Source organism: Salmo trutta, chromosome 18 (genome assembly GCF_901001165.1).
Source record: "Salmo trutta chromosome 18, fSalTru1.1, whole genome shotgun sequence".
NCBI lineage: Eukaryota > Metazoa > Chordata > Actinopteri > Salmoniformes > Salmonidae > Salmo > Salmo trutta.
Window position 1 is genome coordinate 29,687,113 of NC_042974.1, and position 120,320 is coordinate 29,807,432.

The following is a 120,320-nucleotide window of genomic DNA, read 5'->3' on the forward strand; positions in this document are numbered from 1 at the left end:
GACCGCAGGGCCAAGTCTAACAGCATCTACCCCCAAGCCATAAGATTGCTGAACAACTAAACTAAATAAAATGGCCACCCGGAATATTTACATCGACCCCCCCCTCCCTCTTTTTTTTTTTACACTGCTGCTACTCGCTGTATATTATCTATGCATAGTCACTTTACAAATGACCTCGATTAACCTGTACCCCCGCACATTGACATTGACTCGGTACCCCCTGTATATAGCCTCGTTATTGTTATGTACATTTCTTGTGTTACTTTTTGATTGATTTAATTTTTTAACTTTCGTTTATTTAGTAAATATTTTATTAACTCTATTTCTCAAACTGCATTGTTGGTTAAGGACTTACAAGTAAGAATTTCACGGTAAGGTCTACACCTGTTGTATAAAATTGTATTTTATTTTATTTGAATGTTAAGTTCAAATGCTTATCTAAAAATGTTAAGTGCGTAGGCTACGCAGAGAAACAAAATACTGCAGTTTGAGGCCATGTGGCGGAAAGTGATGCGGGCACTGGAAATGGAGGTGTGTACTAGTGGTTCTGGGCAGGTGTAATGTAGTTGATGTTTGTATGATGTCGTTTGTATGTGTATGTTTTGTATTGTGTATAAAATATAAAATAAAATCTTCCAAAAATGAATAAAATAAATGTGGCTACTTACATGTTGTATCAACACACAGTACCATAGCAAACACTTCTTTGTAGCTAGCTCTGCTTCCATGTGTCCATTTCCTCCTCTTTATCAGATAAGCCATGCCCAGTAGGCAGGTACCAGCAAGGTAATTGGAGGACTAAATTGTGGTCTGTAAGGGCCTTTTTAACAGAGAGAGAAATAGATGCAGAGGAGGCTGACTGAACTCTTTCACATAGAAAGAACCTGGTGCTTTGGATTTACTGTCTTTGGCCTTTCTCATCTTTCTGATGGTATGTCAATAGTATTCAATTATGGTCAAACTATTATAGTTATATTATAGTAAACTGTCATGATGTTCTGGTTCCTAAAGCTCATGTTGCACAGAACGGGCCTGGCTCCACGAGGGGGCTAAAGGGGGCTTAGCCCCCTCAGTTCAAACTTGAGCCCCCTCAGTTACATTTTTTTTGTCCCTATATCAAAATAGCAAACAGTTTAAATGATTGAGCAACAGGTTGGCGCAAAAAAAATCTGCATCTCCAATGCGCTGTGTCAGCACAATGGACAGGGCGCGCTGTGGTGTGTGTAAGGGGGCTATGGAAAGCAACTTGGCAGTCAAGTATGATTCCTTTGGGTTTCCAAAAAAAGCGGGAAAATACGCTTTCAGCTCTTATCTCTGTGGTAGGCTAAGTGAACAACGTGATACGCCTGGTTTGGTTTTCATTTATAAGGGCGCGGTCAAGTTTATCGTTGAAGCTGCTTCACTAAATTCTGTCTCACGCCCACCACTACCGAGTGTAGTTAGCTTCTTAGCAAACTGTAAAAAGCGTTAGTGTTATTAGCCTTAGCCTATTTAGCTAGCTCGAACCAGCTAATCTGCCACGATAGATATCAGAAATCGGCTTCGCCAAAGTACCCAAACAAAGGAGAAGGACAGCGATGAGCAGCAGAAGCAGCATCAAACCACCAAGGCCACCACCTAGCACAGCAGTGATGATGCTGCCGAGCTCAGCTAGCTCCATGTGCAGAGCCTACCCACCCCACAAGTGCTGTCAGTATAATGGCTCCACATATCCGCCTCCACCTCCGACTGTTCCTGATGATCTTGGAACAGGGGAGCGAACCCAGGTTAACCTAGAATCCTACCATAGGCGCAGGATTTCCAGTTGTTATTTTTTCTCCAAAAACTGTAATTTAATAGCAACTGGTTCATAGGAAGAGAGCGGCTGGAATACTCGGTTACTGCAGATGCGGCATGTTTCCCATGTTGAAAATTCTGTGTTGGTCCAATGTTAACACAGACAAGGCCTTCACCCAAGATGGGTATTCTAACTGGAAGAATGCTATTGATAGTACCAAAAGATTTGATGCACCACCAGCAGCTCCAAGCAAACGACAACGTTATGTAAGTAACAAATCTCCAGCAATACGTGGTGGACAGTACAGTGGGCCGGTAGGACATAGGAGAAGAGACTGAGTGTTCTTCAGCACGTTGGATGCTGTCATTGGTGAAATGTCAGAACGATTCTGCGAACCCAAGAACCAACTGGTTGGAGGCCCTGTGTGTCCTTGACCCAGAGAGACATTACTTTCTAGATGTGAACAAGGTGAAACCACTGCTGGATCTAAGCAAAACAAATTTGGTGGAAGCTGAGTTTAGAGTTACTCGCCAGTTTTTGCAGACTGAAATCGCCCGCTCTGGGACAAATGGACCCAACTTGAGGACAAATGGACCCCACTTGATATCCTGAAACAATTTTCGGAGCCTCTCTCTGCTTTGCCAACTGTGCTTACTGCACTGATACATGGACTGACTTTTGGGGCATTCACATCTACATGGAATAACACATTTTCCATTTTCAGGAACGTTTTCAGTCAGCATAGAAGAAGCATGCTACACCCAAGGAACGCTCTCCTAATCCAACTGACATTTGAGGGGGATCTTACGAGAAGATTTTGGGGAGAATGGAATGATCGATTACTCAGGAAGGTCCACAGAGCATCAAGGAGGCTGCATTAAAAAGGTAAGATTGAAACAATTTAGCTGGTTGTTTTTTATCAAAATCTTGCTTTAGTGTGTAGGGCGCTGTCCATGGTGCTGATAAAGCACAGCTGAGATTTTGTGCCATTGAACCTGTCACTTCTTGGTCAAAAGCATTTGAACTTTTATGTTTATAGTGATATAGTGTGATATAAGCAGAATTCTATATATTCCAATGCAAGAACCCAAATGACACCCCTGGGTATAACTACATATCGGTATGTTTCATCATAGAAATAGATACATTCTATTATGGTTTTCTTGGTAGCCTATTGGTTTTCGTTGCTGTAAATGGGACTATATGTATTGGAAACATGTTTATGGTAGGCTGCCATTGCTTAATTGATTACGTGGGTTGAATTTGATTCACAGAAGTGTATTGTGCCATATCACAAAATGTTGCTGATCTCATGACCGAGCAGCGTGATTTTCCATGTTCGAAGCGGGGCTGTATAGGCCTATTTATTTGGCAAGACAGCTCTGCATGGCTGCATCTCACTGTAGTAGGCTGTAGGCTATGTTTTGGTTATTTTGATCTCCATTCGGCTTTTGTTTACTGTTAATGTAACTAGCCTAAATATAGATTGTGTCATACCTTTATCGATTTTGTTCACATTCATTCGTTCGCTTTCGCAGTTGTGTCGATATTCTAAGCTAAACTGCTATTCAGTATTTTTGTTTGCATTCATGAATAACTATGCTACTACTTTCAGCATTTAGTTTGCATTATTTTGTTAAGACAGCTGTGTGTACGGCTGAATTCACATAGGCTGTTTGGAATAGGTGAACTGCCCTGTCTCTCTTGTAGCCTATATTCATTACTAAAATGCCCTTGCTGTAGGGCACTGTCAATTGTGCTGATACAGTGCACTCAATGATTTGTTGTAAATGAGAATGTGTTCTCAGTCAACTTACCTGGTAAAATAAAATTAAAATGTTATAAGCAGAATTCAATATAATTAGTCATTTATCCTGCTGCCGGGTCTGGCTCATAACCACATGAAGTAGGTTTAAACACTGATTGAATCTCACTTGGTAGTGGCTTGCAGCTCATGGCATATTCCATAAGCAAGCAATTCACTTAGATAAGGCAAAACTGAGTAATTTATATAACACAAATGTAAGTATTTTTTATATATACATGCATTTTTTTAGATAGCATCTCAAGAAAATTTCATAGGAAACAGATGGGAAGGAAAGCAGATAATAGGCAATGTGGCACAAGATGCCAGATAAAATTTTGGCCCGATTTCCTCATTCATCATCCATTTAATCACACTATACCTGTAAGTGGCATCGCGGAAGGATGCACAAGCAATAATCAGGTGTGAAATAACAGCCATGTCATTAGAAAGAGCCAGGGGAAAAGGCCTTTCTCACATTACTTTATGAAACAAATTTATTTACATCCCCCATTCCTATGGCACTTTGGACTTTGTCCTTTTTCTTTTCAAATTCCATACAATTTCATAAATTCAACCTAAGTCACCCATATTGAACTACCAGTATGAGATGTTCAAATTCTAAAGTTCTATCATCAAGATGGCCATGTGTGTCAATTATGGATACTACTACTAAGTAAAGACTAATGAAGCCTAAGGAAAGAAAAGGGGTGCAGATGATGCCCATTTCTTGATGTCATTTCAGACGGAGAGTGTGGTGAGAGAAAAAAAGCAGAGCTATAATAGAGGCATTTATTAATGACATCCCAGTCAAGGCCGATTGCAGCAATTCCATTTTCCGATGGCGCTCTTCAAAGTGCATCTTTTAAAAATGCAATCAACAATACATAACACAGAATCACAGTCTTTGATAATAATCTACTATTGATGAGAACGAATTTATGAAATTACATACTCAGAGAATTCAGGCTGGTTTGCAGGCAGGCTATCCGAGGCGCTTCAGAGGTCACCATTACAAAATCACGACCCCCTCATCTTCTTTGATCAAACATCAACACAAAACGCTGTTGTGATTTGACTGGTGGTAAATAGCAAGTACCCGCTATTATTGATTTTTAATTTAAAATGTTGGAGAGTTTAAGATTTTGATATAACTTTTTTTTTCTTCGGTGCTATTGGCAGTCAGAATTACCAGCGTTGGGCTCAAGAAAATTAAACAAATGACTCACAGAAGTCCGTTTGGCTGTCTTTTTACATGAGACCTACCAACATATTTTGTGTTCAATTTAAATGTAAAGGAGCTGACAATGCTGTCATCTTCAAAATTGCACTTTTTTCTGGATTCAAACACATTTAATTCATTTTCTATTATTTATTTTCACACTATATCCTAATACCTTCCATATTGCAAAAATAATGAATTAGTTGGATCTCATAGTATCCCATTAAGATGTCTACCAACTCACGCAAAACTGTTTGTCAGACTAAAGTGATGTGCAGAGCACTATGACAAAACCATCGAAGGTAGGATGTGCCCACGGAGATCTATGCCTGATTTAATCATCAAGCTCTTGATTCGTGAATCAGGCAAGCTAGTTCAGGGCTACAACAAAATGGTGAAACATCTGGGGATACCCGAGGAGAGGTTTGAGAAGCACTGCTCTAGTTCATTCACAAAGGTAGTGCCTAAATATAGGGGAAGCTCATCATTTGACATGAAAATACATTTCATGGGACAACATTACAATATTTCCAGGTGGTTGTACTTGACAACAATGCATTTTTAATCATGTGTTCTTCTTTACTCTGTGTTTAGTTCGTTCTTTAGACTTGTATGTCGACCTGCGTGAACAATAGAGGTTTATACAGTGACACAGCATTCAAGGTTCTCTGATATTTTAGTTAATTCTGGAAGATTCATTTTATGATGTTCCAGTAAAGCCCATTTATCACAGTAAGAAAAGAGATGTCTTCATTTTTCTCTTGCATTGTTTTCACCAGAGAGAGAAGAGAACAAAGACCCCTTTACAAGGCTGGTCTGACCCATATTGGAGCGCCTTTATAATGTTGTTCTCTCAATCTTTTTTCTCCCCTTTTTTTTACATTTAAGAAGGGCTTTGATTCATCTGCTAAACCTTCTCTTATCCTTCTCTCCCTCTTTCTGTCTTCCTATGTGGTTATCCAAACCTTTAAGACCACAACAGCCAGATTCAAATGGTAAGCCAATTAATTAATCACACAAAAACACGTGAGCGCTCATACACACATGCGCAAGTACACACACGGGCACACACTCAAGCACACACACACACCCACACACACGTGTAAATCTACAAAGAACTCACACATTGTATAACATGCTGCTACAAGGTTAAATGTTTGCAACTTATATAGATTGATATTTCTTTGGTAAAGCTAAAATTGGACTGGACTGTTAGGATGAGGAGGAGAAGGAGGAGGAGGAGAAGGAGGAGGTATTGTACAGAGCTGCCAGGTGGACACGGAGGGCTTCTGTCCAAAATATTGTGTGCGTAATGATTAGACCTAGAAATTTGCCAAGCATTTCACAACAATAACTGTATTACAGGACCAATTTTACCACAAAAAGTGTTAGTAAATTGGGACCAATATTTGGTTTAAGGGAAGAATTGTGAGCATACAAAGGTCAGAATTGGAAGAAAACAAAGGGCAATGCTCATTAGGCTGATCTACCTTGGAGGCCAGGATTTCCACACTCTGTCTGCATGTCCTCTCTATGTCCAGGTTCTCTTGAATGCTGTTGACCTCTTCAATGACCATGTGGGACACTGTAGGAGAGCGACAGAAACAACACTGTTAATTTTCTCCAAACCAGCATAAACATTGCACATCGCAGTTTTCCTTTATCTGCGATTAACCTGTTATGACTAGGGGGCAGTATTTTCACGGCCGGATAAAAAAACGTACCCGATTTAATCTGATTATTACTCCTGCCCAGAAACTAGAATATGCACATAATTATTAGCTTTGGATAGAAAACACTCCAAAGTTTCTAAAACTGTTTGAATGGTGTCTGTGAGTATAACAGAACTCATTTGGCAGGCCAAAACCTGAGAAGATTCCAAACAGGAAGTACCCTGTCTGACCATTTCTTGGCCTTCTTGATTATCTCTATCCAATACAGGGGATCTCTGCTGTTACGTGACACTTCCTACGGCTCCCATGGGCTCTCAGAAGGCGGCAAAAAGCTGAATCGTGGCTTTGCAGGCTCTGGCTGAAAAACAGAGCGTTTGGATAGTGGCCGGTCACAGTACTATGAGACTAAGGCTCGTGCACGAGTCGACTCCATGTTTACTTTCTCTCTCTCTTTGAACGAAAACCACCACTCCCGGTCGGAATATTATCACTTTTTCACGAGAAAAATGGCATAAAAATTGATTTTAAACAGCGGTTGACATGCTTCGAAGTACGGTAATGGAATATTTCAATTTTTTTTGTCACGGAATGCGTCGTGCTCATCACCCTTCTTTACCATTCGGATAGTGTCTTGAACGCACGAACAAAACGCCGCTGTTTGGATATAACTATGGATTATTTGGGACAAAACCAACATTTGTTATTGAAGTAGAAGTCCTGGGAGTGCATTCTGACGAAGAACAGCAAAGGTAATAACATTTTTCTTATAGTAAATCTGACTTTGGTGAGTGCTAAACTTGGTGGGTGTCAAAATAGCTAGCCTGTGATGGCCGGGCTATCTACTCAGAATATTGCAAAATGTGCTTTCACCGAAAAGCTATTTTAAAATCGGACATAGCGAGTGCATAGAGGAGTTCTGTATCTATAATTCTTTAAATAATTGTTATGTTTTTTGTGAACGTTTATCGTGAGTAATTTTGTAAATTCACCGGAAGTTTGCGGGGGGTATGCTAGTTCTGAACGTCACATGCTAATGTAAAAAGCTGTTTTTTTATATAAATATGAACTTGATTGAACAAAACATGCATGTATTGTATAACATAATGTCCTAGGGGTGTCATCTGATGAAGATCATCAAAGGTTAGTGCTGCATTTAGCTGTGGTTTGGATTTATGTGACATTATAATGTTAGCTTGAAAAATGGGTGTCTGATTATTTCTGGCTGGGTACTCTGCTGACATAATCTAATGTTTTGCTTTCGTTGTAAAGCCTTTTTGAAATCGGACAGTGTGGTTAGATTAACGAGAGTCTTGTCTTTAAAATGGTGTAAAATAGTCATATGTTTGAAAAATGGAAGTTTTTGTATTTTTGAGGAATTTGTAATTCGCGCCACGCCCATCATTGGCTATTGGAGCAGGTGTTCCGCTAGCGGAACGTCTAGATGTAAGAGGTTAATTAACTGACACAGAGAATGGCGCTTCAATGGTTAGCAGCCGTTTTACGGGTTCCTGACCAATTCTGCTATTTAGTGTTTGTTTGTTTAGCTGATCTTAACTGTTTTAGTACATAATGTTTCCACCATCGTTTCCTATAGCTTCTGGACATCAGAACAGCATTTACTAACCTCGATTTGAATGAGGATTTCTACTTCAACGAGTCGGAATCACAGCACACGCTCACCCCGGACCAGGCCGTAATGCCCAAGACCGGGAAAAGCAAAAGGCGGCTTAAACGAACCCGACGTGCGGGAACCCTGATGAAACTACAGTATGCCCACTAGTACATAAACCGCCGCAACCCTCCAGTCTATTGGCGGACGTACAATCACTGCAGAACAAACAGTACGAGCGCCGTTTGAGACTATCTTATCAAGAGAGTTTTCATCTATATTTTTCGTAGCTGTTTATTTACCCCCACAAACCGATGTTGGCACTAAGACCGCACTCAACAAGCTGTATAGGGCCATATGCAAACAAGAACATGTTCATCCAGAGACGACGCTCCTAGTGGCCGGTGGTTTTAATACAGGGAAATGGAAATCCGTTGTACCTAATTTCTACCAGCATGCAACTAGAGGCGAAAAAACTCCAGATCATTTTTACTCCACCCACAGAAACACATACAAAGCTCTCCCTCGCCCTCCATTTGGCAAATCTGACCATAACTCTATCCTCCTGATCCCTGCTTACAAAAAGTAGCAGTGACGTGCGCAATATGGAAGTGGTCCGATGAAGCAGATGCTAAGCTACGGGACTGTTTCCATATCACAGACTGGAATATGTTCTGGGATTCATCCGATGGCATTGAGTTTCCCACATCAGTCCCCGGCTTCATTAATAAGTGCATCAACGACGTCATCCCAACAGTGACTCTATAGGACAAAAAAATATTGCGTTAAAGGACACCGTTTACCCTACGACAGTTTATTACTGCGCGAAAACCAAAGCCTTCTAGTTCTGCGGTGTACAGTACACTATATATACAAAGGCATGTGGACACCCTTTCAAATTAGTGGATTTGGCTATTTCAGCTACACCCGTTGCTGACAGTTGTATAAAATAGAGCACACCGCCATGCAATCTCCATAGACAAACATTGGCAGTAGAATGGCCTTACTAAGGAGCTCAGTGACTTTCAATGTGCCACCGTCATAGGATGCCACCTATCCAACAAGTCAACTTGTCAAATTTCTTCCCTGCTAGAGCTGCCCCGGTCAACTGTAAGTGCTGTTATTGTGACGTGGAAATGCATAGGAGCAACAGCGGCTCAGCTACGAAGAGAAAGGCCACACAAGCTCACACAACAGGACACCTGAGTGCTGAAGCGCGTAGCGCGTAAAAATTGTCTGTCCTCGGTTGCAACACATACTGCCGAATTCCAAATTGCCTCTGTAAGCAACGTCAGCACAAGAACTGTTCGTTGGGAGCTTCATGAAATGGGTTTCCATGGCCGAACAGCCGCAGTCAAGCCTAAGATCACCATACGCAATGCCAAGTGTCGGCTGGAGTGGTGCAAAGCTAGCCGCCATTGGACTCTGGAGCAGTGGAAACACGTTCTCTGGAGTGATGAATCACGCTTCACCACCTGGCAGTACAAGGAGAATGGTACCTGCCCAAATGAATAGGGCCAACTGTAAAGCTTGATGGAGAAGGAATAATGGTCTGTTTTTCATGATTCTGGCTAGGCCCCTTAGTTCCAGTGAATGGAAATCTTAACGCTACAGCATACAATGACATTCTAGATGATTCTGTACTTCTAACCTTGTGGGGAAGGCCCTTTCCTGTTTCAGGATGACAATGCCCCTGTGCACAAATAGAGGTCCATACAAAAATGGTTTGTCAAGATCGGCGTGGAAGAACTTGATTGGCCTGCACCGAACCTTGACCTCAACCCCATCAAACACATTTGGGATGAACTGGAACACTGACTGCGAGCCAGGCCTAATCGCCCAACATCATGGCCTGACCTCACTACTGCTCTTGTGGCTGAATGGAAGCAAGTCGGTACAGCAATGTAGTGGAAAGCCTTCCCAGAAGAGTGCAGGCTGTTATAGCAGCAAAGGGGGGAACAACTCAAAATTAATGCCCCTGATTTTGGAATGAGATGTTTGACGAGCAGGTGTGAGTAAAACCTTTAAACAGGTTAACATTCACAAGGCCGCATGGTGGCCCGACGGAGCTCTAGTGGAGAGGGTCGAGAGCTTCAAGTTCTGCGGTGTCCACATCACCAAGGATCTATTATGGTCCACACCCACCAACACAGTCATGATGAGGGCACGACAACACCTCTTCCCCCTCAGGAGGCTGAAAACATTTGGCATGGGCCCTCAAATCCTCAAAGTTATACAGCTACACCTTTGAGAGCATCTTGACTGGCTGCATCACCACTTCCTATGGCAACTGCTTGCCATCCAACCGCAAGGCGCTACAGAGGGTAGTGCATACGGCCCAGTACATCACTGGGGCCGAGCTCCCTGCCATTCAGGACCTTTATACCAGTGATGAAAAGTACTTAAGTAGAAATACTTTAAATTACTACTTAACCTATCTGGGGTATGTGGGACGCTAGCGGGACACACTATTCAACAGCCAGTGAAATAGCAGGGCAGCAAATTTAAAACAACAAATATCTCATAATTCAAATTTCTCAAACATACAACTATTATATCCCATTTTTAGGATACACTTCTCGTTAATCCAACCACATTGTCTGATTTCAAAAAGGCTTTACGGTGAAAGCATAACATTAGATTATGTTAGGACAGCGCTGAGACAAGAAAAACCACACAGCCATTTTCCAAGCAAGGAGAGGCATCACAAAAAAACAGAAATACAGCTAAAATTAAGCACTAACCTTTGACGATCTTCATCAGATGACACTCCCAGGACTCAATGTTACACAATACATGTATGTTTTGTTCGATAAAGTGGATATTTATATCCAAAAACCCCATTTTACATTGGCACGTGATGTTCAGAAAATGTTTTGCCTCCAAAGCTTCCGGTGAATGAGCACATCGATTTACAAAAATACTCATCATAAACGTTGATAAAATTTACAACAGTTATTGAAAGAATTATAGATACACTTCTCCTTAATGCAACCGCTGTGTCAGATTTCAAAATAGCTTTACGGCGAAAGCACATTGTTCAATATTCTGAGTACAGAGCTCAGCCATCAAAGCAAGCTATACAGTTACCCGCCAAGTTCTGGAGTCAACAAAACTCAGAAATAGTATTATAAATCTTCACTTACCTTTGCTGATCTTCGTCGGAATGCACTCCCAGGACTCCCACAAGAAATTTTCATTTTGTTCGATAAACTCCATATTTATGTCCAAATACCTCCATTTTGTTTGCGCGTTCAGATCACTATTCCAAAGGCACAATGCGAGAGTGCAAAACCCTACATGAAAAGTCAGAAAGTTCCATTACCGTTCGTAGAAACATGTCAAACGATGTTTACAATCAATCCTTAGGGTCTTTTTATCATAAATATTTGATAATATTCCAACCGGACAATAGCGTATTCATTACAGAGGAAAAAGAAGGAACGACGCGCCTGTGTGACTGCGCAGTAAACAATTCATTAGCCTCAGGCAGTCCACTTGTTGAGTCAGCTCTTATTCTCTCCCCAGTAACAGTAGAAGCATGAAACAAGGTTCTAAAGACTGTTGACATCTAGTGGAAGCCTAAAGGAAGTGCAAAATGAACCCGAAGTGACTGTATACTGAATAGGCAATCACTTGAAAAACTACAAACCTCAGATTTCCACACTTCCTGGTTGGATTTTTCTCAGGTTTTTGCCTGCCATATGAGTTGTGTTATACTCACAGGCATCATTCAAACTGTTTTAGAAACTTCAGAGTGTTTTCTATCCAAATCTACTAATAATATGCATATCCTACCTTCTGAGCCTGAGTAGCAGGCAGTTTGCTACGGGCACGCCTTCATATTTATATCCAAAAACCCACATTGGCGCGTGATGTTCAGAAAATGTTTTGCCTCCAAAACTATCGGTGAATGAGCACATCAATTTTCAAAATACTGCCTCCTACCCTAGAGAAGTTAAGTGTATTTTTTAGTAGCTGTACATTCCTTTACTATTTCTATTTTTGACAACTTTTACTTTTCCTCCACTTCATTCCTAAAGAAAATATGTACTTTGTACTCCATACATTATCCATGACAGCCAAAAGTACTCGTTACATTTAAAATGCTCAGGCAGGACAGCAATTCATGCATCTACTGTATCAGGTCCTATTCATGCATCTATCAATAAAACCCTTTGTCATCCCTCCAGCCTCTTATCTGGCGGACTCACTAAACACAAATAGTGTGTTGGTAAATGATGTCTGAGTATTGGAATATGCCCCTGTCTGTCCGTAAAAAAAAAAATTAAATAGTGTGGCTTTATTTGCTTAATGTTAGGAAAAGCATTCCAGGTGAAGCTGGTTGAGAATTTCAAGAGTGCAAAGGGTGACTACTTCGAACAATCTCAAATATAAAATATACTTGTATTTGTTTAACACTTTTTTGGTTACTACATGATTCCATATGTGTTATTTCATAGTTTTGATGTCTTTACTATTATTCTACAATGTAGAAAATAGTAAAAATAAAGAAAAACCCTTGGGGTTTTCTATGGTGCAATAGGTCAGAGCGTGACAAGGGGGTGTTCTAGTATTGCATTTCTATGTTGGTGTGAGTATGGTTCCCAATTGGAGGCAGCTGATGATCGTTGCCTCTAATCGGGGATCATACTTAGTGTGGTCCTTTTCCCACCTACATTTGTGGGATATTGTTTTGTTTTTGTTGAGTTGCCTTTGTGCGCCACATACTGCACGTTCGTTTATTCTTTGTTGTTTTTTGGGAATTTCACCGTTAATAAATATGTGGAACTCTACTCACGCTGCGCCTTGATTCGATCATTTCAACGACGGACGTGACATTATCGTTACTCATTATGTATTTATTATTACTTCTATTATTACGAGTTTTACCTATCTATTATTTCTCTCTCTCTGCATTGTTGGGAAGGGCCCGTAAGTAAGCATTTCACTGTTAATGTACATACCTGTTGTTTACGAAGCATGTGACGAGAACAATTTGATTGAATTGGAGCCCAAGGACTATATCTATTTTTTATTTTGATCAATAGCAGAGTTACACTACAGAGGTAGGCCTACAGTAGCTTTGTTGTTGGCATACTGTAGACAACACAAATGTTACCATGTTGTCTGATCCTAAGGTTCACCTTCTTGGAAATCATCTCTTTATGTTTCAATCTTGAATATCATACGGATACATTTTTTTACATGTCTTTGGTTGGTCATGTTCAGTTGCTTTCACAATTAGCTTTACATCTCAAGGACAGAGGTAACGCTGAAGGATGAGACGACTAGGACTTTGACACTTTGTGCACTTCTTATGAGCTCTTTACAAAACAACCAGAAACATTAGCATTTCTGTAGACTCGCTTACTGTGAAATCTGAAACTTTACTAAGAAATGTACTTGACAAACTTGACAATATAAGTATGTATGTTTGCGTTTTCTGTTATGTCAAAGCTTTGCCATGAACCACATATGTTCTCTTTTCAATTTAAAAGGTGAACTAATATTACCACTGCGACTGAGGTTACCAATTCTGCTTTCTGGGAAAACCACAACATCAGCGGAACTACTTAAACACATTCGAGACTACTTGAGACCACTATACAAAGGTCAAAGAAAATAACCACCCTGCAACAATGGGTGCATTTTATTACAATGCAATTAATGTCATTGGGTGCTCAAGGTCAGAAAGGCAAATTATTATAGAAACATAATAGATCTTATCACCAGAGTGGTTATGAATTGTTGATGGAAACAAAGGACATTTTTTAGCACATTTAGAAAAATTTTTAGCCCCTGATGTTAGACTTTTTAAACATTGAAGTATAAAATCTCACGTTAGCCAGTGAGTTGTTATAAAAACAGAAACATTCAGAGACACACTTAATACTATAACCATTGACATAATGTGCAGGCGTAATCACAAACCCCAGTGAAAGAGTCTTACTGCCACTTAACTAATTAAACATTGTGGTCGAAGGGGAAAAATAGGAATTAATGCCGTTAACACAGGCCGTTCCCTTCCCAATGACACCTAATTAAAACTTGATGAACGTCTGTGGCTGCGATATCAAAGTTCCTCCTGCACCCTCTCCACGTCATTCATTCACTTAGCTGCCAGTTTCATCCCCGCCTCTCTTGCTCTTCTCTTTCACAGATTCCATAATGCCCAACTCACTCAACACCAGAAAAGGACATCTTGAACTAAATTACACGTTAATTATAATTGCTGGTAGACATGGTAAATAAACAGGCCTGGAAGTGTACAAGTGTCACGTACGTCGTAAGAAGGAGACCAAGGTGCAGTGTGCGTAGAGTTCCACATGGTTTAATAAATGAAACTCACCAAACAAAAACAATAAAGCACAAACGAAACGTGAAGCAAATGGCGTGCTCACAGGCAACTAACCAAAAAACAAGATCCCACAAAAACCCAGTGGGAAAAGGCTGCCTAAATATGATCCCCAATCAGAGACAATGAAAGACAGCTGCCTCTGATTGGGAACCATATCAGGCCAACATAGAAATACATAATCTAGAATGCCCACCCAAATCACACCCTGACCTAACCAAATAGAGAATAAAAAAGGCTCTCTACGGTCAGGGCGTGACAGTACCCCCCCCCCCCCCAAAGGTGCGGACTCCGGCCGCAAAACCTGACTCAATAGGGAAGGGTTCGGTTGGGCATCTAGCCTCGGTGGCGGCTCCGGTGCGGGATGTAGACCCCGCTCTGCTCGCGGATCCGCCATCCTCGGTGGCGACTCTATTTCGGGGGTCGTCGCTGAAAGCTCTGGACCATGGATCGTCGCCGGAGGACCCGGACTGTCGCCGGAAGTACCGGACCGTGGATCGTCGCCGGAGGGACTGGACCGCAGACCGCCGCCGGAGGCTCCGGAACGCCGACCGCCGCCGGAGGCTCTGGACCGCCGACCGCCGCCGGAGGCTCCGGACCACGGGCCGTCTCAGGAGGTTCCAGACGGCAGGCCGTCTCAGGAGGCTCCGGATTGCGGGCCGTCTCAGGAGGTTCCGGACTGTGGGCCGTCTCAGGAGGTTCCGGACTGTGGGCCGTCTCAGGAGGTTCCGGACTGTGGGCCGTCTCAGGAGGTTACGGACTGTGAAACGTCTGGCTCTGGACTGGGAACTGTCGCCGGAAGCTCTGGACTGGGAACTGTTGCTGGAAGCTCTGGACTGGGAAGGCGCACTGGAGGCCTGGTGCGTGGAGCTGGGACAGGTGGCACCAGACTGGTGACACGCACCTCAGGGCGAGTGCGGGGAGCAGGCACAGGACGTATTGGGCTGTGGAGGCGCACTGGAGACCTGGTGCGTAGAACCGGTGCAGGATATACTGGACCATGGAGGCGCACTAGAGGTCTGGAGCGTAGAGCTGGCACAACCCGTCCTGGCTGGATACTCACTTTAGCCCGGCAAGTGCGGGGGCTGGCACAGGACACACTGGGCTGTGAAGGCGCACTGGCGACACAGTGCGTAGAGCTGGCGCAGGATATCCTGGACCGAGGAGACGTACTGGAGACCAGGAGCGCTGAGCCGGCACAACCCGTCCTGGCAGGAATGCCCACTCTAGCCTGGCAAATGCGAGGAGCCGGCAACGAGCACACCGGGCTGTGAATGCGCACTGGAGATACAGTGCGTATCACTGCATAACACGATGCCTGACCGGTCACACGCTCCCCACGGTAAGCACAGGGAGTTGGCTCAGGTCTAAACCCTGACTCCGCAATCTCCCCGTGTGTCCCCCCAATTTGTTTTTGGAGCTGCCTCTCGGGCTTCCGTTGTCGCTCTAACTCCTCGTATCGTCGCCGTTCCTCTCTTGCTGCCTCCATCTGCTCCCTTGAACGGCGATACTCCCCAATTCGCGTCCAGGGCCCTGCTCCACTCATGATCTCCTCCCATGTCCACTCATCCTGGCCACGCTGCTTGGTCCGTTTTTGGTGGGATCTTCTGTCACGTATGTCGTAAGAAGGAGACCAAGGTGCAGCGTGCGTAGAGTTCCACATCGTTTAATAAATGAAACTCACCAAACAAAAACGATAAAGCACAAATGAAACGTGAAGCAAATGGCGTGCTCACAGGCAACTAACCAAAAAACAAGATCCCACAAAAACCCAGTGGGAAAAGGCTGCCTAAATATGATCCCCAATCAGAGACAATGAAAGACAGCTGCCTCTGATTGGGAACCATATCAGGCCAACATAGAAATACATAATCTAGAATGCCCACCCAAATCACACCCTGACCTTACCAAATAGAGAATAAAAAAGTCTCTCTACGGTCAGGGCGTGACAACAAGTGCGGGGTGACAGGGGTTCTGACACGTCAGAATTGGCAGTCTTAATTGTAAGTTTTGGCCTCACCATCATCAGTCCATCTTTTTTTCTCCCCTCTTTTCCCTCCTATCGGGGAAGACAGTGATTACCCCCGTGTCGACGTGCTGCATAATGGTATCAGCGCAGACAGAGAAGTGAATTAAATTGTATCTGCAGCCGTACGGAAGCCTTGATGAGGGGGCAGATGCCTTTGTGGTGTTATCATTATAGCACAATGGTCATGTTGTCATCAACCTTGCCATCGTCAATTGAAAAGACATGATTGTGTGTTGGGGGCTTTTTTTCTCTCCCTCTGTAGCCCCGGTGTTTCGTCGTGAATAGGAGCAATTTTCTAAGAGCTATGAAATCACGTAATAGGTCCTAATATGCAGCTGCTTGGCATAGCAAGGCAGCCTCTTAAAGTGGAAGTCAAACACAATATGTGTTTTTTGACTGCAGAAACACTGGATATATGAGCAAAGGCCACATTTATTCAGATAAAAATCCTTCGACTGCAACGATTACAAAGAACAACTATTTCAAATATATTTGATATTTCCCTAAAATTCCAGAGATCAAAATCACTGGCTTGAGTGATGCATTTTTTGGTTTTAAGAAAAACTGTCCCTGCAAAATAACACAGAAATACATTGTATTTCAAGCACATTTGTATTTGTATTTGTAGAAGTAAAAGAGGAGAAGTGGCAGAGATGCTTTAGGTGTCATTTTGCATTCTGTACACTAGCATTTACAAAAGAAAATCCAATTAATGTATGTTTCTCTATTAAACTAAAGATGAATACATTTTGCATTGACAGAAGGGGCAGCAAGAGTAAATAAATCTGTGCTAGGGTGTGCTTTTTACCAAAGGTAAACGTCAAACATACACAGTTCACAGCGAGTCCAGGTTTCAAAGGTCACAGCAGCAGAGATTTTGTGGTTGATCGTTGGCAGAGAATGATATCAGTAAACACTACACAACAGAACTGAATGTGTTAACAGTCACAACATTCCCTTCTTTAGAATCACTGACTAGTTTGGTCCCGTGTGGCTCAGTTGGTAGAGCATGGTGTTTGCAACGCCAGGGTTGTGGGTTCAATTCCCACGGGGGACCAGTATGAAAAAAAATGAAAAAAAATGTATGAAATGTATGCATTCACTACTGTAAGTCGCTCTGGATAAGAGCGTCTGCTAAATGACGTAAATGTAAAAAAATGTAAATGTAGTTTCCAATACGATGCAAATGTTGCCAGGGGGAAAACAATATCAATCTGATATGTAAGAATATCATATTAATATTAGCTCAATCATCTTTGTCAATTACTTTTTGACTGCCTCGTCTCTTGCTGCCTGCATCCGTTGACACTGATATGACCAAAAGCACAAAAGAGAACAAAACACTTTGACAATATCTCTTTTTTCATTTTCATTAGTGGCCTACTTTCACTGAGCCAGTCAATGCAAGATCAGACTCCACTTAAACTCAATCTGAGTTAAATATTCAGAGGGAGAGAAGCTGAGGTCATGAGGATGATGGGCTATGTAATAAAGCTTCCCAATATGAATAAACCTTAGGAGAACCTTAACAAGTGCTATATAAACCGCTGCCATATAGCTTTAAAGTGAAATGAGAAAAGCAAAATCATCCAAAGTCAGACTACATTGATGGTCCTAAGGCACAATGCATACGCTCTTAGAAAAAAATGTGCTTTCTAGAACCCTTCGAATAACCCTTTTTGGCTGCAGGTAGAAAGAGGAGGGTTCTATACCCCCAATAGAGGGTTCTACATGGAATACAAAAGGGTCATAACTGGAAGCAAAAAGGGTTCTACCTGGAAGCAAAAAGGGATCTCATATGGGGACTGCCAAAGAACCCTTGTGGAAGTATTTTTTTCTAAGAGTGCACTGCATGAGATTGAGATTTCTTCACAACAGTAGTTTAATTTGATATGATAACACAATGAATGTTCTATTTTCCCTCTTAAAAGTAAGACCAGCCTGGCAGTGGATAATCGAGTTAGTTCAGTGAGTCCTGAGAAGTATCATATGTCCAGGGCAGTTCACGTCTGCTTGTTTTGTCTGCCATGCTAAATCAACCACAATCTGGAGAAATGTAGGGAAATGACACTGGTTGAATTTGCCCCCTGGTCTCCCAAGCCATGTCTGCCACAATTCTAAACCCCGCCACAATAATGCATCTTTCTCTCACTCACTAGCCCAGTGTGATATTTCTACACAGTGGTATGATACAAGTCTACTACTATACCTTTAGTACTAATTGCAGTTGAGGATAACTCTGACTTACATGTAACATAATCAGCATTGGTTGCTTAGTAGGTACCCCACTGTGAGGCACTGTGCAGTCATATTTCAATCTACAAACCAGGTCAAGTACTATTTCCTTTAAGTACTATTTCCTTTAGGGTACAACATTCAGGTCACATGTGATTACTCAACACTGCTGCTCTAACACATCATGCTGGCTAGCACCCTACACCCAAACGCATCCTACCTCTGAATGCAGTGATTCATTTTTGCTGGGATTTCACACTTCATTCAGATTCAGAAAACTTTAATGTCCTCAGAGAGGCAATTCATTTTGCAGCAGTCATAAAACATATACAAAATAATAATAAAACAATAACAAATAGCAAAAGATGTTTGCAAGCAGTAGTCTGTGTAAGTGCAATTTCATAGTTAAAGTACAAGCGCTAAAGTGCAGAATTGCATTCGGAATAAAATAATACTTGGCCCTCTTTTTTTTTTTTTACCTTAGGTAGTTTGTACCTGCAGCCAGAGAGAAGGAGCTGGAATTTGGGGTTGAGTGGGTGAATAATGGGGTGAATAATGTGCATTCACGGTGTTCCAAATAGGTGATTCAGAGGGCACCTCAGACACACTACATTGACATCATACGCTCAGTTGGGGTAACTATATTTCAAAGTAGTAGCTAGTATGTATGTGTATATGTACAGTATAATTAATAAAATATTTAACCAGTCGCCTTCCTCAAATTAAGGGGATGATGATGCAATCTTTGCAAGAGGGAGGGAATCTGATTTCATTGGTCCTCAACACACGGCTCAGTAATTTCATTCAGGGTAAGTGGAGTTAGTTCTGAAAGATGTGGAATGTTGTCCCACTCTTCTTCAATGGCTGTGCGAAGTTGCCGGATATTGGTGGGAACTGGAACACGCTGTTGTACACGTCAATCCAGAGCATCTCAAACATGCTTAATGGGTCTGGTGAGTATGCAGGCCATGGAAAAACTGGGACATTTTCAGCTTCCAGGAATTGTGTACAGATCCTTGCGACATGGGGCCGTGCATTATCATACTGAAACATGAGGTGATGGCGGTGGATGAACGGCAAGACAATGCCTCAGGATCTCATCACGGTTTCTCTGTGCATTCAAATTGCCATCAATAAAATGGAATTGTGTTCGTTGTCCGTAGATTATGCCTGCACATACCACCTGCACATAGCACTCTGTTCACAATGTTGACATCAGCAAACCGCTCACCCACTTAATGCCATAAAGTTGAAATAGGGATTAATCTGTGAAGAGCACACTTCACCAGTGTGCCAGAATCCATCAAAGGTGAACATTTGCCCACTGAAGTCGGTTACGACATCGAACTGTAGTCAGGTCAAGACCCTGGTGAAGTTCACAAGCAGGCAGATGAGAATCCCTGAGATGATTTCTGACAGTTTGTGGAGAAATTCTTTGGATGTGCAAACCCAGTTTCATCAGCTGTCCGGGTGGCTCGTCTCAGACTATCCAGCAGGTGAAGAAGCTGGAGGTCCTGGGCTGGTGTGGTTACAGGTTGTCTGCTGTTGTTAGGCCGGTAGTTTTGTTTGTGGTTTATGGTAAAGAAATTAACATTCAATTCTCTGGCAACAGATCTGGTGGACATTCCTGTAGTCAGCATGCCAATTGCACGCTCCCTCAAAACTTGAGACATCTGTGGCATTGTGTTGTGTGACAAAACTGGACATTTTAGAGTGGCCTATTATTGTCCCCAGCACAAGGGGCACCTGTGTAATGATCATGCTGTTTAATCAGCTACTTGATATGCCACACCTGTCAGGTGGAATGATTATCTTGGCAAATGAGAAATACTCACTAAAAGGGATGTAAACAAATTTGAGATAAGCTTTTTGTGCGCAAAAATGTTAGGGATATTTTATTTCAGCTCTATGAAACAGACTAACACTTTACATATTGCATTTATATTTTTGTTCAGTATAGTTTTATTTTAGTTAGTTCCTCCGCTATTGCGAGAAATTATAAAATTACAGTACAGTGAGTAGGCTACACATTACTGGCACGTGCAACAGGAAATTGATACCTTGACACACCTGTGCCAGAGATACTGTATGTAATGGCGAGATGGTCTCGTCTCCACAACGGGAGTCATTGTCCCAAACACAGTAAGGCAGGTGTTCTGCTTATAGCTGTATTTCCACGTGGACTGACTTTAATGGGAGTGGACCCTCTCGCTAGGCCTCTTCCTTTCTGCCGATGTACAAGACTCACCTTTGGCCATATTTTACGACCTCCGGTCTGATCTAGGATACGAGTGCATGTTTTTGTTAACTTGGGCCTATATACAGTCTATGACTCAGACACGTAATATAAAAAAAATATTATTCGATTTGGCTTTTTTGCTGAGTCACTACTAAGCCCTACTACAAGTGTGCGAGACCCATAAACCTTAAAAAGGGTCAATCTGCTGTTGCTATATGCCTTTTGAGATTCTTAAATTCATATATACCTATTGATTCTTGAAAGGTATGACTTATAAATGCCTCATGAGCTTCGTTAATTGGTCTTAATCCATCATATTTGTAAACAAACACTGTATAGCCTCAAAACATGGTTTAGACTATAATTGAATTATCATGGATGGACAGCCCGCCCGCCCGTGCATCCATAGCTCCATCTATGAATTTGACAGTGGTCACATTTCTAAAGCCCCACGCCTAAGCTATTTACCAAATCAGTGGCAGGGTAGCAGCTGTTTGAACTGCAGATTGCCCCTTTAAATAACATTGTAATCCCACTTGACATTGCATTCAAAATGAAACATGTCATATCCTTCATAGTTCTAATATAATTTATTTATGGACAGGAAAACAGAAGAACCATAATACAGAGATGATTTCGGCAAACGAACAAGAGAATTAACAACGAAACGGGAATGTTTAGTATTCTTTTTACAGCACATACATATAGCAATAACAAACCATGTAAACAACTTTCTTTCAATAGTAATTAGAGGCCAATAAATAAGCAATTACAGTCTACAAAGTTCGACATCTACAATATAAATCAATTTCAAGTAGCCCAAAAGTTTGTCCAATATCGAAACCCTTACCTGAAGCCTATACAAGTAAACATTTAAGTACCAATGATGTTCAGTGTAATACATGAAACTATGTCATGTCACTTTCAGACCTCCTGGATGTTTGATGAAGTCCTACAATTTGACAGTAATTGCCCCACCATCTGAAATAAGTGACTGAAGTGCCATCTTCAGGGTGACAGTAACAAACATATTGGACAAATTTAAACCATTGAAATGTGAAAGAGAACACACAACTTCCTTTGAGATCTAAATGTATAGGATGTTTTACCTTTTTGGAAAGTTTCATTTACTTTAGGTGGGGACAACATTCAATGAACAAAATCCAACTGTAACATACCCCAATAAATAACAGGATCATTCTTTGATTTAAGGGTGAGCTTAAATCTCTCAATAAAATGATAGTCAGACACAATCCAGACGAGATTCTGGACACAGATACAATACATTACAGAGGGAGCTGAGATTATTGCTCTGATCTCTGAGTCGAGGGGCGCTCAGTGACGAGCTGCAGACTCCCTGGGGTAGAACTCAGCTAGGGTGCTCTGGGGAATACGCTTCAGCATTTCTTTGGGAAAGATTCGGAGTAGCTGCCAGCCAATGTCCAGGGTCTCATACACAGTCCTGTTGTCATAAGGGCCTGAGGGGTGAGGTTACATTGTTTTAGATATTGAACGCTATGACATTTGACAATATTCCATGTGATGACTAATTTCTAATTGAATATTTTATTCAGAGGTTTTATTAAGAGTATGAATACAACAATAATCTCCAGTGATTCAGTGATATTTTTCAGAACACTTGTTGTGGGCGCCATGGTCAACATCAGGTCATGGAGCTAACATTTCTGAAATCCCCCCCCACAATACATCACAGCTTACTCTGTCGGAAAGAGATAATTGTTAGGCTAGATATTAAGTCAATAATCATATCGTGTCACAACAGGATTACAAGCATTAGGTCCCTGTGAAGCATAGCCTACAATAGTGCAATCACTACTTTGTAATGGCATTATCTGAAGGACAAGACTGAACGGCAGGCACTTGTTCGTCGCCCAAAAGAGCCCCATTTGTTTCAGCTGAGAGAGAAGACGCAGTCTGACATGATACTTGCATTTCATATTACTTCTATGGAGCGAGGTTTTTTCGATTTGAGGTTTCAATTCACGTCAGTAGACTCAATACTAATGAGATTCTCATTATAATGGATCGCATTAGGCTTTGACTCATGTTAAAAAAGGAATTCAGGCTCACTATACACTAGGCTGGAGAGATTTGCTCACAAATCCTTCCTTTAGCAATCTCATCAATCCAAGGACAAGTGTGAGAATAGGTTTGGCATAATGCTTTGACGACATGCACACATTATCGCTGAATGTCACCAAGGTGTTGAGGGAACAAAATACATCTATGTATCTGACATGAAGTTTGCCATTGGTTTTTATTTCCCTCTGCTGATAAAAATGATCATGCCTGAAGGCATTGAACATGAACTTTTACTAACAAAGACCTGAAGGAAAGAAGAATAAACAGCATGCAGCATTCATACGTCCTTTGCTAGAGCCAAGAGCTGGCAGATCTCAGTAAAATATATTTCAAAACCCAGCGATTCAACATTTTATGATAATATCGGCAATTAATGACATGCAAAACAAAATGGTTTATTAAGAAACATCTAACAAACCTTAATTAGCTTATATGTGATTCAACATGCAAACAAAATATTATTAATCAAATAATACTACAATATTTTTCAATGTCATTGGGCAAAATCAATCTCCATTTTAATATCACACCGCTACGCAGGCAGAATTTTGGGGTAATAAGGTCAAAGACCTCGGCAACACTTGATCAGTCAATGATTTAAAGGAATTTGTGCAATAAAGGTAAGACAAACATAAGCCATGGTGGCAAATGTATAATATCTAATATTTAATGCAACATGTAAATAAAATCTCCAGACAAGATCTCCGAGCAAGTGTGTCAATGACCTGGCCAAGCATAATGCCTCTCAGTTAACGGTGTGAAAAGTCTGCCAAAACACCCATTCATTCTGTTACCAAATACTGGACCCCGGAAGAATGCCATGCCACTGTTTTCACCTTTTGATTTAAACCATGCCATACAACTAGATTTTTACTAGGCATGCTCTCTGGTTGTGGTGCTACGATCATAGGTTGAGTCTCATCTGTCTCACCCTGAGCGATGAAGTTCTTCTCAAACTTCTGCAGGAACTCCAGGTAGAGCAGATCATCGGAGGTGAGGGCCTCCTCTCCCACCACGGCCTTCATGGCCTGCACGTCCTTACCAATGGCATAGCAGGCATACTGAGGGGGACAAAGGCAAGGGACAAGTCGTAGATCAAGACATTGAGATTCAAATCAAATTCTATTTGTCACATAAGCTGAATACAACAGGTGTACGTGAAATGCTTACTAACAAGATGAAATACACAAAAACAAAATAACAATAACGAGGCTATATAAAGGGGGTACCGGTACAGAGTCAATGTGTGGGGGTACATGTTAGTCAAGGTAATATGTACATGTAGGTAGGGGTAAAGTGACTATGCATAGGTCATAACAGAGTCAATGCAAATAGTCTCATGTCAGATGTTGGGGGAAAAGCTGTTAAGAAGCCTGTTGGACCTAGACTTGACACTCCGGTAGCGCTTGCCGTGCTGTAGCAGAGAGAACAGTATGACGGCTAGGGTGGCTTGAGTCTGACAATTTTTAGGGCCTTCCTCTGACACCGCCTGGTATAGAGGTCCTGGGTTGGCAGGAAGCTTGGCCCCAGTGCTGCATTGGGCCGTACGCACTACCCTCTGTAGTGCTTTGTGGTCGGAGGCCAAGCAGTTGCCATACCAGGGGGAGATGCAACCAGTCAGGATGTTCTCGATGGTGCAGCTGTAGAACTTTTTGAGGATCTGAGGACCCATGCCAAATCTTTTCAGTCTCCTGAGGGGAAATGGGTGTTGTCGTACCTTCATCACGATCGTCTTGGTGTGTATGGACCATGATAGTTTCTTGGTGATGTGGACACCAAGGAACTTGAAGCTCTCAACCTGCTCCACTACAGCCCCGTCAATGAGAATGGGGGCGTGCTTGGCCCTCCTTTTCCTGTAGTCCACGATCATCTCCTTTGTCTTGGTCACGTTGAGGGAGAGGTTGTTGCCAGGTCTCTGACCTCCTCCCTATAGGTGGTCTCATTGTTGTCGGTGACCAGGCCTACCACTGTTGTGTCATCGGCAAACTTAATGGTGGTGTTGGAGTTGTGCTTGGCCACGCAGTCATGGGTGAACAGGGAGTACAGGAGGGGACTAAGCACACACCCCTGAGGGGCCCCCGTGTTGAGGATCAGCATGGCAGATGTGTTGCTGGTTACCCTTACCACCTGGGGGTGGCCCATCAGGAAGTTCAGGATCCAGTTCCAGAGGGAGGTGTTTCGTCCCAAGGTCCTTAGCTTAGTGATGAGCTTTGATGGCACTATGGTGTTGAATGCTAAGCTGTAGTCAATGAACAGCATTCTCACATAGGTGTTCCTTTTGTCCATGTGGGAAAGGGTATTGTGGAGTGCAATAGAGATTGTGTCATCTGTGGATCTGTTGGGGCTGTATGCCAACTGGAGTGGGTCTAGGGTTTCTGGGATGATGGTGTTGATGTGAGCCATTGAGAGAGAGAAGCGTGGAGGGAGGTCAGTGAATTAAAGGTGCTGTGTGCAACAAACGATTAATGTCTATTGTAGTTCATTATAAATTAGGCTTCGTTATAGAAGATCTTGACAACTACCAACTGATTGGAGACATCAGCATGGTCTTTACGGGTCATTCCTTCACCGATGGCAGACTTCATCAATCGAGACAGAGAGGGCAGCACATTGATGGGTGGGTAAATCTGAAAGGAAAGCATGAAATAATAGAATAATAATAGTCAATTCAATGTTCAACAAAGAAGTAGTAAACAAATGATCATTGGGCAACAATTGTCAGGGGAGAGAACAAAAGTACTCAAGATAGACTCCTCAATAGTCAGGTAAAAAGGGTGGGTTTGAGACATATTAGCGAGAATGTGAATACACGTCTATCATCAGTGAGTATGTCTGTACCTGTCTGTTGTGCAGCTGTCTGTCCACATAGACCTGTCCCTCAGTGATGTACCCTGTGAGATCAGGAATGGGATGGGTGATATCTGGAAAACACAGTTAACATGGAGGTCAACATCAAGAGATAATATCCAGGGTTCAAGTCACGATAAATCAAGTGGCCTTTATCAAACATACGCACGCATACTGTACATTCAAAGCATGCACTGAGCACGCTCGTAAATCACTTTTCCCAAAATAAATGTCAATGAACCAGGCATACACTTTAAAATGTTTACAATTTAAGAGTAGAATGCGTATAGATACTGAAATGCAGATCCAATATAAAGTTTTTACAGCAATTGCCAGTTTAAGGACAATGAGTGTTTTGATCCACATCTTGGGAGGAGAGTGCTCTAAAATATGCTCGCTCAAATTCTCTTTGACGTTAAAGGGGGAGGGGGGGAACTCCCATTCAAATACAGATTGGAGGCCCATCAAGAGGTTACTATAGTAACGGCAAGCAACAATTTGTTCCCTGCCAAAAAAATATTAAAAACGCAGCTCTTCAGAGACGAAACCAGAGAATCAACAATAATTTTTTTATTTAACATTTATTTAAACCAAGCAAGTCAGTTGCATTGACGGCCTACACCGACCAAACCCAGACGACGCTGGGACAATATTGCTAATGTGACAAGTAAATAAATAAAATAATTAAACATTTATAAATACATTATCTTCTAAATAAACCTAGGTTGTTTTTCTCTGAGAAAAGCCGGCATGTCTCACCATCGTTGGGCATGGTGAGGATGGGGATCTGAGTGATGGAGCCGTTCCTGCCCTCCACTCTCCCAGCACGCTCGTAGATGGTGGCCAGATCAGTGTACATGTAACCGGGGAAACCACGACGACCAGGGACCTCCTCTCTGGCAGCAGACACCTGGGGAGACATGGGACAAAGAAGTGAGCCATAGGTGGAACCAGGTAATAGGAAATGGGAACCTGAACACAAACTACTGAACATTTCATTGTTAGAGCATGTGATTGAGTCAATGAATGTATTGGACTGTGCATTGGGATTTAAAGTGGAATAGACAGCATTTTAGCAACATGAAATCTTACTCAAATCTGTTCATATACACTTGACATAGGTTGGAGTAATTAAAACTTGTTTTTCAAGCACTCCACAAATTTCTTCTTAACAAACTATAGTTTTGGCAAGTTGGTCGGGATATCTACTTTGTGCATGACAAGTATTTTTTCCAACAATTGTTTACAGACAGATTATTTCACTTATAATTCACTGCACCACAATTCCAGTGGGTCAGAAGTTTACATACACTGAGTTGACTGTGCCTTTAAACAGCCTGGAAAATTCCAGAAAATTATGTCATCGCTTTAGAAGCTTCAGATAGGCTAATTGACATCATTTTAGTCAATTGGAGGTGTACCTGTGGATGTATTTCAAGGCCTAATTTCAAATTCAGTGCCTCTTTGCTTGACATCATGGGAAAATCAAAAGAAATCAGCCAAGAACTCAGAAAACAAATTGGAGACCTCCACAAGTCTGGTTCATCTATGGGAGCAATTTCCAAACGCCTGAAGGTACCACGTTCATCTGTACAAACAACAGTACGCAAGTATAAACACCATGGGACGACGCAGCCGTCCTACCGCCCAGGAAGGAGACGCGTTCTGTCTCCTAGAGCTGAACGTACTTTGGTGCAAAAAGTGCAAATCAATCCCAGAACAGCAGCAAGATGTTGGAGAAAACAGGTACAAAAGTATCTATACCCACAGTAAAATCAGTCCTATATCGACATAACCTGAAAGGCCGCTCAGCTACTTCCAGAAACAAATGAGAAAACACCTCACTGACCCATTTCACTCACTCTGGAAGAGCTGGTTAGGCTGTTGACATGTTTTATAGAGTGTTCGTGACTTACTTATTTTGCCTACGTTTTGCCTAGATGGCTAGCCAGAGTGAATTTGCAAACGCAAGAGATATGCTAACTGGATAACAGTCATTCAGCATACCTAGCTAGCTAAGCGATTCACATTTCTTATTAGCTAACCAAATGACATGTGCATCTCTAGCTGTGTAGCCACCGAAAAACGATACGAGGGGAAAAAAGTCAGTCACTCACCAACTCCTCCAATGACATGATGTCCTCCTAGCTAATGTTAGGCTCTGTGTTTTTAGTTTGCTACATATAGATACGCTAGCATATTAGCCACGTTATGACTGACATTGCCCTTGCTAGTTGGATTGTAATGACATTCCCAGCCTTAGTTACATGTGTCTGTTTTTGTCCAGAATATTGAAACTGAAACAGTGAATCCTGAATGGAGGCAGCCAACAATGTACCAGGCCAGCTGTCATTTACAAGCTGATAGCAATATGTTTTGGACTACCAAGGAAGTATTGGATAATTATATTAATCATGCATTGAACTGCATCCATCTATTCTGCCAACAATGCCTTAGTGGACATCATGGAATGTTGAGTCAAATAGAACCCATTTTTAAAACATCTTATAAAGTTGGTTTTGCAGCATAAACTAGGAATTTGATATTGTTAACTGATATTATGATCGACTGTTTGGTTCACATCTGCAAAAGTAGTTAACGCTGTCAGTTCCACATCTGCCACACTGATACTCAACACAGGAGCCCCTCTGGGGTGTGTGCTTAGTCCCCTCCTGTACTCCCTCTTCACCCACGACTGTGTGGCCATGCTCAACTCCAACACCATCATCAGGTTACTGACAACACGACGGCGGTAGGCCTTATCACCGGTGACGATGAGTCAGCCTACATGGAGGTCAGTGACCTGGCAGTGTGGTGCCAGAACAACAACCGCTCTCTCAATGTCAGTAAAACCAAGGAGCTGATAGTGGACTACAGGAAACAAGGCGGGCGAGCACACTCCCATCCACATCGACAGGGCCGCAGTGGAGCAGGTCGATAGCTTCAAGTTCCTCGGTGTCCAAATCATTAAAGACTTAAAATGGTCCAAACTCACAGTCGTGAAGAAGGCGCGACAGCGTCTCGTCTCGCTCAGGAGGTTGAAAAGGTTTGGAATGGGCCCTCAAATCCTCAAAATGTTCTACAGCTATACCATTGAGAGAATTTGTACTGGCTGCCTCACTGCCTGGATAGCAATAGCACCACCCTCGATCGCATGGCGCTACAGAGAGTGGTTCGGACAGCCTAGTATATCACTGGGGCCGAGCTCCCTGCCATCCAGGACATCTACAGGCGGTGTGGTAGGAAGGCCTGGAAAAGCGTTAAGAATCCAACCACCCAAGCTATAGACTATTCTTTCTGCTTCGGCATGGCAGGCGGTTCCGGCGCATCAACAGGCTCTTGAACAGCTTCTATCCCCAAGCAATAAAGATAGGTATTTAGCTAACAAAATAGCTACATGGAGTATCGGAGTTAACCTTGTATCCTCAATGACCTTTTTATTGCACACTCACCGGGCCCTACACACTCACTTCATCTGCTCACTTACACAACATCCACATACATTTACAGTGCCTTCGGAAAGTATTCAGACTTCAACTTTTCCCACATTGTTATGTTACAGGCATATTCTAAAATGGATTAAAAAATATATATAATCCTGAGCAATCAACACACAATACCCATGATGACAAGGCGAAAATAGAAATACCTTATTTACATAAGTATTCAGACCCTTTGCTATGAAACTCGAAAATTGATCTTTTTTCATTCAACTTTTTCACCCCGGAGGTTTTATCTGGACATGGTTCGTCAGGACTACAAACAGCCGAAGCTAAGTAACATTAACACGATGCCTTCTAATTGCAGTCGTTGTACTTATAATATACAGGAGAACGATCGCCTTACGGCAAGGATAGCTGTGCTGCAAGCCCAGCTTCAGACGCAATCGTTAGGCAAGGGTAATTTCAGTGTAGGAAAGGATGAAACAGCGTCTGTGCCACCAGTAAGTACAGATAGTAACGTTAGTATAAACCCCCTCGCACGGTCCCCGCAGCCGGACAACTTTCTCATGGCTTCTGGAGGGAAACGCTGTAGGAATGCTCAACCGGTGTCGCTTATTCAGCCAACAGAAACTTTCAACCGGTTCTCCCCATTAAGCGAGTCGGAGGCCGAAACTTCTCTGGTCTCTACTCCTCCCGTTGTGGGGTCTGAGACGCCGAAGGCTCCCACCATTAGCTCTGACAAATTGAAAACCCTAGTCATTGGCGACTCCATTACCCGCAGTATTAGACTTAAAACGAATCATCCAGCGATCATACACTGTTTACCAGGGGGCAGGGCTACCGACGTTAACCTCTTACATCTAGACGTTCTGCTAGCGGAACACCTGCTCCAATAGCCAATGATGGGCGTGGCGCGAATTACAAATTCCTCAAAAATACAAAAACTTCCATTTTTCAAACATATGACTATTTTACACCATTTTAAAGACAAGACTCTCCTTTATCTAACCACACTGTCCGATTTCAAAAAGGCTTTACAACGAAAGCAAAACATTAGATTGTCAGCAGAGTACCCAGCCAGAAATAAATCAGACACCCATTTGTCAAGCTAGCATATAATGTCACATAAATCCAAACCACAGCTAAATGCAGCACTAACCTTTGATGATCTTCATCAGATGACACCCCTAGGACATTATGTTATACAATACATGCATGTTGTGTTCAATCAAGTTCATATTTATATCAAAAACCAGCTTTTTACATTAGCATGTGACATTCAGAACTAGCATACCCCCCGCAAACTTCCGGTGAATTTACTAAATTACTCACGATAAACGTTCACAAAAAACATAATTATTTTAAGAATTATAGATACAGAACTCCTCTATGCACTCGCTATGTCCGATTTTAAAATAGCTTTTCGGTGAAAGCACATTTTGCAATATTCTAAGTACATAGCCCGGCATCACAGGGCTAGCTATTTACACACACACACACACACCAAGTTTAGCACTCACCAAAGTCAGATTTACTATAAGAAAAATGTTATTACCTTTGCTGTTCTTTGTCAGAATGCACTCCCAGGACTTCTACTTCAATAACAAATGTTGGTTTGGTCACAAATAATGCATAGTTATATCCAAATAGCGGCGTTTTGTTCGTGCGTTCAAGACACTATCCGAAAGGGTAAATAAGGGTTACGCGCCCGACGCGTTTCGTGACAAAAAAATTCTAAATATTCCATTACCGTACTTCGAAGCATGTCAACCGCTGTTTAAAATCAATTTTTATGCAATTTTTCTCGTAAAAAAGCGATAATATTCCGACCGGGAAAACGTGTTTACGTTCAAAGAGAGAGAAAATAAAAACATGGGATCCCCTCGTGCACGAGCCTCAGTCTGATGGTCCCGATAGAGCACTTACCAAAGGCGCTAATGTTTTTCAGCCAGCGGCTGGAATTACATCATTCAGCTTTTTCCCGGGTTCTGAGAGCCTATGGGAGCCGTAGGAAGTGTCACGTTACAGCAAAGATCCTAAGTTTTCAATAAACAGAGCCAAGAAGCTCAAGGAATGGTCAGAGAGGGTACTTCCTGTTTGGAATCTTCTCAGGTAATAATCAGATTAAATCGGGTACGTTTTTTATCCGGCCGTGAAAATACTGCCCCCTAGCCATAACAGGTTAAGGCTAATCTAAAGACGGTGCTGGCTAAAGCTAAAACTGGCGAGTGTAAAGAGTATAGAGATATTGTTATCCACGTCGGCACCAACGATGTTAGGATGAAACAGTCAGAGGTCACCAAGCGCAACATAGCTTCAGCGTGTAAATCAGCTAGAGAGATGTGTCGGTATCGATTAATTGTCTCTGGCCCCCTCCCAGTTAGGGGGAGTGATGAGCTCTACAGCAGAGTCTCACAACTCAATCGCTGGTTGAAAACTGTGTTCTGCCCCTCCCAAAAGATAGAATTTGTAGATAATTGGCCTTCTTTCTGGGACTCACCCACAAACAGGACCAAGCCTGGCCTGTTGAGGAGTGACGGACTCCATCCTAGCTGGAGGGGTGCTCTCATCTTATCTACGGACATAGACAGGGCTCTAACTCCTCTAGCTCCACAATGAAATAGGGTGCAGGCCAGGCAGCAGGCTGTTAGCCAGCTTGCCAGCTTAGTGGAGTCTGCCACTAGCACAGTCAGTGTAGGCAGCTCAGCTTTCCCCATTGAGACCGTGTCTGTGCCTCGATCTAGGTTGGGCAAAATTAAAGATGGCGGTGTTCGCTTTAGCAATCTCACTATTATAAAGACCTCCTCCATTCCTGCCATTATTGAAAGAGATTGTGATACCTCACATCTCAAAATTGGGTTACTTAATGTTAGATCCCTCACTTCCAAGGCAGTTATAGTCAATGAACTAATCACTGATCATAATCTTGATGTGATTGGCCTGACTGAAACATGGCTTAAGCCTGATGAATTTACTGTGTTAATTGAGACCTCACCCCCTGGTTACACTAGTGACCATACCCCCCGTGCATCCGGCAAAGGCGGAGGTGTTGCTAACATTTATGATAGCAAATTTCAATTTACACAAAAAAAACAATGACGTTTTCGTCTTTTGAGCTTCTAGTCATGAAATCTATGCAGCCTACTCAATCACTTTTTATAGCTACTGTTTACAGGCCTCCTGGGCCATATGCAGTGTTCCTCACTGAGTTCCCTGAATTCCTATCGGATCTTGTAGTCATAGCAGATAATATTCTAATTTTTGGTGACATTAACATTCACATGGAAAAGTCCACAGACCCATTCCAAAAGGCTTTCGGAGCCATCATCGACTCAGTGGGTTTTGTCCAACATGTCTCTGGACCTACTCACTGCCACAATCATACTCTGGACCTAGTTTTGTCCCATGGAATAAATGTTGTGGATCTTAATGTTTTTCCTCATAATCCTGGATTATCGGACCACCATTTTATTGCGTTTGAAATTGCAACAAATAATCTGCTCAGACCCCAACCAAGGAGCATTAAAAGTCGTGCTATAAATTCTCAGACAACCCAAAGATTCCTTGATGCCCTTCCAGACTCCCTCTGCCTACCCAAGGACGTCAGAGGACAAAAATCAGTTAACCACCTAACCGAGGAACTCAATTTAACCTTGCGCAATACCCTAGATGCAGTTGCACCCCTAAAAACTAAAAACATCTGTCATAAGAAACTAGCTCCCTGGTATACAGAAAATACACGAGCTCTGAAGCAAGCTTCCAGAAAATTGGAACGGAAATGGCGCCACACCAAACTGGAAGTCTTCCGACTAGCTTGGAAAGACAGTACCGTGCAGTATCAAAGAGCCCTCACTGCTGCTCGATCATCCTATTTTTCCAACTTAATTGAGGAAAATAAGAACAATCCGAAATGTATTTTTGATACTGTCGCAAAGCTAACTAAAAAACAGCATTCGCAAATGGAGGATGGCTTTCACTTCAGCAGTAATACATTTATGAACTTCTTTGAGGAAAAGATCATGATCATTAGAAAGCAAATTACGGACTCCTCTTTAAATCTGCGTAGTCCTCCAAAGCTCCATTGTCCTGAGTCTGCACAACTCTGCCAGGACCTAGGGAGATACTAAAGTGTTTTAGTACTATATCTCTTGACACAATGATGAAAATAATCATGGCCTCTAAACCCTCAAGCTGCATACTGGACCCTATTCCAACTAAACTACTGAAAGAGCTGCTTCCTGTGCTCGGCCCTCCTATGTTGAACATAATAAACGGCTCTCTATCCACCGGATGTGTACCAAGCTCACTAAAAGTGGCAGTAATAAAGCCTCTCTTGAAAAAGCCGAATCTAGACCCAGAAATTATAAAAAAACTAATCGGCCTATATCGAATCTTCCATTCCTCTCAAAAATGTTAGAAAAAGCTGTTGCGCAGCAACTCACTGCCTTCCTGAAGACAAACAATGTATACGAAACGCTTCAGTCTGGTTTTAGACCCCATCATAGCACTGAGACTGCACTTGTGAAGGTGGTAAATTACCTTTTAATGACGTCAGACCGAGGCTCTGCATCTGTCCTCGTGCTCCTAGATCTTAGTGCTGCTTTTGAAACCATCGACCACCACATTCTTTTGGAGAGATTGGAAACCCAAATTGGTCTACATGGACAAGTTCTGGCCTGGTTTAGATCTTATCTGTCAGAAAGATATCAGTTTGTCTCTGTGAATAGTTTGTCCTCTGACAAATCAATTGTACATTTTGGTGTTCCTCAAGGTTCCGTTTTAGGACCACTATTGTTTTCACTATATATTTTACCTCTTGGGGCTGTCATTCGAAAACATAAATGTTAAATTTCACTGCTATGCGGACGACACACAGCTGTACATTTCGATGAAACATGGTGAAGCCCCAAAATTGCCCTCACTAAAAGCCTGTGTTTCAGAAATAAAGAAGTGGATGGCTGCAAACTTTCTACTTTTAAACTCGGACAAAACAGAGATGCTTGTTCTAGGTCCCAAGAAACAAAGAGATCTTCTGTTGAATCTGACAATTAATCTGGATGGTTATACAGTCATCTCAAATAAAACTGAAGGACCTCGGCGTTACTCTGGACCCTGATCTCTCTTTTGAATTACATATCAAGACGGTTTCAAGGACAGCTTTTTTCCATCTACGTAACATTGCAAAAATCAGAAACTTTCTGTCCAAAAATGATGCAGAAAAATTTATCCATGCTTTTGTTACTTCTAGGCTGGACTACTGCAATGCTCTACTTTCCGGCTACCCGGATAAAGCACTAAACAAGCTTCAGTTAGTGCTAAATACGGCTGCTAGAATCCTGACTAGAACCAAAAAATTATCATATTACTCCAGTGCTAGCCTCCCTACACTGGCTTCCTGCTAAGGCAAGGGCTGATTTCAAGGTTTTACTGCTAACCTACAAAGCATTACATGGGCTTGCTCCTACCTATCTTTCCGATTTGGTCCTGCCGTACATACCTACACGTACGCTACGGTCACAAGACGCAGGCCTCCTAATTGTCCCTAGAATTTCTAAGCAAACGGCTGGTAGGGCTTTCTCCTATAGAGCTCCATTTTTATGGAATGGTCTGCCTACCCATGTGAGAGACACAGACTCAGTCTCAACCTTTAAGTCTTTACTGAAGGTCCTATGATTAAGTATAGTCTGGCCCAGGAGTGTGAAGGTGAACGGAAAGGCTGGAGCAACGAACCGCCCTTGCTGTCTCTGCCTTGCCGGTTCCCCTCTCTCCACTGGGAATCTCTGCCTCTAACCCTATTGCAGGGGCTGAGTCACTGGCTTACTGGTGTTCTTCCATGCCGTCCATGGGAGGGGTGCTTCACTTGAGTGGGTTGAGTCACTGACGTGGTCTTCCTGTCTGGGTTGGCACCCCCCCTTGGGTTGTGCCGTGGCGGAGATCTTTGTGGACTATACTCGGCCTTGTCTTAGGAGTTGGTGGTTGGAGACATCCCTCTAGTGGTGTGGGGGCTGTGCTTTGGCAAAGTGGGTGGGGTTATATCCTGCCCGTTTGGCCCTGTCCGGGGGTATCATCGGATGGGGCCACAGTGTCTTCTGATCCCTCCTGTCTCAGCCTCCAGTATTTATGCTGCAGTAGTGCCTCAGGACTACCTTGCATGATGACTCCTTGCTGTCCCCAGTCCACCTGGCCATGCTGCTGCTCCAGTTTCAACTGTTCTGCCTGCGGCTATGGAACCCTGACCTGTTCACCGGACGTGCTTGTTGCACCCTCGACAACTACTATGATTATTATTATTTGACCATGCTGGTCATTTATGAACATTTTAACATCTTGACCATGTTCTGTTATAATATCCACCCGGCACAGCCAGAAGAGGACTGGCCACCCCTCATAGCCTGGTTCCTCTCTAGGTTTCTTCCTAGGTTTTTGGCCTTTCTAGGGAGTTTTTCCTAGGGAGTTTTTCCTAGCCACCGTGCTTCTTTCACATGCATTGCTTGCTGTTTGGGGTTTTAGGCTGGGTTTCTGTACAGCACTTTGAGATATCAGCTGATGTACGAAGGGCTACATAAATAAATTTGATCTCAGGTGCATCTAGTTTCCATTGATCATCCTTGAGATGTTTCTACAACTTCATTGTAGAAACCACTCAAGTGACGCACCCCTCCCATGGACGGCATGGAAGAACACCAGTAATTTACCTGTGGTAAATTCAACTTCATGGCTGGTTTTTGCTCTGACATTCACTGTCAACTGTGGGACATTATATAAAACAGGTGTGCCTTTCCAAATCATGTCCAACCAATTGAATTTACCACAGGTGGACTCCAATCAAGTTGTAGAAACATCAAGGATGATCAATGGAAACAGGATGCATCTGAGCTCAATTATGAGTCTCATAGCAAAGGGTCTGAATACTAATGTAAGTAAGGTATTTCTGTTTTCACTTTGTCATTATGGGGTATTGTGTCGATTGCTCTGTTTTTTTTTTTATTCATTTAATCCATTTTAGAATAAGGCTGTAACGTAACAAAATGTGGGAAAAGTCAAGGGGTCTGAATACTTTCCAAAGGCAATGTAAATGTATGTGGATGTGTGATGGAAATGTTTATGTTTGTGCTTTTCTTATAACTAATTTCTGTTTTCTATTCATGTGCTGATCTATAAACCAATGTCTGTGTTCATGCAAGTGGTTGACAGTACAAATCCTCACTATCAGTATCTGCAATTTGGCAGTACGCCCAGACCTTGTTTTGAGTATGAATGAAAGATCTCAGTTTCAAGGTCTCAGCTTAGAGCGAAGAAGCCTTGTGAGGTATTGGTCTGTCACATGTTATGAACCAGTATTGGTCTGTCACATGAATGAAACAAAACGGTAATGATTAATTAATTATGCTAAATCATGCAATACTAACTTATCTGTGCATAGCCGTACATAAGACAACTACTAGGACTGCCCACAGGCAGAGCTCCTGATTAACATGTGTACTATGGTACATTTAGTTGGTTGGAAACTCCAGCGCGCTGACAAATAAAGGATGATTCATTTAAGATTGACTTCGAGTGTCCCTGTGTGAGAATTTCCACGACAGATGTTATTTGAGTGAGCAGATGATGATGGGGTGAATGTGTGAGTGTATAGGGCCTTGTGAGTGTGAATAGAGACAAAAATAAGTCAATGAGGATACAAGGTTACCTCCGATAGTCTGTGTAGCTATTTATCAGTCTTATTTCTTGGGGATAGAAGCTCTTCAAGAGCCTGTTGGTGCCAGAGTTGATGCACCGGAAAAGCCTGCCGTGCTGAAGCAGAGAGAATAGTCTATGGCTTGGGTGGTTGGATTCTTAACGATTGTAAATAAGGTATTTCGTTTTTATTAAATTAGCAAACATTTCTAAAAACCTGTTTTTGCTTTGTCATTATGGGGTATTGTGTGTAAATTGACGAGGGAAAAAAATAATTTTATTCATTTTAAAATGAGACTAACGTAACAAATTGTGGAAAAAGTCACGAGGTTCGAAAACTTTCCAAATGCACTGTACGTACACACACACACACACACCTCATCCTAACATCTCTGTATTTCTTTATTCCATTCTTTTAGATGCGTGTATTGTTGGATATTACGGCACTGTTGGAGCTAGGAACACAAGCATTTCGCTACACTTGCATTAACGTTGCTAAGTATGTGAATGCGACCAATAAAATTTGATTTGTGAAGGTTTTCAATATCACAACCATGTAGCCTGTACTGACCAAACTTTAACCGGCACATTGAATTTGCTACCCATATTCAAAAGAAAAGTTATGGCTCTCAAACTTTGACAGAATTAATGTGAAAGTTTGACACCTCACAAAAATAAAGTATGAGTTTTTTTCCCCCCAGGAGTAAACAGCAGACTTCATTGAGTTAGTTTGGTTGCCCACCTCTCTCAGAGCTTCGGCGTATGAGCTCATGTCAGTCAGGATGACCAGGACATGCTTCTCACACTGGTAGGCCAGGTACTCAGCTGAGGTCAGAGCCAGGCGAGGGGTGATAATGCGCTCAATACTGAGAAAGGAATGAGAAAGGAAGGAATTCAATTTTAATTAACATAATAAAAAAGGTATCAATATTATACAGACACTTTATTGCCATGAATCGATAGATTATTTATTATAGGAGGGAGCTAGTGCATTACTGATTTGGCACAGAGCTTATGCAAATGAACTCACGTGGGGTCGTTGGCTAGGTTCAAGAACAGGCAAACATTGTCCATGGATCCATTCTCCTCAAAGTCGGACTTGAAGAAGCGAGCAGTTTCCATGTTCACCTGAAAAGATAGGTTTGAGATTACACACCAAGTTGATAGTAGAAGGCCTTGAACATTCTTCAACAAAAGCAGGAAGATATTAGTCACCCAAGGGCAGAGAAGAAAAAAAATGCATATCAGAAAATCGAGCTCCTGTTTTCAAATATCACAACAAATTAGGGTAAATTCTTCCCAAATACTATACCTAGGGCAATGTAGTGCAAATTATGCTGCAGCTTACTGGTTCAGCAGTTTTCAACTCAAGGTAACTTAATATGTTCTGATATGTGAAAACAAGGTTAAGTGTTAATCAGGTGTTAATACGCTGTCCTTTACACAGTGTCCTTTTCCTAAATTAGAATCTCCTTTACATATGCTTCAAAATGGCCTAATCCCTTTTCATACCAGTCTGCCCCTATGCACTGCATTTCCGCTACCCTGTTACAGAGTTCGTGCTTATGTTACAAGGCCCTCAATGGGTGTATGAATTAGCCATCAGCAGGGAGAGGATAAGGGGGCCCGGAGGAACAGAGGTGGGGGTCACTAACATCTCTGCCACAGGTCACAGAAGATTCCCCACCCGGTGTTAAATAGTCATGACCAGAGCAGCTGAACTAGAGAGAACTTGATACTGGCCGGCTGAATGTGTTCAAGACGGCTGAATAATAACCTGTTCTGGCCACGTCGACCTGCTCAAAGGAGCAGACGTAACGGGGGACTAAAAACGCTAAGTCACCTGGTGAATGAGAGTGAGAAAAGGAGCCGGGGCAGTGTCACGTTGGGGTTAAGAGGAAGAATTAGCCACACACACTAGAGGGAAAAAAAACAGACAAGAACAAGATTTAAAAAAAAAAATGTTTTGTCTATCTGGTGCCGCTCAGCTCACCCCCATGGCGGCAAAGACAATGGCAAAGTTATCGTCGCTGTAGTCCATCACATCCTTGGATTTCTTCACCAGGCCAGCCTGACGACAAATCTGTGCAGCAATCTGAGAATCAAAAACACAGGATTAAAAATGACGAGGTCTTGAAACATTTACGTTAATAAAACAGCCAGTCTATTCAAAAATGTTTGGACATCAGCGAGCGCCCCGTCCAGCCAGCTAGTTACTGGAGTCTTCTGAGTGTGTCGGCATGCGTGTGTGCCCAACTATGCTTGTGTCGGAGGTGCATAGTTGGATAAAAACTCAGTGATTAGGAATGTAGAGGGGAGGAATTTCACGCTTATCACTTAACGTAATGGTTGCCGTCTGTTAATCAGGGCTGACCTCTCAGTGCACCCTGAGCTGAGACACCTGGCCCATTGAGATCCGCGGCACAAATGACCCCATGACATGTTTAATGAAACGAGAAGCGTTTTATACCATTCCAGTGGCACGGGAAGTCGACCAGCATCATTCGTCAGACAAGGCGTACCCTGTTCACTGTTTTTACTACAGTAGGATTCTTCAGTAGGCGCTCCATTCAACCACCCCCTTTTGATTATTTTATTCACATCCAAAACAAAGTTGCTAATCAAGCGACCAGATCATCATCTTTATTTATTTATTTACACTGCCCAAAATCACTGTTATTCTGTTGCTTCAGTGGGATTCTATGCATTTGATTGAGGCTCCCCCTCCGGTGGAATTTGATCGTGCATGTTTTAGTTTGGCAGGGTGCCCGGACAGTCATAAGGTCATAATGAGGCTGTTTACAAACAGCGATGACTGGTGAGAGGACAGCCACCTCAAGCGTTAACGACCTCATGGCTGGGCTACCAATCCTACATTAAATCAGTGCTATTCACACGATCGCCTAATCTCCTCACGCCACCATTGTCTTACTAGTTTAATTCGTTCATCAGTTTAACCAGGAGGCCTCGGCGGCCATCACGCGCTCTCCCCATGGGCATCAGAAAATAGCCTCCCTTCAGTCATGGGAAACCATGGACACGGTCTGATATGACAATATGAACTCATGAAACGATGCAGCATACTCTTAAACTTGTTTAAGACTGTATACATGAACTATTGAAACTCATAACCTTATTTTCAAAGTCATTGTGCAATAGTTTGGTGGTCCGGACCTTTTGGGTTAGTCCTTTAGCACTGATATTTCTTATATTTTCCCTGAGATTTCAAGTGCTCATGGAGACTGATAAAACTAACACAAAATGAGGCTTGTAATAAGAACATATTGGAATGGAGAATGATTCTGACTTCCTTAACACTGCCCAGCACCTTGCACCTATGATGTGCCATAACTCCCAAGATTGAGTCAGATGAACAACAGTCAAGCTGGCAATGACAAGAGATTATTTTTCACCCCATTCCAAGTTCAGTCAAAGGTAAAACCCTGACAAAAACATGTTGGCTTTACTTTCAACAATAAATAAGCACTTTAACCAACTTCGACTGTCCTCCAAGAGTTGACGAATGTCCTTTTCACTTGAGTTCACGCCAAGTAAGTTTACTTTTTGTGGAAAAGTGCCACAGTTGACTTTTCCAATGAATCCAATTTTAAATTACTGTCTGCTATAAGCAAATATTTTCAACTCTGTTCTCCAAATCCAAATTAAATACTTTATGACACCAGTGGAACTCTAGGAGGTTTGGTTGGTCTGTCCTATTTTTTTCGGCGGTGAGACAGGAAGTGAAGTCCAGACGGCTGCCATGTGCCCATAACTAACACACTGACACACAGAGACATGGATCTGACTCATGTTTAGAGGCAGGTTGGCAACTAATAGCTGTGCCGTAGAATAATATTATACGCTACCTTCAGGTTTCTCTTTAGTAGGTTTAATGCAATGTGTTCAAACCATTGTAACTAAATAGGCTGTTAATATATGAGCCTAAAATGAAATGGAGAACAAGCATCTAGTTAACAGTGTGTCTGATACAGACTATCAAATGTGACAGGTGTGTGATTGTACAAACACTAAGACATATGGAGTGAGTAAAATGAGTAGATGTGTGTGGATTTCTGGAATGCTGTGTGTGACGATAGACGGGGCGAAGCTCTCTGTGAAATAAGAAAACGCCCTCCACAATCAGTAAAATGTCAGTGGATTTCTGAGATGTCCTCCAGACCCACTTTGCTGTTTCTGCCAGCTCCTGCACCACAGGGACAAAACAATTAAATATTCTCCATCTATTAGCACTAACTTCAGCAATAATTTACATTTGCTGGTCACACTCACACACACACACCACAAGGGGTGTTTGACAAATAAAGTAAGCACAGAAGAATAGATTACAACATACCAAAACAGACAACACTAAATTACAATCAACTTGGTTGCGATATTACAAATCGCTGAGGTGTCTAACAGAATGGACTGCCTCAGGTCAGATTAGTCCATTGGTAATGTTAGAAAACCCATCTCCAACGCTATTGACCGAGGCTATAATATAGCAAAATGCAGCCTAAGGCACATATAGCTTATGTGTTTGGGTGTCCTAGCCTTTGCAGAGCAAGCGTCTCCATCGTACCTCGTTGTGGGGCAGGCCGGCTGCAGAGAAGATGGGAATCTTCTGACCTCGGGCGATGCTGTTCATCCCATCGATGGCAGAGATACCGGTCTGGATCATCTCTTCGGGGTAGATACGGCACTGAGGGTTGATGGGCTGGCCTGGGACAGGGCAGCGGTCACAGCAGAGGTTCAGAAACACATACCAGAGGGTTAGCCACTTTCAACCCAGGTAGTAGTCATATTAGGGATATAAATGGTAGAGTTGGCCTTATAATGGTTTCAATTCATCTATTTACACTGCATGTAAACTATGGTTTAGAAAAGAAAATGAAATAAGTACACTTGTAGGAGATGCATGAAATCCCCAAAAGGTTATACATCCATACAAGGTCCCGAGATGGAACAAATGGTCAGACCGGAGGTCAGGGTCAAAGACCTTATTGCCCTTAAGATGGAAGACTCATGACCCTCTTCAAGTCATCTATTCATTGGGATGCCATGCCTACACGTGAAAGGGATTCAGGGATGGGATCAACAGTCAATATAAAGACAGTGTTTGGCCTTGTAGCAGTGAGATACAACTAAAGACTGAACTCACACTATTCAAGCTAATGTATAGTTTCACATCTAAGTCCACTAGCAGAGTAAAGATGGGGTTGATCCGGTGTAAGCTCAGTATACTAAGAATATAGTCCAGGTACCATGTTTCTATTTTTGCACATCAGGGTCAATTGCATTTCAACACAGACAATGTTATCTAAGAATATCTTTCGCTTCCTGAATGAACTGAATCATAGCTCCATCCTACCCATGATGTCCAGGTAGTCTTCAGCCAGCACAGTGGGGCCACGGTCAATGGGCTTGCCTGAGCCATTGAAAACACGTCCTGAAATGAAAGACATTTCTATTAGTTTAATTTCATATTGCATGGATTGCTATCCACATAATAATCTCTACCTCTGACTCGTAAAAGAATATGAGCAGTTTCTTCAGGTTTCAGACAATGGTAGAGATGCTGCATTTTATATTTCCAATTAATTTAGGCCCATTATTAAATGATACTAGCAACAGATGGTTCACTCAACTTTTCAAATACACCTAACCTTGAGTCCCACTGAGGTGGTATGACTGGGAGATTTATAAAAAGTCATACAAGCCTCAAAGATTCTCTTCAATGTTTTGTTCCCCTAATTTGCTCACGGAGAAGACTCAATGCAGGACTCAAATTGAGGCATTAACAGAGGCGAGGTAAAAATGGAACAGAACAATTGTATTTAGCACACCAAGAGAGTAAAGCCTGCAGGGTATTTTCTTCTGTGTGAGAAGGAGGGTGGGCGGAAACAGTTATACAGAGTGATGAAAACAGTCTTAATCAGTGGTGGATTTCATGCTTCCTCCTGCCTAGCGCCCACCGGATGCCACTCCGCTCGCCGTGAAAGGCTCATCTTACCCAGCATGTCCTCAGACACAGGTGTGCGCAGGATGTCACCGGTGAACTCACAGGCCGTCTTCTTGGCATCAATACCAGATGTCCCCTCAAACACCTGAAAATGACATTAAACGGTATCTTTCAGTTGTTTGTGGTATGTGTGTGTGTGTGTGTGTGTGTGTGTGTGTGTGTGTGTGTGTTTGGAGGGACTCACCTGTACGACAGCTTTGGTGCCAATCACCTCCAGCACCTGGCCACTCCTCCTGGTGCCATCAGGTAAAGTCAGGTGCACAATCTCTGCATACCTGGGAAACTGCCACATAAAAAAGGTTGGAAAACTCCATTTAACAAACACGTTTATTTCGGTCTTTCAAAACAGAAAACATACATGACCAGCAATTAGGCTAACCCTGCAGAAAATAAGTCTATCAATTTCACTAAGCAAGCCAGAACCCCAGAACCAAAAAAAAATCTAGCATAATTGCAAGATAATAAGTTCTGTCCACAAGAGATTAAAGGCTTGCACACATCATACGGAACGTGGATCTAGCGTGGTCTGCTGATCGAGATGCTAAGTACTCATTCAGAAAATGCTATTGGTGTGTCTGAGCCCTAATAGAAAAAGTAATTTTAAATCTTTAGTCACCTTCACATTATCCAGAATCACCAGGGGGCCATTCACTCCAGACACAGTAGAATATGCTGAAATAGAGAATAACAGTAAAAAAATACAATTACAAAAATATTTTTAAAAATTAGATCATATTTAAAATCTTTTTTTTTTTTTTTACAAATAGTTGATCAAAACAATGACCACAAGTGTAGGGGAAAAACATTAAAAAAATTAAAACTATACTTTCGTAAAGGGGTTTAAAACATCTTTGGGCTAGGGGGCAGTATTTTCACATCCGGATGAAAAGCGTGCCCAAAGTAAACGGCCTGCTACTCAGGCCCAGAAGCTAGGATATGCATATTATTAGTAGATTTGGATAGAAAACACTCTGAAGTTTCTAAAACTGTTTGAATAATGTCTGTGCATAACAGAACTTATTTGGCAGGCGAAACCCCGAGCACAATCCATCCAGGGAAAAATCCCTTTTTAATAGAAATATGCTTGCAGTTCCTATGGCTTCCACTAGCTGTCAACAGTCTTTAGAAATTGGTTGATGTTTTTCCTTTCAGAAATGAAGAAGTAGCCCTGTTATTTCCATGTGTCACTCCAGGTGCACTCTAATGTTTTGGTGCGCGCGACCTGGAACGTGCTTGACTTTGTTTTCGTCCGGTTTTGAGCACAGTATTTCCAGTCTTAAATTGTATTGATTATTTACGTTTTAGAATACATAGATTTGGAATAGGAACGTTGTTTGAAATGTTTGGACCAATTTTACAGGTAACCTATTAGACACTTTGTAGGCATGTTGGGCGAGTTGGAACCGGTGTTTTTCTGAATCAAACGCGCCAAATAAAAATGGACATTTTGGGGATATAAAGAAGCAATTTATCGAACTAAAGGACCATTTGTGATGTTTATGGGACATTTTGGAGTGCCAACAGAAGATGATCTTCAAAGGTAAGGCATGAATTATATTATTATTACTGACTTTTGTGTAGCAATAATTTAATGAGACAACTAAAAGTGTGCGCAACATGAAAATATTGTCCCATTTACATTGTGTAATTTATTGACGGTCCATAACTAGCCCCAAAGATAGGTTATCTAATGTCAAACCAACTTTGCCACGGGGGTTGTACACCAGCCAGCTGAAGTTAATTTGCAAAATAAATTGGCTAGCAATAGCTAGCCTAGGAGACTTCAAGACCTGGTTAGACTGTTTCAAGTTATCTAGACAAGTGAGTGACTGTGTACTGTTTTTGCAGAGTGAATGTACAAACTTTTGCTACGTGCGAACACACACAAGAGACACACACATTAAATTACACAACAGTGGTAGGCCTGATCACCGACAACATGAGACAGCCTATAGGGAGGTGGTCAGAGACCTGGCTGTGTGGTGCCAGGACAACAACCTCTCCCTCAACGTGATCAAGACAAAGGAGATGATTGTGGACAACAGGAAAAGGAAGACCGAGCACGACCCAATTCTCATCGACGGGGATGTAGTGGAGCAGGTTGAGAGCTTCACGTTCATTGGTGTCCACATCAACAAACTAACATGGCCCAAGCGCACCAAGAAAGTTGTGAAGAGGGCACGACAAAACCCATTCCCCCTCAGGAGACTGAAAAGATTTAGCATGGGTCCTCAGATCCTCAAAAGGTTCTATAGCTGCACCATTGAGAGCATCCTGACTGGTTGCATCATACTTGGTATGGCAACTGTTTGGCCGTTGACCACAAGGCACTACAGAGGGTAGTGCGTACAGCCCAGTACATCACCGGGGCCAAGCTTCCTGCCATCCAGGACCTCTATACCAGGCGGTGTCAGAGGAAGGCCCTAAAAATTGTCAAAGCCTCCAACCACCATTGACTGTTCTCCCTGCTACCGCATGGCAAGCGGCACCGGGGAGCCAAGTCTAGGTCCAAAAAGGCTTCTAAACAGCTTCTAACCCCAAGGCATAAGACTCCTGAACATCTAATCAAATGGCTACCCAGACTATTTGCATTGCCCCCCCCCTCCCCCTTTTACACTGCTGCTACTCGCTGTTATTATCTATGCATAGTCACTTTAATAAAACTCTACCTACATGTACATATTACATCAATTACCTCGACTAACCGTTGCCCCCGCACATTGACTCTGTACTGGTACCCCCTGAATATAGCCTCGCTATTGTTATTTTACTGCTGCTCTTTAATTATGTTACTTTTATTTCTTATTCATATCTTTTTTTTCTTCCTGCATTGTTGGTTAGGGCTTGTAAGTAAGCATTTCACTGTAAGGTGTAAGGTGCTTTGATACCACCGACAAATCTTGTTTGGCTTCAGTCATGGCCGTTGCATTGCTTAATTAATGACCAAGATGAAAAACTAGGCCAAAATCAGGAAGTTCAGGCCCCCCTTTAAAGGCCCAAGTATGGAGAAACAGAAGAGCATAGGTGTGGTCCAAAACTTTGTCCTCTTACTTTCTTTGGGAAAACATTAGCTCTGCTGACATTAGAGCCAATTTGGTAGTGTCTGCAAAAACCGGGGGCCTCCGTCTGCTTCTCCTCGCACAGCTATAGCCCGAGGAGGCGAAGTGAAGGGGAGTACGGGGGCATTGTTTTCACCAGGTCTTCCATCATGCCCTTGTGTTTCTTTTTTTGTGTGAACCGTCAATCTCTTGGCCAATATCAAAGCTGCAAGGAAATTAGAGCAGACTGGTTCTAACACAGAGCACTAAAGCCTGGCGGGGTGCATCCACTTTGCCACTAATTAGGCAGTGGCCAACAAATAACCTGTCAATGCACTATAGCGCTATAGCCATTTCCCACACACACACCTGCATTTCAACCCCTATTACCCAGACAGGCTGTAAGAGAGAGATGGGGAAGAGTGAGAGAGAGTGAGACAGAGAGTGTGAGAGACAAAGGGAGTTCTCAAGTGTGATAAAAGGACCACCCCAACAGAGGGGCACTAGTTTCCCTTCCTTCTCCAAATAAACTGCCTCTGCTCGGACTACTCTATCAACTCCCTGCACCGGGAGTAAAGACATTTGTAGCGGCGTAAAGAGACTTAAAGATTCAAAAATCTACAATACAATTATGCAGCATCTCATCCAGATAGAAACATAGCGCCTACCAGTGAAAAAGAAATTAAAGTAATTGATTAATTCCGTTTTGCCTCCCTCGACCCTACGGCACAGGCCTTGAACGTAGGCTAATGAGTAGTCTAGGATTAATTAACATTGCTAAGTCTCAGTGCGAGACCACGATCCCCGTCTCAAAACTGTTTTATTTAAATTATCTCCTAATGAGCTATGAATACTGGTTAGCTCTATTTCATAACTTGGCACAACTAAAAATCTGCAAGTAGGCCTATATGAATTAAATATAAGCATGCAGTGGTGATAATCAAGATGTTAGCTAGCCTAGATGATATCTTGACATATTAAATTATTAACTATGCCACACCATAATACAGCCTAGCATTTGAGTTTTGGTTATAACTACCCGGTCGATAAATATTATAGGCAAATCTTTGATTATCATTTTTTTAATTTAAGGTTAGGGGCCAATTGATTCGTTTCTCAAACTAAAAACTTTGCATTCAAACCTTGCATCTAAAATCTGGAAAAATTCAACCTCATCTCAGATGGACTTCTACTTCATAGCCTAAAGCCCTTGAGTTCACAGTTGAATTTGTTCCCAAAACTAAAAATACAAAAAAGTAACTGCAGAAATATGCAGAAGCACCGTCAATATCCCAAATAATGAGTAGTGCAGGCCATCAAAAATGTGTGATATAGTCCTAGTCATCAGCATGCCCTTATCACCTATTGGCCCACAAGCTCAACAGTCAATTAAATAAAAGATTAGCCTCATGATTGACATGATTATACTTTCGCCTCCGACAAATCTTGCATCCAAATACCCCCTTTAAAAAAGCAGGTTAATGTATGTGTTGTACAGTTTTTTTTGTTTGCCCCTTTCTCCTCAGACAAATTGCAGAATGTACGTTGGTTGGTCATGTTAGACCTGTTATGGACTTAATAGCTACACTTACCCTACAAATTATCCATATATGGCTCAAAGGAGATACATATGGCTACTTACTGAAGGGTTATAATAATTATGATGCAAGAAAATTGTGGCTGTACAATTGTACATCAATCTCTTTCCACAAGTCCACAAAGCTCTAATGGAAAATATTTGAAAACAGAAATGGGAACATAAGCCCAATTTCAAGATAGCCCTATTTGCAGAGACCATCTTCACATTTACTGTGTGAAAAAATGACCATAGTTGCCTCTGGTGGATGGTACCCTTTTAGATGGTACCCTTTTAGAACACAATAAATCCTTCCAACAAAGCAAATAAAATGTTGTGGTGCATTGCACTGACACATTGTTGAAATTATGGTTTAGACTAGGCCCACCAGAACTTCCCTAATAATGAAAAAAAAAAAAAAAAAACAACTCAGAGATGTCCTCAGACAGTTGCACGCAGCTAAAAGAAATATAGTACCCACTCATTACACAAGATCATGATTAATCAATGCGCTACACATTCATATGATGTGAAGTAGCAACATTTCTCATTAGGTTTGAAAAACTTTCCCCACCCCTCTTTTGCTACTTGAGCTCAAGTGCAGCAGTCCCCTGGCTTGGCATGCAACGGCAGTGTGGGTCACCCTCCGGCCTGTTCAGCTGCCAGAGCCCTTTGTGTACAAAGATGTTAATTGGTCCTAATCCGCCACTAGAAACTGTTTTGGTAGCCTGACCTCACACCCTGAAGGACACCTTGGTGTGAAATACTAAAGGGCCCATTCAAGTACCAGAGAAAAGAGGCACAGAGCATTCCAACACAATTGAATTTCCCAGCTAAAAAGAGGGGGCTCTGTGGGTGCTGGGATGGGGCGCAGCATCATTCGAACGCTGAATACATGGTACGAAGCAGTGGTAACAGTGACATGCGGCTCACAATCAAGTTCTACCCGACCACAAGCGCGCACAGGGGGCTTCTCACAGGCCACCAGGAGATGGGAATGCTAATTGGCCCAAGCCTGAAACCAGGGAACCTCCTTAACTCAAACATGCAACTCTTAGCCAACAAACACACTCAACCCAAAAAAATGTGCTTAGATCAGCCTAAACCTAACAACCTCCTTGTTGCTACTCATCAGAATAAATATGGCAGTATTTAAAACAAGCAGTACAAATCCTGTATTGTACCAGAATAGGCTTATTGGATGTTGGAATGAAAACATCCCTACTATCTTTAAGCAAATTAAAGGCTTGCCCATTGCCAAACAATGCTCTGGCTTATTCAAGTTGGACAGATAGGCTACTCTGAGATAGATGTGTTGGATTTTTGGTGAATCTTCAATGGAGCAAAATCCAAGGCAAAGGAGACAAATGGACCAAGAGCACAAATCAATTTGTAATAGGGAGGCAATTTCAACTCAATATTGATGTCCTTGGTGGTAAACAAAAGTGTATATTCCTAGACTTTCAATGATAATTTACAGGACAAAGGGATTCAAGGAAGCACACCCCAGAAATGTTCAAACTCAGAGCCCTTCATGTTCGTGCAACTACAAATCACAGAGCATGCAACAAATTGTTCAATTGTCCAATAATCATGAAGAAACAAGCAAAGAATCTCAAAGCACTTGAAACTTGAAAGTAATTCACCAAGACAGGGTTCTTAACCTCTCTGGCGCATGTGGGATGAACTCGTCCCACCTACGTAACAGCCACTGAAATCCAGTGGCGCGATTTTTGAATCGTTAGAAATACTATTACTTCAATTTCTCAAACATATGACTATTTTACAGCTATTTAAAGACAAGAATCTCGTTAATCTAACCCCACTGTCCGATTTCAAAAAGGCTTTACAACGAAAGCAAAACATTAGATTATGTCAGCAGTGCCCAGCCAGAAATAATCAGACACCCATTTTTCAAGCTAGCATATCATGTCACATAAACCCAAACCACAGCTAAATGCAGCACTAACCTTTTATGATCTTCATCAGATGACACACCTAGGACATTGTGTTATACAATACATGCATGTCTGTTCAATCAAGTTCATATTTATATCAAAAAACAGCTTTTTACATTAGCATGTGACGTTCAGAAAAAGCATAACCCCCGCAAACTTCCGGGGAATTTACTAACAGTTTGCTAAATTACTCACGATAAACGTTCACAAAAAGCATAACAATTATTTTAAGAATTATAGATACATTACTCCTCTATGCACTCGATATGTCCGATTTTAAAATAGCTTTTCGGATGAAGCACATTTTGCAATAATCTAAGTACATAGCCCGGCATCACAGGGCTAGCTATTTAGACACCCACCCAGGTCAGCCTCCACCAAAATCACATTTCCTATAAGAAAAATGTTCTTACCTTGCTTGTTCTTCGTCAGAATACACTGCCAGGACTTCTACTTCAATAACAAATGTTGGTTTGGTCCCAAATAATCCATCGTTATATCCAAACAGCGACGTTTTGTTCGTGAGTTCTAGACACTATCAGAATGCTACATCACGGTCTCGCGCATGGCGCATTGGCGTGACAAAAAAATTCTAAATATTCCATTACCGTACTTCGAAGCATGTCAACCGCTGTTTAAAACCAATTTTTATGCCATTTATCTCGTAGAAAAGCGATAATATTCCGACCGGGAATATGCATTGAGCCTAAACAGCCGAATTAAATTTCTCCTCAGGAGCGAATCGTGCACGCGCCTCATTCAAAGGTCCTCTGATCCGCCACTTACCAAAGGCAATAATGTGTTTCAGCCTGAGGCTGCCTCGTCAACCTTCAGGTATTTCCCGGGTTCTGAGAGCCTATCGGAGCCCTGGGAATTGTCACGTTACAGCTAAGATCCTTACTTTTCAATAAACAGATGCAAGACGCACGACTCATTGTCAGACAGGGTACTTCCTGCATGAAACCTTGTCAGGTTTTTGCCTGCCATAGGAGTTCTGTTATACTCACAGACACCATTCAAACAGTTTTAGAAAATTCAGAGTGTTTTCTATCCAAACCTGAACAATAATATGCATATTCTAGCTTCTGAGTTGGTGTAGGAGGCAGTTAAAAATGGGCACATATTTTTTCCAAAATTCTCAATACTGCCCCCTATCCCAAACAGGTTTTAAGCAGTGTTCACATTGGCAGTTTGAAATGAATCAAAATCCAATTGGTTATTTTTCCTGCATTCTGAACAGCCAGCCAAAAACCACATGTAATCTGATATTTCAAGCCACATTTCAAACCACCTTCATAGGTGGTTTGAAGTCTGATACAAATCTGATTCCTGGCCATGTGCCTGGGCGGCAGGTAGCCTAGTGGTTAGCGCGTTGGACTAGTAACCGAAAGGTTGCAAAATCTATTCCCCGAGCTGACAAGGTAAAAATGTGTAATTCTGCCCCTGAACAAGGAAGTTAACCCACTGTTCCTATGCCGTCATTGATTGGCCGTCATTAATTGACTTGCCTAGTTAAATAAAATAAAAATATAACTTGTGTCTGAATGGTCAAACCTGATTTATTTGCCCTCAAGTGTTTTTTTAAACTAATGACAAAAAAAGAAATGTCCTCTCACCGTCAACTGCGTTTATTTTCAGCAAACTTAACGTGTAAATATTTGTATCAACATAACAAGATTCAACTACAGACAAACTGAACAAGTTCCACAGACTTCTGACTAACAGAAATGGAATAGTGCGTCTCTGAACAAAGAGGGGGGGGGCAAAATCAAAAGTAACAGTCAGTATCTGGTGTGGCTACCATCTGCAATAAGTACTGCAGTGCATCTCCTCATGGACTGCACCAGATTTGCCAGTTCTTGCTGTGAGATGTTACCCCACTCTTCCACCAAGGCACCTGCAAGTTCCTGGACATTTCTGGGGGGAATGGCCCTAGCCCTCACCCTCCGATCCAACAGGTCCCAGATGTGCTCAATGGGATTGAGATCCGGGCTCTTGGCTGGCCATGGCAGAACACTGACATTCCTGTCTTGCAGGAAATCACCCACAGAACGAGCAGTATGGCATTGTCATGCTGGAGGGTCATGTCAGGATGAGCCTGCAGGAAGGGTACCACATGAGGGAGGAGGATGTCTTCCCTGTAACGCACAGCGTTGAGATTGCCTGCAATGACAACAAGCTCAGTCCGATGATGCTGTGACACACCGCCCTAGACCATGACGGCCCCTCCACCTCCAAATCGATCCCGCTCCAGAGTACAGGCCTCTGTGTAATGCTCATTCCTTCGACGATAAACGCGAATCCAACCATCACCCCTGGTGAGATAAAACCGCGACTCGTCAGTGAAGAGCACTTTTTGCCAGTCCTGTATGGTCCAGCGACGGTGAGTTTGTGCCCATAGGCGATGTTGCCAGTGATGTCTGGTGAGGACCTGCCTTACAACAGGCCTACAAGCCCTCTGTCCGCAATAGTCCAGCCTCTCTCAGCCTATCTGAGCACTGATGGAGGGATTGTGCGTTCCTGGTGTAACTCAGGCAGTTGTTGTTGCCATCCTGTACCTGTCCCGCAGGTGTGATGTTCGGATGTACCGATCCTGTGCAGGTGTTGTTACACTGCGAGGACGATCAGCTGTCCATCCTGTCTCCCTGTAGCGCTGTCTTAGGCGTCTCACAGTACGGAAATGGCAATTTATTGCCCTGGTCACATCTGCAGTCCTCATGCCTCCTTGCAGCATGCCTAAGGCACCTTCACGCAGATGAGCAGGGACCCTGAGCATCTTTCTTTTGGTGTTTTTCAGAGTCAGTAGAAAGGCCTCTTTAGTGTTTTTTAAGTTTTCATAACTGTGACCTTAATTGCCTACTGTCTGTAAGCTGTTAGTGTCTTACCGACAGTTCCACGGGTGCATGTCCATTAAATGTTTATGGTTCATTGACCAAACATGGGAAACAGTGATTTAAACCCTTTACAATGAAGATCTGTGAAGTTATTTGGATTTTTACAAGTTATCCTTGAAGGACAGGGTCCCGAAAAAGGGACATTTCTTTTTTTTGCTGAGTTTATGATATGTTAGGTTTCATATGATAACATAAAACAGATGGTTCCTTAAAGGAATAATCCAGTCCAAACCACAAGTTCCTATTATTAACAGTGTTAAAATGTGTTAAATAACACTGAAAACAATATTTTTTGTGAACAAATGTTTCATTTTGCCATAATAACAAGAATGGTAGAAACATGTGAAAATTGTTTTGGGAACTCTGTTGCAGCTCAAGTTTACTAACTGGCTGGCTAAATAGGTACAGTTGAAGTCGGAAGTTTACATACACTTAGGTTGGAGTCATTAAAACTCGTTTTTCAACCACTCCACAAATTTCTTGTTAAGACATGTAGCTAGCTAAACAATGAACCATAATCCCAACTCTAAAACCGCGTTGAAAATAACTGGGAACTCGAGAGAAAAAGAAACAGACTGAGGGGGGGAATGAAGAAGAAAAAAAATACAATTTGAACAGTCATCCAACTCGGGGGGGGGGTCCTACACAGATCGTAAATGTTAGGTAGTGAGCCAGCCAGCTATCGTTAGCTAGCGAGCCAGCCTTCCCCACCATTGTCATCAGAAGACACTATAATGTCTGGTTCAATGAAAATGTTAACTAAATCAGGGGTTTCTTCATTGGCTGATTCCTTTTCAGAGTCAGCGAGAGTAAGCATGGCACGATCATCCTCTAGAAAGTACTCCAACGTTTTCCCACTGAGCTTTGTCGATCGCGCTATTAACTTCAGGGCAGCAGTGTTGAGAGCAGTAGCAAACCGTTCAGTTCTTCATGATATCTTTCAAAAAAAGCTGCGGTAGACCGGATTATCCACACATACTTAGCAGCTCATGTTATAGACATAAGCATGCTACATGGCAGACCAATCTGAACTCATCTCTCGACATCTCCAGCCCATCCATTATCTCAGCCAATTATTTGTTCCTGTATTTTTCCGTGGGTAAACCAACTAGGCTCGTTATTTACCCATTTTATTCGTATTAACAGATGGCATACACGTTTGTTAAGGCACATAAACGTTCACATGTTGCTTTAGAGATTTAACAAAAAAAACAGATTTTGATCCAAAAAAGAAACATTCAAATGCCTCTCCTGGGAAGTAGTGACGTGCGAAATACACCTAGTTTCTTGAAACGGGTCGCATATGGTCACCAAGAGCAGAAGGCTGAATTCAGACTACAATATCAAATAAAATAATTGTATTGGTCACATACACATATTTAGCAGATGTTATCGCAGGTGTAGAGAAATGCTTGTGTTCCTAATATGGTTCTAAGGTTGTTTGTGTACTGCCTTTAGCCGGAATCAGAGACAGCAGGATGATGGCCAGGCCTATTTTCACACTGTGGTGAAGAATAGATCTCTGAAAGGCAGCCTTTTCCTAATACACCACTGCTAAAAGGCCTGCGAGATGGAGGCATATCACAGATGGATGGTGACCCCATTAACTGTTCCTTGAAATAATAACATGGGGATGTGATTTCTCTCTGTTCTCTTTCATATAATCCTGTATTCAATTTTGTCCACTACTCAAGAACACATCAAAAACCACGTTATCCATTTTTAGGCAAATCGATTCATAAAAATAAGTAAAAACTGAGCTGCAAAAATGTATTGTTTAGCAACACAAATGCAAACAGGTATTTTTGTACTGACAAGAAAAAAAGCTTTGCAAGCTCCAGTTCAATTGATAAAGCTAGTCATAATTTGGTAATGGAGAATTCCAGTTAGGTAACAGAAACCAAACTTTGTATCTGCACAGTTCTTCCTGTAAATGTGTTGTACAATTTTCTGTGGAAATTGTTAAAAGTAGTCATTGTGCATAGATTTCTATGGTTTGTTCAACTTTTAAATCAATTGTTTGTCTGGTATACAGTGTAAAGTGAAAAATCTGAGTCAGAGTAATTTCGTTACCGTGGAATTGCCCTACTGCTAACATGAGTCAATTCACCTAAATTGCAGTTGGCTAGGCTATATCTTGGGTGCCAATTTCAACCATTTAATGGATATTTTAGAATGGGGCATCAGCTAGATGATTAGTTTTAATATTTGCAGTGTCGTAGACAAAGTCATTGTCAAACATGTTTACAAATATACATTTATACAGGATGGCAATACAAGAGGGAATGAATCAATGAGAAAATGAATGCATGACACATTCAGAGATTGAAAGGAAGCTAGATGCCCCACCCGCAGTTTTTTTCTGGTTCAATAAAAGTAAATTAACTAAGTAGACCAGACCAAGCTGCTATTGCATTGATGTCTATGGGAGACCCATCCTGGTACAGTAGACCGGAACTGACAAATTCTCTTTTCAATCAATGGTAAACCAAAGACTGTATGAAGATGGACAGAAAATGCTTCTCCAATAGAAATCCCAGACCACACTTGTAGGCGATGTCATGGCGACGATGGCTAGCTAAGCTTATGCGCAGGAACACGTCATCGGGTCTAACTGTCGTCTTGATTTGACGGCCTGCGCAGTTAGGCTCAAAGGCACTCCTTTGATATTAGTTGTTTTTGAAGAACATGAAAACATGTCAGTTTGACACCTTCACAGGGCTGGAGTAATAACATGTTGAAGTACTTAAGACATTGGCTCAAATCTAGGTTGTGCCTTTAGATTGAGAAAATTAACTAAGTAAGAATTGTTCACTTCCCTCATTGACTTCTCAAACCCCGGCCTGATCTGCTTGGTCTGTTTCACAAGTGTTCCCGGAAGTCTAGCGAGGTTACGCCTCTGGGTTTCTAAACTGTGGGTAAACCATCTTGATTTAAACACCGGCTGATTTGGAATTCCCATTGTTAGAGTCTATCCTGCACACAATATACACTGCTCAAAAAAATAAAGGGACCACTTAAACAACACAATATAACTCCAAGTCAATCACACTTCTGTGAAATCAAACTGTCCACTTAGGAAGCAACACTGATTGACAATAAATTTCACATGCTGTTGTGCCAATGGAATAGACAACAGATGGAAATTATAGGCAATTAGCAAGACACCCCCAATAAAGGAGTGGTTTGGCAGGTGGTGACCATAGACCACTTCTCAGTTCTTATGCTTCCTGGCTGATGTTTTGGTCACTTTTGAATGCTGGCGGTGCTTTCACTCTAGTGGTAGCATGAGACGGAGTCTACAACCCACACAAGTGGCTCAGGTAGTGCAGCTCATCCAGGATGGCACATCAATGCGAGCTGTGGCAAGGTTTGCTGTGTCTGTCAGCGTAGTGTCCAGAGCATGGAGGCGCTACCAGGAGACAGGCCAGTACATCAGGAGACGTGGAGGAGGCCGTAGGAGGGCAACAACCCAGCAGCAGGACCGCTACCTCCGCCTTTGTGCAAGGAGGAGCAGGAGGAGTCCTGCCAGAGCCCTGCAAAATGACCTCCAACATCTCACAAATGTGCATGTGTCTGCTCAAACGGTCAGAAACAGACTCCATGAAGGTGGTATGAGGGCCCGACGTCCACAGGTAGGGGTTGTGCTTACAGCCCAACACCGTGCAGGACGTTTGGCATTTGCCAGAGAACACCAAGATTGGCAAATTTGCCACAGGCGCCCTGTGCTCTTCACAGATGAAGCAAGTTCACACTGAGCACATGTGACAGACGTGACAGAGTCTGGAGACGCCGTGGAGAACGTCCTGCTGCCTGCAACATCCTCCTGCATGACCGGTTTGGCGGTGGGTCAGTCATGGTGTGGAGTGGCATTTCTTTAGGGGGCCGCACAGCCCTCCATGTGTTTGCCAAAGGTAGCCTGACTGCCATTAGGTACCGAGATGAGATCCTCAGACCCCTTGTGAGACCATATGCTGGTGCGGTTGGCCCTGGGTTGCTCCTAATGCAAGACAATGCTAGACCTCATGTGGCTGGAGTGTGTCAGCAGTTCCTGCAAGAGGAAGGCATTGATGCTATGGACTGGCCCGCCCGTTCCCCAGACCTGAATCCAATTGAGCACATCTGGGACGTCATGTCTCGCTCCATCCACCAACGCCACGTTGCACCACAGACTGTCCAGGAGTTGGCGGATGCTGTAGTCCAGGTCTGGGAGGAGATCCCTCAGGAGACCATCCGCCACCTCATCAGGAGCATGCCCAGGCATTGTAGGGAGGTCATACAGGCACGTGGAGGCCACACACACTACTGAGCCTCATTTTGACTTGTTTTAAGGACATTACATCAAAGTTGGATCAGCCTGTAGTGTGGTTTTCCACTTTAATTTTGAGTGTGACTCCAAATCCAGACCTCCATGGGTTGATAAATTGGATTTCCATTGATTATTTTTGTGTGATTTTGTTGTCAGCACATTCAACTATGTAAAGAAAAAAGTATTTAATAAGATTATTTCATTCATTCAGATCTAGGATGTGTTATTTTAGTGTTCCCTTTATTTTTTTGAGCAGTATACTTTACAACATATACACATGGCCAGTACATTACAGTACATCCTAAAAAGTGCCATTGTTGACAACGTTACCTAGCAACTGTTACCTCTACAGAGCAACTTTCTCATCTGACCAGCCTGGCAATTTATAAACTTGATATCCACTGAAAAAAAACATCAAGACACTATCACCGACATTTGCAACACTGTTGCAATATTGACATTTGATCTCCACTGTGTCCCATAATAATTTGTGTCGGGATGAGACTGAATCTGCATAATTTGTATTGATATATACAAAGCAATGCCAATAGAAACAGGTAACACGAAACGTAGATAGTTTGCCGTCTTCCCAAGTTTGCCGTTTGCCATCTTCCCAACTTCAGTCTGATGTGATTGTGTTAGCTGTGTAGTTGGCTAGCTAGCAAGGGGGGGCTCCACAGCAACCATTTTGTTTGCTATAAGAACCTGCAAAGTTCTGGAACTATCAACCAGAGATTGGGTATTTTTGTCTTACACGGCAGTCAATACGAATAGAACTAATGACCAGAGAACGCCTAAAATTGCACTTGACAGTTTTAGTGAATGTAGTATCACGTTTTGTTGAAAAATTTATGGTTTGGGAAGGGATTTGCTTTTTAATGCTTGAATCATGATAAGCTGTAGACCAGCATGTCTACCAGCATGTCACCTGTGCAACTAGAGACAAAAAAAAAAACTGTAGATCACATTTACTCCACACACAGACGCGCACACAAAGCTCTTCCTTGCCCTCCATTTGGCAAATCTGACCATAACGGTCTTCCTGATTCCTGCTTACAAGCAAAAAATCTAACAGGAAGTACCAGTGACGCGCTCAATACGGACACGGTCTGATGAAGTGGATGCTAAAATACAGGACTGTTTTGCTAGCACAGACTGGAATATGTTCTGTGACTCATCCGATGGCATTGAAGAGTTTAGCAGTATTTTGACATCCGGATGAAAAGCATACCCAGAGTAAACTGCCTGCTACTCAGGCCCAGAAGCTAGGATATGCATATTATTAGTAGATTTGGATAGAAAACACTCTGAAGTTTCTAAAACTGTTTGAATGATGTCTGTGAGTATAACAGAACTCATATGGCAGGCGAAGACCTGAGAAAAATCCAACCAGGAAGTGGGAAATCTGAGGTTTGTAGTTTTCAAGTGATTGCTTATCCAATATACAGTGTAAATGGGGTCATGTTGCACTTCCTAAGGCTTCCACTAGATGTCAACAGTCTTTAGAATGTTGTTTCAGGCTTCTACTGTGAATGGGGAGAGAATAAGAGCCATTGGAATCAGGTGTCTGGCAGAATGGCATGAGCTCAGTCACGCGCACGGCCGTGAGAGCGAGCTGAGTTCCTTTTCATTTCTGAAGACAAAGGAATTGTCCGGTTGGAATATTATTGAAGATTTATGATAAAAACATCCTAAAGATTGATTCTATACATCGTTTGACATGTTTCTACGAACTGTAATTTAACTTTTTTGACTTTGTCTAAACTTAGTGCTCGCGCATTTTGCATTTAGACTGAACGTGCGAACAAAAGGGAGGTATTTGGACATAAATATGGACTATATCGAACATTTATTGTGGAACTGGGATCTCTGGGAGTGCATTCCGATGAAGATCATCAAAGGTAAGTGAATATTTATAATGCTATTTCTGACTTTTGTTGACTCCACAACATGGCGGGTATCTGTATGGCTTGTTTTGGTGCCTGAGCGCTGTACTCAGATTATTGCAATGTGTGCTTTCGCCGTAAAGCTTTTTTGAAATCTGACACAGCGGTTGCATTAAGGAGAAGTTATCCTTAATTCTATGAATAACACTTGTATTTTTAATCAACACTTATGATGAGTATTTCTGTAAATTGATGTGGCTCTCTGCAAAATCACTGGATGCTTTGGAAGCAAAACATTACTGAACGTAACGCGCCAATGTAAACTGAGATTTTTGGATATAAATATGAACTTTATCGAACAAAACATACATGTATTGTGTAACATGAAGTCCTATGAGTGCCATCTGATGAAGATCAAAGGTTAGTGATTAATTTTCTCTCTATGTCTACTTTTTGTGACTCCTCTCTTTGGCTGGAAAATGGCTGTATGTTTTTGTGTGACTAGGCGCTGACCTAACAATCGCATGGTACGCTTTCACCGTAAAGCCTTTTTGAAAATCGGAAACTGTGGTGGGATTAACAAGAAGTTTCTTTAAAATGGTGTATAATACTTATGTTTGAGGAATTTTAATTATGAGATTTCTGTTGTTTGAATTTGGCGCCCTGCAATTTCACTGGGTGTTGTCAAATCGCACGGGAAGGGATCACTAAGAGGTTTTAAAGGCTAGAGCTTCCCCTTTCAAGGAGCGGAACACTAACCCGGACAATTATAAGAAATCCTGCTTTGCTCTCTGACGAACTATCAAACATGCAAAGCGTCAACACACGACTAAGATGGAATCCTACTACACCGGTTCCGATGCTCGTTGGATGTAGTAGTCCTTGCAAACTATCACGGATTACAAAGGGAAAGGGCCAGACGGGTTTCCAGGACGCGTACTCAGAGCATGCGCTGTCTAACTGGCAAGTGTCTTCACTGACTTTTTCAACCTCCTTGACCCAGTCTAATACTCAGGGGTCATGTTAGAGTTCAGAATTCTGCATTTTCAAAAATCTGTTTTTTAATCCATTTCACCTGTGTTTTATATTAAAAGTCTTTTTTTTTTTGCTTCAGTAGTGATCAGTGGCGTGCAACTAAAGTTTTCCTTCACAGAAAATATATTATTGTAACACATTCTGCTGAAAATAGCTTCCTTTTCATCAGATGACAGAATTGTAATGCTATTTGGCTAGCAGCCACACAAGTAAATGAGCTTACAATGAGCAATTTTTGAAAAAACGAATGCCCATCATATTTCTAAATGTCTATCATAGAAATGATGTAGCCAGCTACATTTCCTAATGTTTTGTTTGAAGTGAATCTTACAATTCACCGGAGAAAAGTAGGCTATGCCGAGAAAAGTAGCTACACATCTGTCAGAGCTCTGCCATTGGGGAAGTATCCACCGAGTGGAGAAGTGCAACTGAAGTACAAAATGAGTGATGTCGAGCGGAAATTACAATATCAAGCATTTTAGATCAGCATTTGCAAAATGAAGCAAGATATTTCTTACGAGTTTTTTTTTTTTAAACGAAAATGCAGAATTCTGTGTTTAACGCGACACCTGAATACCTACGTTAAGCAGACCACCATAGTCCCTGTGCCCAAGAACGCCAAGGTAATATGTCTAAATGACTATCGCCCCGTAGCACTCACATCTATAGCCATGAAATGCTTTGAAAGGCTGGCGATGGCTCACATCAACACCATCAACCCACATACCCTGGACCCACTCCAATAAGCATACCGCCCCAACAGATGATGCAATCTCTATTGCACTTTCCCACTTGGACAAAAAGAACGACATGAGAATGCTGTTCATTGACTACAGCTCAGCGTTCAACACCATAGTGAACACAAAGCTCATCATTAACCTAAAGACCCTGAGAATGAACACCTCCCTCTGCAACTGGATTCTGGACTTCATGACAGGATGCCCACAGGTAGTGAATGTAGGCAACACATCCACCACACTGACCCTAACACTGGGGCCCCTCAGGGGTGCGAGCTTAATACCCTTCTGTACTCCCTGTTCATCCACGATTGTGTGGCCACGCAAGACTCCAACACCAACATTAAGTTTGCCAACAACAAGACGTGGTAGGCCTGATCACCGACGACAATGAGACTGCGTATAAGAAGATCAGAGACCTGGCAGTGTGGTAGCAGGACTACAACATCTCCCTCAACGTCAGCAAGACAAAGCAGCTGATCGTGGACAACAGGAAACGGAGGGCCGAGCACGCCCCCATTCACGTCGATGGGCTGTAGTCGAGCGGGTCGAGAGCTTCAAGTTCCTCGGTGTCTACGTCACTAAGGATCTATTATGGTCCAAACACACCAACAGTTGTGAAGAGGGCACGACAACACCTCTTCCCCCTCAGGAGGCTGAAATTATTTGAAGTGAGCCCTCAGATCCTCAAAAAGTTATACAGTTGTGCTATTGAGAGCATCTTGACTTGCAGCATCACCGCTTGGTATGGCAACTGCTTGGCATCCAACTATAAAGCGCTACAGAGGGTAGTGCAGACAGCCCAGGCGGTGTCAGAGGAAGGCCCTTAATATTGTCAAAGACTCCAGCCATCCAAGTTATAGACTGTTCTCGCTGCTTAAGCATGGCAAGCAGAACCGATGCAAGTCTGCAACCAACAGGACCCTGAACAGTTTATACCCCCATGCCATAAGTCTGCTAACTTCCTTGACCCTTTTTGTATAAACTTTGACTCATCATATGCTGCTGCTACTGTTAACAATCTAACTTTATTCCTAGAAATATGTACATACAGTGCATTGGGAAAGTTCAGAGACCCTGACTTTTTCCACATTTTGTTACGTTACAGCCTTATTCCAAAATTGATTAAATACATACAAATTCTCAACCTACACACAATACCCCATAATGACAAAGCAAAAAACATTGTTTTAATTTTAACAAAATGTATTAAAAAAAAACAAGAAACAGAAACATTAATTTAGATAAGTATTCAGACCCTTTGCTATGAGACTTGAAATTGAGCTCAGGTGCATCCTGTTTCCATTAATCATCCTTGAGATGTTTCTACAACTTGATTGGAGTCCACCTGTGGTAAATTCAATTGATTGGACACGATTTGGAAAGGCACACACCTGTCTATATAAGGTCCCACAGTTCATGTCAAAACAAAAACCAAGTAATGAGGTCGAAGGAATTGTCGTAGAGTTCTGAGACCGGATTGCGTCAAGGCACAGATCTGGTGAAGGGTACCAAAAATCTTTGCAGCATTGAAGGTCCCCAAGAACACAGTAGCCTCCATTCTGAAATGTAAGAAATTTGGAACCACCAAGACTCTTTCTAGAGCTGGCCGCCCAGCCAAACTGAGCAATCAGGGGAGAAGGATCTTGGTCAGGGAGGTGACCAAGAATGCAATGGTCACTCTGATTGAGCTCCAGAGTTCCTCTGTGGAGATGGGAGAACCTTTCAGAAGGACAACCATCTCTGCAGCACTCTATCAATCAGGCCTTTATGGTAGAGTGGCCAGACGAAAGCCACTCCCCGGTAAGGCACATGACAGCCCGCTTGGAGTTTGGCAAAAGGCATCTAAAGGACTCAGACCATGAGAAACAAGATTATCTGATGAAACCAAGATTGAACTCTTTGGCCTGAATGCCAAGCGTCACATCTGGAAGAAACCTGGCACCATCCCCACGGTGAAGCATGGTGGTGGCAGTGTCATGCTGTGGGGATGTTTATAAGCGGCAGGGACTGGAAGACTAGTCAGGATCGAGGGAAAGATTAACAGAGCAAAGTAGAGACCCTTCATGAAAACCTGCTCCAGAGCGCTCACGACCTCAGACTGGGGGGCGAAGGTTCACCTTCCAACAGGACAACGACCCTAAGCACACAGCCAAGACAATGCAGGAGTGGCTTTGGGACAAGTCTCTGAATCTCCTTTGAGTGGCCCAGCCAGAGCACGGACTTGAACCCGATCTAACATCTCTGGAGAGACTTGAAAACAGCAGTGCAGTGACACTCCCCATCCAATCCGACAGAGCTTGAGTAGATCTGCAGAGAATAATGGGAGAAACTCCCCAAATACAGGTGTGCCAAGCTTATAGTATCATACCCAAGAAGCCTTGATTGTAATTGCGGCAAAGGTGCTTCAACAAAGTACTGAGTAAATGGTCTGAATACTTATGTAAATGTGATGTTTTTTATTTTTAATACATTTTCAAAAATGTCTAAAACCTGATTTTGCTTTGTCATTATGGGGTATTGTGTGTAGATTGATCAGGGAAAACTATTTAATCAATTCGAATAAGGCTGTAATGTAGGAAAATGTGGAAGTCAAGGGGTCTGAATTTCCGAATGCACTGTATCTACCTCCGTTACCTCGTACCCCTGCACATCGACTCGTTACTGGTACTCCTTGTATATAGCAAAGTTATCATTACTCACTGTATCTATTATTAAGTGTTGTACTTTTTTGAATATGCATTGTTGGGAAAGGCCCGTAAGTAGCATGTCACTGGCATTGGTCTACATCAGGGTTTCCCAAACTCTGTCCTGCCCCCTCCCCCACCCAGGGGTGCACTTGTTTTTTTTACCCTAGCATGACAACTGATTCAAATAATCAAAGCTTGATTATGAGTTAGTTATTTGAGTCAGTTGTGTAGTGCTAGGGCAAAAACCAAAAATGTGATTGTTTAACTTTTTAAAATGTTTTATTTAACTAGGTAGGCCAGTTGGGTACACGTTCTAATTTACAACAGCCCAAGATAAAGCAAAGCAAAGCAGTGCGACAAAAACAGTTACACATAAAAACGTACAGTCTAACACTTTATTTTTTTCCTATGTACAGTGATAACTAAACCAAGATAGACCACAGCTTCTCATTTCCAATAGGAACACATGAGTCGGTAGGCAGAACAAGCAATAACCATATCCTATTGGCGAGTTCTAGTATACATCTGGGAACGCCTACTCTGTGATGATCGTGTGCAATAACTCAGTTCACCTTCACACTCCTTTTTTTTTTACTTTTGCAAAGGGTGAAGTCTACAAAACTTTGTCGGTTCTGTTAATAACAGATTCTAGTTTTGGGAACATAACTGTATTGAGATCAAATGTTTAATTTATGAGTAGATTTGCAGAATGTCGGCCAAAATCCATCTCCTCCCACTGCGCCAGTTGGCTTCCTCTTACTACCATATTTGGTATTGAGTGGAAACGCCACATTTATACGTCCAGTGAAATATCGGTCTGATTGTTCTGTGCCTTCAGCCTCACGTGATTACGTCTTAGAGTGGGCTAATCAACCCATTTGTCAGTCTATAACTATATCCTTCCTAGCAATTTCCACACCACAAACCAATACAATTAGTTAGCCACATAGATACAATTTCCATGACATTCATCAATCTTCTGTACATTATAGAGTAAAGGCGTTGATTGCGTGACACGCTATATTTTGCTATCGCACGGTTATTCATTCTGTCAGGAGCAGTCAGCTGATTTGGCTATGCTAGCTAGTTAGCTTACTTTGTCTTTACCTTAAGCTAGCTAATGTTCGCATAACGCTTAATGATTAACCAATATAGTAAATTGTTACATGCATAGCTATATTTACGCTAATATTAAACTGGCAGATTATACTTTTACACAACATACAAGCAAAGATTATAAATGGACTGTTGCAAAACAGCTCCGCACACAGGTTAGCTAGCAAATATTAGTTTGCAAGCTAGCCATTTCACACATTTAAGCATTTTACTTGTCGCTGCAGTGACAGTCGGTTCAATGTTAATGCAAAATGCATTTTATAGCGAATATTTCACATACACTAAGTATTTGTTTTCGAGCAAACAATCCAGTAGTTAGCAAGCTATGGAGAATCAAGCATCTGGCTAGGTAGCTAGCTACGTACTCAGCCTTGGTTGAGAGATGTAGTTTCTGGTCACAGCTTGTGTGTGTGTCCTTGCCGCAGCAGGACCGTTGATGTCCATTGTCCTGTTTCCCACCAAGGTTGCAATACTTAAATAAACGAAACCCTCTACCTGAGCTACAGTATAGCTGGTGTGCTAGTAGCTAAGGGTATTAACTCAAAGATACTGGTAACTAGCTAGCTATTTCTGTATGGTATTAGATAACACTGCGTCGGCTAGTCATATGACATTGGAAGCCACCACAGAGGGCGCGTTCAAATGATCGTTGTGGTTGCCTGCGCGCGCCTCTGTATCACAACCACTTTTTTTTCAATATACTCTACATAGTGAATATGGGATACAAACCGATCCTATACTAAATAATGATATTAACACGACTCTCAACCGAAGAATTGGAGGAAGGTGAAAATTTTTACACACACACTTGATAGATTTTATAATGCCAAATTAAAATGTGATTATCTATACTGAACCAAAATATAAATGCAACATGAAACAATTTCAAAGATGTTACTGAGTTACAGCTCATATAAGGAAATCAGTAAATTGAAATGAATTCATTAGTCCCTAACCTATGGATTTCACACGACTGGGCAGGGGTGCCTTGAGTGGGCCTATGCTTTGGCGGGCATAGGCCCACTCACTTGGGAGCCAGGCCCAGCCAATCAGAATTAGTTTTTCCCCACAAAAACACTATGGGCTTTTTAGGTGAGTGCTGAGCCGCCCTGTGATAAGCAGTGCCCACTTTTCCCCCACAAAAACACTATTACAGACAGAAATACTCCCCCCCCCCACACACACACGTGATTTTTGAGGGTTGGACCTACTGCCAAATTCTCACAAATGATGTTGGAGGCAGCTTATGTTAAGGAACTGAACATTACATTCTCTGGCAACAGCTCTGGTGGACATTCCTGCAGTCAGCATCCCTCAGAACTTGAGACATCTATGCATTTTGTTGTGTGAAAAACTGCACATTTTAAAGTGGCCTTTTATTGTCCCCAGTGTGAGGTGCACCTGTGTAATGATCATACTGTTTAATCAGCTTCTTGATATGCCACACCTGTCAGTTGGATGAATTATCTTGGCAAAGGAGAAATTATCACTAACAGGGATGTAAACAAATTTGTGCACAAAATTTGAGCGAAATAAGATTTTTGTGCAAATGGATTTTTTTTTAGCTCATGAAACATGGGATCAACACTTTACATGTTGCGTTTATATTTTTGTTCAGTGTAGGTTGTCTTTCCCAGCACCTATGGGGATTACATTTTGGTATGGTATCAAGAAATTGACATTCTCCCAGCATGCCCATAGCCGTGGGAAGTAGGGATGCGCAGGGTGCTGCAGCACCCCCCTGAATGTCACGAATCCCACCGAAGGTGGCTCCCCTGCCTGCTCGGGCGGCGCTCGGCGGTCATCGTCGCCGGCCTACTAGCCGCCGCCGATCCCTTTTTCCTTTTCGGTTGGTATGACTTATTGTTTGCACCTGTTCCTTATTGTGTATCTTGATTTGTGGTTATTTAAGCCTGTTTAGCCCGCCCAGGTTTGTGCGGGATTATTTTTGTCAGTGTGCTTTTTTTGGATGTGCTGGCGATCTGCTTGAGTTATTTTCTTTCCGAACTGTGGACCCGTTGTGTATGGGTTGGGCACTTAGTTCTCACGCCTGTTGTATTGGCGTTGACTGTTGTCGAACCAGAGAAAAATGAAACTAATTTTTCTTACCTCTGCTCTCTGCGCCTGACTCCTACCACCACTCCTAGCAATCGTGACAGAATCCCGCACCAGATTATGGAGTCAGCAGGAGCAGCCGCACCTCCTCTCCCATCGATGGAGGAAAGGGTCCTCAATCATACCAGCATTCTCCACCGGATCGGTTCAGCGATGGATCAGATGATGGAGAGGATGGACCGATGGGAGAGGAGTGGCCTCCCTACCGCATCCCCAGCACCTCTTCCCCCTCCACCTGCTACCCCTCCTCCGGCATCCGGACCCGGGGCCCTACGCCTGGCTCTCCCCAGGGAGTACGATGGAGCGGCGGCTGGGTGCCAGGGGTTTCTGCTGCAGCTGGAGTTGTACCTGGCTACCCTTCGTCCGACTCCCTCGGGAGAGGAGAGCGTGAGCGTCCTCGTCTCCTGCTTAACAGGTCGTGCCCTGGAGTGGGCCAACGTAGTGTGGTATGGCCCAGACTCGGCAAGGGATCACTACCCCGAGTTCACCCGCCGTTTCCGGGCCGTGTTCGACCACCCACCAGAAGGCCGGGCGGCGGGTGAACGGCTGTTCCACCTGCGGCAGGAGATGGAGGAGCGCACAGGAATTTGCTCTGGAGTTCCGGACCTTGGCTGCTGGAGCGGGGTGGAACGACAGGGCCCTGATGGACCACTATCGGTGTAGCCTCCGGGAGGACGTCCGCCGGGAGCTAGCCTGTCGGGACACTACCCTCTCCCTGGATGAACTTATCGACATGTCCATTCGTCTCGACAACCTGCTGGCTACCCGCGGGCGTCCAGACCGGGCCTTGGTGGTTCCACCTCCAGGCCCTCCAGCTCCCATCCCTATGGAGCTAGGGGGTGCCGCATCGAGGGGAACCGGAGGAGGAGGCTCCTCCTGTACCCGGTGTGGTCGGATAGGACACACTGCCGACCGGTGCTGGAGGAGCTCCTCTGGGAATCGGGATGGCAGGCAGAGCACTCCTCATTTACCCCAGGTGAGTAAGCACCAACCTCACCCAGAGCTCCCTGTTGGTCATATGTTTGTACTTGTAACTTTCCCTAAGTTTTCTCCCTCTTTCCAGCATAAGGCGCTAGTCGATTCAGGCGCAGCTGGAAACTTTATGGATCGTGGGCTCGCGTTAAGGCTAGGGATTCCCCTGGACCAACCTTTCCCCGTGCACTCCTTAGATAGCCGACCAGTAGGGTCAGGGCTGGTCAGGGAGGCCACGGTGCCACTGGACATGGTAACGCAGGGGGATCATGGGGAACGGATTAATCTCTTCCTCATTGACTCGCCTGTGTTTCCGGTGGTGCTGGGGATTCCCTGGCTGGCCAATCACAATCCTGATATTTCGTGGAAACAGGGGGCTCTCAGAGGGTGGTCAGAGGATTGTTCAGGCAGGTGTAAAGGACTTTCTATCGGTGCGACGACGGTGGAGAGTCCAGACCAGGTTTCCACTGTGCGCATTCCCTCTGAATATGTCGATTTGGCTATCGCCTTCTGTAAAAAGAGGGCGACCCGATTACCACCTCATCGACGAGGGGATTGCGTGATAAACCTCCAGGTAAACACTACACTTCCCAGGAGTCACGTGTACCCATTGTCACAAGAGGAAACGCTGGCTATTGAGACATATGTCACGGAATCTCTGAGACAGGGGTACATTCGGCCCTCCCGTCTCCTCAAGTTTCTTTTTCGTGAAGAAAAAGGATGGAGGTCTGCGTCCGTGCATTGATTATCGAGGTCTAAATTCCATCACAGTAGGGTTTAGTTACCAGCTACCTCTCATCGCTACGGCGGTGGAATCATTTCACGGAGCGCGTTTTTTCACGAAACTGGATCTCAGGAGCGTGTACAATCTGGTGCGTATCCGGGGAGGAGACGAGTGGAAAACCGCGTTTAGTACCACATCGGGCCACTATGAGTACCTCGTCATGCAGGATGGGTTAAAGAATGCTCCAGCCGTGTTTCAATCCTCTGTTGACGAGATTCTCAGGGACCTGCACGGGCAGGGTGTGGTGGTGTATATTGATGACATCCTGATCTATTCCGCCACATGCGCCGCGCATGTCTCCCTGGTGCGCAAGGTGCTTGGGCGACTGCTGGAGCATGACCTGTACGTTAAGGCTGAGAAAGGTGTGTTTTCCAAACGAGCCGTTTCCTTCCTGGGGTATCGCATTTCCACCTCGGGGGTGGTGATGGAGTGTGACCGCGTTAAAGCCGTGCGTAATTGGCCGACTCTGACCACGGTAAAGGAGGTGCAGCGGTTCTTAGGGTTTGCCAATTACTACCGGAGGTTTATCCGGGGCTTTGGTCAGGTGGCTGCTCCCATTACCTCACTGCTGAAGGGGGGTCCGGCGCGCTTGCGCTGGTCAGCAGAGGCGACCAGAGCGTTCAGTCGTCTGAAGGAGCTGTTTACCGACGCTCCCGTGCTGGCTCATCCGGACCCCTCTTTGGCATTCATAGTGGAGGTGGACGTGTCCGAGACTGGGGTGGGGGCCGTGCTATCACAGTGCTCGGGCACGCCACTCAAACTCTGCCCGTGCGCTTTCTTTTCGAGGAAGCTCGGTCCGGCGGAGCAGAACTATGACGTGGGGGACCGGGAGTTGTTAGCTGTAGTCAAGGCTCTGAAAGTGTGGAGACATTGGCTTGAGGGGGCTAAGCACCCTTTCCTCATCTGGACTGACCACCGTAATCTCGAGTACATCCGGGCAGCTAGGAGACTGAATCCACGTCAGGCCAGGTGGGCCATGTTCTTTACCTGTTTCCGGTTCACAATCTCCTATCGGCCAGGTTCACTTAACACGAAGGCCGACGCACTGTCCCGCCTATATGACACCGAGGAGAGGGCCATCGATCCAACTCCCATCCTCCCAGCGTCGTGCTTGGTAGCACCGGTGGTATGGGAGGTGGACGCGGAGATCGAGCGGGCGTTACGGTTGGAACCTGCACCAGCTCAGTGTCCAGCAGGTGTTCAGTACGTGCCACTTGGTGTCCGTGATCGATTGATTCGATGGGCCCATAATCTCCCCTCTTCGGGTCACCCTGGGATCGAGAGGACAGTGTGGAACCTGAGGGGAAAGTACTGGTGGCCCACCTTGGAAAAGGACGTGCGGTTTTATGTTTCCTCCTGCTCGGTGTGCGCTCAGAGCAAGGCTCCTCGACACCTGCCTAGAGGGAAATTACAGCCCCTCCCCGTTCCACAGCGGCCGTGGTCGCACTTGTCAGTGGACTTCCTCACTGACCTTCCCTTATCTCAGGGGAACACCACAATCCTGGTCGTTGTGGATCGGTTCTCGAAGTCCTGCCGTCTCATCCCGTTGCCCGGTCTCCCTACGGCTCTGCAGACTGCGGAGGCCCTGTTTACCCATGTCTTCCGGCACTACGGGGTGCCCGAGGACATCGTTTCTGATCGGGGTCCCCAGTTGACATCCAGAATTTGGAGGGCGTTCATGGAACGATTGGGGGTCTCGGTCAGCCTGACCTCGGGTTTCCACCCCGAAAGTAATGGGCAGGTGGAGAGAGTGAACCAAGAGGTGGGTAGGTTTCTAAGGACGTATTGCCGGGACTGGCCCAGGGAGTGGGCGAGATACGTCCCATGGGCAGAGGTAGCCCAAAACTCCCTCCGTCACTCATCAACCAATATGTCACCGTTTCAGTGCGTGTTGGGCTACCAGCCGGTCCTGGCTCCATGGCACCAGAGCCAGACCGAGGCTCCTGTGGTGGAGGAGTGGGTGCAGCGCTCGAAGGACACTTGGAGAGCCGTCCAAGACGCACGCACTCACACGGCAGAAGAAGAGCGCTGACCAGCACCACAGTGAGACCCCTGTGTTTGCACCAGGGGATCGAGTCTGTCTCTCGGCTCGAAACCTACCCCTCCGCTTGCCCTGCCGGAAGCTGGGCCCGCAGTGTGTAGGGCCATTTAAAGTCCTGAGGTGGATAAACGAGGTGTGTTACCAGTTACAACTTCCATCTTACTACCGTTTCATGTGTCTCTCCTCAGGCCGGTGGTGGCTGGTCCCATGCAGGAAGGTGAGGTGCCGGAGGTCCCTCCACCCCCTCTGGACATTGGGGGGTCCCCGGCGTATACAATATGCGCCATTCTGGACTCCAGACTTCGGGTGGGGGGCCTACAGTACCTCGTCGACTGGGAGGGGTACGGCGCGGAGGAGAGGTGCTGGGTACCAAGGAAGGACATTTTGGACCCCTCACTACTGAGGGATTTCCACCGCCTTCATGGGGATCGCCCTGCGCCTCGTCCTCCGGGTCGCCCTCGAGGCCGTTGGCGGCGCGCTGCGGGAGCCGCACGTCAGGAGGGGGGTACTGTCATGAATCCCACCGAAGGAGGCTCCCCTGCCTGCTCGGGCGGCGTCCTCCACCGCAGGAGCCTCGGTCTGGCTTTGGTGCCATGACCTCATTCGTCTTTCAGTCACCCACGTGGGTATAACCAATGAGGAGATGTCACGTGGGTACCTGCTTCTATAAACCAATGAGGAGATGGGAGAGGCAGGACTTGCAGCGCAATCTGCGTCAGAAATAGAACTGACTTCTATTTTAGCCCTTGGCAACGCGGAAGCTCGTTGGAGCGCGCGAGCAGTGTGGGTGCAATAATTGAATAATATAGATTTCTAAAAAAAATTGCGACGTGAGCGGTGTAGTCAGCCTGTAACCTATATGGCGCCCAATCACATAAAACATGTGCTGACATGTTAACAAACACCATTTCATGAAAACAGGTCAGAGTAAAATGGACAATATGGAATGGACAATCAGGCTACTCACAGCTGTCCAGGAGTTTTAACCCGTGGGAGGAATTGTCCATGGTTTAAAGTTTGTATCAAGGTGATCATAGCGAAAAAGAAAATACTTCTGCATTTCCCACTGTGTAAACACATTGCAAATAGACTCAGGATAACTCCTGTTAAGTTGGGTAGCTGATATTCAAAGCTTAAATAGCCAAATTGATTTTTCACAGAAATAATGACTAATAAAGCCAATGCAACTGCCTGTTTTACAAACAGTAGGCCTCCCAGATGGATGGGCATTCATACAATTCCATTGTGGGCTGACACTCAATGCTACGCCCCAGTAAGCACGGACTGACGCTAACGTCTTTTGGATATCTTTTTTGGTCCGGATTACTTTTTTGGTGTTTTACAAACATTGCCCTACCACATGGATAAACATTCATAAAATTCCATTGCGGCCAACAGTGTAGGCGACATCCCAGTAAGCACGAACCAGAACGGTTGTCTTATTTCTGGGAAAGTCTGGACCGGCCTTGATCCAATTTTAGAAGTCTATGTTTGGTTCAGATTTGGTCCTGTTTGGACCAGCCTTGAATTGGCATAAACATAGACGTCAATGTTTGGTTCCGATTTGGTCCGGTCTGGACCGGCCTTAAGTTGTTCCAAAAATGTACATCTGCAAATGACCTATTTTTTACATTAATTCAGAACTGAAATTGAACCTGATTTCAACGTCGGGAAAATACGTCTTTTCAATGTCCGGAAAATAAGTGTTTTCTACTTTCATTCAGAATCTAAAATGTATCTGATTTCAATGTCCGAAAAATACATACAGTACCAATCAAACGTTTGGACACACCTACTCATTCAAGGGTTTTTCTTTATTTTTACTATTTTCTACATTGTAGAATAATAGTGAAGACATCAAAACTATGAAATAACACATATGGAATCATGTAGTAAGCAAAAAAGTATTAAATAAATCAAAATATATTTTATATTTGAGATTCTTCAAAGTAGCCACCCTTTGCCTTGATGACAGCTTTGCACACTCTTGGCATTATCTCAACCAGCTTCATGAGGAATGCTTTTCTAACAGTCTTGAAGGAGTTCCCCACATATGCTGAGCACTTGTTGGCTGATTTTCCTTCACTCTGCGGTCCAACTCATCCCAAACCATCTCAATTGGGAGATCGGGTGATTATGGAGCCCTTACACGGCATGGAGGTGTGTTGGGTCATTGGCCTGTTGAAAAACAAATTATACTCCCACTAAGCTTAAACCAGATGGGATGGCGTATTGCTGCAGAATCCTGTGGTGGCCATGCTGGTTAGGTGTGCCTTGAATTCTAAATAAATCACAGACAGTGTCACCAGTAAAACACCCCCACACCATCATACCTGCTCTTCTGTGCGTCACGGTGGGAACCACACATGTGGAGATCATCCGTTCAAATACTCTGCGTCTCACAAAGACATGGCAGTTGGAACCAAATTCTCAAAATTTCCACCAGTCTAATGTCCATTGCTTGTGTTTCTTGGCCCAAGCAAGTCTCTTCTTCTTATTGGTGTCATTTAGTAGTGGTTTCTTTGCAGAAATTCGACCATAAAGGCCTGATTCACGCAGTCTCCTCTGAACAGTTGATGTTGAGATGTGTCTGTTACTTGAACTCCGTGAAGCATTTATTTGGGCTGCAATCTGAGGTGCAGTTAACTCTAATGAACTTGTCCTCTGCAGCAGAGGTAATTCTGGGTCTTCCTTTCCTGTGGTGGTCCTCATGAGAGCCAGTTCCATCATAGCACTTGATGGTATTTGCAACTGCACTTGAAGAAACGTTCAAAGTTTTTGACATTTTCCGGATTGACTGACCTTCATGTCTTAAAGTAATGATGGACTGTCATTTCTCTTTGCTTATTTGATCTGTTCTCACCATAATATGGACTTGGTCTTTTACCAAATAGGGCTATCTTCTGTATACCACCCCTACCTTGTCACAACACAACTGATTGGCACAAATGCATTCATTTACTTTTAACAAATTAACTTCTAACAAGGTACACCTGTTAATTGAAATGCATTCCAGGTGACTACCTCATGAAGCTGGTTGAGAGAATGCCAAGAGTGTCCGAAGCTGTCATCAAGGTAAAGGGTGGCTACTTTTTTGGTTACTACATGATTCCATATGTGTTATTTCATAGTTTTGATGTATTCACTATAATTCTACAATGTAGAAAATAGTAAAAATATAGAAAAACCCTGAGTAGGTGTGTTCAAACGTTTGACCGGTACTGTGTCTTAAACGTCTGTAAAATACGTCTTTTCACTTTTCATTCAGACCCTAAAATGAACCTAACTTCAACATCTGGAAAATACTTATTTTAGACATCTTTTCAATGACATTTTGCTTACTGGGACCATTGTAGATTTGCAGGGTATAGGAGAGTGGCAATTGTTTTGCCTAGCCAACAGCAGTAGAACGGCCAGGATCGGGCAAGGGTGCTTGTATATTGAGGGAGTACAGTTTTAAAGGTCCTTGAAAGTAAGCTACTTCAGTTAGAATACCTGAATATCTTTATTGAACCGCACTTCCAAGTCATCACTGGCCAGGCCATCATTGTAAATAAGAATTTGTTCTTAATTGACTTGCTTGAATAAATAAAGGTTACATTTTAAAACTACATTTAAAAACAGTGCTACAAAATACCAAAATTGGATGACTTCTCACCGCCAGTGTGGCAGTAAAGCCTCACTGAACTTTCAATGTCTAATATCTTAGGCATGTGAAAATATTTTTTTTAAACGTTTTTGCTTTTCCCTATGATGTTTGTTTTTTCAGGTACTATATTAGCAAATTATGAGAGAACAGCAATATGCAATGCCCACTAGAATCTCATGAGTCACGAATGAAAATCATGACTTCTCACCTTATAATTTAGTTTGATATAATGTATGACAAAAGAGAGAGGCTTTGTCTGTATTTTCCAAATAACCTATTGCTACTGTACACAAGTTAGTGATCTATCAAAAATGGTGATCTACTAGTGCATTGTGACAGCTTGAGTATTTGCTCCAGATTTCTGAAACCACATGTGCCTCACACGGACACGGTGTCCTGGTAAGTGCATTGTCACTTATTTTGAGTGCCAGGTAAATACATCACTGATCCTGTTTCACTTAAAGCAGCACATCCAGCACAATAGGTTAAACGTGAACGTTTGAAGATGGTTTTGAACCTCTGCTTCCTACCCAACCGACACACACTTACATTTTAGTAGACACTCTTATCCAGAGTGATTTAAAGGAGCAATTAGGGTTAAGTGCCTTGCTCAAGGGCACATCGACAGATTTTTCACCTAGTCGAGTCAGGGATTCAAACCAGCAATCTTTCGGTTACAGGCCCAGCGCTCTTAACTGCCAACCTCCCCCCACACACACTCTCACTCACTCACTCCAGCTCTCTGATGGCAGAAAAAGCACTACAAATTGAAGTGGGTAAGCTTTACAGTGGGGAATCTGACGACACAACCCATTCCCGTAGTCCCTGGAGAGCCTATCCAAAAGTTTTAGACTGCATGCAAAAAATAGCACATTAATACTACTGAAGTGCTCCCGCCCACAGGAGCACTGCCCTCATTTATCAGATATGATTTCACGCAAACACCTTTACTACCAACCTAATCTACCTGGAATCTTCATACTGTAGATGCAAGTATAGTGCTGTTATATTTTGTCTGGCTCATTGTGTTGCTTTAAAGATGAGGCCACTGCACATTTGGTGTTAGATAAACCAACACTTTGTGGTAATTGATATATAAGATCACAACATTTAGAGTTAGTTGATATGTTAAAACTAACACTAAATGTTTTTTTTTATTTAGCTAATTTCCTGATATTCTACACATTTTGCCATGAGGCTGAATGAAAAATGCGCAATGGATAAAACAATAAAGGCATAATGGCTGTGTCACGTCCTGACCATAGTAAGATGTTATTTTCTATGGTAGAGTAGGCCAGGGCGTGACAGGGGGTGTTTTTCTATGTTTTGTATTTCTATGTTCATGTTCTAGTTTTGTATTTCTTTGTTGGTTTTGTTTGGGATGATCTCCAATTAGAGGCAGCTGGTCCTCGTTGTCTCTAATTGGAGATCATACTTAAGTAGGGTTTTTTTCCACCTGGGTTTGTGGGAGATTAGTTTTGAGTAGTGTCTGTTTCACCTCTGCGTCACATTTACATTTTTTTTTGTCATTCAAGTTTATTTAGGTATTGCATAGTTTCACAGTATATACTTTGGTCCGCTCATTCCTGCGACAACCGTGACAGAATCTCCCACCACCAATGGACCAAGCAGCGTGCCCAGGAGAGACAGGAATGGACCTGGGAGGAGATACTGGACGGGAAAGGACCCTGGAGTCAGGCTGGGGATTATCGCCGTCCTAAGGAGGAGATTGAGGCAGTGAAGGCGGAGCGGCGATATTATGAGGCACGATACCAACCACGAGGCAAGTGAGAGAGGCAGCCCCAAAACATTTTCTGGGGGGGGCACACGGGGAGATTGTCAGGGTGGAGACCTGAGCCAACTTCCCATGCTTACCATGGAGAGCTGAGGGGTGAACCAGAGCCAGTCAGGGAGTTGAGTGAGGAGCTCGACGCAAGATTCCGGAGAGACGTGCTGGCGTGGAGAGCGCTGAGGAGCGGGCGTGCTGAGGAGCGTGACATCAGTCCGGTGCGTCCTGTGCTACCTCCCCGCACTTGCCCTGAGGTGCGCATCATCAACCCGGTGCCACCTGTACCGGTCCCATGCATCAGGCCTCCAGTGCGCCTCCTCAGTACAGTATGTCCTGTGCCTCCTCTCCGCACTCGCCCTGAGGTGCGTGTCATCAGCCCGGTGCCACCTGTACCGGTCCCACGCATCGGGCCTCCAGTGCACCTCAGTCCAGTACATCCTGTGCCTCCTCTCCGCACTCGCCCTGAGGTGCGTGTCATCAGCCCGGTGCCACTTGTACCGGTACCATGCATCAGGCCTCCAGTGCGCCTCCACAGCCCAGTACGTCCTGTGCCTCCTCTTCGCACTCGCTCTGAGGTGCGTGTTACCAGTCTGACGCCACCTGTGCCAGCCCCACGCATCAGGCCTCCAGTGCGCATTCCCAGTCCAGAGCTTCCGGCGACAGTTCCCAGTCCAGAGCTTCCGGCGACAGTTCCCAGTCCGGAACCTCCTGAGACGGCCTGCAGCCCGGAACCTCCTGAGACGGCCGGCAGCCCGGAACCTCCTGAGACGGCCTGCAGCCCGGAACCTCCTGAGACGGCCTGCAGCCCGGAACCTTCGGCGATGATCCACAGTCCGGTGGCACAGAAGCAGAGGGATAAGCGGGCAGAGCGAGGGTTACACCCCGAACCGGAGCCACCTCCTCTGTTGGAGGATCCGCGGGATAAGAAGGTTATGTGTACTGCACCAGAGCCGCCAAAGACAGTAGTTACCCACCCCACCCTACCCTCCCTTTTTTTGGGGGGGGTTGTTTTTGTTTAGGTGCGGTCAGAGTCCGCACCTTTGGGGGGGGGGGGGTACTGTCACGTCCTGACCATAGAAGATGTTATTTTCTATGGTAGAGTAGGTCAGGGCGTGACAGGGGGTGTTTTTCTATGTTTTGTATTTCTATGTTCATGTTCTAGTTTTGTATTTCTATGTTGGTTTTGTTTGGGATGATCTCCAATTAGAGGCAGCTGGTCCTCGTTGTCTCTAATTGGAGATCCTACTTAAGTAGGGTTTTTTTCCACCTGGGTTTGTGGGAAATTAGTTTTGAGTAGTGTCTGTTTCACCACTGCGTCACGTTTTTAATTTTTTTTGTCATTCAAGTTTATTTATGTGTTGCATAGTTTCACAGTATAAATAAAATGTGGAACGACATACACTCTGCAATTTGGTCCGCTCATTTCTACGACAACCGTGACAGGCTGTTAGTGACCACACTTGTATTAGTTCATGTGACTAATATGTATTGACATGACTACACAAAGATATCTATAATCTTGTACCTCAAGGCCAATTGACATACACGGAATTCCTTGAAAATGTTTAAAGCTGTAACGATGCTGAGAGTCGGGAAGCAAGTTCAGGGAGTGAGTGACTTAATAAAACAAGAAACACGAACAATGCACAGACATAAAACAGAAACAATGACGCCTGAGGAAGGAACCAAAGGGAGTGACATATATAGGGAAGATAATCAGGGAAGTGATGGCGTCCAGGTGAGTCTGACGATGCGCAGGTGCGCATAACAATGGTAACAGGTGTGCGCCATAACGAGTAGCCTGGTGACCTAGAGGCTAGAGAGAGAGCATACATGATGGTACCCCCTCCCAGGCGGGTTTGGCTCCAGCCGCAGGACGCCAACCAAAGGGATGATCAGGAGCGGGTATTTAGGGAGTTTCTCCCATTCTTCTCTGCAGATCCCTTCAAGCTCTGCCAAGTTGGATGGGGAGCGTCGCTGCACAGCTATTTTCAGGTGTCCCCTGCTGAGGCAGGGTAGCCTGGTGATCCGACTGAGGCACAGGAGCCTGACGATCTGGCTGAGGCATGAGAGCCTGACGAGCCTGTGGAAGCATGGGAGCCTGACGATCCGGCTGAGGCATGAGAGCCTGATGAACCGCCGGAGGCTGAGGAGCCTGGCGATCTGTCTAAGGCATGAGAGCCTGTAGCGGCTCCCGGACCCCACCGAAACCAAAAAAACACTCCCTGATGCTTCCCTTCGGTGAGGCATCATTCTGTAACGATGTGCGCTGAGAGTCGGGAAGCAAGTTCAAGGAGTGAGTGATTTAATCAATAAACGGAACATGAACAATGCACACACGTGAAACTGAAAAAGAAACAATGACGCCTGGGGAAGAAACCACAGGGAGTGTCATATATAGGGAAGGTAAGTGAAGGTCAGTATCGTTCTTCTCTGTGCGGGCTGATATTTCTTCTGTGTTCTCCCCTTGCGCAGCTTAAAGTGAATGTTGTTTCTAGCCAACCCCAGTGGTTCTAACTTTCTTACAAAGTGTGATGTGTGGGGGACACCATGTAAGAATATATGCAGTGGTCGCCATTTGGTCCAAATTGTCCAAATTTGAGAACATTTTAAACAAACTATGTAGGTATTAGGGCAATTCCAGCGGAATGTCAACCTGAGATTTTCTTTTGATTCATCAAAATGAAACCACGTTCCTAATTATTCTCAAGGAAAAATACCCCACAATGACAAGGTGAAAACAGGCTTTTAGACATTTTTGCAAATGTATTACAAATAAAAAAAATAAATACCTTATTTACATAAGTATTCAGACCCTTTGCTATGAGACTCAAAATTGAGCTCAAGTGCATCCTGTTTCCATTGATAATCCTTGAGATGTATCTACAACTTCATTGGTTCAATGCAATTGATTAGAAATTATTTGGAAAGGCACACACCTGTCTCTATAAGCTCCCACAGTTGACAGTGCATGTCAGAACAAAAACCAAGCCATGAGGTTGAAGGAATTGTTGTAGAACTCCGGGACAGGATTGTGTTTAGGAACAGATCTGGGGAAGGGTACCAAGAAATGTCTGCAGCATTGAAAGTCCCCAAGAACACAGTGGGCTCCATCATTCTTAAGTGGAAGAAGTTTGGAACCAGCAAAAGACAACCATCAGGCCTTTCTGGTAGAGTGGCCAGATGGAAGTCATTCCTCAGTAAAAGAAACATGACAGCCCGCTTGGAGTTCGCCAAAAGGCACCTAAAGACTCTCAGACCATGAGAAACAATATTCTCTAGTCTGATGAAACCTGCTCCTACGGTGAAGCATGGTGGTGACAGCATCATGCTGTGGGGTTGCTTTTCAGCGGCAGGGAAAGGGAGACTAGTCAGGATTGAGGGAAAGATGAACAGAGCAAAGTACAGAGAGATCCTTGATGAAAACTTGCTCCAGAGTGCTCAAAACCTCAGCCTGGGGCGACGATTCATCTTCCAACAGAACAATGACCCTAAACATACAGCCAAGACAATGGAGGAGTGGCTTCGGGACAAGTCTCCAAATGTCCTTGAGTGGGCCAGCCAGAGCCCGGACTTGAACTTGATCGAACATCTCTGGGGACACCTGAAAATAGCTGTGCAGTGACGCTCCCCATCCAACCTGACAGAGCTTGAAGGGATCTGCAGAGAAGAATGGGAGAAACTCCCTAAATACAGGTGTGCCAAGCTTGTAGCGTCATACCCAAGAAGAAGCAAGGCTGTGTAATGGCTGCCAAAGGTGCTTCAACAAAGTATCGAGTAAAGGGTCTGAATAATTATGTAAATGTAATATTTCAGTTCATTATTTTTAATACATTTGCAAACATTTCTAAAAACCTGTTTTTGCTTTGTCATTATGTGATATTGTTTGTAGACTGATGAGGGGAAAAAACGATTTAATCCGTTTTAGAATAAGGCTGTAATGTAACAAAATATAGAAAAAGTGAATATGCTCTATTCAGATGTGGTGCCTGGCTTTAGCCTATGCAGTATGCAGTTCAAGCTACCTTTATTTAGTTCTAAGGTATTATGGCTTCTGCTGACATTTAAAAATGTTCCAGATGTCAACAAATTGTTCTGCCGAGCCTTTCCTTCGAAATGGTTATCCATGTTTTGACCTAAGACTTACAAACTCACAGACATTTTCTAATATGTTCAGTCTCCCCAAAAATTTAAATGTCATGTAACATCCATAACGTCTGTTATTTGCTTTATTTCTCCAACATCACAATATTTAGAAGTCTACTTTTTGAGGTGTACACTGTCCCCAAGGCGGTGGAGGCTCCTCAGAGGATGAAGGGGAGGACCATCCTCAGTGAATTTCATAAAAATTTCAATTGTGAAACATTGGAAAAATATTTCCTTTTTAGATAAAACTATACTAAATATATTCACGCCACCAAATAATTGATTAAAACAGACTATTTTGCAATGAAGGTCTACAGTAGCCTCAAAGGCACTCTGTAGGGTAGCACCATAATGTAGCCGGAAGACAGCTAGCTTCCGTCCTCCTCTTGTTACATTGACTTCAGTACAAAACCTAGGAGGCTCTTGGTTTTCACCCCCTTCCATAGACTTACACAGTAATTATGACAACTTCTGGAGGACGTCCATGTTGTCCACCCATTCAAAGGATCGGAGAATGAATCTAGTACTTAAAGCATAAGCTGTGCATAAATGTGGTGAGTAGTTCACTCAAAGAGAGAGAAAGACAATCGTTGAACAGTTTCCAACAAATCAATTTCTTCAAAAATGAAGGAGAAGCAAGAGAGAGAGAGATTGTCATTTTTTTCCAGTTTCACTTACTTAGCAGTATGCAGCTGGATAGGTTAGTTACTCAAACACCCGGCTCAAACAGAGGGATGCTATGTTAGCTAGCTGGCTATGACTATCCAACACAACACTGGAACTCTTCCAGTTAAGGTAAGCGTTTGGTTTTATTAATTTATTGCCTCCAGAGCCCGCAGGTCTAACTGCTTACTGACTTTACACTACAACGTTACTGTATGATTGTAACAATAGGGGATTTTCTAACGCATTAGTTCCATTAGCTATGCTGACTAAGACGTTACTTTAGCTAATATGGGGACAACGATGTAGGCTGTGTGTAGCGGTTATGACATGGTTTGGCTTGGAAAGGTTTTTTCGCCTGGTCACATACAGCTGATGTGTTGTTCATTGAAGTCTACAAACAAAGGGAAAAGGTTAGAGGGGAGTGCATAGAGGCTAGAATGAATACAATGTGGCTGTGACCCCACTATTCAACGTTGTCTCATTGTGCAAACAGGTTAACAGCTTGTCAAAGGTAGGCAGGTCACTTAACAGGCTGGGAAGGCTAGAAAATCCTCTAGATTTGGCGCACTACAGGAACTGAGGTCACTAGTTCTTGGCTAGTCTTATGTGGCATGAGAGGGTTGGAGCTTTGATAAGGCCTGTACTTTCTAATCCCCATAAACACAGTACCAGTCAAACGTTTGGACACACCTACTCATTCAAGGATGTTTCTTTATTTTTACTATTTTCTACATTGTAGAATAGTGAACACATCAAACCATGAAATAGCAGATATGGAATCATGTAGTAACCAAAAAAGTGTTAATCAAATCAAAATATATTTTATATATATTTTCTTACCCTTTGCCTTGAGAGCTTTGCACACGCTTGGCATTCTCTCAACCAGCTTCACCTGGAGATCATCTGTTCACCTACTCTGCGTCTCACAAAGACATGGTGATTGGAATCAAAACGTCTCTTCTTATTATTGCTGTCCTTTAGTAGTGGTTTCTTGGCAGCAATTTGACCACGAAGGCCTGATTCACACAGTCTCCTCTGAACAGTTGATGTTGAGATGTGTCTGTTACTTGAACTCCGTGAAGCATTTATTTGGGCTGCAATTTCTGAGGCTGGTAAATCTAATAAACTTATCCTCTGCAGCAGAGGTAACTCTGGGTCTTCCTTTCCTATGGTGGTCCTCATGAGAGCCAGTTTCATCATAGCACTTGATGTTTTTTGCGACTGCACTTGAAGAAACTTTCAACGTTCTTGAAATTCATGTCTTAAAACCTGTTGGGGATAGGGGGCAATATTTGCACGGCCGGATAAAAAACGTACCCGATTTAATCTGGTTACTACTCCTGCCCAGTAACTAGAATATGCATATAATTGTTTGATTTTGATAGAAAACACCCTAAAGTTTCTAAAACTGTTTGAAAGGTGTCTGTGAGTATAACAGAACTCATTTGGCAGGCCAAAACCTGAGAAGATTCCAAACAGGAAGCGCTCTCGCTGACTATTTCTTGGCCTTCTTGATCATCTCTATCCAAAACAGGGGATCTCTGGTATAACGTGACATTTTCTAACGCTCCCATAGGCTCTCAGAAGGCGCCAGAACGTTGAATGATGACTTTGCAGGCCATGGCTGAAAAACAGTAGCGCATTTGGATAGTGGTCGATCTGAGAACAATGAGACTGGGGCGCTCGTGCACGAGACTCCACCATGTTTACATTTTCAGTCTTTGAACGAAAACAGGGTTTCCCGGTCGGAATATTATCGCTTTTTTTACGAGAAAAATCGCATAAAAATAGATTTTAAACATGCTTCGAAGTACGGTAATGGAATATTTTGACATTTTTTGTCACGAAACGCGCCGGGCGCGTCACCCTTCTTTACCCTTCGGATAGTGTCTGAATGCACGAACAAAACGCCGCTATTTGGATATAACTATGGATTATTTGAACCAAACCAACATTTGTTATTGAAGTAGAAGTCCTGGGAGTGCATTCTGACGAAGAACAGCAAAGGTAATCCAATTTTTCTTTTTGTTAATCTGAGTTTGGTGAATGCCAAACTTGGTGGGTGTCAAAATAGCTAGCCTCTGATGGCCGGGCTATCTACTAAGAATATTGCAAAATGTGCTTTCACCGAATAGCTATTTTAAAATCGGACATAGCGATTGCATAAAGGAGTTCTGTATCTATAATTCTTAAAATAATTGTTATGTTTTTTGTGAACGTTTATCATGAGTAATTTAGTAAATTCACCGGAAGCTTGCGGGGGGGAATGCTAGTCACATGCTAGTCACATGCTAATGTAAAAAGCTGGTTTTTGATATAAATATGAACTTGATTGAACAAAACATGCATGTATTGTATAACATAATGTCCTAGGCGTGTCATCTGATGAAGATCATCAAAGGTTAGTGCTGCATTTAGCTGTGGTTTTGGTTTTTGTGACATTATATGCTAGCTTGAAAAATGGGTGTGTGATTGTTTCTGGCTGGGTACTCTGCTGACATAATCTAATGTTTTGCTTTCGTTGTAAAGCCTTTTTGAAATTGGACAGTGTGGTTAGATTAACGAGAGTCTTGTCTTTAAAATGGTGTAAAATAGTCATATGTTTGAGAAATTGAAGTAATAGCATTTCTAAGGTATTTGAATATCGCGCCACAGGATTCCACTGGCTGTTGAGTAGGTGGGACGCTAGCCCATAGAGGTTAAAATAATGATGGACTGTCGTTTCTCTTTGCTTATTTGAGCTGTTCTTGCCATAATATGACTTGGTCTTTTACCAAATAGGGCTATCTCCTGTATACCACCCCTACCTTGTCACAATGCAACTGATTGGCTCAAACGCATTAAGAAGGAAAGAAATTCCGCAAATTAACTCTTAACGAGACGCACCTGTTAATTGAAATGCAATTGAAACTACCTCATGAAGCTGGTTGAGAGAATGTCAAGAGTGTGCAAAGTTCTCATCAAGGCAAATGGTGGCTACTTTGAAGAATCTCAAATATAAAATATATTATGATTTGTTAAACACTTTTTTGGTTACTACATGATTCCATATGTGTTATTTCATAGTTTTGAAGTATTCACTATTGTTCTACAATGTAGAAAATAGTCAAAATAAAGTAAAACCCTTGAATGAGTAGATGTGTCCAAACTTTTGACTGGTGCTGTATGTACAAATAGGAAGAGGAAAGAGGTGGACAAAACAAACAAAAACAGACTGGTTGCAGTTTTTATTTCCTCCCAAAGCCTTAGTTTTAAAGACTGTTGGGAGAAATGTGTTGGTGGTCTCAAGCTATGACACTCCCCCCAACAAATCCACCAGCTCCCTAACCCCCCATTTACAAAACCTCCCGACCTTCTGTCTAATTGGACTGCAGGAGAAGAGAGAGAATGGGTGGGGGTAGAAAGGGGGGTGGACATAAATGTGACTGTTCTCTCTCCAGGGAGATTCCCAAGACACAGTGGGGAAGGTAAGATTTTCTGCCTATGCTCATACTTCTGATAGACAAAAGACCGTCAGTTTCCAGTGCCACTGAAGCATTACTCTAGTCATCCACAGAAGAGAGAGGGATGGATGGAATGGAAATGTGTCTTAAAATTTTACTTCCGACCCAAGGCGAACATGCCCTGAAAAACGATATAACGGTATGGCATGTGAAATCTGAACAGGGTCTTGTGTTCCCGTGGTAGCCCAGACTTCAGGCATGTGCACACTGCCCAGATAGGACTTTACCGAAGAGCACGTGCCCCTTTGTTCTTCCAGTCTCAAAATTGCCCTTTTTGGTGGTGGTATAATTTCCCCTTTTTTTATAAAAAAAATGTTGTTGTTGTTTTGAACCCACTGCCCACAAGTCGACTTTAAATTCTCATCTATGCTTAAGAACCAAAACCTGCATGTCTTTATTGTTGCCCAATGACCAGTCATCAGCATTGGCTTGTGAAGGCGGTGCATATATCCAGATTAGTGACCTGAAATAACTTGTTAAATTTCTTCCAGTTTTGCCTGACAAAAACAGAGCAGATGCAGCCTTCCTGCAGAGCGCTTGTTGCCAACCCTGTTCTTTCTCACAAATATGGTAAAAAGGTCATAAGAATATGTTATATCTTTATCTTATAATATGGAAGGCAGTGTGATGTTAGAGCTGCTTATCTTTAGACATGTAGCCAGTAGCCACCCAAACCACCCACCCGATACACACTGGTTGAATCATGTTGTTTCCACTTAATTGAAATGAAATTACATTGAACCAATGTGGAATAGACAATGAATTGAAATTTATGTCCAGCGGGTAGGCTTAAATATGAAAATGATCAATCAAAATGCCACATAGCCTATTGTTCTGGCAAAGATGAGTCAGTAGTAGATTGCTAAACTGTATTTTATATGGATGATAAATATAGGCCCACTCTGTACTTGCAAGACAAAACTGGAAATGAAAATAAACATGTTCTTCTTTCTGGTCACTAATCTCGATATGTGTGCCACCTTTGCGTGCAAGTTAGTGACGACCCGTCATTCAGGGCAGAGCCTGTTTTGAGCCCCACCTGTTTAGCTAAAGTATGTGTGTGTATATACACTGCTCAAAAAAATAAAGGGAACACTTAAACAACACAATGTAACTCCAAGTCAATCACACTTCTGTGAAATCAAACTGTCCACTTAGGAAGCAACACTGATTGACAATAAATTTCACATGCTGTTGTGCAAATGGAATAGACAACAGGTGGAAATTATAGGCAATTAGCAAGACACCCCCAATAAAGGAGTGGTTCTGCAGGTGGGGACCATAGACCACTTCTCAGTTCCTATGCTTCCTGGCTGATGTTTTGGTCACTTTTGAATGCTGGCGGTGCTTGAATGCTGGCGGTGCTACCACTAACTAGAGTTAGTGGTAGCATGAGACGGAGTCTACAACCCACACAAGTGGCTCAGGTAGTGCAGCTCATCCAGGATGGCACATCAATGCGACCTGTGGCAAGAAGGTTTGCTGTGTCTGTCAGCGTAGTGTCCACAGCATGGAGGCGCTACCAGGAGACAGGCCAGTACATCAGGAGACGTGGAGGAGGCCGTAGGAGGGCAACAACCCAGCAGCAGGACCGCTACCTCCGCCTTTGTGCCAGGAGGAGCAAGAGAAGCACTGCCAGAGCCCTGCGAAATGACCTCCAGCAGGCCACAAATGTGCATGTGTCTGCTCAAACGGTCAGAAACAGACTCCATGAGGGTGGTATGAGGGCCCGACGTCCACAGGTGGGGGTTGTGCTTACAGCCCAACACCGTGCAGGACGTTTGGCATTTGCCAGAGAACACCAAGATTGGCAAATTCGCCACTGGCGCCCTGTGCTCTTCACAGATGAAAGCAGGTTCACACTGAGCACGTGACAGACGTGACAGAGTCTGGAGACGCTGTGGAGAACGTTCTGCTGCCTGCAACATCCTCCAGCATGACCGGTTTGGCGGTGGGTCAGTCATGGTGTGGGGTGGCATTTCTTTGGGGGGCCGCACAGCCCTCCATGTGCTCGTCAGAGGTAGCCTGACTGCCATTAGGTACCGAGATGAGATCCTCAGACCCCTTGTGAGACCATATGCTGGTGCGGTTGGCCCTGGGTTCCTCCTAATGCAAGACAATGCTAGACCTCATGTGGCTGGAGTGTGTCAGCAGTTCCTGCAAGAGGAAGGCATTGATGCTATGGACTGGCCCGCCCGTTCCCCAGACCTGAATCCAATTGAGCACATCTGGGACGTCATGTCTCGCTCCATCCACCAACTCCACGTTGCACCACAGACTGTCCAGGAGTTGGCGGATGCTTTAGTCCAGGTCTGGGAGGAGATCCCTCAGGAGACCATCCGCCACCTCATCAGGAGCATGCCCAGGCGTTGTAGGGAGGTCATACAGGCACGTGGAGGCCACACACACTACTGAGCCTAATTTTGACTTGTTTTAAGGACATTACATCAAAGTTGGATCAGCCTGTAGTGTAGTTTTCCACTTTAATTTTGAGTGTGACTCCAAATCCAGACCTCCATGGGTTGATAAATTGGATTTCCATTGATTATTTTTGTGTGATTTTGTTGTCAGCACATTCAACTATGTAAAGAAAAAAATATTTAATAAGATTATTTCTTTCATTCAGATCGAGGATGTGTTGTTTAAGTGTTCCCTTTATTTTTTTGAGCAGTATATATATATATACACAGTTGAAGTCGGAAGTTTACATACACTTAGGTTGGAGTCATTAAAACTCGTTTTTCAACCACTCCACAAATTTCTTAACAAACTATAGTTTTGGCAAGTCGGTTAGGACATCTACTTTGTGCATGACACAAGTCATTTTCCCAACAACTGTTCACAGACATTATTCGCTATTTCACAGACGTCATTTCACTGTATCACAATTCCAGTGGGTCATAAGTTTACATACACTAAGTTGACTCTGCCTTTTAAACAGCTTAGAAAATTCCAGAAAAGAATGTCATGGCTTTAGAAGCTTCTGATAGGCTAATTGACATCATTTGAGTCAATTGGAGGTGTAGCTGTAGATGCATTTCAAGGCCTACCTTCAAACTCAGTGCCTCTTTGCTTGACATCATGGGAAAAACTAAAGAAATCAGCCAAGACCACAGAAAATATTTTGTAGACCTCCACAAGTCTGGTTCATCCTTGAGAGCAATTTCCAAACGCCTGAAGGTACCACGTTCATCTATACAAACAACAGTACGCAAGTATAAACACAAAGTGCAAATCAATCCCAGAACAACAGCAAAGGACCTTGTGAAGAAGCTGGAGGAAACAGGTACAAAAGTATCTGTATCCACAGTAAACGAGTCCTATAGCGACATAACCTGAAAGGCCGCTCAGCAAGGAAGAAGCCACTGCTCCAAACCACCATAGAAAAGCCAGACTACGGTTTGCAGCTGCACATGGGGACAAAGATTGTACTTTTTGGAGAATTGTCCTCTGGTCTGATGAAACACAAATAGAACTGTTTGGCCATAATGACCATCGTAATGTTTGGTGGAAAAAGGGGGAGGCTTGCAAGCCGAAGAACACCATCCCAACCGTGAAGCATGGGGGTGGCAGCATCATGTTGTGGGGGTACTTTGCTGCAGGAGGGACTGGTGCACTTCACAAAATAGATGGCATCATGATGAGGAAATTTATGTGGATATATTGAAGCAACATCTCAAGACGTTAGTCAGGAAGTTAAAGCTTGGTCGCAAATGGGTCTTCCAAATGGACAATGACCCCAAGCATACTTGCAAAATGGCTTAAGGACAACAAAGTCAAGGTATTGTAGTGGCCATCACAAAGCCCTGACCTCAATCCTATTGAAAATTTGTGGGCAGAACTGAAAAAGCATATGCGAGCAAGGAGGCCTACAAACCTGACTCCGTTACACCAGCTCTGTCAGGAGGAATGGGCCAAAATTCACCCAACTTATTGTGGTCTCTCTCTCTCTCTCTCTCTCTCTCTCTCTCTCTCTCTCTCTCTCTCTCTCTCTCTCTCTCTCTCTCTCTCTCTCTCTCTCTCTCTCTCTCTCTCTCTCTCTCTCTCTCTCTGTGGTGACTTAAGGAAGAGTTAAGTTAAGGTCAACGTCTTGCTGAATTTATCTGAACTAACATCAATCTGAATTTCTGTCGGTGTCCATTTTGAAAGCGCTGAACAAATAGGCCTACCTCGTCGCAGCTCGTTTGCTTGCACTTGCTTATACTTAGAGTTAAGTGTTAATGATATACGAATATGAATTTATTGAACATAAATGTATTAATGTTTGTGTATGATTCAAAAGTCAAAACTCATTTTGGCATTTGTTATTACTGAAGGAGAATGCGGTTCTTATCGACTTACACAAATCCACAAGGAGTGAGTAGTAACTACTGTACATTTGTTAAAGCAAGTCAGGCATATCAGCTATGTTTTAAAAAAGGCAGTAAATGAGGCTGAATGATCTGTTTCGCTGCCAGACAAGGCTCCGCTGATAGCCAGGTGTAGCGGTGGTAAGGATTCACTCCATGGTGCTGAAAGGAAAGCTCTGCTGTTGGGACAGCTTTATGTAAGCCCTAACAGTTTGTGGGCACTGTATGTCACTGTTAAAGTGCAATTAATGTATTGTTTAGTGTTGTGTTGTGTAATGGCATTGCTGGCATGCACAGACATTTTTTTTTTTGGCCCACCAAGATTTACATGCTAAAATCGCCACTGGTGCGAATGCTGATGAATGGTCATTGGTCAACAATCAAGAGCGGCACTTTTTGTTCTGAAGTATAGATGAGTTAATGACAACTTGTGGTCAGTGGGTTCAGAACAAGAACAACGGCAAAAAAAATCTCACCAAAATGGGTAAATTACCACCACCGAAAATGGCACTATGGAGACTGTGGACAAAAGGGCACGTGGTCTGCATAAGTATAGCCCTATCTGTGCCCGTGCCTGGCCAGAGGATTTTGATTGCTCTGGACTCCAGAGAAGTGACATGATAGCCTATATCCTTACTTGATAATGGCTGTTAACATGAAAGACTCCAAATGCAGGTGTAAAATGCTATTTATTTCTGTAGCCTGTCTTGCGTTTTTGAAAATGCATGACGTTTATGGCTGTAATGACAAGTTACATTTGCGCAGCGATTGTGCATACATCGTCGTGTGTGCACCTGCATGTGCTTGCGTGGATGTCACAAGTTTTATATCACTCCTTTTTGGGGGTTTTGGGTCAAAATGTTAGAAAACCACTGGGATACATGATAGTGTCACCAAATGGAGTTTGGTTGGATATAGTAATGGCTGGCTACAATATTTCCTACAAATTCTATTTTGACTGAAATTGTGTTGGTCATTGTTAATAAGTACAGAATTTATTCAAAATAGTTTATCAAAATACTTTACTCATCAGATTGTGATGCTTTCCCATCTTCTTGTAACAAGTCTGTGACTGCGGTTGTGGGATTTCCTTTGGTAGGGTGGCCTTTTATGTCCCCCAAAAGGTCTGTGCATGGCCCTGCCAGACTTAATAGGAGTTTCAGGATCAGCACTCCGAGTTCAAATATCTAAATGAAGATAGACTGTTCTCGTATCATTAGATTTCCTTGTAGGAAATATTTCACGGTAACACATGGTTAAAATGCTCATTTTAATACGTAAAAAATGTAATCAAATTCCCTCTGCACACACACTAAACAAAAATATAAATGCAACACGTAAAGTGTTGGTCCCATGTTTCTAGACCTGAAATAAAAGATCCTAGAAATGTTCCATACGCACAAAAAGCTTATTTACATCCCTGTTAGTGAGTATTTCTCATTTGCCAAGGTAATCCATCCACCTAACAGGTGTGGCATATCAAGAAGCTGATTAAACAGCATGATCATTACACAAGTGCAACTTGTCCTGGGGACAATAAAAGACCACTCTAAAATGTGCAGTTCTGTCAGACAACACAATGCCACAGATGTCTCAAGTTTTGAGGGAGCAAGCAATTGGCATGCTGACTGCAGAAATGTCCACCAGATCTGTTGCCAGAGAATGTAATGTTCATTTCTATACCATAAGCCACCTCCGACATTGTTTTAGAGAATTTGGCAGTACGTCCAACCAACCTCAGAACTGCTGACCGTGTATGGTGTTGTGTGGACGAGCGATTTGCCGACGTCAATGTTGTGAACAGGAAGCCCCATGGTGGCGGTGTGATAATGGTATGGGCAGGCAAAAGCTATGGACAATGAACACAATTGCATTTTATCGATTTGAATGCACAGAGATACCGTGATGAGATCCTGAGACCCATTGTTGAGCCATTTATCCACCACCATCACCTCATGTTTCAGCATGATAATGCACAGCCCCATGTCGTAAGGATCTGTACACAATTCCTGGAAACTGAAAATGTCCCAGTTCTTCCATGGCCTGCATACTCACCAGCCATGTCACCCATTGATCATGTTTGGGATGCTCTGTATCAATGTGTACGACAGCGTGTTCCAGTTCCCACCAATATCCAGCAACTTCGTAACAGCCATGGAAGAGGAGTGGGACAACATTCTACAGGCCACAATCAACAGCCTGATCGAACTCTATGCAAAAGAGAAGTGTCGCGCTGCATAAGGATAAGAGCGTCTGCTAAATGACTTAAATAAGGCAAATGGTGGTCACAGCAGATACTGACTGGTTTTCTGATCCACGCCCCTACCTTTTTTTAAAGGTATTTGTGACCAACAGATGTGAAATCCATAGATTAGGGCCTAATGAATCTATTTCAATTGACTGATATCCATGGGGCGGCAGCGTAGCCTAGTGGTTAGACCGTTAGACTAGTAACCGAAAGGTTGCAAGATCGAATCCCCGAGCTGACAAGGTACAAATCTGTCGTTCTGCCCCTGAACAAGGCAGTTAACCCACTGTTCCTAGGCCGTCATTGTAAATAAGAATTTGTTCTTAACTGACTTGCCTAGTTAAAATAAAAAAAATATATGAACTGTAACTCATTAAAATCCAAAAAACTGTTACATGTTGTGTTTACATTTTTGTTCAGTATAAATGTCCAAAGTGGAACCAGAACTTCCACCATATTGGATTATTTTCCTCTTCATTTATGAATCACTGGTAGAAATTCCATGTCATTTTGTATCCATGCTCTTTGCACTGGTCCATATTTAAATTGTTGATTTGACGAATATATATGTGCGCCCAATGTTACGAAGTTGCTGGATATTGGTGGGAACTGGAACACGCTGTCATTCACGATACAGTGCAATGTAATGAACCTGGCTGACATAAGGTAACACTAATCATTTCTTAAATTGTATTTCTTATACAATCATATTTTTATGTTATTTCCATTGACTCAAACATTAAGCGGTACGACTCACAGTCGTGCTATTAGTAGGGTAGAGTGGTAGCCATTCCAGGAGCATTATGCCATTAATCCACACGGTGGGCTGTGTGCTTATTTATTTGGAAACCCTGTACGACCTTTATTGTTGCTATCATCACATTCATCCCCATTTTTTTTTGTGCCCAGACTTCCATGGTTTTGACCACTGCAACTGCTTTTTCAAGAGACAATTCCCCTCCTTGTGTGACATTTTTTTGTGTGCTTTGAATGGTTTAACTCAATTCTTTTCATAGGCCAGAGTGGGATTTTTTCCTATTCCATAGAAAACACTACTATTGAAAAGGCCTCCAAGGGTTCTTAAATACAGACATTGCAAAGGTCGTTTTCGCTGCATAGCTTGGCTTCCAGACAAAGTTTTTCCAGTGTCCATTTTGACAGTTCTATAACTCTCTTAACAATTGTCATTTTTCAACGAATCCCATCTGGTACCGAAACTTTAGAGGTGAGTCAAACCATATAAAAATATATTTTCAATATCACTTCCCTAGCCTCCTTCGCTGCCTCAATCACATTTTTGAATGTATGTACATTTTCCCATGAGCTAGAGGTTATGGTTAGGGTTTATGTTAGGGTTAGAGTAAGATAGCAAACAAAAACACTCCCCCCAAACATGCATGCTACTATTTAACACGACCCTGGTTAGTTTTTGTATTAGAATTTTTTTAACCTTTATTTAACTAGGCAAGTCAGTTAAAAACAAATTCTTATTTTCAATGACGGCCTAGGAACAGTGGGTTAACTGCTTTGTTCAGGGGCAGAACGACAGATTTTTACCTTGTCAGCTCGGGGATTCGATCTTGCCACCTTTCAGTTGTTACCTAGAATAATACAAAGGTCCTCTCCATAGGGCATACCACTTCATTTACATTTTTTTTTTAAAGTAAACTGCTATTTGAACCCATTGTCAATGAAGGTACAACATGGCCTTTTTTTTAATCATAACTGGATTATCATCATGATGAATGTTTGAAAGAAATTTTAAAAAAAACACACTTGGCTTTTTTGGTAGGCATATATACTGTATATAATATGTATCCACACTCTTACCACACGTCACAAAGTTCAAGTTATTTCACAACAACAGCACCAAAGAGCTTTGATTGATTTATCACCTCCTCCCTTACATTCATTCATTAATTCATTCATTATTTTTCAGATATACATACTAATCATCTATTAATTACGGACATTAATAATTTACAATAAAATAACAATTTTAGGTACAATTCCCATTTTGCTTTCTTTTGTACTACAGTAATTTCACTTAGTCACCTCATGCCCCTTTCCTACTAAACCTCCCGCCATGGTGACTGATCTTAAAACATTTCACACGGGAAAAGGTCTTAAAAGATTGCAAAACCTTCTGCACTGTTTTCAATCATGTAGCATCAAGTTAAATTCTGTATATCCAACTATGCAAGCTGCTTACTGTAGTTCAAAAGCTTTTCCAGAACCCTTTCCTCCATCCTCTCTTTGTCCAAACCCACACTTCCAAACTCTTACATGGAAATCTGGACTACTACTCCAGTATTCTTAAAATCACAGACGAAAAAGTGGAATACTGCAGCTTTAAGACATGAAAGTCACAAATGTAGACTGTGTTTAAAATCATATTGGGAAAACCCTCACAAACCCATTTATAAAACAACTAACACAGAACAATTGAACTATCATACTGTATGACAACATTTTTCTTTAGTTTGTTTTGGCCCAAACATAAAAACAAATACAAACTGGTATAAAATGCTGTTATTGTAGCTTAATATTGCAAAACATCTGCATATGTAAATGCAGCTGTATGTTAAATGCCTGTGTTCCTCATGAGTATCTGCAAATGGAAAAAGAGACCTGTGATATTTCCGTAAACTGAAATGTCATATTTGACAAGGGCCGAACTCCAAGTTCACCATGCCATCCTGAACTGACAGTCTGTCACCTGAACTCCACAAGCTGTAATGCTTGATAACTCTCTACTTCGAAACACCGTGACACTGTCTACCCAAAACAATCAAATAATAAAACACAAAATCAAAAAGGTACCATCATGTTACACCCATGGCCAATCACTGAAAAGCTTTGTGTGTAATGTGCCAATTACCTCGAGCAGCTAAACATGTGTGATGTGTTACCAAAACATAAACAGTCTCATTTTTGTGGCTCTTTTTGTGATTGCTATTGCGGCAAAATAAATGTGAGAAAATGTGGCAAAAAATGCAATGCTGCCCCTTTGCAATCTCATGGATATTTGTTTCTCTGAGTACTTGTATTGAAATTAACAACATGGAGATTAAACTTTAATTTAGTGCAAAAGCTAAAAAACAATCACCCTGTTCTTATAAGAATGAAATGTATGTCTTTGTTTTCCTCCCTCTGAGAGGTATCAGATGTTCAGTTGGATTTACATGAACGACAACCACAACACAAACAGAACAGAAGAGGGCGAAACAAACAAAACCAAGACAATAAAAAGCAAGGAGAGCAACGAAACGAATCAAAAACATCATTCGAAAACGTTTTTGTCCATACTCTCCTTGCCATTGGTCCGTGAGTAAGGTTCAAAAGCAGACGAGCTCAGGTAGCGGGCAGACAGTTCCTGTAGGTTCCCGGCCATAGAAAGCGGGTTGGAGGACATGCGGGTGGCCACGCTTCCCAGCAGAGAGGGCATGGGGAAGCTGAACAAGCCATGAGCTGACGGGGAGCTCTGGAGGCCCGCTACCGTCCCTGAACTGGTCACTATGGGCAGAGGGGGACTGCCACCGGCCGTCCCTGAGCTGGCACCACTGCTGCTGCTGCTGCTTCCATTGCTGGCCATGCCCATGGAGGGCCCTCGCAAGGCGGCACTCAAGGTGCCGTTGCCACAGTGCTGCAGGAGCCCCGGCAGACCTGGCGGCGTGAGGAGCCGGCCCTGCTCTAGGAGTCTTAATACACTGCAGGTGGCCGCCGTCTCCGACACCACCGAGCGCAGCTCTGAATCTTTGCCCTGGTCCTTCTTCTGCTTTGTGCGTCGGTTCTGGAACCAAACTTTAACCTTGAGGGAGGACACAAAACCAAATTCAGACATAAAATAAGCATTAGAGACCTTAAGCAAAATAGGGCCTATTTTCCAAATTAAAATACTTTGGATAATATGTATTTTTTTATCATCTCTGTAGGCATTTATTGCAACACCAATGTTTTCAGAAAATGACTGAATGATTTGGATTGTTGTGAATAATTCCAAATTCCCCTGTGGTCTCAGTATAGGTTACACTCTGATGTCCATATGATTTGAATTGTGATAGTAATAACATAGGTCACATGATCAGGGAATGAGACCAGGGGGCCCAGCTACCACCCCTTGACAGATTTAGTAGCTAATTTACAGAAATATGGATGAAATCACAACCTAATACCATATAAATATTGATGTATCAATGTCACATTAATGGATGTTATCAGAGTCACAGATAATTTGTATTGTTTTTATAGTAGCTATGAGCATACACTATACAGTACGTTGTTTGGGGTCTAAACTTGAACTAAACTTTCCATAAAGAAAAATATGTCACGGGAGGCATGAATAACTCAATAACATATTTTTCTCCTGGTAAAATGCAGAATGTAAGATAAAGTAGTAAGAAATTAATTAAATGTATTTCCATGACCTTAAAAATCTTTACAAAATGAAATAATTAATTAACTAAACGACATGAAAGCAACAAAAGCAGGGTCAGATAGTAATGAGTATCAGGGCCGGCCCTAGCCTTTTGGGGGCCCTAGGCAAGATTTGGTTTGGGGGCCCTCGCTGGAAAAACTTTTTAGTGGACCCGCTCTATAATAATAATAAAAATAATAATATGTCGGAGAGAAAAAAACATATTAATATATTTTTGTTAATTTCCTGCAATTCTACATATTTTGCCATGGGGCGTAGAGAAAGTGTTGCAGTTGCCATGGAGTGGCGAAAAAACGTAACAATTTTATAACAAATTTCATGCAATTTTCCTAATTTTGCCATGGAGTGGAGATACATTTTTCCTATTTTAAAGCTACTTTCCTCCAATTCTACACATTTTGCCATGATTTATGCCATGTTAATGATATCTGAGTGAGGATGACTTACAAAATCAATGGGGGCCCCTTGGAGGTCAGGGCCCCGGAGCACATGCCTTGCATGGTCTGCATGACTGGTCGGTATTTTTTACCATAATTACTTCAAGTTTAGATAGAAACATTTTTAAGCTAGCTGACATGGCTAATTGAGTGACTGGCAATGACTGACATAACAATTGAAAACTGCACAACCAAATTTCAAAATTCCACCTTGTGTATTCTACTATTCTAACTCTCAACAGTAAATTGAGAAATGGATTTAGTTGAGACCCTAAACGCCTATGCCGCTGATGAGTTTATATGTATGTATGTGTCTGAGGTATAACAAGGACTGAGGTATAACAAAGTAAAGTGTGTATGACAGATAAACATGGCTATTGTATTCCTAATCAAGTGAATAAATTAGTAAAGTAAATGCAAAGTAAAGTAAACGCGTTTCTATTCCACGTTTGATAGTCATTCAACAATAAAAATAGACCTATCTTTTCCCATTTGGGTTTTATAAATATACATTTTATATAATAAATTCCTTTAAAAAAATTCTAACAGGAGTTTGTATTTTTTGGCATTTTCTTCATGTTTTCCCCACCTCTATCAAGTCTGTGGCAATCAAATCTGATTGCTTTCATATGTACCATAATTAGAGTGAATGTGTCTCAATCAAAGAGCCTCCAGCAACAGTCCCTCAAACTGCAGCTACTTCAATCACATCTGAATAGCATGTTTTCCCTCGTTGTTGTTGTAGATAAACAACTCAGTAAATTCACAAGGTTAGTGGGTCAATCGCAAATCTATTTTACACGCTGTAAGTAAGGAATTACATTATGATAACCATAACAATTGGTGAACATCTTTTATCTGAGAGGATACATTTTCAACAACGTCCAACGAGGGGCTCTAAAGCCAACAACCCAAACAAAGATGATTAGGTATGCACACTTCAGCATATGGCTGTCCTTTCTTAATGTAACACCCCAAGAGTGCCTCGGAACAAAAATTGTATTTCATGATGCCGTCATTAGAGACCACTTCATCAATGCATGAACGAGACATTTGAAGATTTTAAGTAATCAAGTAGCATGGCTGCGTGGAACATTTAATGTTGCATGTGAAAAGACGTTAAGAAATTCAAGCCTATTGTCCTCCCCGTGAATGGGGACCTAACGGCTGTGTGAAGTCTAAAGTACCATTATTCTCTATTAAAAACCACCAAAGAATTCTGAATTCAATGTGTGCTGACATGGTTCACCACATGTACTGTATACTGTAGCTACATACAAAATAAAAGCATCAAATGTATGGGTCAGAAAAAAATGTATTTAACATTTTTTTTATGTATGAATATGTATTGTAATGATCAGAAATGTGTGAGAGAAACGCGTGACTATGTTGTGACTCACAGAAAATACCTGAGCATAATGCTCCAGTCTAACATTTGTCCAAAGTACAGCTAGTTTAGGCCCGATTTAAGCATTCATGACATACGTAATAAACATATGCAAATGTCGCTGACCATGCCATTAGCCAGCTTGCAAGATAAATAAATAAATAAAATTGTGCTGCAAATATGTCGGCCTGAGCTCTGAAGCAGAGAGCAGGGTTTCCCTGAAGTGAAAATTATACATTGAAGGGTAACTAAGTTTGGTATCTCTTGTCGAGAGCGAGCAGACAACTCCGAATACAGTTCACCGACAGTGGGCGCAGCGTGACCTTTCCCTGACCTCACAGCTAAGGCCTGTGGACTAGAAAACTGAAAATATGGCTAAAATGGCAATAAAACTTGCTGAGATTGCATAGTTCACTATGTGAAATACAACAAAATATTTTATTTGAGTTTTGTATATGATCATTTCCTAACAATAGTATTGTTTGAGCAATATGATCAGTGAAACAGTTTTCCACATTTCTTAATTATCTTCTAAATGATTTTAGTTAGAAACAATTAACTAACCAGTATGCTAAATAAAATGTCAGCAGGGTTATAGTAACAATTAAATAGATTGTATTGTAATGCGATATGACAACAAGTATGATGACAATATGGAAAGCAACATTTTTCACATTTGAGATAAGATTTGAAAATACCAAAGGGTCGTTCCACGAGTCCCTTTTATGTCCTTGTGTCATTGTGTGTAGATTTTGATAAAACACAACATTTAACAGTTGTATCACATACACTATGTGGACACCCCTTAGTATGTGGACACCCCAAACTAGTGGATTCGGCTATGTCAGCCACACCCGTCGCTGACAGGTGTATAAAATCAAGCATACAGCCATTTGTCTCCATAGACAAAGATTGGCAGTAGACTGGCCTTACTGAAGAGCTCCGTGACTTTCAACGTGGCACCATCACAGGATGCCACATTTCCAACAAGTCAGATCATCAAATTTCTGCCCTGCTAGAGCTTCCCTGGTCAACTGTAAGTACTATTAATGTGAAGTGGAAACGTCTAGGAGCAACAACGGCTCAGTCGCGTAGTGGTAGGTCACATAAGTCACAGAACGGGACCGCCGAGCGCTAAAGCGTGTAGCGCATAAAAATAATCTGTCCTCGGTTTCAACACTCACTACCGAGTTCCAAACTGCCTCTGGAAGCAACGTCAGCACAATAACTGTTTGTCGGGAGCTTCATGAAATGGGTTTCCATGGCCGAGCAGCTGCACACAAGCCTAAGTTCACTGTGCACAATGCCAAGCATCGGTAGGAGTGCTGTAAAGCTCGCCGCCATTGGACCCTGGAGCAGTGGAAACACGTTCTCTGGAGTGATGAATCACGCTTCACCATCTGGCAGTCCGACGAACTAATCTGGGTTTGGCTGATGCCAGGAGATGCTACCTGCCCGAATGCTTAGTGCCAACAGTAAAGTTTGGTGGAGGAGGAATAATGGTCTGAGGCTGTTTTTTATGGTTCGGGCTAGGCCCCTTAGTTACAGTGAAGGGAAATCGTAATGCTGCAGCATACAATGACTTTCTAAACAATTTTGTTCTTCCAACTTTGTGGCAACAGTTCGTGGAAGGCCCTTTCCTGTTTCAGTATGACAATGCCCAAGTGAGCAAAGCGTGGTCCATACAGAAATGGTTTGTCGAGATCGGTGTGGAAGAACTTGACTGGCCTGCACAGAGACCTGACCTCAAACCCATCAAATACATTTGGGTTGAATTGGAACACCGACTGCGAGCTAAGCCTAATCGCCCAACATCAGTGCCCGACCTCACTAATGTTGTTATGGCTGAATGTAAGCAAGTCCCCGCAGCATTCTGATGTTCCAACATCTAGTGGAAAGCCTTCTCAGAAGAGTGGAGGCTGTTATAGCAGCAAAGGGGGGACCAACTCCATATTAGTGCCCATGATTTTGGAATGAGATGTTCGACAAGCAGGTGTCCACATACTTTGTCACGTAGTGTACATCTACGCTCTAACTAAATGTAACCATATTCCAATAATAGTGATTTTATAAAAAAAACATTGAACATCTAATTGTCAGATCATAGTGTTAAAGCAGGTGAGCTGGTTCTACTCTTTTAGGCCATTTTCTGGTGTTTTGTGGCGGAAAACTGAGCCTGTCAAGCATGACACGTCTACTATGCTACCCATAGATAGATAGGCTAGAAGTTTTTTTTAAAGTTCAATTTTATTTGTTACGCTTGCATTAAATTGCCCCTCCCTGTTGCAAACAACAAGCTTCCATGCTGCCTGTCACAATGGGAGTTACGGCTGATTTATGGTCATCCTTTTTACTTTAATTGGCATTTTCATTTTTCTTAATTTAACCTCTTGAGATGGGAAAACATGTGTCTCATGAAGTTGAACATGTTTTTTATGACAGAATGTTAAAATTAGGTGAAATAAATAATTATTATTGACAAAATGACACTACCCAAACGGCACTTCATTGAACAATCCGATAACATATTATCTATGATACCACAGAACATAGATGTAGTATTGCATTTGCCCTTTTTATTTACTCATGGTTATTTACTCATGGTCAGAGGGAAATAGGCACATGTATTGTGTATTGTTTGAATTACCTGAGTTTCAGATAGATTTAGCTGGCGGGCCAGCTCTGTCCGTTCCCTGCCAACCACATACTGGCACCTCTGGAACTCCATCTCCAGACGATAGAGTTGCTCTGCTGTGAAAGAGGTTCGGGTTCGTTTGGGACGGTCCAAATCCAGTCCCTTTGGCAGAATGATTTCTCGTATAGACCCTTTGGCATCTACAACAAGGAACAAGTGACCATTGAAGCTTTATCAATGATAGCTATTTTCAAATTTAGAAACAATTGTGGGTCATCAGGTAGCCTAGTGGTTAGAGAGTTCGAATCCTCGGTCTGTCGGGAAGTGAGCTGGCAACCAGAGGGTTGCTGGTATGAAATCCTTGATGCCATTACCTGCCTTTGAGCAAAGCACTTAACAGCCCCCCTGCACCTCTCCAAAAACCTGTGTATGTGTCTTTTGGAGGGGTTGGGTTAAAAGCGGAAGTCAGATTTTTGACCAATAAAGTGATCTCTTAGTGTGAACTTAACCACATCAGAATGACCATTCACCTTTTTGTAATATCTGTATGCCTACTGTTGTCCATGAAATTGATGATTGTCATCAATTAAAGACTTTGGTCTTGTTTAAGTGCCTAGCATGAAGCTGTAAGAACCAATCTATCTTCAAAATAAAATACATCATTTTAGGCTAATAAAAACTGAGGATCTCTGTACATCTCTATTTAATTACATTACACAATCCAATATGTTTTGATAACTAAGAATGTCTGCAAAATTGAAAAATGAACCATCCAGGTACGCACATGAATATGGTGCATTATTTATATGAATGCATACAATGCACAATATCAATCACAGTTCTACGCATTACTTCAGTTGATTCACTGACATTTTCCCAACCAACTACTGTACTTTGCAGACTAACTACGGATAACCTCAAGTGCACTAAAACCAGTTAAAAAAAAGAACAGTCTTTAATTAATTTGAAAAGTGCAGTTTACAGAAGAAAGTTGATTTTAAAAAAAGTATAAAACATCTACAAAATACAGCGATATTTTCCATTTATTTCATTGTGATAATTTCCTTTTACCAACTCATTTATTGCATCAATACTTTAAATGATCATATTTTATCTTGTCAATCAGAACTCTCTCCTAAAATGAGTCAACTAACCTCAAAAGTGTTTTTTTCCCTCTAGGTTTCTACAATCCAAATCTAATGTGTACAGTAGTTAAAAAGATGTACATTTTGTCATCTGAATGGAAAATAATTCAAAGATATACATTTAAATAATTTGACTAGATATTAATTCCATAGCTGTATTAGCTTTAATTGACTTAATAGAAAAGAGAGAAAATATAGTAGGAAAAGGTTATTTCTCAATGAACTTAAATGTATTATTACTTTTTAAAGTATTATTATTTCTCTCATCATCTAAAAGCAGCAAAAGATAACCTGAAAGTATGAACATTTATCTTTGAATGTAGTTTTCATTTAGTTGCTAAAGGATTTCTATACCAATTAGCAAGGATTATTCATATTTTTAAACAATCTCTTTGTTTGACCAACTGTGTTAAACAGAGTAGATAAATGATGTGTGCTTATTCTGCTGCAATTTACCCCTGAGGCCAGACGACGCTCATAACAATTAACACTTTTATTTTTATTAACTACATATGAAATAGCTTGAATCAAAGATGATATTAGCAAATACATTTTACATCCATTAGTACTGTCATTCAACATCTGTATCTGAATAAGATAGTGAAAACCTGTGTATCATATTCTCTGAATATTGTTTTCAAATACAAAGTGTTTTTCAAAAGGAGAAATTGTATAGTATATAGTAGCATGAAATGCATTCTTAATTTAAAAACCAAATGTATTTAGAAATCTTAAATAAAGGTTTGCTATGATTCTTTAAGTGTGCCCTATAATTCAATTTCAGAAGAAACACAATTGTTGTGAATGTAAATCATTTTGATAGAAGGAGTATGTCACAAGTGTTACATAAGTCATGGAAATATGGACATAGTTCATTTTTACAAAAGTGCTCAAAATGTATGTTTTCATTTACTCTATTATATTTGTATTTACTCTTAATTCATAATGTTTTTTGAGAAATTCAGCATATCTCACATAGCAAAGGATCTTATTTCATCCTGTGGGCACATATAAAGTAAAGCAATGAGTAAATAGACCCATACGCTGCAGCATTAGAACATATGAGTAGAAACCTCTTACCTCTGACAAGTATTCTCCGGCAGTAGTCTGGGTCCCCCGTGCTCGCCCGGTTCTTCTCACAGTTTTCCACCATCCCAGACGGTGAGAAGGACTCCTGCTGATCCTTTAGGAAGGTTCTGGAAAGGTTTCCCTGGGAATCCTTGCTGTCTTTCCCATCCTTTAGTCCGCTCTTCGGCCCCATCCCCGGTTCTGTCTCCTGGTTGTATCTGACCTCCATAATCACTTATCCTCTCCGATATTTCTTTCTTCCCCCACTTTCTTTCCTTTGTCAGATGAAAAAAAGGGATTGCAGAGAGTATTGTGCGTTGTGTTGTCTCAACAGTGTGGCTTTGTTTTAAAACAGCACCTTTTTAGACCAGAGAGTCACCTACCTAATGTTCGGGGAACGCTTGCCTCACCCGCCAAGGTGCCCTATTTTCATTGTCCAACTCACTTGCCCAATGATCATGGACTTATCACTGAAACTTAAAAGCGATTTAATGCCACCTCGCCTTGTCACATACACATCAGGCTGATAGATGATCTCCAAATAATCAGAGCGATGGATCGACACACGCTCGCTGTTTCAATTGATTACGGTCATTTTGCTGCTTTCACATTTGCGTTGCCTCATGAATACACTAAATTGTTTGGGAAATATATCAGGTCCTAATAGAGGGGTTCGCTCACTCCGTCCTCATCTGTCAGCCAGCTCTCAGTCAGGGAATCAAGAGAAATGATTGGTCTCGCTTTGCAAAATAGCCTCCCTGAGCACACAGACACAATCACAGGGGTACAACACTTCCAGAAAAGTTCCCAGGCACTTCATTCTTTGATCCCCGGAACATGGCCAGCCATTTTCAACGTTTCTCCGGAGTTGGTTGTCTGGCCACGATGGCTAACTTTAATCGCATTTATTGTGTCTTTTGCCAATGATCGTCCCTCTGCAACATAGAGCTCTTGCCGATATAGTACTTTCACAGGCGAATGGGAGTAAGAGAAGGATAGAGAAAGAGAGAGAGAGTGAGGGAGGGAGACCGAGATAGAGAGAAAAAAGCAGAGGCGGAGAGACAGAGGATACAGAAAAAAGTGAATCCACCCCGATTGGAATTTGTACTCTCCACGACAGCTGATTCACAAAAACCACCTGGCTCTGCTTAACAGGAACTGTGTTAAAGTTTCCTGTGTCGTCCCACGTCACTCAGCACGACGAACAACAGCAGGAAGAGCTGCCCACAGGTCCTAGTCATTAATGCAGTGTCCCCACCATTCATATAAGAAGCAGTCTGCTGCATTTCTAATCTTAATCTGAAAACACAAAAAGGGGACAAAACTTGTCATTAGTGCCTCTGCACTCACACCAGTGGAACGGCCCCCCTCTCCAGCACTTCCTTCCATCCCACTATCCACCCACCCACCCACCAACTCTTAGCTATTTCCATTGTCAGAGCAACAATATCTCAGGGAGTAATCCAATAAGACCATTGATTAGGCAACAATGATTCAATTCAAACCAATGGCCTTGTGCAAGGAACATTCTCCAGCCCTTCTCGTCACCTTGTGGGGCCAGAAGCCCTCTTCAAGCTGCCCCCCTCCCTGAACACCAATAATTCCTTTATGGGAAACAGAGAGGAAAAGGAGTGAAAGATGGCAATTATCTAATTGGACTATTAACAAACAATTCTGTGAGTGTGGCTGCCAGGCAGCAGTCTTGGGGTGGGTTTAAGGGCCGCATGTTGGACTAACTTTATTCACTGAGTGTTTGGGGGATGGCTGGTTGGAGTGGAGAAGGAGCGATTGTTAAAGAAAGGTAAAAGGGAGCTAAAAAGGGGGCGACTGAAGGGGATTCTGCTTCTCAAGCTGTGTTGCTGAGCTTCAGCCTGGGAAACAGCTTGTACACGCAGCCCTGTGGCCTCTCGGGTTCCAACAATGGCTCATCTTCAAAAATCCAGTCCCCAATTGCTAGTTCTACAGCAATATTGCAAAGACACTGTAAATTAGTGTGAATATAATGTGAAAATTCAAAATCCATGTAATAGGCAGGAAAATAGTATGTACATTCAAAAGGTTGAGTATTAAAAAAATCGATGGTGATTTGTTGAAAAATGAAATGCTCTATTCTCTTTTTGACACTTAGCTACTGCATGTCTTTTCACATGCTTCACAGCTAGTTTGATTTTATTCCAATGTTTTTATCACAATGTATTAGTTTTTAATTATGAGCTCACTTCAAAGCTTAGTATACATCAAACAAGATAGTAAAACAGTACATCAGTAACAGCTGCTCTAATACCTGCGCAATAATGTTGTAATTACTATAGTAACAATATCGTATTAACATGCTGTTACGTGGTAATTTAGTAATCACTTTATAATGGCGTTGTTATGGAGTTGAGCATTTTTGTTGGTGAAATAAGGAACAGTGAACTCCATTACTATGAAATCAGATTGCAACAACTTAAATGCTGGCACTAGTGTAATAACATGGTTAATTTACAGGTATAAGAGCAAGTTCATGTAAAGTGTTACCAGGACCAGCGAATGCGCTAATACTGGTCAAATTGGGAAAGGTTGGGAACAATATGAAGAGGCAGTGGTTGTGCTGTGGTTATTAAAGGGGCATGGTATTCCCCATTAACAGTCCTGGAACAATATGAAGAGGCAGTGGTTGTGCTGTGGTTATTAAAGGGGCATGGTATTCCCCATTAACAGTCCTGGCAATGCAGGGTGCCCTCGGATAAGATTGTAAAAGCTAAATGAATACATTTAGAGGCTGCACCCCATGGCGCTGCAGATTTTGTCACTTCCACTTTATCCAAAAAGAAGGTTACATCCCTCCCAATAATGGGCATTATTCAAGATTCAAGAGAGACATAACAGTCTTAGTAATAGTAACATTTTGCAACAGAGATAGCACTATAGCATTATCCTCCCACAAATACAGTGGTCTCTGCTTATAAGAATCACAGATAAAAGAATCAACCATTTATGGTGGAAGAAAATAGGACAGAGGCCTTTGTAGACTCAGAATTACTTACTTTGCTTGTAAGAAGCAATTGGTTATAAGATTGTCAAAATGTTCCAAATTGTGTGGGTTGAATTTGGTTCTTTTAAAATAAGAAAATTGTGGTACACATTATTTGTATATGGATCTACATGTATAGCTCTATGGCAGATGGTAGGGAAACTACCCCTCATTTTCCCCCTCAACCTTTGTCACCAGTATCCCACTTAACACTATCCCTTCATATAACATGCATCTGTAGCTCCATTCAGAGCCTCTCTCAGAACACCTAATAGCAGCTGCCCACAACTGGAAGCTCTTAACCATACATATTGGTCATCATGGGTGGGCTAGTGACTGTTTACAGAAAAGGCCAAGTGCAAGCAGGGACACTACCACTACCAGTTTTAGTAAAGCGATAACACATTCATCATGATCACAGCCAGCGTGATTAGTGGGAAGGTCCAGTATCAGAGCCTTGCTCTTTCACTGTGATTGTGTGTGTGTGTGTGTGTGTGTGTGTGTGTGTGTGTGTGTGTGTGTGTGTGTGTGTGTGTGTACACAGTGTAATGGATGGGAAACAGAGAGAGGACATTTCAATATCCTTCTGTCAATCAAGGCAGAAAACTGGAGGTTTAAAATAAACACATTCATGCCTGGATAGAAATCAATGTGTTTCACAAACAGGCGCCCGGAAATCAAATAGGCCTGCACATAAAATACAAATCAGTTCAATTGGGGTGGCATGAGGATGTGGTGTGAAATTTATAGCGATCTCCAAGATGAAATGGTAAATGTTGATAGACCAGACAATAACATCCATCTGTATTTATATTAGAATTCCTTTATGCTGCCTAAGCAAAGGCACTCCTGGCATTAGTGAAGAGCAAGTTCAGTCAACAGAGAGAACCTGAGAACTATATTTTTGTTAATAGGTCATTGATGCCTAATTACCAAGCTTCCCAGTATTTTCTTTGGGTAATGTTACTTGGTTTCTCTAACAAAGCCTCTAATAGAAGGTAACTTGGCAAGTTATACAAAATGTGTTAATTCAAGGTAAACATGTGTATTGACAGAGTTTTACGTTTACAATTAGCATGATTATGTTCCTTATAGTAGGAAACCCAGCTGTTACCCAAACTGAATTATGTAGTAAGGAGCTTGTTCTTTCTAGGTACATAGGGGCCTGCACAGGCGGCTGAGCTGGAGAATCTTGTGTGGTTTATAGCTGGTTGACATTGACTTTTTTCTCTTGACAAAACCCTTGAGCCATGTGGTTTCAAGTGATATTGTGAAAACAAACTTTCCTCCCAATTATACTCAACATTTTGAGACACGGGGTTTAAAAATGACCAATTGTGACAACTGCGCTAATAATTGGGATTATGGGTTTGTGTTGGCTTCAACACAAATGCCATATGTTCTTAAAGGTCCTAGCTGCTCCATTGTTTTCAAAGAGAGGGGATGTCAGCTATCTTACGCCTTTTCTCAATCAACAGGTTAGAAAGACAAAGTACACACAATACCCCATAACGACAAAGCGAAAACAGGTTTTCAGAAATGTTTGCAAATACCTTATTTACATAAGTATTCAGACCCTTTGATATGAGACTCGAAATTGAGTTCAGATGCATCCTGTTTCCATTGATCATCCTTGAGATGTTTCTACAACTTAATTGGAGTCCACCTGTGGTAAATCCAATTGATTGGGCATGATTAGGAAAGGCACACACCTGTCTATATAAGGTCCCACAGTTGACAGTGCATGTCAGAGCAAAAACCAAGCCAAGAACACAGTGGCCTCCATCATTCTTAAATGGAAGAAGTTTGGAACCAACAAGGCTCTTCCTAGAGCTGGCCGCCCGGCCAAACTGAGCAATCGGGGGAGAAGGGCCTTGGTCAGGGAGGTGACCAAGATCTCGATGGTCACTCTGACAGAGCTCCAGAGTTCCTCTGTGGAGATGGAAAAACTTTCCAGAAGGACAATCATCTCTGCAGCACTCCACCAATCAGGCCTTTATGCTAGAGTGACCAGACGGAAGCCACTCCTCAGTAAAAAGGCATATGACAGCCCTCTTGGAGTTTGCCAAAAGGCACCTAAAGACTCTCGGACCATGAGAAACAAGATTCTCTGATCTGATGAAATCAAGATTGAACTCTTTGGCCTGAACGCCAAGCGCCACATCTGGTGGAAACCTGGCACCATCCCCACGGTGAAGCATGGTGGTGGCAGCATCACGCTGTGGGGATGTTTTTCAGTGACAATGACTGGGAGACTAGTCAGAATAAAGGCAAAGATGAAGGGAGCAAAATACAGAGAGATCCTTCATGAAAACCTGCTCCAGAGCGCTCAGGACCTCAGACTGGGGCAAAGGTTCACCTTCCAACAGGACAATGACCACACAGCCAAGACAACGCAGGAGTGGCTTTGGGACAAGTCTCTGAATCTCCTTGAGTGGCCCAGCCAAAGCCCGGACTTGAACCCGATAAAATATCTCTGGAAAGAAATTAAAATAGCTGTGCAGCAACACTCCCCATCCAACCTGACAGAGCTTGAGAGGATGGGAGAAACTCCTCAAATACAGGTGTGCCAAGCTTGTAGCGTCATACCTAACAAGACTCGATGTTGTAATCACTGCAAAGGTGCTTTAACAAAGTACTGAGTAAAGGGTCTGAATGCTTAAGTAAATGTGATTTTTTTAAATTAGCAAACATTTTTAAAAACCTGTTTTTGCTTTGTCATCATGGGGTATTGTGTGTAGATAGATGAGGGAAAAAACAATTTAATACATTTTAGAATAAGGCTGTAACGTAACAAAATGTAAAAAAGTCAAAGGGTCTGAATACTTTCCGAAGGCACTGTACATATTACACCATCACCGAAATGTAGCCTATAAATGAAAGTAAGGAGAGAAAAAATAACTTAATGTCTTGATATTTATTAATGTCTTGTTGTACTAATGTTTCATTTAACAAGGCCTAAATAAATTATGCTTCATGTCATGAATCAGAAATTAGGCAACATAATCATACCCAATTCATATTCCACCATAGCATTGCCGTGAGGCCTGTTCTCCCCTCTGTGAGCTCAGTGAGGGGGAGGGAGAGGACGAGGAACAAAAGCCAGAGAGAGAGAGAGAGTGAGGGGATCATTTCAATAGGCAGGCCCTCATCACTTATCGGCCTGTCTCTATGTAGTGACTGTTCTCAAACTGTACACTGTATAATCGGTACAACTCACAGCAGAGTTATCCTTTGTAATTCTCTATCATGCAATACAGTTAAGATGATGTTAAACATAGAGCACCACAGCCGTCCCTACTCGGTCTCCCATGTTTCCAAACACTCACAAAGATTTACCCCAAAAATCCATCTGTGCGCCTGAATGACATTCATTGTTGGGTGGGAAAATGATCTATTTTGAAAGCCTTTATGGGTCTTTTTATCACGACTGTCATGCTTAGTCTAAAGGTACACAGTGACTGACATTGGCACATAACTGTTCCAGAGATACAAAGAAACTGCTCAAATTACACCTGTAGCAATTACTACAATGATGAATTATATAGGACAAAGAGTGCTATCTAAAACTACTCAGGAATACTGGAGAAAAATCTAAGGACCATACTGGCTTCATCATAGCTTTTCAATAGTAGATTAGTGCATGGACACTGTGATGTTTTCTTTCTTTTTATATACCAGCATCCTGACTATTCAGAATATCCAGATATTGAAAGATACAGCTGTCAATGTGAAATATTCATATTTAAAAAAAATGTATGGTTTTATTCATTTAACGCACCTGTCAAACTCATTCCACAGAGGGCCGAGTGTCTGCCGGTTTTTGCTCTTCCCTTGTATTTGATTGGTGAATTAAGGTCACTGATTAATAAGGAACTTCCCTCACCTGGTTGTCTGAGTCTTAATAATTGAAAGGAAAAAACAAAAACCAGCAGACACTGGGCCCACCATGGAAGGAGTTTGACACCCCTTATTTAAAGTAACTGTCCAGTGAAAATCTCACTTTAAAAACCACATCTCAAACTTGTATCTCAAACAGACCATTAAACAAATTATTGCAATTTCCTCATGGAGAATGATGTCATCCTGTCTCGTTGTCAGAGTTGGCCAATCAGCGGTCTACTTGCGTGAACATTTTTAATGACTGGTATACGCCCACACCATTCCAACACAGAAAATCTGGTCTTTAACATACTTATTTTAAAAAAAAAATTGTAAGGAAAAGTATTTCACTGTAATTAACTATAAGTCATATTTCATAGAAATTTGGAAACACTGGACAGTTATGATTAACTCAATTGTGGGCCTAATCATACTAACGTGGAGTGATGTAACACCATGCTTTGGAAGACAACAGCACAATTGGTTCAACACAAAGATAATAATGGAAGGTAGGAAGACAGTGTCAAAACAAGGTGTCAATTTGAATTTCCCTCACCATCTTGTGACCAACAGCATGAGTGGTCTCATGGTAGCCTGAGATGCCTTCATCAAGCCAGAACGGGAGTAAAAAACAATGAATAAGAAATCTGATTTCATTAAGACTTAAGGAAACACTGTAGTCTTGTAATGAGGAGTAAGTAGCGCTATGGTGATCTAATGAAACATATCTGATCAAATCAAATCGTTTTGCTCTGAAATTGCCAGGGATGCGGTACGAAGAGTGAGCTTGCTGATATACTGTACTATAACTCTCAAGGCTACGATTTTAAAAGGAACTTCACTCTCGACTTATGAGGATATGATCAAATCAGACAGGGTTTACATCCCCAGCTATCTAAACATGCCAGAGAATATAGAAAAGGGTGGAAAACAGAAACAATTACACAGTACAGCATTTAAGGCTGCAATCAGCTGTTGAAACAAAAACAAAGCGGGCACCCTGCCACCTGTTTTGGTAAACAGCTTAGGGATGGGGCTTGAGAAATATAACCACTCTTGAATTCATAGACAGAGCTAAGGATGCAAGGACTGAACATCCATGAGATCAAGGGCTCTATTCAATCTGTATCACTAAAGCGATAGAATTGAAGAAATGTAACATTGCCTTTGAATTTCAGTCACGCTGTAATGCTGAACTTCCGTGATACGGATTGAATAGAGCCCCTTAACTATAGATTTAACCATGTTTTGAATCTATACAGTGTTTGTTTACATTGACTTTGTTTACAAACATTGGAGTAAAACAAGAATATATTTGGGGGTTCTGATGGGGTACGACAGTTGAACTAAGCTCATGAGGCATTTATAAGTTATGTTCTTCAAGAATCAATGGCTATATATCATTAGTTTAACTGTCCAAAAAATTGATTTTGCAACTGCAGATTGCCCCTTTAATGTAAATGACGTGTATTGTTTTCATTTAATGTGTATCATTGTCCCCGTCTATCACTATCACCAGACAAAATGAACACACTCCGTTCAAGGTTAGGGGAAAAAAACTATAATAATAGTGATGCCTGGCAGTTTTAAGTGAAGAATTGTTACAAACGTCCTCCAAACCATTTGTAAACGCTGAAGCATTTCCTCAATCATCAAACAGCATTTCATCTGGATCTGTAGCCATATGTGATCATTCAGTCTACAAAGAAAATCAATACCTTCATAAGTACTTCTTCTCTGAACAAACCAGTGCAGTGAACCACGTCTGCGCAACAAAGAATAGCTGGATAAATTCAGCTCTTTTAAAATATGTCCCCATTACTGTGTGTTTAGTCTTTCTGTATTGGGGTGATAATCTTGTCAAGTGTATGGCCTGAACTTCCTAATCAGACAGGATTGTAAGTGCTCTCTGTATTGGAGGCTCCTGAAGCCAATATCGAGGGGGAAAACACATTCTGTTTGGAACAGTCAGGAGAAACAGAATCTTTCCAACATTGGCAATGGTTGATAGAGGAAAGGGAAAACGGATTACTGTGCTGAGAGTGATCAATAACTTGAGAAAACTTATACATGTGTAGTGCCATATACTTGTAAGGAAATACATCAATTCAATTTTGCTTGTACCGTTGCCCAACATGGCATCAATAAAAAGTAATGTTTAAGGGTAATGCTTAATGCTAAAATCCTTTGACCCGTAAAGCATGTAAAGCATTTAAGACCAAACACTTTAAATAAACCATCTAAAATACATTTCATGTACATAAAGTCCAGATTGCTTTCATTAAGGGAATAAGAAAAGTAGCATATATATATATATATATATATATATATATATATATATATATATATATATATATATATATATATATATATATACACAACACTGTCAGAGATTAGAAAATGCGTTTATGTTCATGTTTAGTTGAATTAATCTATTTCCTATTCAAATACTGAAGCATAAAACAATGAATCGAACTAGTGTCTTAACTGTAACATTTTGGGCATTTAAATGTTTTTACAGGAGAAAACATTCAGTATTTGAAGAATTATTTAGTATTTGTGTTTAAATACAGTAGCTATTCAATGGCTGCAATTATGAAATGTGATAGTCTTGCATTGTCAACTTCATTCATCTTTAGTTTGACAATATAGTCAACATTTAGACAACAGTGTCTAGAGACGTATTACCTTGGCTATATGAGATTTTGGGTGTTGGGCCTCATTACTGTATCCAATACATCCACCATAACCTCTATACAGTCACAATTTGAAACCTAGAAGCATCTCATCTTTGACTAGTATACCCTGTATAATTACATTAATGTTATAGTGTATAATCATTCTAAAACTAATGGTTATATGAATATTGTCTATGCACATAGATTGAGATGTGTGGTGCAACCAGCCACGTTTAAGTCTATAGATTAGTATCCCCTCCTCCACCCACCCCCATGACCTTGCTGCCGTGTCTTCTACAGTACTTCCCATTCTTTTTGCTGATGATACCAACTTGTTTTTATCACACAAGAATTTCGGTTCACAAATCAATGAAGCCAACTCAAGCATGGCCAAGTTTCTAAATGAGAAATCCAATGTCATTGTACTCACTGGTAAGACCAAGAAATATTGTTGAAAAAATATATCATTTTTTAAAAGAGACAGAATCTCAATTGGCAGAAATGAAATGGATCAAGTCACATCCACTAGATTCGTAGGTGTTCTAGTTGATGAAAGGTTGTCCTGGAAAGATATTCACTTTGTCTGCAGCAAAGTGGTGAAGTCCGTTGGTATCATCAGAAACATTCATGGTTTGGTTCATCAGGCTTGCTTCCCAAGACTATACTACAGCTTAATTTACCCATATATCATTTAATGCAATATTGTCTGGGCCAGTACATATGCCTCCTACTTGCACATTTCTGATGTATTGAGTAATTTGTGTAAGACTAGCCAGCTCTTCTAACTACTGGCTCCATCTGCCCATCTGTTTAAGAAACTCAATATATTGTCAATCTACAACATGAATATACTCCAATTATGCACATTCATCCACAAACACACATACCTCACAGACAGCCTACAACGGATTCTTCCAGGTTCATTCCCAAATCTATACATACAACACACTGTGATACCCTTCACCCTCCTCACTGCTGCACCTCATATAGTAAATACTCTATGAATCTTCAGATTGCCAAAACATCATCATCCCTCACTAACTTCGAGCAAAGACAAGGTGTCATCGTGACTACCAAGTAGTCTCCTCCATGTAGCCTAACTCTCACACACAAATGTTATTTCTTGTATACAGAGTATATCATGTACATTTATATGCTCTGTTTAACTGATTCAACACATTTTGTTGTATTTAGATTTGTATATTGGTTTTGTGGTGTGGCTTTCATATAAGCCCTTTTGAGTTTCCAACCTCACCGGCACAGCGTTTTTTGAAGTTTAAAATCTATACTGTTATGTCTTTCACTTGTTTTCTTTGGTGGGAATAAATAAAACCCAAAAAAAAAAGGTTAAAAAAATCATCCTCAGAGCTCTGCTTGTAGGAATATCCTAAAGACTCCAATTTGTTTGCAAGGTATTTAAACTCGTCTGGTAGCTTCTTACACTTTAGCGCTAAAATGAGTTAATGGGGAAAATTAGGGGGAAGAACTACTTTTTTTCAGACACTGATTTGGAAATTAAAGCAGTCTGGATGTGGGCTATTTCACAGTTTTAGACTACATTTTAAACTGGCATGCCTACTTTAGAATAAATCTTTAGAAAATGTGATGATTAATGTAACTCCATCAAAATGCTCTGACATAGACCACTGTGAATGCAAGTGAGAAAAATTACATCTAAGCTGGACTACTCTTTGGGTAGAATACCCAAAATGCTCACCACTGCCCCGTATTCCCAAAGAGCTCATGTGTAAATAACACTAACTAACATGCGGGCTGATGGTTCATGCTTGCTATAGGTCAATCAGACTATTTCATTTTACATGTTGAAGGTGAATTTGTTGCCTTGGTATACAATACATCTCAAATGTAATGCTTTTTTTAAGAGGTAAGGTGAGCCTCAAACAAACCATGACAAAGACCTGACAGAAAGGGATCAAGGACAGACGATAAAATATGGCCATGGTTTTCAATGATCATGGCGTAATAGCTGCAGCAGCATCTGGAGGTCTCTGACTAGTGAGGCTCTGTCGCCCTCCTGTGGCCATCCCCATGCCCTGTGGTGATGATTAGGAATTTACATGGGGGGTCCTTCATAATTGATTTATCTGAAAAAGAATATCACAACTGTGAACAAAGATAAGTGTAATAGAGACTTTTTACAAAGTATTTACAGATTATTGGTAAAAACATTTGTATTTGTATTTTGGTATACAACTGAGGGGTGGAAAGGAAATGTAACCCTTCTTAAATTATCCTCAAACAACATTCTAGAGACAAGGACTGACAGTCCATGACATCCAAGACATAGTTAAAACCATATTCTGGAGCTATGCATTCACATTACATTTTTGCATTTAAAGCAGACGCTCTTATCCAGAGCGACTTACAGTTAATGCATTTATCTTAAGGTAGCTACGGGAGACAAATACATATCGAAGTCATAATACATTTTTCCTCAATAAAACAGCTAACAAAGTCAGTGCTGGTAAGAAAAGACCAGGGCAAGTGTTAGTGCAAGAAGGGCAGGGACTCAGCTGTTAGGGGGTGCTTCACATTAGGGGGATGCTTGTTCCACCATTTGGGTGCCAGGACAGAGGAGCTTTGACTGGGATGAAGGAAAACTGGCGCCTCTTAGGGGCGGGAGGGCCAAGAGACCAAATGTGGCAGAACGGAGTGCTCTGGTTGGGGTTTGAGCATAGACTGAAGGATTCAGATGTTGTGAATCCTTCTTCTTGCAGAGTGGGAGGTATAAACACTATGTAGGGGAGGCAAAATGGGAGGACCCACTGTTTTCAGGCTCAGGCATGTCAAACTCGAGAAACCAGAAATCCAATAGTTTTTCCACAATGTTTGTTTACGTTCTTGTTGCTTGTAAATTACGGAGTATTAAAACCTGTACGGGATCCGTGTCCCTAAACCGGGATGGTTGTTGCTAACATGCGCTAATGTGACTACAATGACGTTGTATACAACAGCCAACTTTCCAGGACATAGACAACGCACTAGACAACCAGTTTTGATATCCTTCAGCCGTACCCTCATCCTACTCCTCCTCTGTTCCTCGGGTGATGTGAAGATTAACCCAGGCCCTGCGTGTCCCTAGGCACTCTCATTTGTTGACTTCCGTAACCGAAAAAGCCTTGGTTTCATGCATGTTAACATCAGAAGCCTCCTCCCTAAGTTTGTTTTACTCACTGCTTTAGCGCACTCCGCCAACCCTGATGTCCTTGCCATGTCTGAATCCTGGCTTAGGAAGGCCACCAAAAATTCAGAGATTTCCATCCCCAACTACAACATTTTCCATCAAGATAGAACCATCAAAGGGGGAGGAGTTGCAATCTACTGCAGAGATAGCCTGCAAAGTTCTGTCATACTTTCCAGGTCTATGCCCAAACAGTTCGAGCTTCTAATTTAAAAAATGTATCTCTCCAGAAATAAGTCTCTCACTGTTGCCGCCTGTTTTAGACTCCCCTCAGCTCCCAGCTGTGCCCTGGACACCATATGTGAATTGATTGCCCCCCATCTATCTTCAGAGTTCATTCTGTTAGGTTACCTAAACTGGGATATGTCCTATGTCCTACAATCTAAGCTTGATGCCCTCAATCTCACACAAATTATCACGGAACCCACCAGGTACAATCCTAAATCTGTAAACATGGGCACCCTCATAGATATTATCCTGACCAACTTTCCCTCCAAATACACCTCTGCTGTTTTCAATCAGGATCTCAGCGATCACTGCCTCATTGCCTCATCCACAATGGGTCCACGGTAAAACGACCACCCCTCATCACTGTCAAACGCTCCCTAAAACACTTCTGCAAGCAGGCCTTTCTACTCGACCTGGCCCGGGTATCCTGGAAGGATATTGACCTCATCCCCGTCAGTAGAGGATGCCTGGTTGCTCTTTAAAAGTAATTTCCTCACCATCTTAATGACTTGGAGAAGATCTGCAAAGAGGAGTGGGACAAAATCCCTCCTGAGATGTGTGCAAACCTGGTGGCCAACTACAAGAAACGTCTGACCTCTATGATTGCCAATAAAGGTTTTGCCACCAAGTACTAAGTCATGTTTTGCAGAGGGGTCAAATACTTATTTCTCTCATTAAAATGCAAATGAATTTATTAAATTTTTGACATGCGTTTTTCTGGATTTTTTTGTTGTTATTCTGTCTCTCACTGTTCAAATAAACCTACCATTAAAATTATAGACTGATCATTTCTTTGTCAGTGGGCAAACGTACAAAATCAGCAGGGGATCAAATACTTTTTTCCCTCACTGTAGGTGTCCTGGAGGGCGGGTTGTTTGCCCCTGGTAATGCGTTGGGCAGACCGCACCACTCTCTGGAAAGCCCTGCGGTTGCAGGCGGTGCAGTTGCCGTACCAGGTGGCGATACAGCCTGACAGGATGCTTTCAATTGTGCATCTGTAAATGTTTGTGAGGGTTTAAGGTGACAAGCCACATTTCTTTAGGCTCCTGAGGTTGAAGAGGCTCTGTTGCGCCTTCTTCACCACGCTGTCTGTGTGGGTGGTGCATTTCAGTTTGTCAGTGATGTGTACGCCAAGGAACTTGAAGCTTTCCACCTTCTCCACTGCGGTACCGTCGATGTAGATAGGGAGGTGCATCCTCTGCTGTTTCCTGAAGTCCACGATCATCTCCTTTGTTTTGTTGACGTTGAGTGAGGTTGTTTTCCAGGCATAACACTCCCAGAGCCCTCACCTCCTCCTTGTAGGCTGACCCGTCAGACGCAGGGCCTCGACCTTAATGATGAGCTTGGAGGGTACTATGGTGTTGATAGTCAATAATCAGCATTCTTACATAGGTATTCCTCTTGTCCAGATAGGATAGGGCAGTGTGCAGAGTGATGGCGATTGCATCGTCTGTGGATCGGTGGGTCTAGGGTGTCAGGTAAGGTAGAGGTGATTATGATCCTTGACTAGTCTCTCAATGCACTTCATGATGACAGAGGTGAGTGCTATGGGGCGATAGTCATTAAGTTCAGTTACCTTTACCTTCTTGGGTACAGGAGCAACGGTGGCCATCTTGAAGCATGTGGGGACACCAGACGGGGATAGGGAGAGATTGAATATGCCCGTAAACACACCAGCCAGCTGGTCTGCACATGCTCGGAGGATGCGGCTAGGGTCTCTAACTCATACATGTACAGTATACTGTTCTACAGCCAAACTCTGTGGCAATATTTCTGTTATTTGACACCCCTCAAATTCTTCCTCCAAAGAAACTGACAATGAACCAATCACCCTGGACACCTACCTCTTCAAGCCTGTCACTAACACTGCCTCAGCGCTGACCAGCTTCTTTACCACCCGACCAGTCATCACTAAGATCTACAACTTTATGCGTGGGTTCTTCCTGCACTGGAACTACAATGACAACAGCAACTTTACTGCCTGGAAAGGTACCATGCATGAACTTCCCATAACTATTACTGTTAAAACAAATTCAACATGGATTTACTCAAATACTGTTGTACAATGTGTGTGTGTGTGTGTGTGTGTGGCACCAACAGTCTATTTATGTGTTGTATTATTACTGAATGTAGATTAAGATTATGTTTTCTGAAGTTTTTCTCCCAATGTTGCTGCAGATATGCATCCAGATGCCTTCCCCAACATACTGACTCCAGCTGACTCCACACTCCACCGGGCAGACTCTGGGTTCTCCATCAACACAGGCTGTCCCCCTGTCTTGAGACCGGAGAGGGGTGTTGATGTCATCATCTCCCTCAACTATTCGTGGAGCGAGGACCAATTCAAAGTAAATGTGTTGAATTTATGAATAATACAAGAGTGAATTTGTGTTGAAAGATGAACAGAGCAGTTTACTTGATAATTTGCTAGATCCACATTTTGCACAGAGGTCTGCACACACACACCAGGCCAGAAGGTGCATATGACTTGCGTAGTGACAATACACAGTGTTTGAATTTTCTGACTAACGTCTCTGTAATCGATCTACCAGGTCCTAAAGAGGACTGAGGTTTACTGCAAAGACCACAGCATCCCCTTCCCCCGCATTGACTTCAGCAGCCTGAAGGGACAGCCTCTGACAGAGATCTTTGAGGGTGAGAAGAACCCCAAGGCTCCCACAGTACTTCACTTCCCTTTCGTCAACATCTCATTCAAGGAGATCAATGCCCCTGGTAAGCCCTGTCAAGATGATGGTAATTTTAAAAGAAGCAGAGTATAGGGGTAGTCAATGAGCTACTGTAGCTAGCTTATGGTTCAACCTGTCAATAAGCCATTGGCTCTGTGCCTGTCAATCAAATCACTATTCTGTCAATAGAAAATGGTTCATATGTGTTTTAGGGATCAGAGCCAAAGATCATTGCCTTCAAACTTTGTATTGGATTGCACTTTGTTGATATTATTGATCAAACTATAGTTTGATTTTATGGTTGTTTGATGTTTAAAGCTGACGGTATTGTTATGTTCTCATTCTTTAGGTGTGGCACGTGAGGGTAAGGAGGAGATGAAGGCAGGGGATGTTGACGTGAGCACAAGCAGCTCCCCCTATCTGCTTGTTATCAGATGTCGTGTCTGGACTATCATTAAATGTGAAGACTGTTATTTTATCAAATCAATTCTCTATGTGTAATTGTTATTACGTGTTTAAACTAATCATGTACACATTAATTAACTAGGAAGTCGGGGAACCACGGGAAAATGTTTAGAGTCTATTTCCCAAATCGACTCTTCAGATATTTTCATATCTTATCGATTAGTCTTCTATTAATGTATAATTATGACCTCATCAGTTCTCATTACTGAACGTCGCAAACCCTTGGATATCTGCACGAGCCTAAATGATGAATCAGCGATATACAAATTGGCTTAATTATGAATTTACTAACTAACTAAATAATCACAGAAATACATAACAAACAAACAGTAGTTATTGGTTACTAACACAATGCATTGATACGTCCCTAGTGGGCTAAACCGGTATGACATCTTGGTAGACAATGGAAAGGGGTGGGGAAAGGAAAAGAGCGGGAAAGACAAAATGGATTCACTACACACAGTTGATAATTATATTCATTGAAATGCTAATCCTTTCCACATGAACGGCCGCTCATTTGAGAATAATTGCAATGTATATATTTACGCTCGTATGTTGTTGTCTTCTCTGTTGGAATCGCCGGTCCATCTGCTGGAAAGTCAGTTCATCAGAGTCTCTGGTTAACTTCCTCAGAAGTCACAATGTCTTTCGCAGTTGTCGCTTTCTCAGCGGCTCTGGATAGTGTCTGTTGTAATGGTCAGGCATACAGATGGTCGTTGCATAGATGCTTCCGCGGTTGTCGATATTCTCGTACTAGACTTACGTAATTTCCAGCTGCAGACTAGTAATTCTACGTCTAGGATTTGCTCTTATTCTGTAGTGATGATAGTCTTAGAGTTGAACCATTTCCAGCCGTGTAGCCAACGCTACATGGTCTCCGTGGCCTATGGAGTACTAGTTCTTAACCATTTCAACATGTAGCATCAGCTCCATATTTTCTGGTCTGATGGCCTATAGAATTGTAGCCATTCCAACATGGGGAATCTGTCCCGGCGTTCTCTGACTTAATGTACATTTTGTAGGAAGTGGGTTTTATACTCTGTGAAAGAAGGGGCAGTTCTATGATGCCTAATGTGATGTCTGGGCTCACGGGTGTGTGGCCACTGACTAGTTAAACTTCATATGAAAATGCATACTCTCATTTAGGAGGTTAACATCACATTTTATCCAACATCTAAATGTAAATCTGATAACTGAAAAGTGTACACAAACAGAGATACAGTAATGTGGGTTTCCTGGCCTTCATGAGATCATCAAATGAAACACACTCATCACGACTCTCCCTTAAGTGTCTACGAACCACTCCCACATTCTCAACAAAATAAATATTGTTTAATTATTCAAACTTTTGATGTCACCTTAATTCAAACAACAGCTGAGCTACTTCACTAAAGAGTTGTCTGAGAGTATGTCTTCTCCTGACAAGAATGTGAGCAACCCGACTGCCGCCTGACTTGGTAGTTAAGTCACCTATCAAAGCCTTGTGATTCTGAGACTCACTGATATCTATTTATACAAACCTTAATTTCAGCTAAATACTTACAAAGTTAATATTGACCAGACATCAAGTGTTAACACAACGTGTTGTTATGTGCACTGACTTGTATCTTTCTCCACGTTTGCTACTGTCACGGTTATCGTCGGTGAAGGAGGACCAAAACGCAGCAGGTATGTGTAAGCTCATCTTGACGTTTATTAACTCAGAATGAACGTACAAAAATAACAAACAAGAGAACGAACGATCAACAGACAGTCTGGCAAGGCACAAGGCTAAACACAGAACAATCTCCCACCATTACACAGACAAACACACCCAACTAATATAGGACTTCCAATCAAAGGCAACACCACACAGCTGCCTTCAATTGGAAGTCCACCACAATTAACCAAACATAGACATACAACTAACTAGATCAACATAGAAATACGTAAACAAGGAACAGTGCCCAAAAACCCCTGAATACTTAAATCAAATGCCCTTTTAGAAAAAACACCACCCCGAACCACATAAACCAAATACCCTCTGCCACGTCCTGACCAAACTACAATAACAATTAATCCTTATACTGGCCAGGACGTGACAGTACCCCCCCCCCCCCTAAAGGTGCTAACCCCGGAAGCACCTCAAAAATAACAAAAACCCCAAACAACAACAAAAAATCCCCCTAACTAAAGGGAGGGAAGGGAGGGTGGCTGCCGTCAACAACGGCACTGTGCTACACCCCCCCTCCCCAACCCAAATATATCTGGAGGTGGCTCTGGTTCTGGCAGTTCCGGGCAGACGACCCACCACGGCAGCTCCGGGTAGACGGGCCACTCGGGCTGAGCCGGAAGACAGTCGGGCCACTCTGGCAGACCCGGAAGACAGTCGGGCCACTCTGGCATCGCCGGGCAGTCTGGCATCGCCGGGCAGTCTGGCATCGCCGGGCAGTCTGGCCAGTCTGGCATCTCCGGGCAGTCTGGCATCTCCGGGCAGTCTGGCCACTCTGGCATCTCCGGGCAGTCTGGCCACT

At 42.5% G+C, this 120,320-nt stretch overlaps 2 protein-coding genes across 2 annotated transcripts; both read right to left on the bottom strand.

The window, feature by feature from the left end:
- Positions 1-21,517: 21,517 nt before the first annotated feature.
- LOC115153160 (V-type proton ATPase subunit B, brain isoform) lies at positions 21,518-64,917 on the bottom strand. The gene is made up of 14 exons (XM_029698281.1): positions 64,643-64,917; positions 43,655-43,710; positions 43,223-43,321; positions 43,030-43,123; positions 42,388-42,465; positions 41,599-41,738; positions 39,010-39,111; positions 38,047-38,144; positions 37,759-37,882; positions 26,656-26,806; positions 25,888-25,970; positions 25,572-25,676; positions 23,981-24,110; positions 21,518-22,424 (listed from the first exon to the last, which is right to left on the bottom strand). Exons 1-14 carry the CDS (start codon positions 64,719-64,721, stop codon positions 22,282-22,284), a joined length of 1,482 nt encoding a protein of 493 aa, XP_029554141.1. The 5' UTR covers positions 64,722-64,917; the 3' UTR covers positions 21,518-22,281.
- A 28,098-nt stretch (positions 64,918-93,015) lies between these two features.
- Positions 93,016-102,659, bottom strand: LOC115153161 (ventral anterior homeobox 1-like). Its single transcript, XM_029698282.1, has 3 exons — positions 101,662-102,659; positions 99,449-99,636; positions 93,016-94,350 (listed from the first exon to the last, which is right to left on the bottom strand). Exons 1-3 carry the CDS (start codon positions 101,876-101,878, stop codon positions 93,823-93,825), a joined length of 933 nt encoding a protein of 310 aa, XP_029554142.1. The 5' UTR covers positions 101,879-102,659; the 3' UTR covers positions 93,016-93,822.
- Between the last annotated feature and the right edge of the window lie 17,661 nt (positions 102,660-120,320).

Excerpts from the sequence above, each read along its gene's own strand:
- LOC115153160 (XM_029698281.1), bottom strand. The coding sequence starts at position 64,721 with ATGGACATCAACGGTCCTGCTGCGGCAAGGACACACACACAAGCTGTG. Across the intron at positions 25,971-26,655 it reads CCTCACCATGCCCAACGATG|ATATCACCCATCCCATTCCT; the intron begins GTGAGACATGCC and ends TGTGTTTTCCAG. Across the intron at positions 25,677-25,887 it reads GACAGCTGCACAACAGACAG|ATTTACCCACCCATCAATGT; the intron begins GTACAGACATAC and ends CTTTCCTTTCAG.
- LOC115153161 (XM_029698282.1), bottom strand. The coding sequence starts at position 101,878 with ATGGAGGTCAGATACAACCAGGAGACAGAACCGGGGATGGGGCCGAAG. Across the intron at positions 99,637-101,661 it reads CCGGAGAATACTTGTCAGAG|ATGCCAAAGGGTCTATACGA; the intron begins GTAAGAGGTTTC and ends TCCTTGTTGTAG. Across the intron at positions 94,351-99,448 it reads TAAATCTATCTGAAACTCAG|GTTAAAGTTTGGTTCCAGAA; the intron begins GTAATTCAAACA and ends TCCTCCCTCAAG.